Source organism: Nomascus leucogenys, chromosome 17 (genome assembly GCF_006542625.1).
Source record: "Nomascus leucogenys isolate Asia chromosome 17, Asia_NLE_v1, whole genome shotgun sequence".
Classification (NCBI taxonomy): Eukaryota; Metazoa; Chordata; class Mammalia; order Primates; family Hylobatidae; genus Nomascus; species Nomascus leucogenys.
Genome location: NC_044397.1, coordinates 495,612 through 637,289, shown reverse-complemented (window position 1 = coordinate 637,289; position 141,678 = coordinate 495,612). Strand labels below are relative to the sequence as shown.

Below are 141,678 nucleotides of genomic sequence, written 5' to 3'. Positions count from 1 at the left end.
ATAAGGATAAGAGGTGTTTTTTTTCATCGAATGGCTCTATCTCATAATAATTCTCTGCTTCTTTAATTCAGAGTGTCCCGTTAGAACTCCCGGGGCTGGGCCGGGTGCAGTGGCTCATGCTTGTAATCCCAGCACTTTGGGAGGCCGAAGTAGGCAGATCACGAGGTCAGGAGTTCGAGACCAACCTACCCAACATGGTGAAACCCTGTCTCTACTAAAAAACTAGCCAGGCGTGGTGGTGGACACCTGTAATCCCAGCTACTTGGGAGGCTGAGGCAGGAGAATTGCTGGAACCCGGGAGGCGGAGGTTGCAGTGAGCCGAGATCGCACCACTGCACACCAGCCTGGGCAACAGATCGAGACTTTTTCTTGGTGGGGGTGGGGGTGGGGGTGGGGAAGAACTGCCAGGGCTGTCACCAGCTAGTAAGAAGCCCTTATTACTCTTTGGGTAGAAGTGGTCCCACACCAGCAAGTTAACCAACCTGCTTTGTGCAGAAAAGGGCTGGGCAGTACAAATAAAGAACCATCCACAAAGAAGGGAGTGATGGGAGGCTGGGGAAATATTTAAAGCAATTTACAGAGGAAATTCTCAAATCCAAAGATGAGGCATTCCCCCTGGATGTTTTTGCAGCATTTTAGACGCATGTATTGAATGGTGGCTTTGCTGCTCTGTTGCATCCCTTATCCCCCGTTCATACTGCACATCCGAGGAAAGAGAGGCTCAGAGAGGTTCTCAGGGCCACACAGCTGTAAGCAGCAATGCCAGGATTCAGAGCAAGCTGCTGTTGACTCCCATTCCCACGGTTCCTTCACCAGGTAGAGTTTCTAGAGAAGGGAGCAACTGTAGAGCTCCCAAGGACAGACATGGCTGCAGAGTGTAATTTCAAAGGGAAAGTAATGACCCTTTAAGAAGGGGCTGTCTCAGGCCAGGTGCGGTGGCTCATGCCTGTGACCCCAGCACTTTGGGAGGCTGAGGCAGCCAGATCACCTGGGGTCAGGAGTTTGAGATCAGCCTGGCCAACATGGTGAAACCCCATCTCTACTAAAAATACAAAAATTAGCCAGGCGTGGCAGTGCAAGCCTGTAATTCCAGCTACTCGGAAGTCTGAGGCAAGAGAATCACTTGAACCCGGGAGGTGGAGATTTCAGTGAGCCAAGACAGTACCATTGCACTCCAGCCTGGGTGACAAGAGCGAAATTCCATTCCCCACCCCCTGCTCCCCCTACAAAAAAACAAAAAAACAAAAAAAGAAGGGGCTGTCTCCACAGGTGGTATGACGACATGAATGAGGAAGACCAGAGTGAGGCTGGCATCTGGCTGTCCTCTGGCTCGCATATACATGGTACCCACTTTGGGTGCCGTTAGTACATGTGAGCCACCAGGGTGTGTGTCTCAACTGCTGAAATCTTGCTCTCTTCACAGCCTGTACATCCAGAAGACCTTTGTGTCAGCAATACCCTTGAAGTATTAGTAGAGAAGGGCAGCAGCTGGAGGTCCAGGGTCATCACTTTGCATGCTTGTCCATCTTCTCTTTGCCCTCCATTCAACAGTGTAGGACATCAGATTCAGGCACAGCTGGACTCAAACCCCGGCTCCACCTCTTATTAGCTGTGTGATCCTGAGGAAGTTACTTAGCTTCTCTGGATCTCAGTTTCCTCATCTGTGGAATGAGGATAATCATCGTAGCCCTGGCCCCATACTGCAATAGTAAGAGGAGTTAATACTTGTAAAGCAAACAACAGTGTCAGGAAGAGTTGAACACCTGTGCAGGCTGCCTCACTTCACTTAGCAGAAGAGTCCCTGACTATAAGACAATTCATTGAATTTACGTATTAAAATTTTTCAGGCTGGGCATGGTGGCTCATGCCTATAATCACAGCACTTTGGGAGGCCAAAGCGGGTGGATCACTTGAGCTCAGGAGTTTGAGATCAACCTGGCCAACAGGGTGAAACCTCGTCTCTACTAAAAATACAAAAATCAGCCAGGCATGGTGGTAGCCACTTGTAATCCCAGCTACTCAGGAGGCTGAAGCACAAGAATTGCTTGAACTGGGAGTGGAGGTTGCAGTGAGCTGAGATCTTGCCACTGCACTCCAGCCTGGGCAACAGAGTAAGACTCTTTCATAAATACATACATACATACATACATAATTGTTCAGTATAATCCTATGTTGTCGTTGTTTTCTTTTTATTTATTTATTTATTTTTTAGATGGAGTTTTGCTCTTGTTGCCTAGGCTGGAGTGCAACAGCACGATCTCGGCTCACCGCAACCTCTGCCTCCCGGGTTCAAGCAATCCTCCTGCCTCAGCCTCCTGAGTAGCTGGGATTACAGGCATGCGCCACCATGCCCTGCTAATTTTGTATTTTTAGTAGAGACGGGGTTTCTCCATGTTGGTGCAGCGCTGGTCTCAAACTCCTGACCTCAGGCGATCCACCCGCCTCGGCCTCCCAAAGTGCTGGGATTACAGGCGTGAGCCACCACGCCCGGCCTCATTGTTTTCTTTTTAAGAGGGTGGGGAGAGGCAGAGGCAAGTGGAATTGGAACCACGACCTAAAGTTGGCTCCTTTTGCAGCTTGGCTTCTGGGTGGGGTTGATGTCTGAGTGTGGGACCCCAGGGATCCAAGACAAGGAAAGCCAGTGTTCCCACTCCCACCTCGCCCTCACCCCAGACAAGCAGGTGATCAGAGGCAGCAACCAGAACTAGTTCTCACCCAGAACTAGTAAACAGGAATCCTACATCGAAATGAGCCCATCTTCTTTACACCAAGGTTGATTCTCCTTACACCTTGTGCACCTTCCCTGGAGCTATGGTTTAAATGTTCCTGCCAAACTCAAGTTGAAATTTAACTGTCAATGTAATGGTATTAACGATGGGAACTTTAAGAGGAGATTAATGCTTCTATCTCAGGAGTGGATTAGTTATCTCAAGAATGGGCTTCAGAAAAAAGGACAAGTTCAGCCCCCATTTGATCTCTCTGTCTAGTGTGCCCACTCTGCCTTCCACCTTCTGCCATGGGATGACCCTCACCAGACGCTGATGCCACGTTTTTGGACTTCTCTGCCTCCAGAACTGTGAGAAATAAATTTCTTTTTTTTATAACTTACCCAGTCTGTAGTATTCTGTTAACAGCAAAAACATCAGGTGAGGCCAGAACTCTGATGCTGCCCTTGACATCAGCTCAGTTCCCTCCTGACTGGATCAGTATGATGTCAAATTAATTGCAATGGTGGGTACTTAGTAATTTGCATTTACTTTTCATTACAACGTATCCCACAGGATTCCAGGGACCTGGGATGGTCTATATTCTTGGCAGTTCTCAAGATCTATGAGACTTATTTCTTGTTAACTTTTTTCCTTTTGCTTGATCCTATCGGGCACAGTGGATCTTCCTAAAGTTTTGATTCTGTAATTAGTGCTACCATAAAAAACTGCACAATTTTGGAGAGTGTTTTTGCTTAGTCATTCATTTGCTAGTAATATTTGTTGTGTTCCTATCATGTGCCAGGCATTCAGCCAGGCTTGGGGTTCAACCAGGAATAGAACAGTCCTGGCTGTCAAAGAGCTTACAGTCTAACAAGGGAGACTGACAAGAAAACAGGCAGTCACAGTGCAGTGTGGTCAGCACTGCATATGTGAGGTGGCATATGCAGAGGGTGGTGGCACTGAAATGGGGGGCACTAACCAAGTCCAGAGCTAACAGCTTTTTTTTTTCTTTTTTTTTTTTTTTGAGATGGAGTTTCACTCTTATCGTCCAGGCTGGAGTGCGGTGGCGCGATCTCGGCTCACTGCAACCTCTGCCTCCTGGGTTCAACTGATTCTCCTGCCTCAGCCTCCCGAGTAGCTGGGACTGCAGGCATGCGCCACCATGCCCAGCTAATTTTGTATTTTTAGTAGAGACGGGGTTTCACCATGTTGGCCAGGCTGGTCTCAACCTCAGGTGATCCACCCGCCTCGGCCTCCCAAAGTGCTGAGATTACAGGTGTGAGCCACTGCGCCCGGCCAGAGCTAACTCCTTTATAGCTCTAAAGGTTTATTGCCAGGTTGCTGGTAGCTTGACTGCTAAGGAAGATTTTCTTTCATTCAGTCATTTCAGTGAGTATACTTTTCATTTCTAGAGGTTCTGTTTGGCTCCTTTTCAAATACACCTGGTTTTTTTTCCTTTACAATTCCTATTCTTTTTACTAGTACTTCCTATTATTTATCTTTGTCTTCATTTGAAACCTCCTTTTTTCCTTTTAACTTTCTTTGAGATGGTTCTATTATCTCAACTTCTTCCTGTTTTGCCCATTCTCTCTCGTGATGGCATTTTTCTTTGAGTGGCTCATACATTTTTTATTGTGAGGATTCTTTCTTTCTTCCTCTTGGAGTCTCTGTGAGCCCTGAGTTGTAGAAATACAGCTATCGTGCAGTTTAACATTTGCTTCTGCTTGGTACCCTACGGGTCTAACTGGTTTAGCTGATCTATTTTTCCTTCAATTTCTTCACTTGGAGAAATTGTTCGATCATTTAGAAACACTTTACTGAACCTGTACTATGTGCATAGTCCTATATCTGATGCTGTGAAAGATACAAAACAATGCAAGACAACACAAAATTGCTGCTTCACATGAAACTACAGTTTGAAAGGGCCAAACACAGTATAGGTCCAAAGTTAGGTGACCATGTAACGCAGAGTAAAAGGCTCAACGGTGAACAGCCAAGTTTAGAAAGAAAAACAGACAGTTGGAGAAAAATGGGGACGAAAAGCCCAAAGAAGGAAAAGGTTCCTGTGAGGAAGTTTCAGAAGGATGGGGAAGTAAATCATCCTCCCCTACCCCCACCCCCAAATTAAAACCTATTGCCTCTTCTGGGTAGAGAGTTAGTGTGGCACTAGGAACTTGACTTTGAGGTCCTTATTGAGAAAGCTAAATCAGAACCTAGGCAAAAGGAAGTCATTTAAGGTGCTCCTGGGGGATGTTTGATGAAAATTGTGTTTGATGGAGAAAACACAGCAAGTTGAAAGGGCTAGCCGGCTTTGCAAGTGATTTCACTAGGACAAGCCTGGGTTAGGGAGGCCAAGGTGAGGGAGAGAGGGAGTGTGGCATGCTTTGAACGTGGAAAGTACATAGTGTTCATTATTAGGAGTGGGAAGACGGGAGGTAGCTTTTTAGGGGGTAAGGTAGGAAGGGAGTTAGGACAGACTGAGAAACCCGGACTAACAGTGGCAGGTGTCGATCTAAAGAAATTTCTCAAAATGAACTGGCTATAGGGTAAGTACAGACAAAGGGACCAGGTCTTCCATTGCTGCGTCCCTGCACACTCTCGGATCCATTCAAACAGAAACTTTTATTGCGAACCCCCAAAACTAGCAGGGTTCTGTTGTAGGTGTTGTTGTAGAGTGTAGGGCACGTTTACAAACAGGAACGGGGCACTTGCTGTCCTATCTTCCTCGCAGAGTTCTTGTGAGGATTACACTTGAATCAACACGTGTAAAGCATTTTAAAAAGGGCCTGTCACATAGTCCCTGCAATTTAAGGTCTAGTTGTGATTATTCACTCGTATTAACTAAGAATCAGCTACAGGCGCCCAGCAGTGCCTGCGTGTGCTCACACTGAGGGACTCACTAAAACCCTCAGGATCTAGTGAGGGAGGCACTCAAATACTTTAGAGCAAAACAAATTTTACAACTACGGACTCTGAGGAAGGCGTGCGAAGGCTCCACAGCTGGGGAGGGTGCCCACAGTCGCCGAGGGGACATCTGGATTTGCTCTGGTGGGGAGAGCATTCCTGGCAGAGGAGATGGGAAATGGGATCCGACAAAGAGGCTGGGACCGCAGAGGGGATCGGGCTCGGGGTCGGGGCTCGCCCTGCAGCAGGAGATTCAGCTCGCGCAGAGTTCCACGCAGGCCGCGGCGACTGGGATCTGGGCCGCAAAGGGGCGGGCAGAGAACTGCAGAGAAAACTCCCGAAGGCAGGGAGGGGGCTTGGAAGCGCCTCAGACCATACTGGGGACGTCTAGCAGCCAGAGGCGCCGAACCCCGCCCCCGCGTGCTCTGGTCCTCCCGGGGGAGCGCCCCGGCCTGAGGCAGCCGCCACAGCTCCCGAGCCCGGGGCCCCGGCTGCCCGCCACCATTGACCCCCGGCCCGCAGCCCAGTGTCCTGCTAGGCCTCCACCCGGCCCAGGGCCACATCAGGCGTGTCCCACCCGCCGCGCCACGCTCCCGAGCTCCCCCCGCGGCCTGGAGTGGTGCGCCCTGGCCACGCCCCCTGAAGCCGGCGAGGGGGCGTGGCCTCCGTCACGTGACGGAGAGTGACCTCGCCGCCGTGCGCCATGGGAGCTCTGGACCCGGAAGTGGCGCCCTGGGCTCGCGGCGGTGCCGCGGGGATGGCGGGAGCCGGAGCTGGAGCCGGAGCTCGCGGCGGAGCGGCGGCGGGGGTCGAGGCTCGAGCTCGCGATCCACCGCCCGCGCACCGCGCACATCCTCGCCACCCTCGGCCTGCGGCTCAGCCCTCGGCCCGCAGGATGGACGGCGGGTCAGGGGGCCTGGGGTCTGGGGACAACGCCCCGACGACGGAGGCTCTTTTCGTGGCACTGGGCGCCGGCGTGACGGCGCTCAGCCATCCCCTTCTCTACGTGAAGCTGCTCATCCAGGTGGGGGACCAGAGGCGCCGTAGGGAAATGGGAGGCGGATGTGAAGGTGACAGGCCAGGATTTGGAGGATTGGGGCGGGGAGTCAATGGCGACGGATTTGGGGAGAGGGGTGGGGACGGCGGGTTTGGGGGACCGAAGTGGGTGGGAGGGGAGGGAAGCGTTGGGAACGCAGGGGTCACGAGTTTTAGGATACAAAAAGGAGACGAAGGGGTTAGAGTAATAACAGATTTGGGAGAGGGTGGAAGGAACAAGCGATTTGGGGGGGTGCCAAGGGGGAGCGATGGGCTGGAAAAACATATTTGGGAGATAAAGGAGTGGGGACGATGGACTTGGGATAGGGAAGGGAGCTAATTTGGAGCGAGGGAAGAAGCAATAGACTTGGGGGAGGGGCGAGAAGTTTGGGTGAAGAGATGGGCAGGAAGGTTGGGGGCCAGGCAAAGTGTTTAGAGAGTGAGGAGCACATAATTGGGGTAGAGGGGAACGGGGCGGGGGTGGACAGAGAAGACGGAGGTCTTGGGTTTCATTGTGATTTAATTTGGTGGGAGAGTGCGAAGGCAAAGACTTGCAGGAGAATGCTATCGGTTTACCGGAGATGGGGGCTCTGGATTTGATGGCGACGACAGATTTGGTAGGAGGAAGGGACAGGGTGACGCGTATGGGGGGAGGGGAATAGATAGGGCCAGCATTGGGGGAGGGGAGTGGCAGCGATTTGTCTAGAGAGGGGAGCTAGGAGGAGGCTTTAAGCGGGGAAGGGGGATGACGCGTTTGGAGGAGGAAATGGAAGTCATAGTTGGGGTCAGAGAGGGGAATCACAGTGCTTGTATCTGGGCAGATGAGGAGAAGGGGCACGGGAATATTGAAATTGGGCAGAAGGGACAGTGGAGACATAGGTGGCAGGATAGGTAGGGACTACCAGAAATTGAGACCGAGGTAGGGATGTCTCTGGAACAGAGGAATCCATGGGCACTTGGCAGATTTGGTGGTGGCCGGCAATGCGGTACAGATGAAGTGTGCTGCTTGAGAGGAATGAGCTGGAATGAAGGGCGTGTGGAGGTGTGAGAATTAGGTGGGTATGGCTGGGATGGGTACAGTTTTGATGGGGGTCATTGGGCCAGAATTTTCCAGTTAAGAAGCATGGGGAGAGGAAGGTAAAAATTGAATTGGAGACTCATCCAAGATTTGAGTTGAGGCAGGTGGGTGTCAGATTTTACCATCTCTGTAATTGAACCGAGAGAATGCAAAATACAGCTGGAATGAGAAGGCCTTGAGAATGAGAGTAATTGAAATCTGGGATCCGAGGAATGGTAATAGATTTGTGGGTGTGACCAGGAATATGACAAGGAATGAGGAGATTCAGTCAGGGGCATCAAGGTGCCTGACTCCAAATTGTGACAGATTTGAAAATTGTTGATGGCGGAAGGTGTAGACAAGACTGGCGTTTGGTTGTGATTTGGGAATGAGGGCTGTCTTACAGGGTTAAGATTGTATTTACAGCAGTTGAACTCGAAGTTTGGGAGATAAATTGGTGCTTTGGAACTGGTGAGACCTGAGAAATGCGGGTTCTGGAAGCGGATGGAATGAGACTGAGTGAGGGCTAGGATTTTAGGGCACAGGTGGGAGAGTCTGTGGAGTGAAGGATACTCTAGCACAAGGGCTCAATGTGAGGGAAATGAAGAGGTGGCTTTATCATTTGGATGATGGCGGATCTGGTTTGAAAGAACATTGAAATGAGGGTGGTTCGGGAGAAGGGAATGGGGGAATGAAGGACACCAAAGCATGAGAAGAACTAGATGGTGGGCAGGTAAGGATGGATGAGCCCTGTTGAAGGACCAGAGGTGCCTGTCTGATTTGAACCCAGCTGGTGTTGAGTGTAACATATATTAGGGTAAGATCTTCAATGGGTATAGTTTGGGAATCAGAGTATAACTTGCAGAAAGGCAAATTACTGGGAGTGGGGGTGTCAGGAGTGGAGTGACAGATTTGGGGATTGTCTAGATTAGGTGCATAAGAATGCAGTGCCTTAGATCAGGGCATGTGGCTGTCAGGTTTGGGAGTTGGAGATTTTAAAATGACAGACTGTCCCTGCTGGTATCTGATATAGGGCCACAACATTTGCCGTAGTTAGGACTGGGTTAACAGATTTGAGGATGAAATTGGGTTTAATGACTTGGGAACAAATAATTAAAACTTGAAGGCGGGAGGAATGGGGGTGAGATACAGCCAGTGTGCCTATGATAATCCAATAGAAGTTAAGAAAATAGATTCCACAGATTTGGGGGCCACGGGGATACGGGATAACGTTACAAATTTAAGTATGAAGTTGGGGTCAGTGGGACTCCCAAATAGTGTTGACTAAACTGGGTAAGGACAGCAAAAGAGCAGTGGCGGCGATTTGGAGTGGAGGAATAAAGGAATACCACCTGTATTTAAGAGAACACAGATCAAGACAAAACTTAATTCAGAACAACCTTGGAGCTTTTAACCCAGAAGGGAAAAGGTCTAGAAGGGAAGTACTCACTGACTGGGTCAGCTGACTCACCCCTTTCCTCCTTTGCTCCACTGGGTCAAAATTTTTTTCTTTTAAAGACAGTCCCCATCATAGAGGAGTTTTTAAATTTACAGTCATTAATCTGTTAGGCGTCTCAGAATCAGATTCCTAGGAGATAGCCTGAACTTTCAAAAGCACTTGCTTTGTAAAGGCAAAAGGGGACAGGGTTGATCCCAAAAAGCACTGGAAGCACCTAATCCAGTTTACAAGGTAGCGCTTCTAACCTGCCACTTCCACCGCCTCCTGCAGCTGCCGGCCAAATCCTCTCCCACATGTCAGAGGAATCGCTCTGGTCCATGGGCCCAGCTGGCCTGCTTAGAGGGCACAGGGCTGGTATCCTGGCCCCTTGCCAAGGGAGGAAGGGGCCTTCTCGCCCTCCACCTAGGTGCTGGTCTCCTTGGCACCTTGCCTCCTCCCTGGCAGCAGGGGCTCTCACCCCTCGACAGAGACTTCCTGCTCCTTATGTGGATATGGATGGTCCTTCACCCACCCACGGGTTTAATAAATATTTCAGGCTGGGTGCAGTGGCTCACGCCTGTAATCCCAGCACTTTGGGAGGCTGAGGCGGGTGGATCACTTGAGGTCGGGAGTTCGAGACCAGCCTGACCAACATGGAGAAACCCCGTCTCTACTAAAAATACAAAAAAGTAGCCGGGTATGGTGGCGGGTGCCTGTATTCCCAGCTACTCAGGAGGCTGAGGCAGGAGAATCACTTGAACCCGGGAGGTGGAGGTTGCGGTGAGCTGAGAGCACGCCATTGCACTCCAGCCTGGGTGACAAGAGTGAAACTCCATCTCAAAAATAAATAAATAAATAAATAAATATTTCAGATATAAGAAGCATCTGTACAGCAAGAACTATCATAGCCCTACAGAAATGAGGGGGTCGTTTTGTCACAGGGATGTAGGGTGATTGAGGTGAGAACGCAGCTAAGGATATGTTTGCGGAGCAGCTGGAATTTGAGGTAACAGTTTGCTAAGCCTGGGAATGGGAGGAATAGACGTGGAGGTGACTGCAGTAGACTTGGTAAGAAATTTGAGTTTGGGGTGCACCTTGGAATGGATGACTTAATGGCTGACCTGGCTGAGTTTTGGGTATGATGTATTTTCTTATTGCCACATTTGGAATTGAGGTTGGAATGAAGTTTTTCATCTGGAGATGAGAATAACAGATTTGTTCTGAGATGGGAGTAGGGTTTGAAGTACATACAAATGGAGGTTTCTCTACTGGGAATATCTGGGATTTGAATGTAAGAATGTTGGGGTGTGGGTGTGACTTGGATTGTGGTTGGACAGTATCTGGGACCAGTCATTTCTGTTCATTGGGGGTTTATGTGCTGCCAATGGTTAGAGACACTGACGAGCTTTCTGGTATGTTTTGATGGGGAAAACATGAACAAGAGCCACATTAGAATTTGTGGGAGAAGAGTTAAGCAAAGGGAAAAGGAGGTGTGAGGAGAGGTGGTGAGGCTGAATCACCACGAGACTCTGAGCGTCCCTTTGTCTTTGTTAATTCTGAAGGTGGGTCATGAGCCGATGCCCCCCACCCTTGGGACCAATGTGCTGGGGAGGAAGGTCCTCTATCTGCCGAGCTTCTTCACCTACGGTGAGTGCCTCCCAAGCAGGAAAGCCCACACCAACAGAAAAGAGGCCTCAAGTGGGGAGCAGGACCAGCTGGCCCCGGGGAACCCACTGCGCAGCATGGCACGCAGAGTCGAGCTGGCACGGAGGTGGGGGTCTAAGCGTGTACAGAGAGGACATGGTGTTGGGGTGGGAGCAGGTGAACCATACACCTTTGGTCCAGCTCCTCCACCCATAGCTGCCAGCTGCCAGCCCAGACAGCAGGAGGGGACAGACACAGGTGCCTCAGAGAGGGGCCAATCCAGGACACTGGTCCCTGTTATTTCTGCTGCCCCGGGTTGTGCCTGGAACATGCGTGGGGGTGATTTCCTTTTGCCCTGTGAGCAGCCTGGCCCTGCCACTCCAGCAGGAGGCCTGTGGGACTCCTCCTGAGTTCTTTTCTTTCAACCCACCTGGGTGTCTTGTTTTCCCTGCATTCCTCAGGCAGTGAGTGGTGCTCACTCACTCTCGTGTCTCCATCTGTTGGTTACAGAATGGTGTGCAGTGAATTGCAGCTTCACTTCTGTGTGCTGCGTGAGCATGGACGGGCCACTTACCTGCTGTGGCCCGGCTGCACTCCTTGTCTGCAAAGTAAGGTCAGCTTCTCCTGCCCAGACCTTCCTGCAAGCTCCCCATCTGGCAGCAAGAAGCCCACCTTGCTGCCTCTGTTGCCCGTCCCCTGGCCCACTGGTGCCGGCTGGCCAAGGCCTTCTCATGTTCATCCTCACTGTCCCTCTCCCAGTCCCTACTCTCACCAGATGACCATGATGAAGGCCTTCTTTAAATGTGCCCTTTCTCTCTGTGTTCACAGCTGGAGTTCCATTCCAGACAAATCCCCTCAAGTTTCCTGCACCTCTGCTGTTACCTGTTTGGTTGTCTAGAATGTTCTCCAGAGTCAATCTTTCTGTTGAGTAACTTGGAGCTTAGCCTCTGTGTTACCTTTTCCATTTCACATGCTGTTGGCAGAATTGGGTGTCGTATTTCTCTTCCAGTTTTGTCCCTGTGTTGTTGAGTGCAGAGTCTAGGGCCAGGAGGAATGTGTCATCTTGGGAGGAAATGTGTTTGTGTTGTTTTTTACTTAAAAATTGTCAGCATAGTGGAGGGGGGGATGACAGAAGTAGGAAGGCACCCCACCATTGTGAGGCAGTATACAGAGAGGTAAGGCAGCCAGGGCAGACGGCTGCGGCCCTGCACGGGGCTCTTTCTGGATCTGGTTGCACATGCTGTGTTCTGAGAGGCGAGGTTAGAGCCCAGATCATCTCTATTCATGTGACACAGCTATTCCCAAAAGGACTTAGAGCAGAGGGAACTTGACCCCCATCTTAACCGCCTCTTGTGAGGATGGGCAGAGTTCTCAGGTGTGCCCCCAGCCTGGTTTATATAAATGTAGCTTTAATCTAGGTGTGAGCAGATGTCTGTTGGGGATCTCCGGACACTGGGGTCAGGGAGGGGACCCGCCATTTGGCTCTCTGGCACAGTGTGGACAGTGTCTGCTCCTCTACTTGTCGTGGCTGAAAGTACTGCAGCTGTCATGACATTCTCTGGTGTAGAAGAAAGAACTTCCCAGAGGGTTTCCTGGCACTGCAGAAAGACCCAGAATGAGGGAGGCCCTGGCCAGCCTGAGGCCTTGGGACCCACAGAGGCCCCTGCAGGCATTTCAGCACACCTCCCTCCGCCCTCACTGGTTACTCAGTTCTCTCGGAAGTGGAGAGAAATGATGGTCCTTATTCCTTTTTTTTTTTTTTTTACAGGTGGGCGGATGGAAGAGGGTAGATGTTTTGCTCAGGATCACACACACAGGTCCTGAGCTCCCTCTCCTCACTAGGATCCACCCTCCCCCGAAGCAGATTTTCCTTCTGCCTGTTCACTCTGTGAAGTAGGGCTCCTTGCCAAGTCACCCAGCATCCCCTCCCCTCCTCCTCCTCTCTTTCCAGCCCACCCTTATCTCAGGCAATCACATATAGAGGTAACAGGTGTTCTCAGCCTCATGAAAAACCCATGCTAGCTGTGACATTGAATTCCTGGGCTGGCAAACATCTGCGGAGGAGCAAAAGGCGTATTTGCTTCTTCCTGCCTCTGTGCGGTGCCAGAGAGCTAAAGTCATGGTCTAAAAGGGGGAGCATGCTGTCTGAGAGAATGTTCTGCTAGCTTCCAGATGCACAGGTTTATAAAAATACCACCCTGCCATTTAGAACATGTTTAAAATGTTGATAGAAGACAATGAATCGTATCCTTAGAAAGATAGACCCTAGTGAAAGAAACACGGACGCACACAGGTAGGGTCTAGCTTCTGTAACGTTTAAGTTTATTCTGTGGAATTGTTCATTGGTGCTTCTGTTTTAGTTACTTCTCCATAGACTTGTTTTTCCCTTGACTAATAAATGCCAACACATGCCGGGTGGTATCCTGGGTGTAGCACAGTAACAGGGTGGAGACTGCCCTGGCCGTGGCGTGTGCAGGGGACATTCTTGAGCCTATCTTCTGGAACCCTTCCTTTTCCTTTCTCCCTCCTTTAGATTGCAGACTTCATCATTCCCTGCGGGCAGTTTCTCTGTTTTTCCTATTTTCTTTTCCTCAAGAAAAACATAACTTTTAAGCAACAGAACTGTTTTCTGTATTGCAGCATTTAAGTTGCTGAGTTGAGAAATCACGGCTGAGTTTGCCAAGTAGAGTTTTTAAAACAAAACAAAAAAAAATAATAAATAAAGGATGGAGGGAGGGAGGGAAGGAAGGAAGGAGGGAAGGAAATGTATGAACTTGTTTGTCAGAAATACATTTTGAGGCTTTTACTAAAAGAAATGGGCTAGAAGACATTTGGGGGTTAGGGCCTGACTGCTTCCAGGTCCTGGACAGATGTTCCCTTCTGTGCCTGTAGTCAGCAGTTACCGGAAGGACAAGCTGAGCCTGGTCTGAGTGTGTGTGACCCAGGAGTGGGTGCCCCTGAACTGGGCGTGACTCCTCTGCCACCTCTGTTTTCTTACAGCCAAGTACATCGTGCAAGTGGATGGTAAGATAGGGCTGTTCCGAGGCCTGAGTCCCCGGCTGATGTCCAACGCCCTCTCTACTGTGACTCGGGGTAGCATGAAGAAGGTGAGCCCACAGAAAGCCAGGAACACTTGCCCAAGGTTTCCTCATACTCCCAGCCACCCCTGCAGCGGCCAGTTACCCTGGTCTTGCCTCCTTCTTCCCAGACCACTGGGGGCTTCACTCCAGCCCCATGGGGGAGCTTCCACCCCACAGTTCTGCTTTCCCACAGCTGTGACACCAGATGGTGGCTTTCTTTTTCCCCCCAGCTCCAGACCTGGAGGTTACCTGAGGTGGGCCCAGCCAATAGACACTGCAGAGGAAATATTCGGAGCTGGGTCCTGCCGCCCGAGTCCCCGAAGAGTTCCACGGAAGAGGCGTAGCTGAACTTGGTTCTTTCTCTTCTCTGTTTCAGGTTTTCCCTCCAGATGAGATTGAGCAGGTTTCCAACAAGGATGATATGAAGACTTCCCTGAAGAAAGTTGTGAAGGAGGTGGGTGTTGAGAGTCCGAGAGGGAGAGGCGCGTGGAGGGGAGCCTGATGATTTCTCACCCCCAAGTGGGGCGAGTCATTGACAAGTCGAAGAGTTGGGTCCTTGTGCATGCGTGGGTGGGATGGTAAAGGGAAGAAGCCCTGGCCCGGATGTGCAGGGAACCCGGGAAAGCCTTCTCAGCCATTGTCGGGCCTAGCCTGGGACCCGGCAGCACTCCTGGCTGGGGGACTGGGGAGTGGGCAACAGGTGGAGCCATCCTTGGCAGACCGACCCCATGTGCAGTGCCTGGGACAGGTTTCTCCCTCCTGAGCACTTGTAGCTCCCCTCGAGGGCCAGTTCCAGAGACAGGCCGAGGGTGGCGAGTCCCCACCCCATGCTCTCTTCCAGACCTCCTACGAGATGATGATGCAGTGTGTGTCCCGCATGTTGGCCCACCCCCTGCATGGTAAGCCGCCCCGCTTCCCCCGAGACTGTATCTAAGCCTGGGTCAGGGGCGTGGGGTGAGGGGCGCCCTCTCGTGGACTGTAGACAGACAGCCGTAGACCGGTTGGGAAGTGGTAGTGGGGTTGAGGGAATATCTACTGGAACCCACCCCACTGAGGAGAGATTGGAATTCTTTCCAAAGGGAGGTGGGGCTCTTCCCAGGCAGTAGAAATGGGATGCTGTGGTCATGGGGTGTGACAGGGAATCCCAGAGGCCCTCCTCCTTTCCTCCTCTCTGAATAGGCCACGTTGTTCAGTGGCCACTCTGCACCTGGCACCCAGTGGCTGGAGCATTATGAGGTCTGGCCCACCACATCACCTGTGTGTGTTTTCTTTTTCCTCAGTCATCTCAATGCGCTGCATGGTCCAGTTTGTGGGACGGGAGGCCAAGTACAGGTGGGTAACTCCTGGGACTGGCAGAGTGGCCCTGTTACCCTTTCAGAGTCTGCCAGGGCAGGCTGTGCTGGGGTTGGTTGCTGCACCTTTTCTGCCCTAGTCCTGTGTGAGTTCAGCCTGCCGCCTGGCTTCTGAGGAATGTGGCAGTGGCTTCCATAGTCTGTCCAGGGGCATTTTCTTTTCTCCGTCTCTTAGCCAGGGCAGCCCTAGATGAGCCTAGATGCCTTTGCAGAGGGGTGAGTGGGATTGTAGTCAGCTTGGATTAGGATTTCTGGCCCCAGAGCTGATTCTGCCACTTAGGACTGAGCTGGGGTCTCCTCTTGGACTCCTGAGGTAATGCTCTAATGATTTTTCTGGCCGTCATAGGCCGATAGCTCTTTTTATCCCCTATGGAGAAGCCATCCACCTCATGGGCTTGGGGCTCATCCCTTCCGTTGTGTACCAGACCCTCACCTGGATCTGCTGCGTGCAGCCCTGGGCAGGTGCCAGGGGCATATGTGTTGACACAGAGGTGGACCCTGGAGGCGTGTGGCAGAAGGACACACCTGGTTTGCCCCCTTCCTCTCTTAAGATTCTCATTTCCTGGGGTCAGTGTTTTTTGCAGCTGTCCTGCGGGGCCACCACCCCAGGAAGCTCAGCTGCCGTGGTGCCTCATTTTGGGGTCATTAATGGGAAATTGGCCCATTCCCCTAGACTGAGTATGAGGTTGGTAGTTGAGACCAAGAGGGTATAATCTGGCCACCACTGTTCTGAGTGGTGGGGCCGGGCCTGGCAGGGCTGGGATGATGTGGGACCAGGGCCACCCAGGGCTTTGCCTTCCACTGGCTCCCTCTGTTAGGTTGCCCCTTCCATCTGGGCTTTGCACAGCCCCCATTCAGGACAAGCCAGTTTCCATTTCCAGCCACAGGGCACAAAGGTTGTTATTGAGCTTCCTTGGCATTTCACACCCAAGAACCCACAGCCTGTCCTCCCATCCCAGCCCGTCCCCTCGTCCAGCCCGTCCCCTCGTCCAGCCCGTCCCCTCGTCCAGCCCGTCCCCTCGTCCAGCCCGTCCCCTCGTCCAGCCCGTCCCCTCGTCCAGCCCGTCCCCCTCGTCCAGCCTGTCCCTCGTCCAGCCGTCCCTCGTCCAGCCTGTCCCCTCGTCCAGCCTGTCCCCTCGTCCAGCCTGTCCCCTCGTCCAGCCTGTCCCCTCGTCCAGCCCCCCCGCCCCTCCCCCCCCCCCCGCCCCCCCGTCCCCCCCCCGTCCAGCCTGTCCCCCGTCCAGCCCCCCCGTCCCTCCTCGTCCAGCCTGTCCTCTCATCTCTAACAGGGTGCAGTGGCCAGGGCATGAGTCCCCGGCTTCCTGCTGAGGAGTGCCAGATGTCTTCTCCTAGGCTGGTTCCAGTGCCTCCTCCTGCAGGGCCCTGTATTCTTTCTCTGCCCTCTGGGAAAGTACTTCTCTTTGCTCACTGCTCCCTCCTACTCTTACTCTCTTGGACAGGCCTGTGGGCTCCTCTGCTGGAGGGTTGTTTAACCAGAGATAAGTGTGAGGGCCAGGTAAGAGAAGGGCCTGCCACCTCTGCAGCAGTGGCCCAAGTCGGGAGATGTATTCCTAAACGCCCATCTCACAGGAAACGCCAGTACAGGACTGCTAGTGGGCTGCTCCTGTGGGTGGTTGGGCTTCTCCGGTCTCCGTGAACTGTGTAAACTCCTCCTCACCCCAAACAAGCACTCTTTGTGCCTTTCTACTTGGTTCTTCCTGGTAGGATTCCTCCCCATCCCTGCCAGGACTGGCTGGATCTGAGCAGAGCGGGTGGGCTCAGCCCCACACCAACGGGTGGGCTTCTAGTTGGCGACTGCATGACCCTGTATCTCTGTCTTGCCTTCTTCACAGTGGTGTGCTGAGCTCCATTGGGAAGATTTTCAAAGAGGAAGGGCTGCTGGGATTCTTTGTGTACGTGAGTTTATACACCCCATAACTGGCCACGGGCATGGCTCTGCTAACAGGTGTGTCCTCAACCTCTCAGACCATAGCTGCTGGCCTGGGACCTAACTACATGGCCCTGCCCTAGCCTGAGTGCTGCAGCCAGCTCTCTAGAGCTCCATAGCGTGTCCAAGCTGCTTAGCCCTTTTCAGGCCATGGCTCATGTAAAAGTGGAACTGTGTGTCTAGTACATGGGGGAGATGAACTGACCAGCCCCACTGGGCCTCATCCAGTTGTGGTGGGTGTGGGGCTGGTCTTCATGAGCTGAGTCACTGCATAGTCCTTGGTCTCACTGCTCAAACATGACTGAAAATCTGACTTGGACTGAGGGTGGAGCTCTGGAAGCGCACAGGCTGACCACAGCCAGTGGATGCTGTTTGACATTTGCTTTTCCGACAAATTAGTTGTTGACGTTAACATTTAAGATGTTGCACAAAAATCCACATTTCTGGCATCTCTTGAAAAGTCAGAAAATCTTGTCCTGCTAAGTGGTTCTTTCTGTAGAGCATCCATCGGCCAGGACCCAGGACCTGCTCCTTTGGCAGGGCACATGGTCTCCGAGGGCCGCAGACACCCTGCACTTCGTCACGTCACATCCAGTTTACTTCACCTCTAAAGAAGGCACATGCTGAAAAGACTACGTTCAGAAAGAGTAAAGTGCAGACAGAACCCAGAAGCCAGGCTTGTTGAGTTGTGTTTTGATTTGCCGTTTTAAGGTCTAGGCAGTGACATACATGCTGATAAGTATGTCACAAACGTGTTAGATACATGGTATACAGCAGTATCCGCTGTACTAGATACAGGGCTCCGTATGATTCATAAGAAGTCTTTATATCGTGGTTTTCCAGTTTGTGAGATGTTTTTTATTTATGGCCCCTTGTTTAACCAATTAATGACTACTTGTAGGTGCATGTATGTGTATATAATAAATATATATACAGTTCTCAGCAGGAGGTGATTTTGCTCCCCAGGGAACATCGGCAGTGTCTGGAGACATCTTGTGGTTGTCACAACTGGCATCTAGTGGGTAAAGGCCAGAGACGCCACTAAACATCCTACAGTACACAGGACAGCCCCGCAACAAAGACTTACTCAGCCAGGTGTCGTTGCTTGCATCTGTGATCCCAGTTACTTGGGATTAGTCTCGGTGGTTTCTGCAGCTGTCAGGAGACCGAGGTGGGAAGATTACTTGAGGCCGGGAGTTCAAGACCAGCCTGAGCAACATAGTGAGACTTCTGTCTCTACAAAAATGTTTTTAAAAATTAGCTGGGCGTGGCGGCACACACCTGTAGTCCTAGCTACCCAGGAGGCTGAGGTGGAGGATGGCTTGAGCCCAGGAGTTGGAGACTGCAGTGAGCTGTGATTGCACCACTGCACTCCAGCCTGGGTGATAGAGTGAGACCCTGTCTCTTGGGGGAAAAAAAAAATTATTCAACCCAAAATGTCAATAGTGCCAAGGTTGAGAAACTCTGATTTATATTCATACACACACATATATGTATGTATAAGTATACATACATATATTTGCACATGTACCTGGTAACAAACCAACCTTTGTGACATACCTATCAGCATGTATGTCACCGCCTAGGCCTTAAAACGGCAAGTCAAAAAACAACTCCTCAAGCCTGGTTTCTGGGTTCTGTCTGTGCTTTATTCTTTCTGAACATAGTCTTTTCAGTATGCGCTTTCTTTAGAGGTGAAGTAACTTGGATGTGAGGTGACAAAGTGCAGGGCATCTGTGGCCCTCAGGGACCATGTGCCCTGCCGAAGGGGCAGCCCCTGGACCCCGGCCAATGGCTGCTCTACAGAAACAGCCACCCATCTTGAAACACTGCACGTGACCACCTCTGGCATTTTTCACACTGCGTAGTTCTCTTCTGGTGTGTGAATAGGATTCCTGCACAACAGATGCCTACTCTTTGGGTTCTTTCTCCCCATGTGATTTTGGAACAGGTGATACTCATACATGTTACAGTGTATAGAAGGCACCAAAGGGTATAGCACGAGGTCAATCTGAGCACAGGCAGGGACGACAAGATTAGAAATTGCATTCACAGAGGTTCCTTTTATTAATACTCTTCATACATGTATCACATATGTTCTTTTGAGTTTTTCAAATATTTTGTAAGATTTTTTTTTTTTTTTTTTTTGAGAGGGAGTCTTGCTCTATCACCGAGGCTGGAGAGCAGTGGCGCGATCTCGGCTCACTGCAAGCTCCGCCTCCCGGGTTCACACCATTCTCCTGCCTCAGCCTCTCTGAGTAGCTGGGACTACAGGCGCCCGCCACCACGCCCGGCTAATTTTTTGTATTTTTAGTAGAGACGGGGTTTCACCGTGGTCTCGACCTCCTGACCTCGTGATCCGCCCGCCTCGGCCTCCCAAAGTGCTGGGATTACAAGCGTGAGCCACCGCGCCCGGCAAGATTTTTTTTTTTAATTCAAAAACAATAATTCTGCTTCTCCTCCCAGGAGACAGCCATCCTTCTCCTGGAGAGGCTCCCAGGGCACTCTGTACCTAAACCAGCAAACACATTGTAAAAAACACAAGAGGCACATGGGACCCACTGACCTCAAGCTGGCCTTTTGCCCTCAGCACTGCATCTTGGGGAACCTTACTTAGCAGTTTCTAGAGCTGTTTATCCTAAAGGCCATCACTTAAAAAGTTAGCCCTCCTTGTAAATGCTTGCATAGAATTTTTTTGATAGAATATTTTCAGGGACGAAGAGAACAGATGCATTGAGCAGTGTGTGTTCTGAGAGTTGGTTAGGTAAAGAGGCCAGGAGAAAATTACCAACACGTCGGCACTCTTATTATCTGCATCTGGAAGTTCCAAATTTGGCAGTATTCACATCTTGATCCCTGGCTTCTGTGGTTTGAAAACTGCTTGAGACTGTTAACTAATGTGTGGCATCCAGAGCGGCATAGAACACCTCCCCATGGGAAAAGGGGCACCTTCCCAGTGTGCATAGCTGCTGGCCCCTGCAGGCCTCCTTTCTAAGGCTGTGCCATTGGATATGCTAAGATTTTGAGCTTGGAACATCCCTGCCTGCTTCCTGGGTGTGGAGTCCCCAGGAACTGCCCCTCTCCCTCTCCTGCTCATCTCTGCTTACCTTGTTTTTTAGTGGATTAATCCCTCACCTCCTGGGCGATGTGGTTTTCTTGTGGGGCTGTAACCTGCTGGCCCACTTCATCAATGCCTACCTGGTGGATGACAGCGTGAGTGACACCCCAGGGGGGCTGGGAAACGACCAGAATCCAGGTTCCCAGGTTGGTTGGAACAAGGACTTGTCCTTCTTTCCGTGTACTGCTGATGCCCAGGGTCTGGGACAAACTCAAGGATTCTGGGATTCTGAGCATCAGGCCCGGAGGGTGAGAGAGGACCTCTCATTGTCCCTGGAGTATCTTTGTCTAAGGGGAGAATGGCCTCGAGAGGCGAGATTCCAGATTAGTACCCAGACCTGGGAGGAATTAATGGAATGCTTGTCCCTGGGCAGCCTTAGAAACAGACCCCAGCTTACCTAAGGCTGCTCCGAGGCAGTGACCCAACTAGAGCTCAGAAAGTCAGAAGATAGACCAGCTAATAGTGATCACCTTTTGACCTTTGCATCACGTCTTTTGCTTTTTAAAACCCTTTTGTGAACATTATGGCCTTTGATCTGACGGCATCCTAGCTGTGAAGGGAACAGGGCAGGTATAATGTTCCATTTACCAATACAGAAATTGAGACCCAGAGATCACAAATTCCGGAGAGACTCTGGGCTCTCCAGAGTGACTCAGCTGGAACTGACAGGGCTGGAACTAGATCCCTGGCCGGGCCAAGGGTGCATATTCCTCTGAGTTTTTTCAGATCTGCTAGGAAGTGTACAGTCCAGTACACCCTCCTATTTTGTTAGCTGTGGTCTACACAGCCTAGTATACATAGACCTTTCAGCAGGTCGGGTCAGGCATAGGAAGGCCTGTTCCTTCTACACAGCACTTGTTGAAGAAGGCCGTCCAGGTACCTGAGGGGTTGACTGGTTCTGCCTGAACCAAGATAAGAGGTAGGGAGCAGCAATAGCTGGGGATTGCAGTGTCCAGACATTCTCACAGTGGGGATCACCTTCAAGAAGGATGGCATTCCTTCTTGAAGTGGCTTTCCCTCCCAGGAGGCTAGGAGGGCCTGGGGACGTGTCTGCCAGAATCACCTGCGTGGGAAGGGGGTCATGTTGAGCGTGTGTGTGTGTGTGTGTGCGGTACATGTCTGTTCTGTGTGGTGAGGAGTGCCCCATCCCAGATGGGAGCCTCTGCTTGCAGGGAGACTGGCCACTTGACCTGGGCAGGTGAGTCTTCACTGGCCTTTCAATGTAAGCAAATTAAAGTGGCTCCATAGAGACGCACCCCATCTGCGATCACGGTGGCACATTCCTGCAGTTCTGCCCCTTCTCGGGGGCCTTGGGGGTGGGTAAGCTGCTGCTGTCACATACAGAGCAAGGGTGGCCAGGAGTGCACAGCTAAGTGGTGTCTCGTCTAGGTGGGCACCTGTCTGACCAGAGGCTGCCGTGCTTACATCAGCAACAACAGCAGTCAACAGATTGGTTTAAAGTGTTTTTCGAGTGCTTTTCTGTGTGTGGCTTAAAGGCCGAGATGAGGCTGCCAAGCTGTCAAAGCCACTCAGGCAGACATCTGAGCAAATCTCTGACCAAGGACCCAGGCCATTGATCTGGTGGGATGGCCACTCCACAGGAAGCTGAGGGTGGGGGAGTCACCTTTCCTCACTAGGAGCTGTTTGCTTCAGCAAAGCAGGATTTGAGGAGTTGGGGTCTGAAGGGGGAAAAGCTTGCTGAGGTGGAGGTGGCAATAAGCCTGGAGTCGCCCTCACCTCACCCCACAGGCCAGGATTTGTCTTTGGGTTTCAGGGTGCATGGCTGTCTTAGCACCGACTGCGTGCCAAGCCCTGGATGTTGATCAGGCAGATACGGGCTCAGCCCTTGAGGCTCACAGTCCGGTGGGGTTGCACAGGCAGCGGCAGCTGATCCCTCTTCCCGGGTCTTCTTCTCGGGACTCCCTTCAGTCCACTTGCCCCGCTTCTGCCCCCCCAGGCCTTCTCTGGGCAGTGACTGTGAGGCCTGACAGGAAAGGCATGTGCAGCGTGCTTGTGAGGAGCTCAGCACAGAGGGTGGGGCGAGGGCATGTGTTGCTGAAGTCTGCATCCTGAGGTGCCTGTGGCAAACCGCTCTTCCCTTCTGTCTCTTCAGTTCAGCCAGGCCCTGGCCATCCGGAGCTATACCAAGTTCGTGATGGGGGTAAGTTGTGCCAGCTGCCCTTCCTTCCCACTGCCTTGCGGACCCAAGTGGGGCCTAGGAGGCCAACCCTGGTAATGGCTGGAGGCAGGTCTTGGTACAGCGTGTTGGCATGGTGTGCCCCTGCTCCCTGGGCCGGGGTGGGTCACTGGCACTCAGGCCTCTCTGGGTTTCAGATTGCAGTGAGCATGCTGACCTACCCCTTCCTGCTAGTTGGCGACCTCATGGCTGTGAACAACTGCGGGTAGGTGTGCGCCCCTCTACTTGCCACTCTACCTACCAAGGCTGTGGGGTGGGGGAGACCCACCGAGCCCTTCCAGCACTCTGCCCCCTCCCACCTGCTCTGTGTGTAGGCTTGGCCTGCCAGGCACCCTGGCATCCGCTGGGATTTCCCAGCATCCCCTGGGGTAAACCGTGGTGTCAGGGGTCAGGGTGTGGACGGGTGGTAGCCTGAAGGCCTTCCTTCTTGAAGTGGCTTTCCCGTGGCTGGCTGTCTCCCACTGTTCTCTGCATCTACACTCTCCTTCCCGGGCAGGCTGCAAGCCGGGCTGCCCCCCTACTCCCCGGTGTTCAAATCCTGGATTCACTGCTGGAAGTACCTGAGTGTGCAGGTGAGCAGGCACTGGACAGAGGAGGCCTTTCCTGTTCTTTGCTACATCCTTCAGCTGAAATGGTTTTGTGGATGCTTCATTGCATGCAAAGATAAGTGGTTTTGTGGAATCTAATATTGTGAGGAGATACTTGGTATCTATAAGGCATTTAAGTTAAGTTTTCATCTTACTAATTTCAGAAAGGATTTGAGGTGGCTAAGTGTGGGTTCATTTTAAGATTATACATCAGACAAGACCTTTTCTTCTTTGAGTCTTAAAGACTCTTAAGATAAGGATAAGAGAACTCTGGTCCAGGTGGCAGGTGGTAAAGCCCAAGAACTGCTTCTCCTTCAAGTAACACGGGCTGAAAATTCGAGGTCTGTAACCAGTTGAGCTGAGTTCCTGGGTTGTTAGGGTGGCTGGCATTGGAAACCCACTCCTCCCTCCTGCAGGACATTCCTGGGCCCAGGAGAGCCTGTGGGTGGGGCTGGGCCATGTGGGGACGTGGCAGCAGTACCAGCCTTGGGTTCTCATGTTCTGTACCGAAGCTACCTCTCCCTGGCTGGAGCTCTTGGGCCCAGCAGTCAGGGGTCCAGGCTCTGGCCAAGGGCAGAACCTTGCCTTTTCCTTGGCCTTGCTTTGCCTCGCAGTGAAATGGGGCACTGGCCCGGAGGCAGCCAGAGCCCTGACTGGCCTCAAGGCTGAGAAGAGGACAGATGGGAGGGAAGCAGGGAGGAGAGCCACAGTTCTTCCCAGTGGCCCTGGTCAGTGTGTGTCTCGTCCTCCCTATGAGCATTGAAAGAGTCCTAGACCACTTGGGCTCTGAAGCGAGAGGGGCAGTGAGCCTGCTCTCTCGGGCTCTCCTACAGAGTAGCCCCAAAGACACCCCTGGGCGGGAAATGAACCGCTCCCTTCTGCTTCAACACAGGCAGATTCTGCCCTCCAGGGATGTAGGCCGAGGCCGTCCACCCCGGAGCTGGGTCTTTGAGCTCCTGGACCCTTCTTTGCCTGACACTGGCCTTCCTCTCGGAGGGACAAGGAAGCATGGCCTCCCTTTCACTCACCCTACTTTGCCTTCTGGTCCAGGGCCAGCTCTTCCGAGGCTCCAGCCTGCTTTTCCGCCGGGTGTCATCAGGATCATGCTTTGCCCTGGAGTAACCTGAATCATCTAAAAAACACGGTCTCAACCTGGCCACCGTGGGTGAGGCCTGACCACCTTGGGACACCTGCAAGACGACTCCAACCCAACAACAACCAGATGTGCTCCAGCCCAGCCGGGCTTCAGTTCCATATTTGCCATGTGTCTGTCCAGATGTGGGGTTGAGCGGGGGTGGGGCTGCACCCAGTGGATTGGGTCACCTGGCAGACCTAGGGAAGGTGAGGCGAGGTGGGGAGTTGGCAGAATCCCCATACCTCGCAGATTTGCCCAGTCTGTCTTGTGCAGACGGCCAGAGAATGGCTTATGGGGACCCAGGTTGGATGGGGAAAGGCTAATGGGGTCAGACCCCACCCCGTCTACCCCTCCAGTCAGCCCAGCGCCCATCCTGCAGCTCAGCTGGGAGCATCATTCTCCTGCTTTGTACATAGGGTGTGGTCCCCTGGCACATGGCCACCGTCATGTTTAGGCCTATGCTAGGAGGCAGACGGCCAGGCTCTGCCTGTGTTTTTCTCAACACTACTTTTCTGATAGGAGGGCAGCACCTGCCTCTGAATGGGAAATCATGCAACTACTCAGAATGTGTCCTCCTCATCTAATGCTCATCTGTTTAATGGTGACGCCTCGCATACAGGATCTGGTTACCGGTGCAGTTGTGAATACTCAGAGGTTGGGCAGATCAGTGTCTCTAGTCCTACCCAGTTTTAAAGTTCATGGTAAGATTTGACCTCATCTCCCGCAAATAAATGTATTGGTGATTTGGAGTTTTGTGGGGAGTCTCTTATTTTTGTAAGCTTAAAAATCTATCTGTAGAGTCTGTCTTTCCAAGTTCTTCCAGTTGGTGTGAGAAGGGGCTGTAAAGAGGCAGGGCAGGGGGCTGCCAGATTGGAGATGTAGGTGCCAGAGCTTGGTGTAGCTCAGTCTCCGGGGAGACACTGGGTGATGAGGCTGGGGTGTCAGTTTCCACAGCAGCAACCAGTGCGCAGGTCTGTTGCCAGGAGACAGGCCTTTCAGAAAGTGTTCCATCCACACCCCTGACTGTCATATTTCAGCACCATTTGAGGATGATGTAGCTGCAAGTTTTACGAGGAGTCACTTGGTGTAGTGGCTGTGGTTACATCAGAACGGGCAGACCTCCCTTCCATCAAATGGTTTTTGCCCAGCACTGGAGTCTGTAAGCAGACAAAGCTTACAAATATTTTGAGGCCCAGCTGGGTTCCCCCAGGTATTTCTCTGCCCTTGCTCGAGGTGACCTGGCTTGTGAGAGTTGGGGTCTGGTGGGTTTGGTCATATTTCCCTCACAGGTAGGGGCTGAGTCACCCCCGCCAAAGGGAAGGCCCCTGGGATGCTTGTGCACAAGTGGGTGTTCCCAGTGGCCTAGTAACAGTGGACTCACAAGCAGTTTCACCTCACATGTCCTTGTTTCCCAGGAACGCAGAAGTGTGCCTGTGTGGGTGTTAGGTAAATGTACACTGGTTGAGGCCACTAAGGTCTCATAACTTTGTCACCCATATTAACTTTCCTAGGGAAACACCCAAGAGGGCTAAGGTAGTGGGAAGAACACATGTGGGGGTGGGCAGGGCAGGCCTGTAGAGAAGGAGGGCCTTGAGTTCCCAGGCCCTTCAGAGGGGAGTCTGCCCTGTGGCCTTTCTCCAGCCCAGTGTGCTTTCCCACAGCACTGACCACTGTTCTGGGGTATCTTCTTGTTGCTCCACCCTCAGATCCTGTTTTTGCATTGATTAGTTCCTAAGGCCCCCCCCAGATTGAGGGGCACCTGTATCTCTGGAGCCTGAGCTAAGCTAGATCTGAAGAGCTCCTCCCAGAAGTTCAGAGAGGCTGCCCAGAGTAGACAGCAAGGTTTTAGTGGCCTCGGCCTGTCACCTCTGGGAGGGCTGCTGCTGTCCCCCAAGTAATTTCCTGAATTTGGGGGTTTCAACTTCATTTCCCACACCCAGGAATGGCATGAAAATCTCTTTTGACACTGTGTCCCAGTTATTGGCTGAGCAAAGTACAGGTTTTTAATCTAATAAAACAGGAAGTTTTCAGTTCATTCAAATTCTTGTGTGTGTGAAATGCTCCTAGACCCTTTGATCTTTGGGGGCTGAGACCCTGTCCATCTGCCCTCCTAGCACTTGGCGTGTTTCCTGTCGACTAGTCCTGGAAACTAGGATGCTGGGTCCTCATCTGAGAAAGGAGATTGGGTGGGATTGGGCAGGAGGAGACCTCAGCTGCTGGCAAAGGGAGGGGTGACAGGAGGAGTGTCCTCCTCCTGTCCTCGGAAACCTCATCCAATGGGCAAAGCTGAAAGGGCCTCTGACAGGCCTTTGGGGACCTCCTTATATATACCCTTAAGTATATACCCAAGATAATTAGAAACTTATGTTCACACAAAAACTGGTACATGAATGCTTAGTAGCATTATTCATAGTAGCTCAGGAGTGGAAACAGCCTGAATGTCCGATGACAAATAAAATGGAAATGTCCTATAGAATGTAATGAATATTCCATAGAACGGAATATTACTTGGCAATAAAAATAAATGAAGTTGCGATTCATGCTACGACATGGATGAACCTTGAAAGTATGTTGGCTGAGGGCAGCGACTCACAACTATAATCTCAGTCCTTTAGGAGGATTGCTTGAAGCCAGGAGTTCAAGACCAGCCTGGGCAACATAGTGAGAGCCTGTCTCTACAAAAAATTTAAAAATTAGCTGGACATGGTGGCATGCACCTGTAATCCCAGCTGCTCAAGAGGCTGAGATGGGAGAATCACTTGAGCCCAGGAGTTGGAGGCTGCAGTGAGCTATAATCCTGAGTGTCAGAGCAAGATCCTGTCTAAAACAAATTATATATATTTATATGCTAAGTGAAAGAAGCAGTCACAAAAGACCATAACATATGATATGTCAAGAATTTATATGGATGTTAAGAATAGACAAATCCATATAGATAGAAAATAGATTAGTGGTTGATTGGGGCTGGGGAGGTTGGAGGGAACTAGGGAGTGACTGCTAATGGGTATGGGGTTTCTTTTTGGGGTGATGAAAATGTTCTAAAATTGTGACGGTTACGCAACCTTGTGAATATAGTAAAAACCATTGAGTTGCATATTTTAAATGGGTGAATTTTATGTTATGAGTTATATCTGAATAGAGCTGGAAAAAACATAAAGTAGGCCAGGCGTGGTGGCTCACACCCGTAATCCTAGCACTTTGGGAAGCTGAGGCAGGTGCATCACCTGAGGTCAGGAGTTCAAGACCACCTGTTGACCAAACCCCGTCTCTACTAAAAATACAAAAATTAGCTGGGCGTGGTGGCAGGTGCCTATAATCCCAGCTACTCGGGAGGCTGAGGCAGGAGAATCGCTTGAACCTGGGGGGCGGAGGTTGCAGTAAGCTGAGATCATGCCACTTCACTCCAGCCTGGGCAACAGAGCAAAACTCTATCTCAAAAAAAAAAAAAAAAGAAAGAAAGAAAAAGAAAGAAAGTTAAAGAGGGGAGGGTCCTCCTTGGTTACAGGTCAGTTCCCAGCCGTGGCCTGACTTGGGTGGTGTCCTGTTTGACTGGTCACCTTCCAGCGGTGGTCTGGAGACTTGCTCTGCCCCTCCCTACCACCCAAGCCACCCTCAGTCACCCACCACTGCTACCCCAACATATGTGTGCTTTCCTGATCCTCAGCACCTCTGGACGGTCCTGCTGTGCTCCCCTGGGGAGGGTCTGGGACTCCAGATCCCTTTCTCAGGACTCTTCCAGGCACCTGGGGCTGGCAGAGCCTTGCCTGACGTACATTTCTGACCTTGGGTCCCAGACAGGCCTGGGCAGCAGCGCCCCCGTGAAGAGGCCGCATGCCATGCTTTGATCCTGGGCTCCAAACCCACCTAGGCCCCGCTGGTGACTCCTGAAGCTGGGGGAGTCAGCCCAGTGCCCTTGGCCTTCCTTTGGCTCTTCCCCTTCCTGCCTGCCACCTGTGATTAGGGGGAGGCGAGAGTTATAGGAAGGAAATGAAGGGTGCGTCCCAAATAGGAGACACTAAATGGAGTGTTTTAGAGGAGGGGGATGTGAAAGAGAAGGAATAGTTGCCACAGGTTGGACAGGTTTTTATTGGAGAGTCAGGAGTTGCTTTCCTTCCCTCGTCCCTGCCTCCCCCACTCAGAGAACCCCACTCCAATGGGGCTTGTCCTTCATCTGCCCCTTGCAATCCCCGTCCCCAGCTACACAGGCACTCAGGGAGAGCGCGCATGCTGTGTGGGCAGACAGCCCCAGGCCAGGTGGCAATGAGCTCCCTCAAATCCTCCCACCCCCAGGACTCAGGAGGGAGGGGCAGATGAGGTGTGGTCCCGGTGTGCAGTCCTCAGGCGGCCCCCTGAGCTCACAGCCAGCCAGGCCTTGTGCCTCCAGGATGGTGTGATGAGGCACATGCCCCGGAAGCCTTTCCCTTCCAGAGGGCCTTAACCAAGAATTATCTTGTTTAGGGGCTGGGGACAGGGTGGGGAAGATGACAGGAGGACAGCTGACTTCTTCACCCTGAGAAGGCAAGAGGCACTTCTGGGGAACAGTCCTGGACTCAGATGGCTCAAGGAAGAGGCCAGGGGACTGGGAGGGGCCCGGGGGTTCCAGGGAAGCCTGAGATCCTGTCTGGGAGAGAAGCTGATGGCCACAGGACAACCTGAGAGTGGGCACATGTAAATACCACTCAGAACAGTCTGCAGCCAGCTGAAGGATGGGCCTACCCAGAGCCGAGGCACTCTTGGGGCAGTACCAGGGGCTGGCCCTGTAGACGCCTCCCAGGAGGACAAGAGTGCTGGCCTGGAATCTGGCCAGAAGTTGGGGTGAAGGGGGGCTGCTGGGCCACAGAGCAGGACCTGCCCAGGAAGCTGTGGCCTCTCACTTGGAGGAAGACAATCCAGGTGGGCATGAGGCCAGGGCCCCCCGCACCAGGCCTTGCCTTTGAGTGGTACCCCCGTCAGAAGATTCCAGCCAACACCAGAGGAGGCAGGAGCAGTAGTCCCAGGAGAGGGCCCCACACATGACCAGGGCCCGAGTTCAGCCCTGACACGATGCTAGGCTTGTCAGGGCCCTCTGCACCTGTGGGAAGAAAGAGGCTTTGCCTCAGCCTAGAGATGGCTGTGCCTGACGTCCCGCCCACCCCACCATGCAAGGAGGTGGGGCAGCAGCCAGGGAGGAAGCTCCTACTCAGAGGGCGCATGCCCCACCATGCTCATACCACCTATGCTGGGGCAGGATACTGACATTCCAGAGCCAGGAGGAAAGTGGGACAGATGCTACGGGCCTTACCTGGCAAGGACGACTGCAGAGCCAGGGCACGCCCACCCTTGGCATTAGCGGTGGCAGAGGTATTGGGGAAATTGGGCAGGGACTTGGAGGAGGTGTGCCCCGTGTGGTCCAGTGTGGCCTGCAGCTCACCTGGCTTGTCCTGGGCTGGAAAAACTGAGGCCAAGACCTCACTGGAAGGAGGCAACTCAGCCTCAGCCTCAGCCTCCTTCTGGGCATGGGGTAGGAGCTCCCTTGCCCCTGTCAGTGACATCTTGGGGTCCAGAGAGTTCTCTGGGCTCCTGGAGGGCACTTTTGTTTTGTCTGTCACTTTGTCTGCTGATTTTGGGATAGGAACATGGGTCGGTTTGGGGAAGGTAACTGGCTCCTCCTCCAAGTAGGGCAGGCTGTGAGCTGCCAAAATGGAAGGGACCTCAGTTGTTAGGGAAGGTGGAGCCTCTGTTGCCATGGAGGGCGGATCATTCGTTGCTAAGGAAGTTGGGGTCTGGGTTTCCACAGCAGGCAGAGCCTTGGTTGCCAGGGAGCCTGAGACTTCTGTTACCAAGAAAGCCGGAATCCCCGTTGCTAGGGAAGAAGGAGTACCCATTTTCCTAGAGTCTGAGGCTTCAGTTGCCCGGAAGGATGGGGCCTCAGTTACCAGGTAAGGCAAATCCTGAGCATCTTCCGGGCTTCCGATGGGTTCTGATAAGACAGACGAGAACGGGCATCAGTGCTGCAAGCAGGACCCCACATCTCTCACCGCACTGCAAACCAAGTGATGCGAACAAATGTCCTACCAGGACACACAAACACACACACACACACTTCTCCAGCGGATATGCCCCTCATTGAAAATAAAAGTTATAAGCCGGGCGCGGTGGCTCACGCCTGTAATCCCAGCACTTTGGGAGGCTGAGGCAGGTGGATGACCTGAGGTCAGGGGTTCGAGACCAGCCTGACCAACATGGAGAAATCCCGTCTCTACTAAAAATACAAAATTAGCCTGGCTTGGTGGCGCGTGCCTGTAATCTCAGCTACTCGGAAGGCTGAGGCAGGCGAATTGCTTCAACCTGGGAGGCGGAGGTTGCAGGTGAGCAGAGATCGAGCCATTGCACTCCAGCCTGGGCAACAAGAGCAAAACTCCGTCAAAAAAAAGAAAAAGAAAAAAGAAGAGAAACATTACTTCTGGTGATTGACACAGTTGCTCCTCTATCCACCTCCTGGTCCAAGCCTCTCTACATTCATACTTGCCCTTTTTCAGGGAACTTCTCTAGCGGGATCCGGGTCCCTCACACGCCCCCGCCAAGGCCGGCCCCGCCCGTTTGAAGCCTTCTGACCACGCCCACCGGTCTGGCCCCGCCCGCTCCTCGAGACCCTTACGTGTGGCCACGCCCACCTCGTGCGGGGTCCCCGAAGCCGCCAGACTTTCTAACATCCTCTCTTTGAAGGGTTGAAGTCCGGCCACTTGGAACGACAGGGTGCCAAAGTGGCTGCGCGTGGAGGGCTAAGGGAGCCGCCAGGGGCCCCCGGTGGTCGCATCCCGCCCGGCCCCTTCCCTGTCCACGCCCCGCTCATTCCAGGGAGGCTCTTAGACCATCCAGTACCCATCCACCCGTGGACTCACCACAGAGGGAGTTCTTGCAGCGGTAGCCAGGGGGACATTGGGAGCACGGAGTCCCCTCCTGGTAGGGCCGTTTCCCCTTCACGTTTCCCCTACAGGAGGTCAGGAGGATGCTGCGGGGAGGGGGTCGGCCCCTCCCAACCCTCTCCCCAACTCCTATACACACACCTACTCTGGAAATGCCCTTGGGTCTCCTGACTGCCAGCCACTGACTTGCCGGGCGACCTTGGGCTCCTCCTGGCCCTCTCTGGCCGATGACAGCAAACCTCCATCGGTGCCTTCACAGTTCCCTGGACGGTACAGCTCCAGACTGACCCCTCTCCTCCCACTCCCTCAGGCTGTGGCCGACTCTGCCCTCCCCTTGGCTCTGCCTGTGCCTTTCCCCCAACCATCTCCAGGGTTCCCCCCGCCGGCACTCACGGGGGCTCGTAGTTGCACACCAGTAATTCGATGTTGGTCTCCTCAACACCCTGGAGCTTCTCACAGAAGTGGGAACCGCAGCCGATTCTCTCTGTCTTGGCCCAAACCACCTGAAGGAGGGCAAACCTAGCAGCTCAGCCCCATGCGTGGTGGCATGGTGCCTTCCCGGCTTCCCACTACACCTGCCTTACAGGGGTGGGGAGAAGAGGCACCCTATAGCCTGTGACATCCAGGTCCCCAAGGCCATGCAGGTTCAGGACAAAACTCTGACCAGGGGGAGGGATGGGGGAGTTTGTCCCTAACAGTCTACTCTCCTCTGCCAACCACACATACCACCCAGGCCTCTCTTCCTCTCAAAACCTTCCCTCAGTTCCAGGACTGTGATACACCCTCATTAAGTTTTTCTGTGGGCTTTTCCTAGAGGCCCTTGCATTCTAAATGAAGGATATATCCAAAGGAAAGAATCTCAAGTGGCAGAATTTTAGACCTCAGCAACAAGAAAAGTCCAAGGAGGGGAGCAGGAGGAGCCATTTTGGAAGTGGAACTTCCCCCAAATCACAGGTGAGCGGGACCTGTTCTGGTTGTTTCTCAGTGTGGGTCTCTTAGCTGCTAGAATGGCTTCTGTCTTTATCAAACCAGAAGTCCAGCAACATTTGCGTGCTGCCATGGGGTGAGACCAGCAGCCTTGCCTTGCTGGTTCTAGGCCCAATCTGCCCAGGAATCTCTGCTGAAATCAGCTGAAGGTCTCCCCGGTGTTGAGCACCTTCTGGGCAGAAACGACTCCAGAGTGCATGCACCCTTAGCCCCAGAGAAAGCCGGGGTGGAGCTGGGCTGACTCACTCCCTGCTGGGCCCTGATAACAATCCCTGCAGGAGCAAGTGGGTGGGGGTGGAGGGAGAGGGAGGGGTGGCAGGATCTAGAGAGAAAGGGCCAGGAAGGGTGCTGGGCCCTCACAACTTTCTGACCTGGGTGGGTGCTGCTGGGATTTCCTCCCTAAAGATGAAGGCTAAAAATACCATGAAAAAGAGACACTGAGAAATGGAATTGGTGGATGTGGGTGGGAAGATGGTTGGTTTCTTTTCTTTTAATTGTTTGTCATGTTATTATTTATACAACATATAAGCACTGGGAGGAGAAAAAATAATTCAGTAAAACTAATGTTAATTCCCCTACACACACACATACACACGCACATCTTATCTGCAAGCCCAAACTTTCAAAATGCAGTGAGAACCCAGACAGGAACAAAGTGTGACTGGGGAGCAGGAAATTGTATCAGAAATCTCCCTGAAGCCTCTCATTCAGCCACAGTTTGTTCTTCATCGTTATGCATAACTGTTACATGCAAAAGAAAAACTAAGCAAAATTGTCTATTTGCTTTATTAGTCCCTGGCAGATGAGAAGTAGCAAATTAGACACCATAATAAATGCAAAAGAGTCACAGAGAGAAGTTAAGGGACTGTCTGCTGCTGGGACAAACAGCCCTGCACTATCTGGGGGAAGTGGGGCAGGACCACTTGGAGCCCAGTACGGTATCGCCCAGGACAATAACCACGGTCCATAAAACTGGCTCTGTGACACCTAACATGTCCCACCGCCCCCACCCCTTTTTATTTATTTATTTATTTATTGAGACAGGGCCTCCCTCTGTCGCCCAGACTGGAGTGTAGTGGCGCAATCACGACTCGCTGCAGCCTCAACCTCCCAGGCTGAAGTGATCCTTCCACCTCAGCCTCCAGAGTAGCTGGCGCGCGCCACCGCGCCCAGCAGTGTTTTGTAATTTTTTGTAGGGACAGGGATCTCGCCGTGTTGCCCAGGCTGGTCTCCAACTCCTGGCCTCAAGCGATCCTCCCAGCTGGGCCTCCCAAATTGCTGGGGTTACAGGCGTGAGCTACTGCGCCTGGCCTAGCGGCCTAGGTTTTCAAAAGACCGTGGAGAAGCCTACGCCGTCAGAGGCTTAGACAGCGTATTAGCTGCAGTGAGAGGACAAGATCTGCAGTGTCTGAGGGGGCTTGGAGTGAAGCTCGCCTCCTGCAGCGGGGACGCTGAGGACGGGTGACGGCAGAGGTGGCCCCGCCCAGGGAGACGTGGCCCCACCCCCACGCCGCGAGGCCCCGCCCCGCCCCGCCCCTCCCGCCGGGCCCACACCTGCGTGTAGTGGCCGCACATCTGGCCTGGGCTGCAGGTGGCGGCGCTGAGGTTGTAGTGCTCACGCTCGTGGTGCCACTCCTCCATGGCCAGTGGCACGTCCATGCCCTCGTCGGTGATGGCGAACAAATTCTCGCCGCGCCGCCCGCGCTCCTTGTTGTGGCCCCACACGCACTGCCGTGCGTAGGCCTTGGCGAAGGCGGCCAGCTCCTCGTCCCATCTCTGCAGGGCAGGTGAGAGAAGGGAGGTGAGGATGCCCAGAGATGCTGTGGGGGCCAAGCACAAGGTCGAGGAGGTCGTGGGGAAATCCCTCCAGCACCTCCTTAGCGGGGTGACCCTTGGGCATGGCCTGGAACGGTTCTCTGCTCTGGGTGGGCGTCTGTGGGGCGGTGGAGGATGCCACCCCAGGCCGTGGAGCTGGACCATTCACCAGCTGTGTGACTGCACGGATTGTCTAACGTTTCCGCACCCTCAGAGGGCTGGGAAGAGTGGATGAGGTGGTGCTGGTGACAGTGTTATTATTAAAAGCCTCGAGTGAAAAAGGTGGCCATACATGCCCCTGCCTACCTCCCAGGCCTCCTTGAACTTCTCTGAAGAGCACGAGATCACAGTGTGATCGATGGTGAGGGGCTGGGTTGTTTATTCAGTCCATTTCCCTCCCCCTCAACCATGAACCTGACTTGAGGGCAGGCACCTTCCTCTCCCTCTAAGCCCCCACCTTCCCCTCGGGACACCCAGCCCCCATGCCTTTACCCTCTGCAGGCTCCCTCCCCAGTGCTGTTCCTAACTGCTCCCAACCCTTGTCAACGGCAACCCCCTTTCTCCAAGAAAATCAAGTGTCTCTATGTGACACTGAATGTCACAGGCCTCTCACCAAGGGGCCTACTTTCAGAGCCTTGGTAACCCACTGTCAGACCCCAGTGACAGTGTTCGCCAGTGGGGACCTCAGGTGAGATGGTGAGAGGGGGAATTTAGGTTCGGGGCCTTTGAGATTGTGTCCCTGGCTGAGAGGACAGGCCAAGTGTGGGTGGGAAGAGGGATTAACAAGGCATCCGACCCAAAGGATTGAGGAGGGGAAACCTGGATCCCATTAAACGCTGTCCTTGGCTTCTCCTGGAAATCCATGGCCTGGCGGCAGCTCTTGCTCCACCCTATGAGGGCCCAGCCAGCTGTGGGAGCCAGACAGCTCATAAAGCGCCAAGAGCTTGGGTGACCCTGAGAGGAGGTGGCTGTGTGGCCACACCCACTCCCCACCCACTCGAGGCTTTCAGGAGCCGCTGCCTGGCACGGGGATGGGTACACCTGGCTGGGATAGCTCCACAGCTGTGACCTTGGGTGAGTATCCTTCCCTCTCTGGGCATTTTTGTCCCAGATCACTGGCCCCTGAGATTCTCTCAACTCTGGCAACAGTGGGAGACTGGGAGTGGGAAAGGGGCAGGGCGCTGGGGACCAGGGTCAGGGTGTCTGAGATCACCTGCGAGGCGCTGGGCTGGACGGTAAGTGCCGTCAGGGTAGGGCACGGATGGATCCCCAGTGTCTGGTGCAGTGCTGGCACATAGTAGGTGCTCAACAGATACTTGTCAACTATTGATGACTGAGACAGGGCCCTTCTTAAAGCAGTCTCCCCCTACAGAGCCTGGCTGTAATTTCCATTCTGACTAGATATCTGGACCCCCACCATTAGCATCATTGCTTTGGTCTTAAGGATTCTCAGTCAGTCATCCAGAGCCCCCTGTGGAGTTGTAAGACTCTCAGCACCCACCCACATTGGCCACATGGTCACCATCTAGAAGCAAGTCCATTCATTCATTCATTCAACAGTCCTGGGCATTGTGTCAGCCCTGGGACAACAGCAGGAACCAAGAAGCCCAAGTTTCCATTGACATAAAAGTCATTTAGGCCACCACACGGTAAATGACAGATGTGCAACAAGTACTATGGGCCACCAGAGAGGGCCATCTAGCCCAGCCAAAGGTGGAGAGGGAGACGCCAAGCTAAGTGTTGAAAGAGGAGGCATTAGCCAGCTGGAGGGGAGAGGCGTCCTAATCAGAGGGTACACATCAGCAAAGGCATGAAGCTGGGAAACATTTTGGCTGGGAAAAGACAAGCTGTTCAGGTTACAGAAGAATAAAGGGCAAGTGGGAGAGGAGGACGGAGAGATAGGCAGGGGCCAGAACACACAGAGCCTTCCCAGTTAGGAGCTGGAGCTTTATCCTGAGGCAATAGGGAGCCATGGGAGCCACTGAAGGATTTTGAGCAGGGTCAGGCCCATGTGTTGGATTATTCATTCTGACAGCAGAGGCCAGAAGCTGGGGAACAGGTAGAGGCTGTCCTAGGAGTCCTTGGGTGGAAGAATGAAAGAAACCTGAACCAGGGTTGTGCCAAAAAGAGAAGGGGGTAGGGGTAAGGGTTAGATTTCAAGGACAATTGAACCTTCGGGGTGGGGGGCAAAACTGGTGCTGATTAGATCTGGAGGCTGAGAGAGAAGAAAGAGTTCATAATAACCCCCGTCTGCCTCACCTTGGATCCATTCCCTCTTTTGTGTTAATCAGACATTTATTGAGCACTTACTGTGTGCCAGGCATTCTTCTGAGTGCTTTACACATATTCACTCACTTAACCCTACAACCACCGTAGCTACAAGGGAATTATTCCACTGTTATCATCCCCATTTTACAGATGAGGAGATTGAGACACACACAGAGAGTTTAACTTGGCCAAGGTCACAGAGCTAGTAAGTAACAAAGCCAAGATTTGAACCCAGGCCATTTGGCTGCAGAGTCCCTGCCCTCACCACTGCTGAGGTTGAACCTGAGTCTTGTCCTGAATGTTTCCTGGCATCCCAGCCCCAGCCTCATCTCCTCCTCCTCATATCACTCCCCATTAGGCAGCAGCATATCCCCTCAGTATCCCAACTGCCTCCCAGAATGTTCCCCCACTCCAAGGTGCACCTCTGTCTGAGAAGCAGCTCCCAGCCTGTGTGGCCCCCAGTCTCAGCCAGCAAGACTGTAAGGCATCAGGGATCTACAGGTGGGGAAACTGAAGCCCAACAACGAGTCGCAGGCCTCAGTCAGGGGGCTGTTGGCAGAGCTGCGTCTGCGACTCCTGGTTTGTTGTCCACCTTTCCTCGATGCCCAGGCTGGCACAGCTGTGAATGGCAGTGCTGGGTGTGTGTGCAGAGCTCTTCCTAGATCTTTCTTACATGTCATCCTGTCTGACACCCAGGGCAGGGATCGCCAGCCCCATGTTTCCATCTGGAAACAGAGGCCTTTGAAGGGAAAGGGGTCCACCCAGAGTTACTTCAGCCAGATCACGCTGGGCTGAGGTTAGAAGTTAGGTTTGGGGCCCCAGGCTCACTGTTGTGTTCCCCAAGGTGCATCTGTTCTCTCAGGCACCAGCTCCAGGGGTCCCTGAACATTGCCCAGCAACCTGCCCAGCCACCTGAGGGTGGCTGGAGGGGACAAGCTAGTTCAGCCCTCAGGGAGGGCAGGAAGTGGGTGAATTTCTCACTTTATCTCCTTTAATCCTGCATACAGACAGCCTGCCTCTCACCCTGCCATAAATAGCTCTTCCTGACAGAAGCAACCAACCCTAAACCTGGCTTCTGTCTCCTGTGTGCATGCAGGACATAAACAGTATTTTTACATGTTTTCAGACTTCATGTAAAGAGATCCTACTGTGTATTTTTTAGAGATTTTATTTCCTCCCCCATTCAGTATGATATCTGTGAGATTCAGTCCACACTGGTATATACGTAGCTCTAATTCTGACCGCCTTTTACAGATGAGACGCGGGATCGGCAAGGTTACAGGACTTGCCTCGAATCACAGGTGTTGTAGGTGACCGAGACAGAATTTGGACTGTGTGATCCAGAGCCCTCTCTGCTTCTGGATCCTGCTGTCACCCACCTCCTTAGCACCTGCCTCCTACCCCAGGTGCCCACGCCCATCCTGCTGCCCCGCTTCCTCTTGTCCTCTCCTTGGCGGGCATGTGAAAGACCGTTTTCACAAAGGTGTTAAGAACTTCCCGGGTTCCCCCACCGAGGGCACATGCGTTTGAGGAAGTGCTGGGGAAAGCTCACTGGAGTGGGAAGCCAGGGCTTTGGGTCTGGCTCTACCAGCTGTGTGACCCCAACAAATCCCTCTGAGCCTCACTTTCCTTATCTGTATCATGAGGCTGCTTATAGGGGCCTGTGAATTTTATTAGGCGGGTGCAAAAGTAAGTGTGGTTTTTGCCATTTAAAGTGATGTGATCTGATGTCAGAGCCTCGGGGACTCTGTCACTGAGCAGAAAAAGGAGAGGAATTCTGAAATAGCTTCAGCATGAGGAGCCGCGTAAGGGGGCCTGGTGACAGACCCTGGCCAAGACCCTTTCTATCCCAGCCGGCAAGGGCCGTGGCCACACTTACCATGTGCCGCATGTCTGAGGCTGGCGGGGATACCTGGGCCCGGTAAAGGTTGTGCAGCTCCACCATCAAACGTTTCTCCTCATCTGTGAGGGCTCCAGCGGGGCCTGTGGTGGCCACCAGCAGTAGCAGCAGCGGCAGCAGAAGCATCAGGAAACTGCAGGAGCCGTGCATGGTGGCCAGCCGTCTCTCCTTCTCCCGTCCAGGGGTCTGGCAGCTGGATTTAAAGTCCTTCCCACACAAGCACCACCCTGGCTGGGGTGGGGCAGTGGGGGTTGGGTCTGAGGCCCAGGCCCACTCACGCAATGTCTCAGGGAGGGGCTGGGTGCTTTGGGTCCCGACCAGCATCAAGTGCACTCCCCCTGGAGTCTTTGGCAAAAACCTCCTTTCTCTCGGTAACGGGGGCTCAGGCCAAAAGCTGTGTGAGTTCCTAAGTTGTGGACAGATCCTTCAGGGGCAAAATCACAGTAACCTCTGCAGAGCTGTGACTGGTTGCACCGAGGTCACACCCCCTGTGTGTTGAGGGTAGATAAGAGAAAGGAAACCACAGACCCTACCCACAGGGGAGTGGGCAAGATGAGGGAGCTGTAGGCTTTTGAAAGGACCGAGGAAGACCAGATGTATTTGATAAAAGGCTGAGCCAACCTAAATCAGAATTCTGGTTCTGCCCCTTGCTATCTGTGTTGGCAGCTTTCTCAAGTGAATCAGCGACAATAATAGTACCTGAAAGGGTGACTCTGTAGGCTCAGACTCAGACCACGCCACACCGGTTGCAGTCAAGAGATCTTTATTGGAGGAGTCCGAGGGAGAGCCGAAGCGGGAGAAGAAAGAGAGCGAGGGCTCTGCAGCCTCCGTCTTTTATGCCTAGGAACGTTAGGTGGGGGTCGCTGGTTGGCTGAGGGGCTGGGTCTAGGCTGAGGCGGGAAGGCGTGACCTCTGATTGGCTGCTTTTGGCGGGCCTGTGTTGGGGAGGAAGAAGAACCCAGAACCAGCACCATTAGGGTGCTCTTGTTACCTAACAGTACCTACCTCACAGGACTAGAGGGAAGATTCAATGACATATAATGTATGTAAAGGCCCTCAGTAACAGTGACAACCCACCCACGTGGCCTGGGCCTCAGTGGGCCACCAGCCCCATGCGGAGGCAACACTCTTGCCTGTGCGGGGAGGGGCCGAGGTCCTCCCCACTCTAGCTGTATTCAGGAACAAGGCCGTTCACTGTGGCAAAATTTTGGCTTCCACGTATCCTCTCTGAATGGATGTGCTTGACATGCTCATTTGGAAGTGGGATGCTGGGACCCCTGTGCTCTGAATATGTAGAAATATAATGTGTCTGTTTCTTAAATCAAGAGAGAGCAGAAAAGCAGAAGGTTGAACGAGCTGATGCACCAGGAGCTCTGAGGGGAGGATACTGGAAGGGAAATAGGCTTAGCAGCCAGGAGCTGGCATTATAATGACCTTGACCTTGCAGGGGTCATGACCTAGGCCTTGGCCTTCATGAAGCGGGAAGTGGGAACCAGCACTCTTGAGGACAGCTGGGATCCTTGAAGCCTGCTTCCTCGATGAATAGGGACCTAGGAAAAGCCTAACCACGGGCTTTGGAAGATGACAAGAAAACCTGTCCCTGCCTGAGTCTCCAGGTAAAAATAAAAACAAAACCAAGATGGATCACACACACACACACACACACACACACACACATGCACACTTATTAGAATTAATAAAGTCAACAAAGTTGCAGGATACAAAATTAACACATAGAAATTAGTTGTTTCTATACACTAATAATGCAAAATCCGAAAAGGAAATTAAGAAAACAATTTCATTTATAAAAGCAATGAAAAAGAATAAAATTCTTACCAATAAACTTTTTTTTTTTTTTTGAGACAGAGTCTCACTCTGTCGCCCAGGCTGGAGTGCAGTGGCACAATCTTGGCTCACTGCAACCTCTCCCTCCCGGGTTCAAGCGATTCTCCTGCCTCAGCCTCCCGAGTAGCTGGGACTACAGGTGCCCGCCACCATGCCTGGCTAATTTTTGTATTTTTAGTAGAGACGGGGTTTCACCATGTTGGCCAGAGGGTCTTGATCTCTTGACCTCGTGATCCGCCCTCCTCGGCTTCCCAAAGTGCTGGGATTACAGGTGTGAGCCACCGCCCTGGCCCTTAGCAATAAACTTAACCAAGGAAGCAAAAGACTTGTACACTGAAAATCACAAATGTTGCCAAACAAAGTGAAAGAAGACACAAATAAATGGAAAGACATCCTATATTCATGGATTAGAAGACTTGATATTGCTAAGGTGTCAATGTTGCCTGAAGCAATCTGCAGATTCAATGCAATCCCTATTGAAATGCAATTCATAATATTTTTATAGCAACAGAAAAATCCATCCTAAAATTTATATGGAATCTCAAAGGACCCCAAATAGTCAAAACAATCTTGAAAAAGAACAAAATTGGAAGTCTTAAAGTTTCTGATTTTAATATGTAACCACAAATCTTCAATAATTAAAATAGCGTGGTATTAGTATAAAGACAGACATTTAGACTAATGGAATAGAATAGCCCAGAAATAAACTCTTACACATATGGTCAAATGATTTTAGACAAGGGTACCAAGACCGTTCAGTGAGGGAAAGGCAAGTCTTTTCAAGAAGACTTAGAAAACTGGATGTCCACATGCAAACTTTACCTTAAGTATATTAAATCTTTACCTTAAGTATATTAAAAAATTAACTCCAAAATGGATTAAAGACCTAAACATAAAAGCTAAAACTACAAAACTCTTAGAAGAAAATATAAGGGGGACTTCTTGGCATTGGATGCGGCGAGGATTTCTTGGATATGACACCAAAAGCAACAAAACAAAAAATGGACTTCATTAAAATTAAGAAGTTTTGGGGGTCCAGCGTGGTGGCTCACACCTGTAATCCCAGCACTTCCAGAGGCCAAGGTGGGTGGATCACTTGAGGTCAAGAGTTTGAGACCAGCCTGGCCAACATGGTGAAACCTCATTTCTACTAAAAATACAAAAATTTGCCAGGTGTGGTGGTGGGCACCTGTAAGCCCAGCTACTCAGGAGGCTGAGGCAAGAGAATTGCTTGAACCTGGGAGGCAGAGGTTGCAGTGAGCCAAGATCCAGCTACAGCATTCCAGCCTGGGCGACAGAGTCTCAAAAAAAAAAAAAGGACACAATTTCCCATTAAATGGTAAAAAATATTTGCAAATCATGTATCTGATAAGGGATTAATATCTAGGATTATATTTTGGTTTTTTGTTGTTGTTTTTGAGACAGGGTCTCACTCTGTCACCCAGGCTGGAGTATGGTTGCATAATCTTGGCTACTGCAACCTTTGCCTCCCGGGTCCCAGTGGTTCTCCCACCTCAGCCTCCCAGGTAGCTCGGACTGCAGACGTGCGCCACCATGCCTGGCTAAGTTTCGTATTTCTAGTAGGGACAGGGTTTCGCCATGTTGGCCAGGCTGGTCTAGAACCCCTGACCTCAAGTGATCTGCCCGCCTTGGCCTCCCAAAGTGCTGGGATTACAGGCATGAACCACCACACCTGGCCAATATCTAGGATATATTTTTAAAACTCCTACAACTCAACAACAACAACAAAACAATTTGAAGTCGATTCTGTGGCTGCAGAGAGCTGAGATCGCACCACTGCACTCCAGCCTGGGCAACAGAGGGAGAGCCTATCTCAAGAAAAAAAAATTTGATTAAATAGGCAAAGGACTTGAAAATTCCTTTTTCACTTATTCAATTATTCATTGCAATTATTCATTGTTGAAAAGACATTTCTCCAAAGAAGATATACAAGTGGCCAATTAGCACATGAAAAGATGATCAACATCACTTACCATTAGGGAAATGCAAATCAAACCACAGTGAAATACCACTTCACACTCATTAGGATGGCTGTTATTAAGAAACAAAACAAAACAGAAAATAGCAAGTGTTGACAAGGATATGAAGAAATTGCAACCCTTGTACATTGCTTCTGGGAATGTAAAAGGTGCAGCCACTGAGGAAGACAGTGTGACGATACCTCAAAAAATTAAACACAGAATTACTATACGAGCCAGAAATTTCACTTCTGCGTATATACCCAAAAGAGTTAAAAGCAGGGACTTGGCCAGGCGCGGTGGCTCACATCTGTAATCCCAGCATTTTGGGAGGCCGAGGTGGGTGGATCACCTGAGGTCAGTAGTTCCAGGCCAGCCTGACCAACATGGAGAAACCCTGTCTTTACCAAAAACACAAAATTAGCTGGGTGTGGTGGCACACGTCTGTAATCCCAGCTACTCGGGAGGCTGAGGCAGGAGAATCGCTTGAACCCAGGAGGTAGAGGTTGCGGTGAGCCGAGATCGTGCCATTGCACTCCAGCCTGGGCAACAAGAGCGAAACTCCATCTAAAAAAAAAAAAAAGCAGGGACTCAAACAAATATATGTGTACACCAGTGTTGATAGCAGCATTAGTCACGGTAGCCAAAAGGTGGAAACAACCCAAATGTTCATCAATGAATTAGTGACTAGAGTAGTATACACAAAATGTACGATCACATATACAATAGACTGTTATTTTGTCTTAAAAGGGAAGGAAATTCTGACACATATTACAACATGGATGAACTCTGAAGACATTAGGCTAAGTGAACTAAGCCAGACACGAAATAACAAATCTTACATTATCCCACTTATATGCAGTACCTAGAGTAGGCAAATTTATAGAGACAGAAAATAGAACGGTGATTGCTGGGGGCTGGAGGAAGGAGAGAATGGGGAGTTAGTGTTTGGTGGTGTAGAGGTTTGGTTTGGGAAGAGGAACAAGTTCTGTTGATGGACAGTGGTGATGGTGACAATGCTGTGAATGTTCATACTTAATGCCACTGAACTGGACACTTAAACTTGGGTAAGATGGTAAATTTTATGTTCTATATTTTACCACAGTAACAACCACCACCACAAAAACAGGAATTCTTAAATTGGCCAGGAGTACGGTGACAAAGGAAAAATCGTGTCTGGAGGGAGCCTTCACAACCCAGACCACTTGAGCCACCATGAGAAAAAAAAATTACGACTTTAGCTCCCAATCAGAAAGTATCAAATGCATCAGGAACTGAGTCACCATGAGCAACAGACAGACAGCATACATCACAACAGGAGAATTTCTGTCCCTGAAACTTGAGATAATAGAACAATCTGAAAAAGACTTCAAATAACTGTATTTACAATGAATATGGAAATAAATGGGTAGCTGAAAAGGGGAGAAGAAAGACTTAGGGGGTAGAGGGGAACAAGATGTGGAAGAGAATCAGAAGAATTCAGGAAAATGGGTTGGTCTGGGGAGAAAGGGATGCTATTTGAGAAAAATCCGAGTGGAGGAAGGAAGACTGACCAGATTAGACTACAGCCCAGACCCCTGGGCAGCTGTCCCAGGGTGTTCAGGTGGCAAAGCTGTGAGATGGATCTCTTTCCTTCATAGATGGGAGAACTCAGTGAGTTCCTCACAACTTGGGCTTGAGATAGAAATAAGGGGACTTAGTGGCCGGGCATGGTGGCTCAAGCCTATAATCCTTTAAGCACTTTGGGAGGCCAAGGTGGGCGGATCACCTGAGGTCAGGAATTGGAAACCAGCCTGGCCAACATGACGAAACCCCATCTTCACAAAAAATACGAAATATTAGCACAGGCATGTTGGTGTGTGCCCGTAGGCCCAGTTACTTGGCAGGCTGAGGCAGGAGAATCACTTGAACCTGGGAGGCGGAGGTTGCAGAGATCACGCCACTGCATTCCAGCCTGGGCGACAGAGCAAGACTCCAGTGAGAAGAAAGAAAGAGAGGGAGAGAGAGAGAGAGAAAAGAGAAGAGAGGAGAGAGAGAAAAAGAAAAGAAGGCCGGGCGCGGTGGCTCACACCTGTAATCCCAGTACTTTGGAGGCGGATCACGAGGTCAAGAGATTGAGACTATCCTGGCCAACCAACATGGTGAAACCCTGTCTCTACTAAAAATACAAAAATTAGCTGGGCGTAGTGGCACACGCCTGTAGTCCCAGCTACTCGGGAGGCTGAGGCAGGAGAATCGCTTGAACTCAGGAGGCGGAGGTTGCAGTGAGCCGAGATCGCGCCACTGCACTCCAGCCCAGGTGACAGAGTGAGACTCTGTCTCAAAAAAAAAAAAAAAAAAAGAAAGGGAAGGGAGAGAAGGAAGGGAAGGAAGGGGAGAGAGAGCGAGAGAGAGAGAAAGGGAGACGGAGGGAGGGAGGGAGGGAGGAAGGAAGGAAGGAAGGAAGGAAGGAAAGAAAAAAAAAGAAAGAAACACAGGGCTGGGTGTAGTGGCTCAGGCCTGTAATCCCAGCACTTTGGAAGGCGGAGGTGGGCGATTGCTTGAGCCCAGAACTTTGAGACCAGCCTAGGCAACAAAGTGAGACCCTTTCTCTATTTCTAAAAACTTCTAAAAAATTAAAATGAATAAAATAAAATAAACAGACTTCCCAAGGAATTAAAGTGCTGACCTGGCCTGGGAAGTGCTGGACTCAGGAGTGGAAGGATACAGTTCTCAGATGCCCCCCGGGTGGAACCAGGCACTGGCACTACAGGTTGCCCTGGTGTGGTCACCTCTGTGGACTCTGCCTCCAGTCATGCCCCTTCAATAGCAGGGAAAACAGCTCTGTAGGTGAAGGACAATGGGCAGCATTCATTCACTCAACAAAGGCTTACAGAGCTTCTCATTGTGCCAGGCGCTGAGCTGGGTGAACAAGAGCAGGAAACCCACCAGCAACCACGGGCAGTGCTGTGGATGAGAGTGTGGGGCTTACCGGCTGGGTAGCCTGGGGCAGGTGATTTCTCTGCTCACTGGCCTGTTTCCACATCTGTACACTGGGGCTTAGAACAGAACCTACCTCCTAGGATGGTTGTGAGCATTAAATGAGTTAGTACATGGGTAGGGCCTGTGATCATCCCTGGAACATAGTAAGTGCTCATTGAGTTAGCCAGTATTCACATACAGCAGGTCCTTGAATAACATCATTTCGTTCCGTGTCTTTTCGTCAAGACAGTGGTAAGAGAAAAATTCGATTCCTGCAGGGGCCACTGTCTGCATGGTGTTTGCATTCTCCCCATGTCTGCGTGGGTTTTCTCCCATGTCCCAAAGCTGTGCATGCTAGGCTCATTGGCGAGTCTGCATGGTCCCAGCGCAAGTGAGTGTGGGTGTGTGAGCACCGTGACCTGTCCAGGGTAGGTTCCCACTTGGTGTCCTGAGCTGCCAGGATGGGCTCCAGCCACCCACGACCCTGAACTGGAATAATTAGGTAAACAATCATCTTGTTTGTCTTTCCTTTCTTTCTTTCTTTCTTTTCTTCTTTTTTTTTGAGATGGTGTCTCACTCTGTCGCTCAGGCTGGAGTGCAGTGGCATAATCTCAGCTCACTGCAACGTCCACCTCCTGGGTTCAAGTGATTCTTGTGCCTCAGCCTCCTGAGTAGCTGGGATTACAGGTGCCCACCACCACACTCAGCTAACTTTTGTATTTTTAGTAGAGATGAGGTTTCACCCAGATGGCCAGGCCGGTCTCGAACTCCTGACCTCAGGTGATCCGCCCACCTGGGCCTCGCAAAGTGCTGGGATTACAGGCGTAAGCCAGTACACCTGGCCTAATTATCTCGTTTTTCTTAATTTTTCTTAAATGTATGTATAGCTCACATTCGTTTCAGTGTTTAATATTAGAAGTGTTTTGATCTTTAGAAGTTTGGTGATGTTTTTGTCACCAGAAATATATCACAGGAATTCTATTCATTTATATCAGTTAGCCTACGGTAAAATTGGTTCTGTTTCCCTTAAAGTTGCAGTTTCCAAGAATCTATCAGCAACTTAAGTGAGAACTTACTGTATTCATTGTTATATATCTTCCACCTGTTGTATGTAACAGGTGGAAAAGTTTGCATAGCCTGAGGCTATAGCAAAGAAAAAAAAATACAGCAACCTGACTTGGCTTTTCCCCTGGGGAGGAGCCGCCTTGGCCTGGGGGAGCTCCTAGTTAGAAAGGGAGGACACACCCCTCTCTGAGGGACAGGGGCACTGGTGTGAGTGGTTCCAGGATGTGGGCTGGGGAGGCCTCCTGGGAAGGGCATTTGGTTGGAAGCAGAGACACCTGGCTTGCCTGAGCGGGGAGGGTGAGATGGGAATGAAGACTGGGAGGCTGACCAGAGCCAGCCAGCGCATTTGGGGACCCAGGTGTGCAGACAGAGTCCACTCTGCGTGTGCACACTTATACATGGCTCACAGAGCTTCTCCCACCTGAGTGACCTCACCCACTCCTCACAGGATAGCTCTCCAAGGTGGGTCTCACTGTCACCCTGCATAAGGAAACTGATGCTCAGAAAGGTAAGTGATTTCCCCAGTGTAGGTCGGGGAGGGTCTGGAACAGTGACAAAGTGGTGGGACCAGAGCCAGGGACCTGCCACTAGGAAAAGAGGGCGGTTAAGGCAAGCAGGTGGAGGAGAGGAATGGAGGAGGTGAAGTTAGGGGAGGGTGAGAGGGAGCAAGAGAAGACAGCATCAGAGTAGATGGTGTGTTTTATCCGTAAACCCAGACTTGGGGAAAATAGATTTTCTTCTGTATTATTATTTCTGTATATTTTAAATCAAGTTTTATTTTGAACAGCAGTATAACTCCATAACAAAAAAATAAGGCAAAAAGGAAAAAAAATAATTCCACCTCTGGCATTTGCTTCTAGTCTTTGAGCAGGTGGTCCACAGCCACTCAAAGTGTGGTCCACAGCCCGGTGCTGGTCTGCCAGAGATTCGCCACTGTTTTTCAAAACAACAGGCCCAGAAAATGAGAGTGAATGTTTAGAAACTCTTACAGCAATTGGACATGGTTGTTTTCTGCCTGTTGAATCTATGATTTAAAAGTTGGGCTTGTATTTCATGTATCTGCTTTTCATTTCATTTTTATTTTTTATTTTTTTTGAGACCGAGTCTTGCTCTGTCACCCAAGCTAGAGTGCAGTGTCACAATCTCTGCTCACTGCAACCTCCGCCTCCCAGGTTCAAGCAATTCTCCTGCCTCAGCCTCCCGAGTAGCTAGGATTACAGGGGTGTATCACAATGCCCAGCTAATTTTTGTATTTTTAGTAGAGACGGGGTTTCACCACGTTGGCCAGGCTGTTCTCGAACTCCTGACATCAGGTGATCTGTACCTGCACCGTCTTAGCCTCCCAAAGTGCTGGGATTACAGGCATGAGCCACCGAGCCTGGCCTGATAACTTTTTATTTTGAGATAATAATAGACTCACAGGAAATCACGAAAAAAGTACCTAAAATCCCATGAGCCCTTTACCCAGATTCTTCCAATGGTGACATCTTATATAACAATAATACAATACCCAAACCAGGAAATGGACATTCATTTTCCTAATGGATAATGATATTGAATATCTTTTCCTGTGTTTTCTGCAACCCCACATATCCTCTTTGGTGGACCGTCTGTTCATGTCTTCTCGTTCTATTTGGATTTTTTTTCTGTTGAGTTTTGAGAGTTCTTTATGTATTTTAGATACAAGTCCTTTGATGGATATGCATTTAATCATTTATTTTTACGATATTTTACAAAACTTTACATTTGGGATGGATTGGAAATTTTATAAAATCAAACTGGTCAATCACAACTGATAGTTTGAAAAGCAATCTTAGCGTCTTCTTACCTTAATGAAACAATCGCACCTGCACCATATTGAGTCCTGACATTTTCCCCCAGATAATTTATTACAAATAATTTCTCCAACTTGCTCCATATCTTTATAACCACCACTTACAAGGTTTGCAAACCTTCCATTGAGCAGCTGTACTGAGATTTACTCAGCCAATTCCCAAGGTTAGACATGACGTTATCACCCATTTCAGGGTGTTAGAGAAACTCTGCGTCACTCACCTTTGAGGCTTTTTCAAACATTTTGGATAGAACGTTCTTAGTTTCCATTCCCACCATTGTAGCTCAACTTGCTCTTTCATTAGAATTTAGGCATCAAGGTCAGACCAGATTGCTGGTTGGCCACATTCTGTGTTCTCATGGAAACAAAAGGTCAGTGGCACTGAATCCAAACCACCCGAGCAACCCGGCTTTTCCAGTCCCAGATGCTTGACGGCATGGCAACAGTGGAGTCACTGAGAAATTTTACTTTAGTTCTATCACAGCAAACTCCAAACCAGGAGTAGCAGTCATTTGAAAAATGCAGAGACTATTTTAAAGGACAGACAAGTGCCTCAGATAGCATCAGAGAACAATGCCTAAGGTGCATGGATGGAAGCCAGTCTGCACAAAATGCTGAAAATAGGTCGTTCTGAGCAAGGGGGTCATGGAGAAGAAAGTACCAACCTTCCATTCCTTACACCCACTAGGCAGGTGCCTCTTCCCCTGCACCCAGGCTGACCCCTCACCTGGAAACTGCCCCCTTCTCGGGTTTTCACACCTGTCTTGTCCTTCCCCTTCTCCCTCCCTCATTCCCCCTTTCTTTCTTTTCTTTCTTTCTCTTTCTTCTCTTTCTTTCTTTTTTTTTTTGAGATGGAGTCTCACTCTGTCGCCAGGCTGTGGTGCAGTGGTGTGATCTCGGCCCACTGCAATCTCCACCTCCCGGGTTCAAGCGATTCTCCTGCCTCAGCCTCCCGAGTAGCTAGGACTACAGGCTCACATCACCACGTCCAGCTAATTTTTGTATTTTTAGTGACAGACAGGATTTCACCATGTTGGCCAGGATGGCCTCGATCTCTTGACCTCGTGATCCGCGCGCCTCAGCCTCCCAAAGTGCTGGGATTACAGCTAGCCACGCGCCGGCTCCTTCCCTTCCTTCCTTCCCTTTCTTCTTTACGAGCCGCTTGCAGCCCACTCGGCCCTGCCTCCCCTCCGGTTCCTTCCTTCCTCCCTCTCCTTCCCCCCCCCCCCCCTTTTTTGTTTTTTTAGACTTTCCCGTTCCGTCTCCTGCCTGTCCCCCCCCCCCCCTCCCCACCCGCCCGCCCTTCCTTCCTTCCTTCCTTCCTTCCTTCCTTCCTTCTTTCCTTCCTTCCTTCCTTCCTTCTCTTTCTTCTTTTCCTTCTTTCCTTTCTCTTTCTTTCCTTTTTCTCCTCTTTCTCTCTCTCACTGTTTCCTTCTTTCTCTCTGTTTTCTTTTTCTCTCTTTTTTTTTCTCTCTCTCTTTCTTTCTTTGGTTTGTTCTTTCTTTCTTTTGCTCTTTTGGCAGGGTTTTGCTCTGTTGCCTGGGCTGGAGTGCTTTCGTGCAGTCTCAGCTCACTGCAGCCTTGTCTTCCCCGGCTCAAGCGATTCGCCTGCCTGAGCTTCCCAAATGGCTGGGTCTACAGGTGTGTACCACACCCAACTAATTTTTGTATTTTTTGAAGAGATGGGGTTTTGCAGGCTGATCTGGAACTCCTGGGCTCAAGTGATTCTCCTGCCTCGGGCTCCCAAAGTGCTGGGATTACAGGTGTGAGGCACCATGCCCGGCCTCACACCTGTATTTCTGAGACAGCTGCGCCCGCCCCGCCTCCTTTTCTTTTCTCTCTCTCCTGAATTGCTCCGTGGTCTCGATCTGAATGGTGGTATTGCTCCCCCTCTGGTATCTCTGCTTCTGCTTCTCTGCCCTTCTCCTTAGCCCTCACTTTGTTTGAGGCAAGCCCTCGATGTGAGGTCTGCAGCTTGTCATGGACCAACCACCTGGGCAGGTCTGACTGACCCTTTCCAAGACTCCTTTTGCCCAGCCTTGTTGGGAAGTAATCATGAGGGGGACAATTTGGGAATGGCCCCACTAAAGGCTAGTCTTTGCTATCATTACAGGGCTTATGTCTGGGATCCTCACAGAGACTAGAAGCATCTCCCATCCCCCTCGCAGTGCCTGGCACTTCCTGGATTGTTGAGCGGCTCCCTGCCTCTCCCCTTTTGTATTCGGAGCTACAGCCTTGCCTCCCCTGTTCCCATCACCCTGACCACCCAACACCATCCCGCTGTCAGCTCCGCCGCCAGCTGAGGCGACACCTGTTCATGGAAACCCTGTGAGCCTCTTCTGTATCCATACACAATGTGTAATGTTGTTTTGCATGTTTCAAAACATCAGTGCTGTCCAACAGAACTCTCTGTGATGCTGGAAATGTTCTCTCTCTGTGCCGTCCAATACAGCAGCCACAGACAGCACATGGCTTTTGAGCACTTGAAATGTAGCTAGTGTGACTGAAGAATTGCATTTTGAATTTTAGTTAAAATTGAAATAGCCACATGTAGCTAGTGGCTACCACATTGAACAGCACAGCCTAGATCCTTCTAAACCTTGTTTTTCTTTCTTTGTTTTTGAGATTTGTTGATGTCGAGGCATGCAGATGTACGCCACTCATTCTCCCTGCTGTGTGGTCCGTCGTATCAGTATACGGCCGCCTATTTATCCATTTTCCTACTGATGGACATAGGGGCTCTTCCTTTTCCTTGTTTCTGTTATTTTGCTGATACAAATGATGCTGCAGCAGTCTTTTTGTATATATCTCCACGCGCCTCTCCTAACGTCTTCATTTCCCACCATGGTGGACGGTCCCATGACCCCATACCCAGGTGACTCGGTAGCCTCCTAGGTGCCTACCCAGCCCAGGTCTCTTGTGCCACCACCCCTGACCCCACACCCACTCCTCCCCTGGCACCCGTCAGCCCAGCCAGCTGGGCTGATGACTCTGGAATATCACTTTCATCCTGTGTCTTTCCCACTCAGGAACCGAGTACAGCTCCCATTGCCTGGAGCATCTGACCTCAGCCCCTTGCTGGGCCTCAGGCCCCCACCATCGGGCCCCACCTTATGACTGCCTGTGTTTCCCGGCATCCTCCCTCAGCCTCCAGTGAGCCAGCCTCCTCCTGGTCCTCTGCACACATCCCGCTCTTCCTACCTCTGTGCCTTCATTTTTGACGAGAAGCCCCCATTCGAATGTTCAAATTCCAGCCCCTCATTCTGGAATGTTTTTGCTTCCTGCCCCTCCTCCACATACTTCAATCCACTCAGATCCTTCAGGGCCCAGCTCAGGCCTGGCCTCCTCTGGGTGGATTTTCATTCTGCAGCATTCATTCAGGAAGCACTTATGAAGAGCCTACCAGGTGCCGGTCCTGGCCTGGGGCTGGGCCTAGAGCCGGGGCAGGATGGCCACAGCATCTGCTCCATGGAGCTCACAGCCCAGCCTTGGCTGGCAACTCCAGTCTACCCCAGTTTCGAGTTCTTTCCATACCCCTTGCAGCTCAGCATGGATGAAGCTTTGGAATCCAGAGAGGAAGATCAGGGTTGGGATTATGGCTGGGGTTCAACAGGAGTGGGGGGCTGGGGGTGGCTGGTTTCCAGGAGGCCTGAAAAGGGGGCCTGGAAGTGGGAAGATCAACCCCAGTGCAGGGCTGGCCCTTGTGTCACAGGATCACTGCTGAGAGCCTGGAGGTGCATGATCCTGTCAGCACCACCATGCAAGAGACTGACTCCATCCGCAGGAATGTCGGGGCGCAGATTACACTTCTCTCCCAGAGGCACACTATGTGGGAAGCCAACTGTTATAGTCTAAATGTTTGCATCCCTCCATAATTCATATGTTGAAACCTCATCTCCAAGGTGATGGTACTAAGAGGAGGGGCCCTAGGGAGGTGATTAAGTCATGAGGGCAGAGCCCCCATAGATGGGATTTGTGCCTTTATAAAAGAGACCCCAGAGAGCTGCCACTCCCCTTCTGCCATGTGAGGACACAGTGAGGAGACTGCCATCTATCAACCAGAACGCAGGCCCTCACCAGACATTGCATCTGCTGGTGCCTGGATCTCTGGCTTCCAGAACTGTGATAAATAAATTTATCCTGTTTATAAGTAATTAGTTTATGGAATTTTGTTATAGCAGCCCAAACAGACAAGACACCAACTTATTAGAAGGTTGCCTGGTGAGCAGGAAGGCAGAGGAAAGTTCTGCCTGCTATAGAATCTGAGGCTTGTTGAATCTGAGGCATCGCCGCTTGTGGCACCATCCATGCAACAAGAGTAGGCCTGGCCAGGGCCAGGACACTGATGCCAACCACCCTGGGGCACTGTCACCTGATCAGATGGCCACTGCCAGCCTCTGCCCATGAGGTTTCCCCTTTCTGGGCTTCCCTTTGTGGCCACCGTCCCCCTCTTCTGATGGGCACCGCCTTTAACATTCCTCTGTGCCGTAGCTCCATTCTGACCACCTGAATCTTGGAATCATATCTTAAGGTGACTTTCTATATCTCTGTTGTGAATCATTTTGTATCGTTTTTTGGTTTCTTAGCATCTTACTTCCCAATGTGTAGCTCTTACAATGCACCTTACACTTAACCCTGTGTCTCAAGATTATAAAACCTGAGGGGGCCGGGACCATCTTCCTTTCTGGCCCAAAGTTGGACATCTGGACAAAAGCCCAACATACACAGCCCTTGATGCTTTGCTCTGCTCTGGACTTGGATGCCTGGAGACTGGCAGGCACAGAGGGTATGGGGTGGCTGGGAGCTGAGCAGTATCTTATGGGCCAGGACAGTTCTCTCTGAGGCCTCCTGAGCATGCAGTCAGGGCTGTACAGGCTCAGTTTTGTCCTCAGCCAAAAAGGGATCTGTGTTAGTGGAAGGAGAATGTGGCTGCCTCCACTCCTGTGAGCTGCCTGAGGGAACTAGAGGGCAGGAGGGAAACAGAGCACCTCCAGAGAGCACCTCAAGGCCCAGCCCCTAGAAGGAACTAGGCATGGGTGCAACCGAACGAATGAGCTGTGTCCTCATCCCTCAAACTAGGCCAGACAGGTGAAGAAAAGCATTGAATGCTGGGAGTTGCCAGCAAAGAGGTTAAGGGTTAAGCTTGGGACTGTGTGGATATCCTCTGGGTGATTTTTACAGAGGGTTCAGGATAGAATGGGGCAAGGAGAGAACTATGAGGGGGTCAGGCAGCAGACACGGATGGTGTTTCCACACACTGAAGAGAACTGGGTGAGTTCTCATTCAGCCACCAGCTATGGGCCTCAGCTTCTTCCCTAATCATAAGGAAGGACGGGGTGGTTAGAGAATCTTCTGGGTCTAGTCCAGCTCCGCCATTGGTGGCTTGGAGGAAGGCTGTCCACAGAGGAGGGCAGAAGCAAACACTGGGGGATGGAGGCTGATGATAAGAGGGAAAGGGGACAGCAGCCCGGCGTCAAGTATCTGCTCTGTGCTGGGACAGAGCTGGGCACTTCGCATACACCATCTCGGGTATCTTTGTGCCGACCCCTTGAAGATGGCATTTATTTGCTGCATTGATTTAGGGGTGAGGAAACCAAGGAGCAGAGGGATTGGCAGAACCCTCCAAAGTCACTCTCCTGGTATGCCAGAGCTGGGATTTGTACTGAGGCTTCGGGTTCCCAAGTCCCCAGGCCTCCACGTTGGTGGGTGGGCTCCTGAAGGGTGAGTGGCTCTGTGTCTGGGTATGTGCCTGAGTGGGTGAAAAGGAAGGGGTTATCAAGTTGGTTTTTAGATTAGTGCTGTGTTTCTTATATTTGCTAGGTTTTTTTTTTTTTTTTTTTTTTTTTTTTTTTTTGAGATGGAGTTTCGCCCTTGTTGCCCAGGCTGGAGTGCAATGGAGCAATCTCAGCTCTCCACAACCTCCGCCTCCCGGATTCACACAATTCTCCTGCCTCAGCCTTCCGAGTAGCTGGGATTACAGGCATGCACCACCACACCCGGCTACTTTTGTATTTTTAGTAGACATGGGGTTTCTCCATGTTAGTCAGGCTGGTCTCGAACTCCCAACCTCAGGTGATCCACCTGCCTCAGCCTCCCAAAGTCCTGGGATTACAGGCATGAGCCACCGAGCCCAGCCCATTTGCTAGGTTTTTGCTAACTTGGTTCTCAGTAATTTTCCTTAGTGGGGGTGAAAAATAAGGATTTAAAAAAAAAAAAAAAGGACAAAAAAGTGAAGATGGAAAATGGTAGGTGGTGAAGAAAAACTTAGCTCCTGATTAGCACAGAGTGAAGAAAGGGAAAGTCAACTGGAGGTCAGGAAAGGAAGTACAGTTTCAGTTGTTTACCTGTTGAGGAGATGCCTCAGTTACAAAAGAGTAAAGATGGGGGCGTTTCATGGCAAGTACTAAATGGGTTGCATGAAGCAATACTTTTAAAATACAGTAAAATGTTAACATTTGTTAAATCTAAGTAGTGGCTACAGATACTTTTGGAATTAGGAATGTACCCATATTTTACAGAAGCAAACAAAACGTCTAGCCAGAGCCAGAAATACGAAACATATAAAAAAAATGACATGGCAGATACACAAACATATGAAAGGAAAACAGTGAAAGGAAGGAACATGCATGTGATTGATGAGAGCCAAGTCCAGAAGAAAATGTAATCCAAGGAACAGGAAAAAAAATTCCCAGTAGTAGTCTGAGCTATAGAAAAATGTAAAAACAAGAGGAATTCAAGAAAGTAGGCACTCAAAGCAGAAACAGATGAAATAACAAGGAAAAAACTGACAGCACTTCTTCAAAACTCATACATGAGAAATAGCAAGAAAATGAACAGATATGGCTAAAAATCAATCTGATATCGAGGAAAGGCCTGAGATAATCATGGTGAATGAAAAAAAAAAAGACATGCATTAAAAAGAGAGTTAGCTATGAAAGGTATAAAAAATATCAAGACAATGAAAAAGAATAAAAATAGAATTTAAAACAGAAAACCTAACACATGGAAAAGAAAAAGTATTCATAAAGAAAATACAAGACATCTTCCCTAGAATGAAGATAGAATTGCAACTCTAAAAAGCACACTTTGTTCCAGGAAAAACTGATAAAGAACAAGAAAGAATTATTCAGACATATAGATTTAAAAAGAGAACGAGAAAGGAAGAAAAGAAAGAAAAAAGAAAAAGCCAAGGGAATATCTTGTTAGAGGATACGCTCTTAGAGGGGACTCTTCGGCTGGCCTCAGTGTTGTCCCTACCAACAGTCAACACCAGATGACAATGGAGAAACGTATCCAGATTCTGAGCAAAAGAAGGTGTGATGCAAGCATATTTTACTCAGCCAAGGTGTGCACAGCTGTAAAGACCACAGAAACATTCCCTAACGCAGAAAATACAGAATTCATGAGCCATCCCTGAGTCATTCTTAACGGTGCAATTCAGCCAGTCGAGTTTGTTTGTTTGTTTATTGAGATGGAGTCTCGCTCTGTTGCCCAGGCTGGAGTGCAGTGGTGTGATCTCTGCTCTCTGCAACCTCCACTTCCTGGGTTCAAGCTATTCTCCTACCTCAGTCTCCGGAGTAGCTGGGATTACAGGTGCCCGCCACCACGGCCAGCTAATTTTTGTATTTTTTGTAGAGACAGGGTTTCGCCATGTTGACCAGGTTGGTCTCGAACTCCTGAACTTAAATGATCTGCCTACCCAGACCTCCCAAAGTGCTGGGATTACAGGCATGAGCCACTGTGGCTGGACATCAATCAAGAGTTTAAAAATAACGACTCAGAAATGAAGAAGCAATGGCAAAAATACTGGTGGTGAGCCACAAGATCAGTTTAAATATAAAATGAAGGCCGGGCGGGGTGGCTCACGCCTGTAATCCCAGCACTTTGGGAGGCTGAGGTGGGCAGATCACCTGAGCTCAGGAGTTCCAGACCATCCTGGCCAACAGGGTGAAACCCTGTCTCTACTAAAAATACAAAAATTAGCCAGGTGCGATGGTGTTTGCCTGTAATCCCAGCTACTCAGGAGACTGAGGCATGAGAATCACTCAAACCCAGGAGGCGGAAGCTGCAGTGAGTTGAGATTGCGCCACTGCACTCCAGCCTAGGCGACAAAGTGAGATTCTACCTCAAAAAAATAAAAATAAAATAAAATGAAGTCCCAGCTACTTGAGAAACTAAGGCTGGAGGATTCTTTGAGGCTGGCATGAACAATACAGTGAGACCTTGTTTCAAAGAAAAAAAAAGACTAACTGTGATGACAATTAAGGTTTCAGAGCAGAAGGAAATGCATAGACTTTAAAAACAAAATGAATATAGGAATAAGCAAATTGAGGAGAAAGAGCAAGCTATTTCCTCATCTTCAGAGCCTCGAATTATGCCATCTAAAAAGGAAACCTTATTAAGAACAATTCTAGTTTCTTAATGTTTCTCATAATATTAACTTCAGGGAGATCTTTTAGGAACTACTAATTTTTGTGGGGAAGAAACACCTACTTCAGTTTCTTTTTCTCCCGTTAGATTCACATAAAATTAGATTCAGAACTTTTCTTTTTAAAATAGCATTTTAATATAAGCATTTCTATTTAGCCTTCTACCTAGAAATACCTTAGACATACCTAGAATGCTGTTCACCTAATGTTAGTAGTTAGCTCTGGGTGGTTTTTGGTTTTTGGTTTTTAAGAGATAAGGTCTTGCTCTGTTGCCTGGGCTGGAGTGCAGTGTTGCAATCATGGCTCACTGCAGTCTCAACCTCCTGGGTTCAAGCGATGAGGCTGAGGCTGGGACTACAGGTGTGCATCACCACACCCAGCTCATTAAATTTTTTTTTTTTTTTTGCACAGACAGGGTCTTACTAGGTTGCCCAGGTGGGTCTCAAACTCTTGGTCTCTCCCCTTGGCCTCCCAAAGCACTGGAATTACAGCTGTAAGCTACCGCACCTGGCACTGAGTGGAGGTTTTCATAAGGTCACCCAAACTGTCTTCAGTTCTTTAAATAAGAATGTATCATTTTTACAAAAATAATAGAGTCCTTATTCTGAAAAAATAAGATTGGTGAAATGTCTGTCTTCAGCATGGTGTCTAGAGGCTTGTCAGTTTGATTTAGTAAGAAAGCCTAAAGGACATGTGTCATGTCACAGGAATGTGCAGTAATAAGATGGAATTCAAACTAAGCAAAAATTCATGCTGAATTTCAAAAACATCATGGGCTAGGAATTATAACTTCTAATTAAAACCACCTGGATGCAATTTGATCTATGGATTCAATGCAATACCAATCAAAATCAAACACAAGCTATTTTGTGGATATCAACAAACTGATTCTAACATTTAAATGAAGCAGCAAAAGACTCAGAATATCCAGCTTAATATTGAAGGAGAAGAACAAGGTAGAAGATGGACACCACTCTGACTTCAAGACTTACTATAAAGCTATATAGTGATCGAGACAGCATCCTATCAGCAAAAGAATAGACAAATATATCAAAAGGCCACGAAAGAGAGAGCCTAGAAACAGATCCACATAAAGATACTGATTTTTTTTTTTTCTTCTTTGAGATGGAGTCTCGCCATGTTGCCCAGGCTGGAGGGCAATGGCTCGATCTCAGCTCACTGCAACCTCTGCCTCCCGAGTTCAAATGACTCTCTTGCTGCAGCCTCGCGAGTAGCTGGGATTACAGGTGCCCACCACCACGCCCAGCTAATTTTTGTATTTTTAGTAGATATGGGGTTTCACCATGTTGGCCAGGCTGGTCTCGAACTCCTGACTTCGTGATCCGTCCACCTTGGCCTCCCAAAGTGCTGGAGTTACAGGTGTGAGCCACCGCGCCCGGCCAAAGATGTGATTTTTGACAGAGGAGCAGAGGCAAAATGCTAGAACAACTGGACATCAACATGCAAAACATGAATCTAGACATAGACCTTATTCCTTCCACAAAAATTCGCTCAGAATGAATCTAAATGTGAGTATAAAATGTAAAAGTATCAAACTCTTAGAAGTTAACACAGGAGAAGGCCCTAGATGACCTTGGTTATAGAGGTGACCTTTTAGATACAACACCAAAGGCATCATCCATGAAGAAACCAATGATAAGCTGGACTTTGTTGAAATTAAAAACTTCTGCTCTGGAAAAGACAATGTCAAGAAATGAGAAGACAAGCCACAGAATTCTTAAAACTCAATAGTAAGAAAACAACCAACCAGATTATAATTTAAAAAATGAGCAAAAGATCTGGAATCCTCACCAAAAAAGATATATAGATGGTAAATAAGAAAACACGTTCAACATCGTATGTCATTAGGGAATTGCAAATTAAAGCAGTAAGGTGTTACAAACCTATTAGAATGGCCCAAATCCAAAACACTGACACATGCTGGTGAGGCTGTGGAGCAACAGGGACTCTCATTGCTGGTAGGACTGTAAAATGGTGCAGCCACTACGGAAGGCAATTCAATGGTTTCATAAAAAGCTAAACATACTTAGGCCGGGCGCGGTGGCTCACACCTGTAATCCCAGCACTTTGGGAGGCCGAGGCGGACAGATCACGAGGTCAGGAGATCAAGACCATCCTGGCTAACACGGTGAAACCCTGTCTCTACTAAAAATACAAAAAATTAGCCAGGCGTGGTGGCGGGTGCCTGTAGTCCCAGCTACTCGGGAGGCTGAGGCAGAAGAATGGTGTGAACCCAGGAGGTGGAGCTTGCAGTGAACTGAGATTGCACCGCTGCACTCCAGCCTGGGTGACAGAGCAAGATTCCATCCCCACCCCCCCCCAAAAAAAGGTAAACATACGCTTACCATATGATTCAATTATTGTACTCCTTTGTATTTACCTATATGAACTGAAAACTTATGTCCACACAAAGCCTGCACATGAATGGTTTTAGTAGCTTTATTTACAATTGCCAAAACTTGGGAAACAAACAATATATCCTTCAGGAGATGGATACATAAATTCTGATATATCCAGACCATGGACTATTATTTGGCACTAAAAAGAAATGAACTATTGAGCCATGAAAAGATGTTGAGGAAACTTATGTGCCTATTACTAAGTGGAAGAAGCCAGTCTAAAAAGGCTACAGGCTGTATGATTCCAACTATTTGAACATTCTGGAAAAGGCAAAACTATGGAGACAGTAAAAGATTTGTGGTTGCCAGGGGTTAGCGGGGAGAGGGATGATCAGATAGAGCAGAGAGGATTTTTAGGGCAGTGAAACTACTCTGTATGATACTATAATGGCAGACATATAACACAGGACAACATACATTTGTCCAAACCCATATAGGATGTAAAACACCAAGACCGAAGTGAACCTAATATAAACTATGGACTTCAGGTAATAATGACCTGTCAACGTAGGTTCATTGACTGTAACAAATGCACCACTCTGGTAGGGATGCTGATAGTGGGGGAGGCTGTGCACATGTGGGAACAGGGGATATATGGGAACTCGCCATACTTTCCATTCGATTTTGCTATGAACTGCTTCGAAAATTAAAAACAAACAACAAAAACCCCAGCCTGGACGTTCCCCGGAATTAGGATGGTCCAGTAGAGGAGGGGCACAGGAGATGAGAAGGGGAAGCAAACGAGATGAGACTGGAGTGGTGGCCAGGACTTCTCCTGTGGGCAATGGAGAGTCACTGAGGAGCAAGGAAGGGAGGTGACCAGACATCAGGGCAGCTACGTGGATGGTGAATTGGGATGGGGAATGTGCGGCGAGAAACCAATGAGGTAATTACTGGCAGAGTCTAAGAGTGAAGCAAGCTCCTAGACGGAGACGGCAGCAGTGGAGCTCGATATGTGATAAGGAGGCAGGATTGTCCTGAGCTTGGTCCTGGTCAGAAGTAGAGGCTGAGAAACAAGAGAGGAACCCCTTGCGGTTGCCGTAGACTTTTTGGACATGGTGATATAGAGATGCTTTGGAGTTGGCAGAGATGACCTCCTGACACGTAGATGCACAGGGCTACTGCTCAAGTGAGAGGTGTGGGCCGAGCATAGACTGGAAGTGATCTGCCCATGGCTGGAAGGTGAAGCATGGAGTTGAGATATCCCAGGGAGAAACCGCGGGCAGAACCATAGGAGAGACCAAAGTTTCGGAGACAGGCAGAAGAGGACGATCCTACAAAGGAGACAGAATAGGAAGAAGAGGTCCAGGAAGGGGTAGTGAGTACCACAGAGGCCAAGGGAGGGAGGGACGGGTTCTCCACAAGTCAGTGTCTAATGCTATAGTGGGGTGGAGAAAGAAGGGGATTGAAAACAGGTTTTCTCACCACGTTCTAACAGGGAATCAAGCCCTTACCCCCCGCCCCGTTTTTGGGGAGGGCTCAATTCCGGTTTTCAAGCAGGTAAATGAACAGAATTGTGGAAAGGAATAATACATCTTATTCCTGAATAAGATATATTAGGGTTGGAACAAACAAGAATGGACATTTTGTAAAAACAAGTATTTTAAAGTGGACTCCAGACTTCTTGACTTATAGCCCGAATAATCATTTAACAGGATGTGACTTACCATCAATAAGACAACAGCAGAATAAATGACAGCACACCCACGCCATGGAGTATTAACCATTAAGAAGAAGGGACTGGAGCTCTACCAGCTGACCTGAAGAGAACTCTGTGAGGAGTTGAGTAAGAAAAGCAGGACACACAAAGGGCCTGTAATATGATCCCATTTTCGGTAAAGCAGTAACAAAACCTTGTTTATGATTAGAGAGCATGGAGGAAATTATGGAAAAATACACGGCAGGGTATGGCTGTGTATATATCACAGTTACCTGACTAGGAAAAGGGGTGGGGTAACATGGGGAAGAGGAAGGGGCAGCAAGTAATAGAGAAAAATTAAACAGGAGGACACTTAGCATATAAAAAATGGTCATATTTATGCATTTATATGAAAGTATATATATATACTTATATATTTATATGAAAGTATATATATATATATATATATATATATATATATATATATAAAATGGCAAAAAATGAACACACACACAAATGTCTTGACTCAAATCCACCGAGTTAACTGAGTGCTGAGAGCAGCCTGTCATCTGGGGGCAGCTGCAGTGAGCCAGCAAGGGGCCTGGAGTCCCGCACACATGCCTGGCCGTCCTGCGAGAACCAAGGACGCCACGGGTGAGGCATCACTGGGAGGGCATCTGGGCTGTGTGCAGCAAGCTGGTGAGAGAGAAAAAGGCGTCCAGGGGCTCACCTGCATTCTGGGTGAAGTGCACGGACAGGGAAGGGTATTAACAGGAGGACTGAGATTTGAGAATTCATGGGAATAGCAGATGAGAAGCCGCTGTGGGTAACGTCTGGGGTGCAGAGAAAGTGGAGGCTGTGAATGCAAGGGCAGTGCTGGGTGCAAATGTTAGCGACCAAAGCCAGGCGGGCACAGAGGAGCCCCACAGGCCGGCCTCACGAGCAGGATGTGGCTAGAAGTTTCTCATGTCATGGGAGAAGAGGAAACAAGAGAAAACTGGAAATTAAAGAACGACACCAACAAGAGGAAAGTTCTTATCAACCAACACTTTTAATTGCAAAAGTAAAAACCTTCATTACAGTACACTTTAATTTACATACACTCGTCACATCGTGGAAGGTCTTTACCAGTTTGCAGTATCCTGCACTTGAACACATAGTAAAAGCTCAAGCCATTCCGAGCTGCTGTGGCTGTGACAGCTGCCTGCCTCCCTCTGCTCCCTGGGACCATCCAGGGCCACCACACCCTGCTCCCTGAAGGAGAGCTGCAGCTGACCCTGGCACCTGTCCCCGATGATGGCAGGGAGCACTGCACTGAGTCCCTGGCTTGCCCGTGCCTCTTCCTTCCCCGACCCTTGGCACTGGTTACTGACCCTTCCCCAGGGTGGAGGTGAAGGAAGGGAAGACTGCAGCCAGCATTTTTCTGAGGGTAAAACTGTGGAAAGAAGTATGGAGGGAAGCCTGTCTGGCATAAGACGGGGCTCTCTGGGAATGTCATGTGTCTGCTGGCTCCTGTCACCTTCCTGGAAGTGCTGAGGGGTTGCAGCGTGAAGAATGGGATGCTACTGTAAGGGTGGCTGCATAGGTGACCCCCCTGCCCCAAGGAGCTGCTGTGGGGAGCGACGGTGTCAATGAAGCCTGGCACAGAGAAGATGTCCCAACTCCCCAGTTTCTGTCTGAAACTCAGACCTCGGCTGGGTTCCTTTCTCCACACAGTGCTTGCCACCGTGGCTCATTCTTGGACTGATGGCTGCTGCCTGCCTGACAGACACACTAGGCAGAGGCGGAACAGTCTCTGGTCCAGCCCTATCAAATCCTGACAGTTCCAGGCCTCCACTTAGTTATGTAACATTCCTTCCATCCACTAGTCTGAAAAAGTCTGGACATTTCACAGTCTCCAGGGAGAGGAAAATGACAGATGTATTTAGCACTAATGCTTAAATTATGCAGGGCAGGGAAACCAGAGACACTGAGGGACCTGGAGAACAGACAAGCTGGCTGAGGGTTTCTCTTCAAGGCCAGCATTTAGTCACACTGCTTCCACGGTGGGTGGACTTGGATGTGGTGCAGGAGAAGGAGAGCACCTGTCCGTCTCCCTGACATGCTTCTGGAAGAGGCCGCTGGGGATGTGGAGACTGGGGGTGGGGAGGACAGGGAAATGCCTGCTGCTGGTGACAAAAACACATTCCCGGAGGCTCCCGTGTTTCATTTGCTGCAGGGCTGTCTCCACAAGCGCCTTCACCCTCCCAGCTTCCTGACCGACATGCGTCGGTTCTGTACACAACATCTGCAGGTCCAAATATGGAGAGAATTTCAGCCTAAAGTACAATTTTAAAGCACATCTCTGACACTCCCTTCCTTCAACAAATTGTAGTGGGTGATGGGTCACCACTGAAAGGTAATGAGTGTGGAACTTGTACACTCAAGAGCTTTTCCTTCGTTGTTAGGAGAGCTCAAAATCCTAAGAGGCCCTTCTGTTTAATAACTGATTCTCGAAAGGTAGACAAAATTGCCTCTCTCTGTGCAAACAGACATGGCGCCTTTCCCTCTCTTTCTCCTATAACCTGGCTTTCTCCTTTATGGACAAGGAGATGCAAACATTTGCTTTGGGGTTTGAACATTCACTATGAAAGTGACTGGGTAATAAGCAAATTCATTCCAGGCTGTATTAAAATGACTGAGGCCATCACCTGCAGCTACGAAATGTGAGTTTTTGTTTTAAAATAAGTGTACACTGAGGCCTATGCTGGGTTTTGGTAGCAGGGAACAGAAAACCAAGAATTGAAAAACAAGTGATGTAAACTCCAAGGGGACCCACAACTGGAATTGGGCAGAGTCCCTCCTCTGTCACACATCTGGAAGAACGTGGAGACAGGAAAATGGCTGGACACAGTTGTGTTTCAGCTACATTCACTCTTAAAAAGAGTTTTCAAATGGGGAGGGGAAAAGTGAAAGGATTTTTATAAAAGTCATATGGTTAGATTCTTTCCTCCTCCACTTCTGTCCAGCAGAGTTTTAAAAACAAACCCTGTGGAGTTCCTGGCTTGCTGATCCCCATCCCTGGGTTCTCCCACCCCAACGGGGGCACATCTGAGTCAACGGAGTCCACAGCTGTCTTCTTCGGCATCATGCTGTGATGCAGCAGGAACATGACGTGCTATGGAACCAGCTACCTACCTGCCGGCAGTTAACTGCTCTAAGCCTCCGCTTACTTACTTGTGAAATGGGGGTCTAACACCTACTTTACAGGATTGGGTGAGGATTAAAGGAGATCATGTGTATCAGGCACTTTGTAGACTGGAATGTACTAGACAAATGTTATTATTCCTTTCTCTCAGAACATGAGCCCCCCAATCTGCTCTCCTCTCCTCCCCTCCCGTCCCTTCCCCTTCCCTCCCCTCCCCTCTCCTCTCCTCTTCTTTTCTCTTTTCTTTTTCTTTCCTTTCCTTTGACAGAGTTTTGCTCTGTCGCCCAGGCTGGAGTGAAGTGGCACAATCTTGGCTCACTGCAATCTCCGCCTCCCCGTTTCAAGCAATTTTCCTGCCTCAGCTTCCCGAGTAGCTGGGATTACAGGCGCCCCCCATCACGCCTGGGTAATTTTTGTATTTTTAGTAGAGATGGGGTTTCACCCTGTTGGCCAGGCTGGTCTTGAACTCCTGACCTCAAGTGATCTGCCTGCCTCAGCCTCCCAAAGTGCTGCGATTACAGGTGTGAGCCACCGTGCCCAGCTTGAACCACTTTTATTTTATTCCCTCTCTTCCCTAAAAAAAATTGAGGATAAGCTCTGCCTCTTTTCATCAACCATAATAAGTATGGTATCCATTCACTACTTGACTGCTGGAGAGCTCAGGACATTTGGACAGAAATGCTTCAAACTGGGGCCAAAGTAGCCTGTCTTGTCAGAGAGCTGACTTCTGGGCATATGCATCTCGGTAGTGGGGGGCCACATGAAAGTGAACCTAACTCATGTACAGAGGTCATCGCCATGTCACCTCCTAGTAAATGCTCAATAAACTTGTAAACCACCCCCTCTTTAGAGCCCTACAGTTTTGTTCTTATTGTGGTGGTGGAGGTGGGGAGTTGCTTAGGTGGTCTTATTGTCACCCTGCAACCCCGCTTTCTCATCCTGACAGCCCTCTTTCCCATTCCGGGTCATACAGAGGGACTTTTGATGCTTCCAGCTAGATGGCAGGGGCATCCCGTGGCATCCTGCTGTGCAGGGCCTTGATCATCAGAAAGGGACTGGCTGGCAACCCCTAGCCACTCCTGTCGCTCTGGCCAGTAGTAGATTCTGCTTATCAAAATTAACTTGAGAAGCTGAACTGCTTCTGTGTATGTTGAAAACCCTCTTTGGAGAATGCTCCCCTAATACGAGTTTACATTCAAGTCTGAACTGGGTAGATTTTAAGTAAAATGAGTAGTATATGCATAAAAGTATCCACTTATCTTCTGCTACAGTCATTTTTTTGTTGAAGTACAAAATGGGACTTAGGGGACTTTCCCAGGGGATGCCTCAGAATACCAACACATGCAAGGGTTTCTTAGTTTTCAAAGTTTTGAGCTGAAGTGGGTATTTTATGGACATTTAAGATGTGAAGGGCAAGAGTGAAATGGGGAAAGGAACACAGAGTAACTCACAGAAACAAAACAGAGATCTCAATAATCAAAATAGTTGCTTTGTTCCTCTAAGAAACCTCTCTTTTGTTAACGGGTCTGATTTTTAAAAACTCTCAGAGGCCTCTAGAGCACTTGTTTACACATAGCCCTTCCCCATGTGCAGCCAGGGAAAGGACACTGCAGAAGGCTGTAAAAGCTTGCACAAAGCCGGCCTCTAGATGGTCCCTCTGGCTTAAAACCTCTGAAATCATAGCTGCTTAACAGCATCACTTTTATATGTACACAAGTTTTGTTTTTCCTGTATTCATCCACACGAGGGGTTGATTAAGAAAAAATTCCCTCAGGTACAGTTCATCGTAGTTTCACTGAAGCCCGTGGAGGAGGCCCTGATGTTTCCATCCTGAGCTCTGTGAACTCTGCTTGTCCTTTGCAAGCCCACAGACAAACAGGCCATTCAAGTGCTCAATGGTCTCCACTGCTGTTCATGAGACCCACAGAGAAAGAGGGCCTGAGAGATGAGATGCAGGCTCCTCCAGGAATGAAGAGGGCTTCACAACCGTCTTCACTCGTCATTGTCTGCCTCTGATCCATAATTCTGACATAGACACCTACTGTATCCATTTGATTTCTGCAATTCAGAACCAGAGGCCAAAGTGTAGTTTGCTTTTTCTTCATCTTGGCAATGGCATGACCAGTGGCCAGCTATCTAGTGGTGTCAATAAAAGAATAATGAGAGAAAAAAATAAAAGGAACAGGAAAAGAACATCCTTATTTACACCATTTGATTGCTACCTACTAAAAGCACTTGGGAGAAACAATGCACATAGTGAATCATCCAATCAGAAACACACAGCTTCGTATTATTACAAAAAAGAAAAACACCTCACCTTGTCTTTGTTTCCCGGCACAGACAGAAATCATTTTAAGACAGAGGATCACATAGGCAGTTGCACACCCAGCTGACAAACACTTTGGGTCTGGATTTCCTCCCCCAACCACATTACATCAGCTTTGACACATCTGTAAAACATCTTCTCTGCAGAAAGTCAGACCCTAAAGATCAAACCCAGGGAGGCACCCTCTCCACAGGCCAGCTACTTTAACTCATAACCCTCTGAAGACACTTGGTAAAGGCAACACAGCTGACAAGAGCACTGCTGCCTCAGCAGTAGTGGGCTCTGGCCCCGCCAAGGCAGGGAGGACTAGAGCCGAGCTTCTGAGAAGCCATCCAGATAGGCAAGGGAGAAGGGGAGGGAGTGCAGTGGCGATATAAGAACCTGATGAAATGGAAGAAAGCATTACCTTGGGAGTTACCATTTTGAATTATGATATAATCAGACTCTAGCCTGGCATCACAGAGACTCCAAGGGCCACGGACAATGGGAAAGAAGTGTACTTCTTGAATGCAATTCAAAGTTATCTGAACTTTTTTCACTGGTTCTAGATTCCACTTTGCTTGGGAAACTACAAGAACTTCTTTAATCAGCCATGGCCTTCCGAAAAGTAGAGTGATGTGACAGGGAAGACGGGGACAAGCAGGCCCACCTGGTAAAGGATGGCTCTGACATTAGAACCCGTTGGTTGCCCTCTCCACTGCCGGGGAAGGAAGCTGGCCATGCAGGTGAAGGAAGGCACCAGCCCTGTTTCCTGCCTGAAGGGCAGCATCAAGGTCATAGTGCCCAAAGGCCCGGAAGAGGTCAGTCTCAGATGGGTACTGGCAGAGTCCTAGCCAAGTGGCCAGGCTGAATCCTTCCTGAGCCATCTGCAGGAAGAGTCAGGAGGGCTAGGCTCTGGCCACTGCCTTGCAGCTCACAGCTGGTTCACACATGCATGCAAAGGGCAGGTAACTAAGTAACCAACTCCCAGAAAGCAGTTTCATAGTTTTTGTTTTTATTTTTCCCCTTTCAACCTGGTTTTCGGCTCTGGAAGCTGTTCCTGTGCACAGTTCTATTTCCTACAGTTCTGAGAAAGCGGTTCCATCGCAGATGACCAAAGGCTGGACCCCTCTGGCTATAATGTAGACCTTCCAGTGGGTGGTGTCGACATAGCCTTGAGGGGAAATAGCAAGAGGAAAGCATGTAAATGTCAGAAGGTGGGCACGAGCAAGGCAGGTCTGCCAGAGCTGGCCCTCAGGGTGCACTGCAGAGTCAAAGACAAATCTTTTTCTATTTAATTTAGTTTCCTTTTTTTTCTTTTTTATTTTTTAAGAGATGGGGTCTCACTATATTGCCCAGGCTGGTCTTGAACTCCTGGGCTCAAGCGATCCTCCTGCTTCAGCCTCCTAGAGTGCTGAGATTACAGGTGTGGGCCACCACACCTGGCTTAAAGACAAATTGCTCTGAAAGTCTTCTAGCACCTCCTAGCATAAGTATTCCTAGTTATTATCAGTCCTCTTTAAATGCTTTATCACCGCCCCTCACCCAGGGAACTGGGAATCACAATTCAGCAGGCTTACAAAGGCAAGATGCTCTAGATGAGGCTGCTGTTGGGCATCAAGTCTCAGCTTTTACAGCAAGAAGACAGAATGGATTCTGAGGGGGCACAAGACCTACTAGCCAATTTTCCTGTGTCTATCTATAATGCAGTTTCATTACAGAACATCCAGATTAACCTAAACCTAAACCAGCATTGCCCAAATTGGGTTCGGCAAACAGTAGTGTCCTGTAAGATATTCCAAAGAAAATAGGTTCCATGGCTAAGTAAGCCTGAGAAACACTAGGTTTCTCCAAGGCTTTTCAACATCTTTGATACACTAATAATGCACTATGCATCAACAAGACAGGCATTTCCCAAAGTCAACTGACTCAAGACCCTATTTGCCAAGGGTCTTTTCAAGGGGCTTCTGGTCCCACCTGTGGGGTCATGAGTAATCTGAAGAATTGTTTAGGAAACACTGACCTATCATTTGGGTGGGCTATGAAGGTAAACCTAAAAACTTTAACCTTTCAATAATCCCCAATGATGCTGAACATCATTGTGCCTGTAGTTTACAATACTTTTAGAAATTCTTTTTTTCTTTTTTTTTTTTTTGAGACGGAGTTTCACTCTTGTTGCCCAAGCTGGAGTGCAATGGCACAATCTTGGCTCACTGCAATCTCCATCTCCCAGGTTCAAGCGATTCTCCTGCCTCAGCCTCCCGAGTAGCTGGGATTACAGGTGCGCACCACCATGCCTGGCTAATTTTTTCTAGTTTTAGTAGAGACGGGGTTTCATCATCTCTTGGCCAGGCTGGTCTCGAACTCCTGACCTCAGGTGATCTTCCCGCCTTGGCCTCCCAAAGTGCTGGGATTACAGGCATGAGCCATCGCACGTGGCTTTAAAAAATATTTAATTCACTGATTTTAGAGACAGGGTCTCGCTTCACTGCCCAGGCTGTAGTGCAGTGGTGCAGTCATAGCTCACTGCAGCCTCAAATTCCTGGGCTCAAGAGATCCTCCCAACTCAGCTTCCTGAGTATCTGGAACTACAGGCGCATGCCACCAAGCCTGGCTAATCTTATAATTTTGGGTAGATACAAGGTCTTACTATCTTGCCCAGACTGGTCTTGAACTCCTGGGCTCAAGCAATCCTCCTGCCTTGGCCTCCCAAAGTGCTGGGATTATAGGTGTGAGCTACCCTGCTTGGCCCCTAACAATGCTGTCTTGTACACTTAAAAATTCGTTGGGAGGGTAGATGTCATGTTAAGTGTTTTTACCATAAGAAAATAAAATTTTAAACAAAAAAAATCTCTTGATGGGAAATTTATTCTAGAGTACTATGGGCCCTGCTCATCTTTAAACGAAGAGCACTGAGTAGAATTCAGCTTTTACTTGGTGACTCCGGAATGGTCATGATGGGCAATGACTATCCTGTACAGTGACTGCAGATGTTGTACCTGACCCCCAAAAGGTTTTCTGGTGATCTGGAACCCCTCTCCCGTCCATCTCCACAGGAAAATGTACATTTTGTCAAAAAGCACAGAACTTGCATGTCATGGTGCCATTCTTAAGGGTCCCTAAGGTAGAGGAACCGCCATCTGTCCTGTAACACTGAATGATTCTTCTTGGTCAGGGTCTGCTTTCCTGTCCTCATTGTTAACCGTGGCAGCGACAGCCATCATGCCTATTTCTGTCACTGCTTCAGGTGCTCACTGGCTTCCCCACCCCTCCCTGCCCCCATTCTTCTCCAACACTTGCTCTCCTCTTCTTCTCTTCAGCCCCCATCCCTCTCTGTGTTCTGCCACGTGACTGGCCTTTTATAGACACTGCCAACTACAGGGCTCCTTTCTCTCTAGACAACAAACCAGCCAGGCACAGCACAGCAGGTGTCATGCACCGGATATGAGGCTAATCCGGACTATCTGTACCAGCATTTGATGCTCAAGCTTTCTTGATCACTGCCAGACATTTTTTTTAATTTTTCCCTAATTCTGTAATTGGTATTCCGGTTGCTTGTGGGAGCCGGAAGTCTGGAATTCAGATAACTAAGGTGTTTCTGTAGCTGTCTGAATTGTTAGGCATTTGTAAAATATAAAACAGAAACTTGTTCAAGCACAACCACATGCTGCAAACCTAAATATGCCAGAGAGATTTTCGCAACAGTCATCTCTTGTGTTAAGAGTCACTCCATTACAGGAAAAAAGACTCAGAACAATTTCCATACAAGAATCCTCGTTTTTGTAGGAAGTTTCCCAAGAGCCAGGCCAGCTGTGCTCCATTATTAGTTAATGCTTGATTTGTACCTTATTTTTATTTTTCATTTCTAAATTGAAATAAAAGTTACATAACTTAAATTAAAACTTGGCATAGCTTGCAGTCCAATTCCTACCCTCATATGAGATGCAAGGTTTCTAGGAACTTGGGGGTCTTCTGAATGGGTAAAATTAAAAGAAATCAATTGGAAAACCAGCCTGGGCTCTGCCAGAGACTCCAGGTCTTGCCTAGGTTTTGTGAGGCAGGAAAAGCAAGGAGGTCAATGGTGACACTTGCTGATTTATTTGCTTCTTCCAAGAAAACTCGGCTGTCAAACTGATCGCTACTGACAGCAGTGGATTCAAACCTGTTTCTTTGGAACAGATTTTTAGGATATAAGGCACAGGACAAGTCACATTTGGGCAAACACTGAGCCAGGGTCAAGGGTGAGTCATCAGTGTGAGGTTGTGACTTGGCTGTGGCAGCCACACAGAAGGTAACATTTCCTTGTGTGACCATTGCCCTTATATACTGCTTGGTATTGTTTTATTTGCAAAATGGGTATATATTCCTGTAGTCCTTGATTGTCCCTCTCCTGGCTTGATTGTGTTCAAGCAGGCACTTAAGACCTGATGCTCTGCTCGACTGACAGTGGGGCCTTGGGGTGGTCACCTCTCCTCTCTGGGTCTCAACCTTTTCATCTATAAAACAAGGGATTGGTCTAAATATTTTCCAGAATCCTTCCTAACTTGAAGTTTCTATGATCAACAGACACATGCATTCTATATGTTGTATGTACAAGACATTTCTTTCTGCTATGTTTTCGCATTAAGTTGTTTAATTTCTAAGCATAAATGTTGAGCCTGTTAATAGGAGAATGTTATTTTTGGTTCTACTAAATACAACTTTTGTGAAGGCAGTATGTGATTCTTAAAATAGCTTTTGAGTTAAAAACTAAAAAGATCCATGGCTGACCCTGCCCTCCTGGGGCCCTACATACCGATATCCCCCGGCTCTATTGGCATGGCCACAGACTGACAATGTCTTCGGCACTGGAAGGGAGGGATGAGCTGCAACATGGCCTCACCGCTGCCAATGATAAATAGGTCAGGCATCTTATGCATCTGGAGGAAAGAACGAGGAGGGGAGGAAAAGGAAGGCAAAGAAAACAAAATAAAACCAGGGGGTTTAGTAAATAAAAATGCTTTCACATATGGCTCTGAGTTTCCTAGCCTAAGCAAAGAGGAAATAGAACCAATAACAAAAATTTGCAATTATGTCCAAAAGACAAAAACAAACTACTTTCTCCTAAGAATGGCATCTCTTGGTACTAAGACCAGAGTAAAATCTCTTCTGTGGGTTCTCCTAAAGAGGCACTATGTGATTTAGTGGGCAATACCCTCAACGAGAGCCCCAGAGTAGATCCTGCATGAGCTTCATAATTTGCAACTATTTTTAGCCACAGCTTCAAAGTAAGCCAAAGAAAAATACCTAATTGCAATTTAACAAAGGTGGTTCTAGCAGAAACCAACACGTGGCGGCTGAAGTATACAACATTCTGAGATTCTGGTTTGATGAAAACTTTTTAGATAAATAGATAACCAGCATATCCTTTGGGCACTCTTCCATGGAATGTTATTTCTTACCACCAGGCTCTGATAAGAATATTGCACAGCAGCAAGTTTAAGTTTACACCGCCTGGCAAGACCCAGGGGAGCAGACATACGTGCTACTGACTGAAAACTAATGACACTAAGACTGGCCTCTGATTTTGAAAACTAAGGAGACAACCAGCATACGCACCTGCAAAGCTAACTACTGCCCCTCTGAGGGCATGCTACTGCCAGCAACAGGCATTAAATGCAACCTGCTGTGTGCCAGGGAAGGAGCTGTGAACCCTGGGGTGGGGCTGGGACCAGGGCAGGGAATAGGGATAAAGAGAGAGATGGGTCTTGCTGGGACATTTCTCCTTACCTTGATGATGACAGAAAACCCCTAGGGCCTCTTCTCTCATCTCTTCCCCCTAGCTCTTGCCCTTCAGAGAAACCCTTTATATGCCCTATAAAGTGGGAGCCAGAAGTCTGACTCCCTGGGCCATGTCTTGGTTTTCTCTTCACCACTCAGGGCCTCCAGAGTCTTGGGTTTTGGCCCTATCTTCCCCTGTCCCCAACCCTGGTCTCTCTGCTGCTGCCACAGGCCTTGCCCATAATGTTTTCATGGCAACAGTAGAGCCATTTCACCTGCTAATGTGGTGACAGGGACAAGCCTGGTGTCTTCAGCTAGCCTTCAGTTGACTGGTACTAATAATGGCAGAAGCCTTAACATCTGTAGTCCTCAAAACAATCTCAGAAGGACCAAAACAAGCGGCTGTATCCCTTCTTCACATAGGCCTGAAGTGGGCAGAGTCATGTTCATCCGTTCCCAGGTTGGGAAGAAACAGACAACAGGGTGGCACAGGCCAGCCTAGGCCACACTGTGAGTGGGTGAAGTGGGCCTTGGAGCCCCTCACCTTCTCCCCGAGTGCCGCTTAACAACCAGCTCCTCACTTCTGTCCCAAGGCTGCCTTTGGACACTGGGCCCACAGACACGTGACTTTCACAGGGCCCAGGGCCCAGGGATGTGGACAACAGGGTGGGGTAACAAGGCTGCGGGGAAAGGGGAGCTTGGGCCAGGGTGGGGAAACAGATGCTCTAAGAAACTGGGCTCTCAGGAGTTTTGCCTGTCTGGTCACTGCCCTTCCCAAAACATCCTCGAGAACCACAGTATGACTCTGGTAAGCATTTGAGTAACTCTGTATTTACTCCTTTGGCTGGGCTCCTTGGTGTTGCACACGCTGGTGGAATTAACTTTGGTATTCAAGTGGTAAAACCAAGAGAAAGATAAAGGCCGTGTCCCAGAATTATATTTATGAAGATGAAATCATACAAAGGCCTGGAATTCTAGCCGGCGACAGCAGGATAAACTTCTTTAAAATCTGAGGCAAGAGCCCAGCATCTCCACCCCAGTGCTGGCAGACAGAACTTCTTACTTCTAGACAAAATGATTGTTTTTATAGGCTTTTAAATTCCTTTAACACAATTCAGCAAATTTGGAGCCAAGCGATAGTATCAGGAGGTGGAAGCCACGGTCCAGAGTTGGTAGGGAGCCACGGTTTGGGAAATTTATTTTTCTACGAAGGAAAATGCATGCTTTTAATTCTCCCAAACTGATCCAGGCTCAAAAACCTTCCTTAGGAATGAGACTCAACAAAAGGAGCAATTCAGAGAAAAGTAAACAGACACAAATGCAGAACAGCTTCTCCCAGTCCACTGGCCCCAGAGAGGTAACTTTGGCTCTGAGCACCTGGCCCCAGACTGAAGTGGGAAATGATGGGGGCAGAGTGGGCTTTTCTACCCCAGCTGGGCTGCCTGCCTATCAAATCCTTCCCAGGCTCCCACACTTTTTGCCTTTCAAGTTCTCTACCTGAAATCTCTTAATTGTTTATTTCTGGGAAAAACCATCCTGGGGGTGAGAGGGTAAAGGGTGTGTCCTTGGGCAACTCACTTAATCTCTCTGGGGCTCAGTTTCCTTATCCACAAAATTAAGCAGTTATTCTATTCATCTACATACTATTCCTTTATAGCTTTCTTTTCTTTCTTTTTTTAAAAAATAGAGATAGGGTCTCCCTATATTGCCCAGGCTGGTCTGAAACTCCTAGGCTCAAGCAATCCTCTTGCCTCAGCCTCCCCAAGTGCTGGATTACAGGCATGAGTGACCACCGATCATGGCTGCTTGCCTACTTTCTAATTTAAGGTAGGAAAGCCAGACTAATTACACACTCAAGTCCTTCAAATTTTAAGATTTCACTTCTTTTAACATAGAAAAGTAGCTTGCCTCAGGTGTTAAGGGCAGGAGACAGATTTGCAAGGTAACTAGACTTTCTGGAAACCTGCCTTCATGACAAGGTGGGCCCCTCCAAGTCTCCTGGCTAGCAGCAGGAGGGGAGAACTAGACTGTGTGGGTGTCCCCTCAATTCACCCTCTAAGCCAATATGCAGGGAAGGCCTTGGTTATGACATCAGTCCAGGTCCCAAATAAAGAAAATTCTAGATCCAAGTCCTCTCAAAATTTCCTACCTTACTCCCCACAACAGGTTCCGGGTGAAGAAAAGAGCACTTGTTTAAAGAGGCATCTTTTGGAAATGGCAGGTGAGTGAAAACAGGAAAAAGCTCACGTAACATTTGTGATCTGTTCAGAGGTCTTCTCCTGTAGAAGTTTGAAACAGAAAAAAAGTAATTAAACTGGTCAAGCCAGCCCATGACTAAGAGAGAGCCAAGTAAGGGTGGGAAAACTGTGGGCGGTGGGTAAAGAGGGAAAAATATGAGTACAGTATCTTAAGTACTAGGTCCCTGAAGAATAGTTGCACAGAGTCAATGAACTGTAACATGTACACACACAGGCATAAACTCAACAGCCATGATTTGAATATGTGGGTGGAGTGTTTCTAAATTGCAGCTAAAACAATATATAGAGGAAAGAAAGAAACAATCTATTCATTCTATCTTGGAGAAGACGGAAGTAACAGCAGGTCAGGCGGGGGAAGGGGAGAAGACAGAAGGAGGAAGGGACAAAAAGCATGATCCTTCTTCTGAGGCACAGGGAGACGCAGGGGGAAGGCTGCTCAGCTTGTTCAGCTGGGCACTCTTGCACGCAAACAGCACATTTAAAGAAAGATAGAAGCATTAAGAAATTAATAAAAAGCCTGAAAAAGCCATTTTAATTCTTTCAGATGGAAACTGGCTTTCTTTTCTTACTAGACAGCAACCTTAACCACAAGGAATGAACCATGTCTTCCGCAGGGCACAGGAAGGAACAGCAGGACAAACTGGGGTTTCGATCCTGGCTGGGTAACCTTAGGCAAGTTATTTAACCACTGTTTCCTATTTTTCTTTCTTTCCCCCTCCCCCCACTTTTTTTTTTTTTTTTTTGAGACAGGGTCTCGCTTTGTCGCCCAGGCTGGAGTGCAGTGGTGTGATCATGGCTCACTGCAGCCTCAACCTCCCAGGCTCAAGCCATCCTCCCACTTCAGCCTCCCAAATAGCTTGGATATTTTTTGTAGAGATGGGGTCTCCCTATGTTGCCTGGGCTGGTCTCGAACTCCTGGGCCCAAGTGATCAACCCACCTCAGACTCCCAAAGTGTTGGGATTATAGGCATGAGCCACCATGCCTAGCTACTGATTCCCACTTGTCTGATCTGAAGAATGACAACAATCATTCCTACTTTCCAGAGTTATTATCAGTGTCCCCAGTGAGCCACAGACACTAAGCACCAAGGCATACTGCCTGGCAGAAACAAGTGCCAAAAAATGCAATTCTCCTTCTATTATTTGCACTCTCTCTTCAGCCACCCCCATAAGGCCCCATTCTACATAAAATGCTAAATGCATGCTTAGAAATAAATTATGACGCTATTAGACAAACTTGCTGTCCCCCCCATGGTGGCACCCCTCCTTCTGACACACCTCTTCATCCAACCCCTTTATCTCTTATCATTGGTTTATCAGTGGGATGCCAGCATTGGATTTGTAAAGTGCTGGGCCTGCGGTAGTGGCTCAGTGATAGCTATTACTGTTTTGCGGGTATTTCTGGTCTGCCCCTTTCCTACTTGCAAGCTAAGTGCCCCCATAGCCCCCCCATTTTTTTGAGACAGAGTCTCACTCTGTCACCCAAGCTGGAGTGCAATGGCGCGATCTCAGCTCACGGCAACCTCCGCCTCCCAGGTTCAAGTGATTCTCATGCCTCAGCCTCCAGAGTAGCTGGGATTACAGGCATGCACCACCATACCTGGCTAATTTTTGTATTTTTAGTAGAGATGGGGTTTTGCCATGTTGGCCAGGCTGGTCTGCAACTCCTAGGCTCAAGTGATCTGCCTGCCTCGGCCTCCCAAAGTGCTGGGATCACAGGCATGAGCCACTGTGCCCGGCCCTTTTCCCACTCACCATGGATAAGGAAATGGGAACCACCGTTCAGGAAAGCAGCGCCACCACTTGGCAAAAAACCCTTCAGAGAAGCCTTCTGTCGCCTCAGGGTACTGGCACAAAAAATGCTGAATCTCCTCCGACAACAGGGGCTTTCCCGTCTTGGCAAGGCAGGAAACAAAGTAAAACAAAACAACACAGAGTTACTTGTCAGAAATTTCCTAGAGCTTGACCTGGCCTTTAAGCAAGCAGCCAATCAGTGGGAGACTCAGGCTTCTGCTCACCTTGATCACCAGTGGATGGAGCCTCTCAAATTTCCTTGGGGCGTCTTCCAGGAGCATCACCTTCAGGTGTTTCTGGGCACAGCCAGTGCAGTTGGCAGGAATGGGCTCTGACTCATTCTGCTCACAGTCTTTTGTCCACCAGGGGTCAAAGTCTGAGAGAGGAAGGGATATGGAGAAAACAGATGCTGAAAGAGCATAGCTGGTACATCCAGTAGCTCCAGCAATGAAACAAGAAAGGAAAGACATCATAACGACTTTTATTTATTTATTTATTTTGAGACAGAGTCTCACTCTGTTGCCCAGGCTGGACTGTAGTGGCACTGTCCAGCTCACTGTAACCCCTGCCTCCTAGGTTCAAGGAATTCTCCTGCCACAGCCTTCCGAGTAGCTGGAACTACAGGCGCATGCCACCACACCTGACTGATTTTTTTATTTTTAGTTGAAACGGGGTCTCGCCATGTCACCCAGGCTGGTCTTGAATTCCTGGGCTCACGTGATCTGCCCACATTGGCCTCCCAAAGTGCTGGGATTACAGGTGCAAGCCACCGCATCCAGCCCGTAATAATTTTTAAAAACAAACAATGATAAGCACTGGAGACCGCTGAAAAGGTACGGTATATATGAAGCAGCCTCTGAGGAGGGAGTAGAGGACGGGCAGGAAGGAGAGGTACTCTTCTCTGTATACCTTTTTACACTTTGTGGAAAATATCTTTTAACCTATCATGCATTTCCTAAATCAAATCAACAAATAAAGCATAACAGCTAGGAAAAACATTCAGCAATGTGGAGCTAAAGAAGTAGTTCCCCCAACATTTTCTAACCTATGACCCATATGGCTGAAATGTCTACAGCACGGGGGGCTGGTGTGGACAGAAGGGTGACCCCACCATCATCGCTGTGCCCTAATGCACTTCTCACACATGCTGGATGTGTGCCTAGACCCTTGGTTCACAAGTACACATGGGAGCCAGGACTCTGGGAAGGAAGAGTGAGAAAAGGGCACAGAAGAGGAAAGGGACGGAGAGGGTAGATAAGACTTTTCTGGAGCCATCTTTGGACTAAAGTGAATTGCATCTGTCCATAAGACAGACAGCCCTCTATCCCAGCTCAGGAGGGGGTGGGTGGGGCCGCCAGCCATAGTTTCCAGCCCCACATGCTGATCAGAAATGGAAGACCCCCAACCCAGACACTGCTGTGAGTGACAGCGGCTCCCTGACATGCCTGTCTGGTTTGGCTCTTTCTCTGAGGGGCTCTTGTTTCTGCACAGCCTTTCCCAGCTTCCCTCTGTTGCTATGCTGTTTATAATGTTATTTCATTATTTCTTGTTTACTTTCTGTTCCACTTTGGATTTCATCTGTATTCTCTGAGAGATGTGTTTGTTTTAAACTCTGCTTTGAGTCTAAAATGTTTCAGAAGATGGTTCTGATTAAAACCCAATGGAAACCAAATCAGGAGAGAGCCTACGACAAATGATAACAGACAACCAAATGTGGCTGAAACGAAGTCAATTTTTTAAACCAATAAACATACTTGGAAACTGACTCTTAACCACAAAACATTTTCTGTGGTTGGCAGTAAGCACTACATCCTTGTTTTCTCTGAGGTAGTAGTAGTGGGGCATAGTAAATCCTCATTGGGGAAGGACCGTGTTTGTTCTTTGCTGGTCTGCTGAGCATCCTCCATCTCTTGCAGATAGTATCTGTGCTTCCTGGAGGCAACTGCCACCTACCTTTCTCAGCTAGTCTCAACCTGCAGGAAGATTATTAGCCAGAGGATTACCGCTACACCCTGCTCCTGGAAGGGCGCCTCTCCTCCCACAGTACTCTGGGGGTAGCTGAAAACCCTTTAGTACCACCTGTTTCAGTGGCACACTGAGGCTGCAAAGTCGCATTTTTTCTTCTCCAATATTTTCAGATGTTTCTTATTCAGGGTCAAATATGATAAATTCTTGCCAATATGCAAAAACTCTGGGTAATGGACACACCATGAGGCATAATCGTAACAACATGTTACAATTATACAGCATTTCAGTTTCCAAAGTACTTGCGATGGAAGGGGAAGGAGAAAGCAAGCTAGCGCACTGAGTGCTTGCCCTATGTTAGTCACTTTCCCATGTTACAGCATTTAATTTTCACTGTGTAATTACTGAGGAGGAATCACTATTCTCATTCTGTGGATGAACTAACTGAAACTTAGAGGTGATAGGAAGTTCCTGAGGTGCCAGAGTGTGGCAGGAAGAACACAGCAGATGGCGGGCGTGCAGTGGGGGTTTGGGTAAGGAAACAGGCTGCAGAGGAAGACTTCCAAGGCTTGAAGCATGTCTGGCTCTACTCAAAACAAAAAGAGGAACTGTTGGAGGCTTCTGAGTAGGAATTTCTCGATGTTCTAGGAAGATTATTCTGGATTATGACTAGGGTGCCCTAGGAGAGAGAGGCTGGGAAAAGGAAGACCTGGTTATATTTTGGTTTTGCCCTTTTTTGGGAAAAGGGGGGGGGGTTCCACCATGATGAGAAGTGAAATATGATGAATGAGGCAATGGGAATGGAAAAAAGGGGTGGTGGATTCTAGAAGCGGTGAGGATGAAATCTACAGCCCCAAGGAGCACTACTGTGAATGGGTGCACTATACTGTCCTCTTGGTCAGTGTCATAATAAACCTGCAGATCTCTGGTATCGCCCATGTCATTAGTGCTCATCTAGGGAATGTCATCTGCAGATTTATTATTGACACTTTTCTGTAGTAGTGTGTCATATTCCAACAGAATCAGTTAATTATGACAGTCTTCCCAGGAGATGAGAGTGAAGCACCAGGAGAAAGGGGCACCTTCCTCGAATTTGTACAAAGGTGCTGCATGGGCTAGCAGCGAGCAGCTCTTAACCTAAGAGTTAGGAGAATTATTTTAAATATAACTTATTTAATTTTTTTTTTTTTTTTTGGAGATGGAGTCTCGCTCTGTCGCCCAAGCTGGAGTGTAGTGGCGCGATCTCGGCTCACTGCAACCTCCGCTTCCTGGAGTCAAGCGATTCTCCTGACTCAGCCTCCTGAGTAGCTGGGATTACCGGTGCCCGCCACGAAGCCCGGCTCATTTTTGTATTTTTAGTAGAGACGGGGTTTCACCATGTTGGCCAGGCTGGTCTCAAACTCCTGACCTCAGATGATCCACCAACCTCAGCCTCGCAAAGTGCTGGGATTACAGGCGTGAGCCACCACGCCCAGCCCAGCCTTATTTAATTTTAATTTTATTCAGAGCTTTAGATATTCTTGGGATTTCCAGGTGGAGATGCCTTTAAAAAGCAGGTAGAAGAAAACCCAGTAAAGGGAAATCAAGAAAGAAAAAGAAAGTAGGAATAGCAAACTAAAAGAAAAACTTGGAGGTGGTGTTCCTTGAGGGTCTAAGAACACAAGTAAAAAACTGTTAGTACTAAAAAGAGAATTTAATAAGGTGACAGAATACAAGATACAGACTTTCAGATACATGAAAATTAATAGCTTTCTTACCCTACTGGCCACAATCAGTTAAAAACTGAAATGGAAAATGATCTCATTCATAATAACTAGCAATAAATTTAACAAGATAAAACAGTTACGGGTGGTGGCTGACGCTTGTGACCCCAACACTTTGGGAGGCCGAGGTGGGATCGCTTGAGCCCAGGAGTTTGAGACCAGACCCTTTGTTTTTTGAGACAGGGTCTTGCTCTGTTGCCCAGGCTGGAGTACAGTGGCACAATCTCAGCTCACTGTAGCCTTGACCTTCCAGGGTCAAGTCATCCTCCCACCTTAGCCTCCCAAGTAGCTGGGACTACCAGTGTGTGCCATCACACCCAGCTAGTTTTTATATTTTTTGTAGAGACAGGGTTTCATCATGTTGCTCAGGATAGTCTTGAACTCCTGAGCTCAAGCAATCTACCCACCTTGGCCTCCCAAAGTGCTGGGATTACAGGTGTCAGCCACCATGCCTGGCCGATAAAGGATAAACATAGATTTTTAATTAAGTGAGGAAAGGATAGATTCAATAAATCAAATTGGGACAAGTGACCATCTATATGGAAGAAAATAAAGTTAGATTCCTACCCTTTCACCATATACTGAATTAAATTCTAGATTGATTAAAGATACAAATAGATAACACAAAATTTTAAAAATAACTAAAGGAGCTGGACATGGTGGCACTTTATTCCCAGCTACTCAGGAGGCTGAGGCAGGATAATCTCTTGAACCCAGGAGTTCAAGGCTAGCCTGGGAACACAGTGAGATCCTGTCTCAAAAAAAAAAAAAGCTAGAGGAACTACTCCAAACCATAGAGAGTTCATATATTTTCATGAGTTCTCATCTGTATAAGAACGTGTCCGTAAATGTGAGACTTCAGATAAATTAGTCAATCCCTTGGTACATCAGTTTCCTCATCTTTGAAATGGATATAAAAACAGTATCTACCCTAAGTGACTGTTGTGAGGACTGAGAAATGAGTATTTTTATAATCTTGGGGAAAAGGAAGGCCTCCTAGAGGCTACAAAGGAAAAATGGACAGATTTGACCAATATTTGCATATACGAGACAAATAATCAGTATTTCTAGTATATAAGCTTCTGTTTGAATTAACAAAAAATTTCTTTTTTTTTTTTGAGACAGGCTCTCATTCTGTCACCCAGGCTGAAGTGCAGTGGTGCAATCACAGCTCACTGTGGCCTTGACCTTCCCGGGCTCAGGTGATCCTCCCACCTCAGCCACCAGAGTAGCTGGGACTACAGCTGTGCACCACCATATATGGCTAATTTTTTGTATTTTTTGTAGAGCTAGGGTTTCTCCATGTTGCCCAGGCTAGATAAAAAAATTTTTAATGGGGAAAGAATATGAACAAGTAATTCACAGAAAAGTATTATAAATATAAATGGCCTATAAACCATTTGAAAAGACATGCAATTTGACTAACAATCAACGAAGTGCAACTTGAAATGAGATACTATTATTTAGTTTTCTAACTGGCAAAACATTGACAACATCCAGTGTCAATGATCAACATATGCTGTTAATGAAAGTATAAGCTGGTATAAGTTTATGAAGACAATTTGGTTGCATTTATTAAAATTTAAAACGCACATGCCCTTTGACTCAGCTAGTCCATTTCCAAGAATATATCTTACAGAAAAAACAGTATATCTATATAAAGATATGTGTATATGAATCTCTCAGGTAGATATTTTTGTAATAGCAAAAAAAAAAAACAACCCACAACAACCCTAGAAAATGGTTAAATTATAGAAGAGTCACAGAATCAACTAATATGAAATCCTCAAAAATATATATACAGGGTTTAATTATGTTTTCCCAAAATCCACATCTTTTCTAGAACCTCAGAACATGACCTTGGAGATAGGGTGGCCACAGATGTAGTCAGTTAAGATGAGTCATACTGAAGTAGGATGAGCCCTGAATCCAATCTGAATGATGTCCTTAGAAGAAGACAGAAGACACAAAGACACACACAGAAAGCAGATGGCCACGTGAAGGTAAAGGCAGAGGTTGAAGTTATGCTGACACAGCCAAGGAATGCCAAGGGACTGCTGAAAACCACCGGAAACTGGAAGAGGCCAGGAAGGATTCTTCCCTAGAGCCTTGGAGAGGCGGCGTGGCCCTATCAACCTGGATTTCTAACTTCTAGACTCCACAACTGTGAGGTTGTGGATTTCTGTTGTTTTAAGCTGCTCGGCCTGTGATGCTTTGTTTTGGCAGCCTTAGAAACTAATACAATGTGTCTAGCCAAAAATATGTACATGAGATCTTTTGTATGTGTGTGAACAAAAAAAGTATTTCTATTTATATATATTAAGTATATCTATTTGTATAGACATGGAAAAACTCAGAAGGATGTATACCAAGTTATTACTAGCAGTTGCCTGAGTAGAAAAGTTAAAAGGATAGAGATGAGAAATATTACTTTATTATAAGTATTTTTTAAATATCAAAATATTACACCTCTTACTGTCTTTGTATGCATGTATTTTATACACTTTCCAAGTCAAAATGTCTTTGGAGATCATGAAAACTGAAGCCGAGAATTCAATGCTGAAGTGTAGAGGTAAATCATCTCAGAAGGCTGGCCCCAGAGAGGCACCTGACAGGAGCAGAGGTGGCCAAGCTGGTGGCCCGCAAAGAAGGAAGGGAAGTAACAAGAAAAAAAGATCACTGGAATGGGGTAGCCTGTGCCATCCACCTGAACCAAGGGAGTCCAAACTTTAAAAGAAAGAACTACTTTTGATTTCTCTGTAGCCCTGGGATCACCAAGATGGATAAAGCATGAGCTTAGACAGAGGAATGGGCAAACGGTGAACTAGGGGTGGGGGTCGGGTGCAGGCTCCTCCTCCTCTCCCCACAGAGTCCCTGACAACAGAAAGAGATGTGGCCAGACTCCAGCTTGGCCTCCGTCCATCTGAAAAGGTTTTGTCTGACGTGTTCTCTATACAACTGGCTGGAGCCATCATGCCACAAAGTGAACAAAATTCCATCCTGGGAAACAGCCAACAGCACACAGCCAGCCGAGCCCATGCCACCCTAGTTTACGGCTTTTGACTACCTAATATGCTGCATCTCACTTCTTTCCAGCCCTCCTGTTTCTAACCACCTTTCCTGAAGCACCAGACAGAAAAGTCAGTGTAAATTATATAGCAACTTCCTACTTTTCTTTTAATTTCTAAGGCTTCTTTACTGCAGATATCCCTCATACCAGATATTTTAAACATTTTTTTAAAGGTATGACAGAGAAATCCTACATATAAAAGTTCAATAAAGCTTGTAACTTGTATTTCAAGTTTTCACTATGATTTGGAATCATTTCACTGTTGGAGATGTCAAAAACAGTCTCTCAGACAAAACACAGCCTTGAAGTCAACGTGCAGAGACCATAACTACCCACCCTTCTTTACAAGTTGGGCACTGGGCAGAAAAATGGATGGGCCAATGTCTCACCCATCAGGGAGCCTCCTGGTGCCTGAGAGTTATTTACAAGAAAACTCACTTAGGCTGGTTCACTGCAGACAATCATAACATCCTGGAATTCTGTGTGGGGAGAGTCCTGTTACACAGATTATTTACCTGGCAAAAACAAAACAAACAAAACAAAACAAAACAAAAGATTTTCCAGGACAAAAAACTCCCTCTGGATAAAAAGGATAGGGAAGAAAGAAAAGAACAAAGCCAATACTAGCTCTACAAGAGCAGTGGTTTTGTCTGTTATGTTCACTGCTTTGTTGAGAACAGTGCCTGGCATATATAGCAGGGTCTCCATAAACATTTATTGAATGAGTGAATGAAGCTGGGGAGAGGGAGGAAGGGATGGAAGGAGGAAAAGAAGGAGGGAGGAAGGCAGGAAGGCAGGCAGGAAGGCAGGCAGGAAGGCTGATTTTTCAGAAGTTTTAACAATAGAATTAAGTCCATGGGGAGAAAAATCAAATGAGCAATCTGGATTCACAGAGCCCTCAAAATAAAGATTAAATAAATATAACCTCATGATTTCTTACATTATAAATGTACCCAAGAAAAACCTGCAAAACCCATGACAAAGTTCCCATGACTTTCACTAGTGTGTGCTCAATATTTAATCAGGCTGCTCTCCAGAAGCTTGTTTTTGCATAGCACCTCTTCTAGTACCCTGGGCATGAGGCAGGGGTGAAGCCTTGACAGTGAAGGAGGCTTTTGCCAGGTCCCTGCATGTGTGGCACCATGCCCAGAGCCATTTTCACACACCGTAGAGGGAAAGAGCCCAAGAAATCATTTCACCAACAGCCTTGCCTCCAGGAAGCAATGCATTGGAACCACTCCAAACCATAGAGAAAGTCTGAGTTCTCACTTGTACAAAAATTTGTTTCTAAATGTGAAAATTTATTATCAAAAACACAGCAAAAGAAAAAATCATAAATAAATAAATAAATGTGAGACTTTAGACAAGTCAGTCAATCCCCTTGCACAACAGTTTCTTCATCTTTGAAATGAACATAAAAACAGTATCTACCTTATGTGACTGCTGTGAAGACTGAGAAATAAACATAAAGTGCATGGCACAGTATCTGGTATACAGTAAGTGCTTGACAGAGCTGTTATTATCACAGAAGGTAAGCTTATTTTGCAAATAAAAGAGTAAGGTTTTCCTTGAGGTCTAAGCAGTTCATCTTTGAGCACAGGTCCGGACTCTCTTAAGTCTTACTAGATTCTTAGTTTGAGGCCAATAAATGATTTGCTATTTCCAAAACTTCTTGATGTTGCTGGATCTACTTCAACCTTCCTTTGAAGGTTACAGGATGCATCAAGTTCCAAATGTGTGCCTTTTCACTGTATGTGAGAACTATCCCAGGCTTCCTCAGTAGAAATGAATATGTTATTTTTAAATTGGCCAGAAAATGACCAAAGTAAACAAAATAATTGGCCAAACATGCTAGCACCTGGCTTGACTGAGGGCAGAGATGGCAGGCCGTAAGTGTGGTATCTTGGACAGAATGCTAGAGGGAGTTAAGAAACTAGGGTTCAAGTGTGATTTTGCCACTTTTCGCTGGGTAAGCAAGTTCCTTTACCTCCCCTGGCCTCAGTTACCTCTTTTATAAAATGGGGTATGTACTAGATTAACTCTAAAATTCTTTTTTAGCTTTAAGTCTCAATGATTCCATGGAAATGGTAAAAACCAAGGGGATGGTTGGCAGGAGTAAAGTGACTATAAAGATGTGAAGCCAGGAGGGGAGAAAAACACTAAGAATGTGAATGTAAAGAGAAAACTCTGGGTCAGTAAGAGGAAAGATTAAGTAAGTCAAATATTATCCATAAAGGTGCAGACTAGGGAGGATGAACTGGGCTGAATGTCTAAGACAAGATCAGGTCGGGAAAATTCTAAAAGGTCAGTAGCTTGAAGACCACTTATCTTTGGAACAGCCAGAAAGAATATCGTCTCTTCAGGGACTAGGGAGTTAAGAGAAAGTAACTGATGATCTGAGAGAGAGAGTGCAGAACTCCAACATCAGACTTAAAGCTAGACTCTTTAGGTCTACTGCATGGCTACAGACTACTCACATCAGAGGTGAAGGGCTCAGTCTCTGAAGACTGGCTGCCTGGGTTCAAATCATGGCTCCGTGACTAGACTTGGGACCTTGAGCAAGTGACCTAACCATACTGTGCCTCAGTGTCCTCATCTGTAAAATGGGCATAAAACCTGAAGCAACCCTATAGGGATGTTGTCAAGATTAAATAAGCTGATATATGGCAAGCCCCCTGAACAGGGTCTGGCAGCTGGTAAGTAATAAACAACTGTCAGTTTATTTACTTATTTTTTGCTGCAGAGTGGGATGTTTCCATGACTCGCTGCAAAGTCACTTCATTCTTCTTATTGAGAGCATTTAGGGGAAGGATTTCCTATCTAAGGCTGAATTCTAGAAAAAGAACCCCACTTCTGTCACCTTTTTGTTCCCTGGGTGGGGTCGGGGGAAACTTCCAGTCATTGGTGGTGGTGCCTCTTGTACATCACCAAGGCTGCAGCTGCCCTCCATCACTCCTGAGGTGCCACCGCAAGGAGCACCAGATGACCCCGGGAGTGTGAGACAGGCCAGCACTTCAGGAAACCATATGGGGTTTCCTTTGGGGAATCTGTCACACCATTCTCCCCTTGCATTTACTTTAAACGTACGGCCAAGTAATCCTAACTTTAAGGTAGTTGTTTTTTGATATCAGGACATTAAAAATGATGTATTTTTACTTTTCCTGCCCTATTACAGGCCCAGATTAAGTTGCACTTAATTCTCCCTCATGTGTTTCTGTTTACTCTTCATATAATTACGCATTTTTAACTTTTCTTCCAAATGCTATGCAAAATGCTGTTAGTTTCACATATCTACAGCTTCCCAGAATTATCATACATAGGAAAATATGGTGCTTCCACATTCACATTTACAAGTAAAAACAGCACTTTAATAGAATCAACAACATTAAAGAGCTAAAGCCACACCCTTCCAATGCTCACTCGCTCTCTCTACAACTGAGCTCCAAGGACTCGCTTTATTTCCATCTGCAAGGCAAAATATTGATTTGAAGTAGTCCAAATAATCCGGCTTGTTGACAAGACACTAATGTTTCTGGAATGTTTAAACTATGATTTAGAGAAGAAGCAAGCAGTGTTCATTGACGATGCCCCATTTCTCAGTTCAACTGTGTATGGAGATTTACTTTATAGGGCTAGGGAAGAAGATAATGCTATCAACCAGGTCGGGAAAACTCATCAGGAGTTGCCGTTAGGGAGACTGTCGGGGGAAGACAGTCAGGAAAGGAGACTGGTGTGTCTGAGGAAGAGGCACAGACTGGCCTAACTGACAAGTTTCTCTCGCTGTTTTCCTCCAAATGCTTTGAACCGTTCTGATAGGAGTTTGAGACTGCATTTTTTTTTTTTTTTTTTTTTTTTTTTTTTTTTTTTTTTTTTTAGCTCTGTTAGTGACATTTCAAAAGCAACCTTCCCAATAAATACAAGGAAGTTATATCTGGAATTTTCAAATGAAATATCTGAGCTGTTGATTTTTTAATGAGGTGGAATTCTTGTCTTACAATGTCCCCTTCCTCTGATTTTGATACAATTTTGGAAACCTTCCCACGACTTCCTCAAGTATACAAAAATAGCTTTCAATGGAGACCCAATCCAAGGGGTGATTTTTATGACTCATTAGATCTTAAAGAATGACATTATGAGACCATCCTGGCTAACACGGTGAAACCCCATCTCTACTAAAAATATAAAAAATTAGCCAGGCGTGGTGGCGGGCGCCTGTAGTCCCAGCTACTCAGGAGGCTGAGGCAGGAGAATGGCGTGAACCCAGGAGGCGGAGCTTGCAGTGAGCCGAGATCGCGCCACTGCACTCCAGCCTGGGCGACACAGCAAGACTCCAACTCAAAAAAAAAAAAAAGAATGAACATTATGATTATAAAGCTTACATACATTTTTTCTGAAAGCATTTTTCCTAAAAGTTATGACGCATTCTAAAAGTTTCAGAACATGGTTACACAATAAATTCTATAATCCATTTGTGATATTAATATACATATTATTCTACATTGCCAAATAAGATAAACATCATCAAAAAAAATCCCAAAATAATATCCCCCTTTCTCAAAAAGTAAATTTCTTTATACACACACACACACACACACACACACACACACAAATTGGAGGCAGGGTCTCGCTATGTTGCCTAGGCTGGTCTTGAACTCCTGGGCTCAACCAATCCTTTTGCCTCAGCCTCCCAAATTGCTAGGATTATAGTTGTAAACCACCACACCCAGCCTGAAAAAGTAAATTTCAACTCTTATTACATGTTACACTATTCTCAAAAGGAAACCCCTCAAACAGTCTATCAGACTATGAATTCTTATGCCACTGATGCACCATTACTAAATTTATGTGTTTTTAAAATTCTATTTACTGGCAAAATTGATATACTTTTGAGCACTAAATTAAATGAGCTGTGACAGAGAGAGAAGGACTAAAATGAAAGAGTGGGATATACCTAGACAAAAACCTAGCCCAATAGGCCAAGGACTGTTAGAGGACCTTTAGAAGCAACCTGAACTCGGCTGCTTTCAATAAACCAATACCTATGTATTAAATATGCATTAAGGACAGGAATCACAGGAGAGAAAAGGATGAGATACAATCAAATCCTTTTTATGGGCAAAGACATTCATCCCCATCATGTGTGTTCCGGAATTTGGGGGTGTGAATTTGGCTCTACCAGATGTTCCTCTAGCAAGTTTCTTAATCTCTCTGAGCCTTGGTTTCTTAATCTGTAAAATGGGGATAATAAACCCCATCTCATAGAGTTTTAGTGGGGACTGAATTAAAGGAGACAATATAGACAGCGTGCCTCTCATCAGGTATCAATAAATGTTACTTCCTTTCCTATCACATACTGTCAAGAAAATTGTATCTAATAAGTAGTAAATGTTGCATTTTACCTGGAAAGGGTCTGTCTTCATCACCCCCATGCAGAGGAACTCCCTTATTTTCTGACATGTACTTCTTGGCAATGGGCAAGGACATCAGCCTAATGTGATGGATGAGTGAGCGCCAGGTGTGAGCTCCAGAAAGCACTGGCTCAGGTGCTAATGGGCTGAAAGGTTGAATCACAAAGTAGGCAGTGAGCAAGATTAATCCCAAGGTTGCGAGAACCTACAAGGAAAGATAGAAAACGCATTAATAATCGTCCCAGCAAACAAATACCTTAATACCAAGAAAAACAAAACAAAACAGGCTTCTTTTGCTACTTCCAATGTGCCTTAAGAACTAATCCATTTTCATAAACAAGCCACTTACGTTTACTTCTGGAAGAATTTAGAATTTGAGAACTACAGGGACTGCAAGGCTTACCAAGCTGCTACCATATAATCAGTGTATTTTAAAATTCACCATTTAAAAATATACAGGCCGGGCGCGGTGGCTCTTGCCTGTAATCCCAGCACTTTGGGAGGCCGAGGCGGGCAGATCACGAGGTCAGGAAATCGAGACCATCCTGGCTAACACGGTGAAACCCCATCTCTACTAAAAATACAAGAAAATTAGCTGGGTGTGGTGGCGGGCGCCTGTAGTCCCACCTACCCGGGAGGCTGAGGCCGGAGAACGGAGTGAACCCGGGAGATGGAGCTTGCAGTGAGCCGAGATCGCGCCACTGCACTCCAGCCTGGGCGACAGAGCGAGACTCCGTCTCAAAAAAAAAAAAATAAAAAAAATAATAATACACAAAGGGGCAGGGCGCAGTGGCTCACACCTGTAATTCCAGCACTTTGGGAGGCCAAGGTGGGTGGATCACCTGAGGTCAGGAGTTCGAGACCAGCTTGGCCAACATGGTGAAACCCCACCTCTACTAAAAATACAAATATTAGGTCAGGCACAGTGGCTCATGCCTGTAATCCCAGCACTTTGGGAGGCTGAGGTGAGTGGATCACCTGAGGTCAGGAGTTCGAGACCAGCTGACCAACATAGTGAAACCCCCATCTCTACTAAAAATACAAAATTAGCCAGGCATGGTTGCGCATGCCTGTAATCCCAGCTACTTGGGAGGCTGAGGCAGGAGAATTGCTTGAGCCTGGGAGGCGGAGGTTGCAGTGAGCCAAGATCACGCCATTGCACTCCAGCCTGTGAAACTCTGTCTCAAAAAATAAATAAATACATACATAATGGCTGGTTGCAGTGGCTCACGCCTGTAACCCCAGCACTTTGGGAGACTGAGGGGGGCAGTCTCGAACTCAGTCTGAGAGTGATTGACTGGACTAAAGTCACTTGAGCCCAGGAGTTCCAGATCAGCCTGGACAACACGGAAAACCCCATCTCTACAAAAAATAGAAAAATTAGCCAGGTGTGGTGGCACATGCCTGTGGTCCTAGGTACTTGGGAGGCTGAGATTGGAGGATCACCTGAGTCTGGGAGTTCGAGGCTGCAGTGAGCCATGATGGCACCACTGCACTCCAGCCTGGGCAACAGAGTGTGACCTTGACTAGAAAAATAAAAAATCTGTCCAGGTGCGATGGCTCAGGCCTGTAATCCCAGCACTTTGGGAAGCCGAGGTGGGCAGATCACCTGAGGTCAGGAGTTCAGGACCAGCCTGACCAACATGGAGAAACCCTGTCTCTACTAAAAATACAAAATTAGCTGGGCGTGGTGGTGCATGCCTGTAATCCCAGCTACTTGGGAGCCTGAGGCAGGAGAATCACTTGAACCCAGGAGGCAGAGGCTGCGGTGAGCCGAGATTGCGCCATTGCACTCCAGCCTAGGCAACAAGAGTGAGACTCCGTCTCAAAACACACACACACCAAACAAACAAATAATAAAAAATTAAATAACAATATTACACAAATATAATTTAACTATAAATATGCAGCTTTCATCTAGGACCTTTAACAACACAGTCAAATTTCCTAGTAACACATGGTAACAAGAGCAAAGGCCAATTTATTCACGGAAAAACCAAGGCTCAGTGGTGGGATTAGTCAAAAATAGCATTTGTGAAGAATGCTGAACAGTTTGTGCTCTGTTGAAGCAATTACCAACTCAGGAAACATTTTACCTTATACACAACTATAAGGAGAGGATACTGGGGGGGCGGCCTCTGAGGTTCATTCTTTTCCAGCAGCTGTCTGATAAATTTTTCAATTGCCTTCTCTGACATGCCACACTGATGGCCGGTCTGTCTCACCAAATCAACAGTCTCTGAAAGTTTGTCATAAATGCTGATCTCGTTGGCAGCAAGATCCATGTCTTCCAGTATAAAATCCCTGACACAGATGGAGAGAAAATAAATGTAAAAAGAAGGGTGGTTTCTTTAGGTACTTCCTCTTCAAAGCTACTTGACCATCTGTAAAGAAGGCCTAGTTTTGTGCTTTCCTCAATCCTCTACAGACCAACACTTTTATGAAACACAATGAATACATACAGACAATGTCAGATTGCCATAAAAGTTTTAAAATAGTCATTAACTGTGGGCCAGGAACAGTTTACAGATCTGCACTAGTTCCCAAACACTGAGGAGCACTGGTCTAGAGCACAATGTATCCTAATGGGACTTTGAAGCACTAATGACATCCAAAAAAGATTTCTGACACCAATGATGGGAGATCTGCTACTGGTTTCCTAAAATAAAAAAAATGGATTATGCACAGTGTTGTTGATCAATTATTTCTTCCCAATTATACCAGAAAGATCTTTTAGCAACACAAGAGGAAGAACTGATCACTGAAGATTACTGAAGGTGATTTACTGAGAGCAATAGGCTGAAAAGCTTTGTTCTTGGCAGAGCAAAGATTTCAGACAATACAAAAACCATGGCATGTGGCTTGCAGTCCTCACACTTTTCTTTCTTCTTTTTTTTTAATTTCTTCTAGAGCAACCAGAGTCCTCATGCTTTTCTACAAATACAATTTTAGAAAATAAAGGGCATTTTATTTGTATTTTATATACTTAAAATACCTAAGATTTTTAACTAATTTAAAAATTCAATTTGTGTTCTTATAGTTATTTTAAAGACAGATTGTTTCATCATGCCCAGAGAACAAAAGGTAAAAACTAATGGGGCAAAGTAGAGTTCTCTCTGTATCATTTATAAAATGAAATTAAATAGTTCCAAGGCTGGGCGCAATAGCTCGTGCCTGTAATCCCAGCACTTCGGGAGGCTGAGGCAAAAAAAAAAAAAAAAAAAAAAAAAATCATGCAGTTGTAATCCAGCACTCGGAGGCTGAGGCAGGAGAATCTCTTGAACTCGGGAGGCGGAGGTTGTGGTGAGCCGAGATCACGCCATTGCACTCCAGCCTGGGCAACAAGAGCGAAACTCCATCTCAAAAAAAAAAAAAGAAAAGAAAAGAAAAGAAAAACAAATTTTAAAAATCAGCTTGGCCTGGTGGCACACACCTGTAGTCCCAGCTACTTGGGAGGCTGAGGTGAGAGGACTGCTTGAGCCCAGGAGTTTGAGGCTGCAGTGAGCTATGATCATACCACTGCACTCCAGCCTGGGAGACAGAACGAGATCCCATCTCTAGAGAAATAAAATAAGATAAAATAATTAAATGGCTATTTAAAAAAGTGTTTAAGTTACAGAACAATAATATTTTTCTTCATTTACAGGAGGAAGAAGAGTGCTTCTTCGGGTTTGTGCTCTCTTCTACTGGGCTTTATTTATTTATTTTTAATACAGAGGGTCCTTTTATTTTGCATACTTCATTCCTACAGTGCTTCTAGCCTCAAAAAGTACTGACATAGTACATGTGTATTCTCTCAGTGAGGAGATGCTGCCACCTGTAGGGGGGAGGACGTAGTCATGTTGTTACAACACAACCCAGCACACACCAGCACATCTCCTCTTGCAGCAGTGTGCCTCCCAATCACTCCTGTCTGGTCCTCTTTATGACTATTAAGTGTTTAGCTCGTTAGGTCTTAACCTGGCTTGCACATTAGAATCACCTAGAGAGCGTTTCATAAATGCTCATACCTGGGCATCGACTCAGACCAATTAGATCAGAATCAGAAGACTTCTAATGGTGGATTACAAGGCATGCAATCTAGACTTTGAGGAACTGGGGGAACGAGAGAAGAGCCCACCACACTATACCCCCCACATTCAGATAAAAAGATGGTACAAACTACAGTTGAGACTTGAACAACATGGGTTTGAACTATGTGGGTACACTTAAAAGCTGATTTTTTTCTACCAACCCAGGATTGAAAATACAATATTTTCAGGATGCAAAAACTGCGTATACATATACAGAGGGATGATTTTTTGTATAAACAGGTTCCACAGAATCAACTGTGAAACTTGAATATGCAAGGATTTGGGTGTATATGGAGATTCTGGAACCAATACCTCACATATGCCAAGAGACAGCTATATGTATTATTTTCAATACATGATGCTAGGATCACTGGACATCCACACATGAAAAAATGAACTTGGACCTTTCTTTTTTTTTTTGAGACAGAGTCTTGCTCTGGTTGCCCAGGCTGGAGTGCAGTGGCGCGATCTTGGCTCACTGCCACTTCTGCCTCCCGAGTTCAAGTGATTCTCCTGCCTCAGCCTCCCAAGTAGCTGGGATTACAGGTACCCGCCACCATGCCTGGCGAATTTTTTTGTATTTTTAGTAGAGACGGGGTTTCACCATGTTGGCCAGGCTGGTCTCAAACTCCTGACCTCAGGCAATCCGCCTGCCTCAGCCTCCCAAAGTGCTGGGATTACAGGTGTGAGCCACCACACCTGGCCCTTTCTTTATACTATACACAAAAATTAACTCAAAATTGATCAAATACCTAAATTTATAAGCTAAAACGATAAAACTTCAAAGAAAACACAGGGAGGGAGGCTTCATGATTCTGGGATTTGGCAATGGTTTCTTAGATATGATACCAAAAGAACAAGTAGCAAAAGAAAAAATAAATTGGACTTCATCAAAATTAAAATTTTTTTGCAGAAGACAAGGGGAGGGGAAAAACTTTAAAAATTCTGTGTCTCAATACCATCAAGAAAGTAAAATGACAACCCACAGAATGGGAGAAAATTTTTGCAAATTATGTATCTGATAAGGGGGTAGTCTATATAGAATATATCAAGAATTATTACAAATCAGTAATAAAAAGCCAACCAAATAAAAAAATAGACAAAGGATCTGAATAGCCATTTCTCCAGAAAAGATATACAAATGGGCTGGGTGCAGTGGCTCACGTCTGTAATCCCAGCACTTTGGGAGGCCAAGGTGGCGGATCACTTGAGGTCAGGAGTTCAAGATCAGCCTGGTCAACATGGTGAAACCCTGTCTCTACTAAAAATACAAAAATTAGCCGGGTGTGGTGGCCGGCACCTGTAATCCCAGCTACTTGGGAGGCTGAGGCAGGAGAATCACTCCCTCTCGGGAGGCAGAAGTGGCAGTGAGCCAAGATCGTGCCACTGCACTCCAGCCTGGGTGACCAGAGCGAGACTCTGTCTCAAAAAAAAGATATACAAATGACCAATAAACACACAAAAAGATACTCAACATTATTAACCATCAGAGAAATGCAGATCAAAATCACAATGAGGTACCATTTCACATCCCCTGGCATAGCTACAATCAAGAAGTCAGACAAAAAGTGTTGGGAAGGACATGGAGGAATTGAAACTCTTGTAGACTGCTGGTAGGAACATAAAATGCTACAGCCACTATGGAACACAATCTGGCAGTTCCGCAAAAAGTTAAACACAGTTACCATATGACCCAGCAATTCCACCCCTAGGTATGTACCTAAGAGAACTGAAAACATATGTCCACACAAAAACTTGTGCACAAATGTGAACAACATTATTCCTAACAGCCCCCAAATGGAAGCAACCAAATGTCCATGAACTGATGAAGGATCATCACAATGCGGTGGATCCATATAATGCAAAATCACTGGACAACAAAAAGGAATGTGGCACTGACACATGATACAATATATGGATGAACCTTGAAAACATTATGCTAGGTGAAAGAAGACAGTCACGAAAATTACAGATTATATAGCTGCATTTAGATGAGAAGTCAGGAACACACACGTCTTTTTTTTTCCTTAATACCTTTTTAACAAACCTGCAAGGAATAGGCAAATCTATAGAGATATAAAGTAGATTTCCAGATGGGAAGTGACTTATCTGAGACCACCCAGTCAGTTGTCACCTGAGCCTCATCTGGACCTAACATTCTTTTCACTAAGCCATTTTTGATTAGCAGCCAGGAGGATGGATTACAAAGCATTAAGAGCCATACTAACAATAACACCAAAAAACCCCCAGAAATTAAGATGTAGCATTTCCAGTGAAAAATAAGTCAGGAGTAGATGATCTCTGGAAAATGAGATCACAGCTGATTTTTATTTTCTGTGTGATTTTCATATTTCCCAAACTTTTCCTGTATCAATTTTGTAATCACAAAATTCTCACAGTCACTTCTAAGGAACATCATTGGGCACAAAATGAGTCAGAGATGTACAGCAATGCATGACCGTGGCACCACAGGGAAGAAGCAAGGCATGATTTGCCATGCCAATGGTTTTTTGGTTTCTCTATAGAGTTGTATTCAAATATTACAGCTGGAAATATGAAACAGCATTGAACTTGGAGACAAGCTTTGCCAATTGCTAGTGAGACGATTTCGGTTAAATTACTTGGTCTATTTCTGCATCCAAAAAATAAGAGGATTGGACCACAAATTTTAGAGTCTCACTCTAAAATTCTAAGAATCTATGAACACTTCAAGAAGGAGAAGAATTCAATTTATTAGAAACTAAAGACTCATATTCAGTTGCATTCCTATTCCTGTTCCCACCCTATATGCCAGGTGCCTTGCTAAACACTCTAGAAACATTATCTCAGTGAATCACCACTGTGATCCCATAAGGTAGGTGTGACTGATCCCATTTCATACATGTTCAAGGCTTGGAAAGGTTTCATAACTTGCCAGGATGTGAACCCAAGTGTCCTCACTTCAGGGTTGGTGCATGCTGCCTCCCTTACCAAGTTATTTTCCTATTCTGAGCTGGCAGTTCGGAAACCACGTGTCCCTTGATCACAACTGAGCGGCTGAGAACTGGAAAATGATTGACTACAATGATTCCTGCAAATAGAGTAAAGTGATTACTTATTATAACATTTTTCACATCTTGGTTTTGTGATCACTGATTCTGAGATGCCATTTTCCTGTTTAAATTAACAAAGACATTCTAGGAAAGCAAGTAGGAATAATATTAATTTAAATACATTACAATTCATTATCTAACAATACCCAGTCAAAACCCATTAAAACTCAGTAGAGGACCAGAATGGAAAGGATCTAGAAAGGACTGCTAGAAACAAATTCCAGTGAAAAACTAATGTGGATGTTGGGAGGTGGGGTCACATGCAGGTATCCCTGAGGCAGAAGACAACATCACATTGGTGTGCCGGTAGGAGAATCCTGAAGGGGACAGAAGTACAGGTGAGGAAAACAGGATTAATCATCATCATTTTTGATGGCTGTTTTGCAACCTTTGTAAGCTTCCTCACGTCTTTTTTTTTTCTTTTTTCTTTTTCTTTTTTTTTGAGACAGAGTCTTACTATGTTGCCCAGGCTGGAGTGCAGCGGTGCAATCTCGGCTCACTGCAAACTCCGCCTCCTGGGTTCAAGTGATTCTCATGCCTCAGCCTCCTGAGCAGCTGGAATTACAGGCTGGGATTAAAGGATGATATTTTTTGTTGTTGTTTAATTACTATCATATCCAACCAAATGCCAGTAATGTCCCTCTAGCAAGACAATAAAAAATGGCACATGCTACCATACCCAGCTAGTTTTTGTATTTTTAGTAGAGACAGGGTTTCACCATATTGGGTAGGCTGGTCTCCAACTCTTGGCCTAAAGTAATCCACTCACCTTGGACTCCCAAAGTGCTGGGATTACAGGCATGAGCCACCTCGCCTGGCCTGTAAACCCTTTTGATACACATAAAAATCTTTAATTAAACTCCCAGTTTGTATCACACAAAAAAAATAGGTTTCTTTTCTTGTTGGGTAATTCAAGTTAGAATCATATTACAACACTGAATATCTTTTTGCAAGCCGTACATCCTTTTCCCAGAAATTATGACACATTTCTCAAGTTATCAGAAAGGTAAGCGATGTTTCTAAGAACACCTGTGGATTTTGATAAGCCCTCTTTTTGGCTTTGGTTATATCAGTCGTCCTAAACTGGAAAAGATTCTGTCCCCAGGGATGCCCGGAGACATTTTTTATTGTCTTGCTAGAGGGACACTATCGGGATTTGGTTGGATACGATGGTAATTAAACAACAAAAAAAAATCTCATCCCCTAAAAAAAAAAAAAAAATCAAGGCTGGGCATGGTGGCTCATGCCTGTAATCCCAGCACTTTGGGAGGCCAAGGTGGGCAGATCACGAGGTCAGGAGATCGAGACCATCCTGGCTAACACGGTGAAACCCTGTCTCTACTAAAAATACAAAAAGTTAGCTGGGCGTGGTGGCTGAGGCCTGTAATCCCAGCTACTTGAGAGGCTGAGGCAGGAGAATGGCGTGACCCCAGGAGACGGAGCTTGCAGTGAGCAGAGATCGTGCCACTGCACTCCAGCCTGGGCGACAGAGCGAGACTCCGTCTCAAAAAAACAAAAAAAAAACAAAAAAAAATCAAACATAAGGTTATTGCTATGCATCAAGCATGAGAGGATTGAGTGAAATCGGCTGAGGCTTGATGGCAATCCACTTACCTGCAGAAAGTAGTTCCAACTCTGGCCAAAGTGAGCTTTGCCACAGGGGGATGTTCTGAAGAGTTAGCCTGATTCTAACAGTGGCATAGACCTGCAAGGGCACAGGCAGGATCACTAGTGGAGTTATTAGGATCAAAGTATCATGCACCACCTCGGATATACTAAGTTGCCAGAACTGTTAGGAGTGGAGCTCAGGTGCAGAAGTTTTCAAGCCTCTTCTCTGCTGATTAGAGGCACACCCCCCAATTAAGAGACACTACTTTAGAACAATAGTTCTCAGGGTAATTCTGCTCCAAAGGGGACATTGGCAATGTCTAAAGACATTTTTGATTATCAAAACTGGACAGGAGTTGGGCATAGCAGCACATGCCCATAGTTTCAGCTACTCGGGAGGCTGAGGCAGGAGGATCACTTGAGGCCAGCAGTTAGAGGCTGCAGTGAGTTATGATCATGCCTGTGAACAGCTACTGCACTCCAGCCTGGGCAACATAGGGAGGCTCCAGCTCTTTTAAAAAAAATTAAAAATCAACAAACTAGAGGAGTACTATTAGCATCTGGTGGGTAAAAACTAAACATCCTGCAATGACAGGAGAGCCTCCTCCCACCCCTCCTCAAAATGAGGTCGAGAAACCTTGCTTTCAGGAGAGGCCTGTGGGAGGTAAGCCAGGGAGTTGTTTCACTTCTGGAGTACTTCAGAAACAGGAGGAGACAACTGAGAGCTCTGATGAGATGTTCTCCACAATTCCTTCTGGGTCTCTGTCTATGAAGAAGCAGGGTAGAGGCATATCTGACAGAAAAACTCTGATAGAACTTACCAATACAAATGTTTGTTTAAAGCAGAAAACAAGTTAAGGGAAATGTAAACTTCTCTTTTGCCCTGTTTAACAGAGAACTAATTCCTCTATAGAGATAAGTAAGTCCTGAACACTGATATGCCACTACCCTGGAGGTTCTGTTTTCTGAAGAGCTATGCCAGCGAGGCAACTCTAGGATAGAAAACTGATTCACCTAGTTAAAGCACAAAAGGGGCAACAGTACAGTTCAAAAGAAAGTTTCAAAAGTCCATCAAGATACATCCCAATCTTCGACATTAGGAGCTATATCCCGAGTAAATTAAATTTTCTTTTTTCTCTACTTGGCTCTTTAATATTACACTACCCATGAAGTATAGCATCCATTCTTTAGTGATATGAATATATTCCATTCTATTTTATCCAGTGATTCCCATTAATTAAATATATGTTCTAGTAAAGAAAAAGTGCTCCTTCAACCATTGTGGAAGGCAGTGTGGTGATTCCTCAAGGATCTAGAACTAGAAATATCATTTGACCCAGCCATCCCATTACTGGGTATATACCCAAAGGATTATAAATCATGCTGCTATAAAGACACATGCACACATATGTTTACTGCGGCACTATTCACAAATAGCAAAGACTTGGAACCAACCCAAATGTCCAACAACGATAGACTGGATTAATAAAATGTGGCACATATACACCATGGAATACTATGCAGACACACAAAAGGATGAGTTCATGTCCTTTATAGGGACATGGATGAAGCTGGAAACCATCATTTTGAGAAAACTATCGCAAGGACAGAAAACCAAACACCATATGTTCTCACTCATAGGTGGGAACTGAACAATGACAACACTTGGACATAGGAAGGGCAACATCACACACCAGGGCCTGTAGTAGGGTGGGGGTGTGGGGAGGGATAGCATTAGGAGATATACCTAATGTAAATGACGAGTTAATAGCTGCAGCACACCAACATGGCACACATACACATATGTAACAAACCTGTACGTTGTGCACATGTACCCTAGAACTTAAAGTATAATAATAAAAGAAAAAGTGCTCCTTAGATTATAATAAGAACCACTACAAAGAAACAAACATCAATTAAAAGGAAAAATAACTGATAAAACATTAAAATGATTAATACGATTTAAAAGAGTAATAACTTAAAACTACAATAAATGCTTAAAATTTACAATCAAGGTACAGGTAGGGAACTTTAATCCCAATACTTTGGGAGGCTGAGGCGGGTGGATCACTTGGGGCCAGGAGTTTGAGATCAGCCTGGCCAATATAACATAGCAAAACCCTGTCTCTACTAAAAATACAAAAATTAGCCAGGCATGGTGACGCACGCCTGTAATCCCAGCTACTCGGGAGGCTGAGGCATGAGAATCACTTGAACCTGGGAGGTGGAGGTTGCAGTGAGCAGAGATCACACCACGGCACTCCAGCCTGAGCAACAGAGTGAGCCTCTGTGTCAAAAGAATAAAAAAATTAAAAAAAATGTAGTATAGACATACAATGGAATATTATTCAGCCTTAAAAAAGAAAGAAATCCTGCTATTTGTAACAACACGGATGGACCTGGAGGGCTTTATGCTAAGTGAAGTAAGCCAGACACAGAAGGATAAATACTACATGATACCACTTGTGCGATTAATCTAAAATAGCTAAACTCATAGAAGCAAAGAACAGAATGGTGGGTGCAGGAGGCTGCAGGCAGGAGGCAACAGGGAGGTACTGGGCAAAGAATATAAAGTTTCAGTCATACAAGATGAATGACTCCTAGAGACCTACGATATAGCACAGTGCCTAGAGTTAACAATACTGTATTGTATATTTAAAAATATGCTAAGAAGGTAGGTCTTATGTTAAGTGTTCTTATTGCTAATAGTAATAATAAGTCAGAAGGCAGGAGGAAACTTGGAGGTGATGGATAGGTTGATGGCATGGATCATGGTGATGGTTTCACAAGGGCATACTTATGTCCAAATTCACCAAGTTGTACACATTAAATATGTAAAGCTTTTTGTACAAAAATAATACAACGAACATCTGGATAGCCTTCATTTAGATTCACCAGTTGTTTACATTTGGCTATATTTTCTTTCCGTTTTTACCAGAACTACTTGAAAGTTACTTGCAACACATTATAAAATCATTTCTAAATATTTCAACATGCATCTCCTAAGAATAAGGACGTTATTCTATACAACCATTGGCATTATTGCCATACCCATTAAAATGAGTAATCTCTTAATATTACCTAATATTCAGTCTATAGTCAAATTTCCTTAACTATCAAATTTTTTTAAAAAGACCATATAGCTATTTAAAAAGCCAGGATCCAACCAATGACCACACATTGAATTTGGCTGCCACACCTCGCTTTAATCTACTTAACTCCAGAACAAGTCCCCAGCATGTGTTTTTTTTGTTTGTTTGTTTGTTTTTTGGTCTTTTAGGACATTGACATATTTGAAGAAGTCTCCACATTTTTAAGCTTACGTCTACTTGCCTCCATCCTCACCTTTTCCAGTTTCTACTATTAGAAAAATGCCATAATCCTTCCTTTCTAAGTTTCTGGTACTCTCTCCCTCCCTCCCTTCGGAGGCAAGCTCCTTTGGGGGTTGGGGGGAGAAAGTCACTCACTTTCTTGTTTCTCAGGTTTCCATTCATTTATTAACCTGTTGAAATCATACTTCTGCCTCCTCACTCCACTGACATTGCTTTCACTGAGGCCATAAATGGCTTTCTAAACGCCAAGTACGAAGGACGTTTATTTCAGTTATTACCTTATCTGACCTCTCTGCAGCAGCTGCTGTTGCTACCCCATTATCTACCTCCCTCAAGTGTACTCAAACATTAATGTAATTCTCTCGTTCTCTGCTGGTATCCACCAGTTATCCTTGACCTTCTTATTCCCTCCAACGCTTTGACCACCAGCTATTAGTGATTCCCAAATCTCTTCTCCAGTCTACAACTCTCTCCAGGGTTCAAGACCCATTTATCTACCTGTCTACCAGACACGGTGATCCAAGTTTCCCATAGCTCCCTGTATGTAATGTGTCTATAACCCAACTTACAGTTTTTCCCCTTCAACCCATTCCTCCTACTGCACCCCTTTTCTTAATGGAAACATTAATCCTCCAAATTTAAAAACTGTTCTCCTACCTCATTCCCACCAATGAAACTATCACTAAGTCCTCTTGATTCAGTCTTCTATATAATTCTCACGTTCATCCCTTCCTCTCTACCTCTGCATTAACGGCACAGTTGAGGCCTTCAACACCTCTCCTATGGACCATCATAAAGATGTAGTTAATCTCTATACTTCCAGTTCTCCTCTTCCCCAATCCATTCTCTACCTTGTCCAGTTTTTTATTTTTATTTTTTGAGACAGGGTCTCACTCTTCGCTCAGGCTGAAGTACAGTGACACGATCTCAGCTCACTGCAACCTCCGTCTCCTGGCTTCAAGAAATTCTCGTGCCTCAGCCTCTTGAGTAGCTGGGAGTACAGGCACGCGCCACCACACCCAGCTAATTTTTGTATTTTTCTGGTAGACACTGGGTTTCACCATGTTGGCCAGGCTGGTCTCGAACTCCTGACCTCAAGTGATTCACCCACCTTAGCCTCCCAAAGTGCTAGGATTACAGGCGTGAGCCGCTGCACTAGGCCACTTATTTTTTCGAAACACAAATTGGCTCATGCTAAGCACCTTCCAAGACTTCCCCATCCTCTGCAGGAGCAGTTTAGCATGGTGACTAGGAACACAGATTGGAGTTGGAAAAAGCTGGATGCAAATTCTAGATTTTACCACTTACTGTGTGGCCATTAGACACTACTTATCCTCTCTAAGCCTTAGAGTTTTCATGTATAAAATGGGGATAATTATTTCTACCCCACAATGTTTTATTTAAGAGAATTATAAAATGATATAACACATTTGTTCCAATAGCCAGACAAATTAAATATTTAAAAACAATCATTTTAAGATAAAGTCCTAAGTCAAGCATGGTGGCTCATGCCTGTAATCCCAACACTGGGAGGATGAGGTGGGAGGACTGCTTGAGCCCAGGAGTTCAAGACCAGCCTGGGCAACATAGCAAGACCTTGTATCTACAAAAAAAAATAGAAATAAAAATTGGCTGAGTGTGGTGGTGCACGCCTGTAGTCCCAGCTACCTGGGAAGCAGAGGTGGGGGGTAGCTTGAGCCCAGGAGTTTGAGGCTGCAGTGAACCATAATAGCACCACTGTACTCCAACCTGGGTGATGGAATGAGATCCTGTCTTTTTTAAAAGATAAAGTCCAAATTACTTACCATGGCCCTTTATGATCTGGTCACTGCCTACCTGTTCAGTTTCATTTCCCATCAATCCTTCTTCAAATTCTACACTGTCGTACTGCTTCACATCTTTTTGCTTTTGCACACACAATTTCCTCTGCCTAAAAAGCCTAGTCTCCAGTGCTTTGTCCAATAAGTGAACTCTTTAAGACTCTGACCTCAGTTTTTGTCCCATGCACCTCTAGGGCTTTGTATTACATCTATTTTCCTGTCTACCTCCCACCCTAAATAGTGTTTCTTGAAAGCAGAGATAAATGGAGAAAACACAAAAAACTAAGAACAGACGTGGGAATTCACCTCAGATGTGGAATCAGATCAATGTTGAACAATTTATAGAAAGGACCTAAAGTTATCATTCCGAACTAATTGAATGTAACTCATGGCTCATGGTTTATTCATTTTATGTTTTATTATTTTATTCATTTTTAAAAATGCAGAGGTCGGGAGGCTGAGGCAGGAGAATGTCGTGAACCGGGGAGGGGGAGCTTGCAGTGAGCCGAGATCATGCCACTGCACTCCAGTCTGGGCGACAGTGTGAGACTCCGTTTCAACAACAACAAAAAAAAGGCAGAGGTAGCATCAATGTGATGAGGGTTTAACGTTAGCAGGTTAGGAATCTAGCATTTGGACATTGTTTTTGGTGTGTGGAGTAGCTGTGAGGGAGCAGGTCTTGAAAAATGCTTCAGTCCAAGGCAGAAAAGGTCTGACAGAGAAACAGGACCTCTTTCTGGTATGCAAATTGGGCTATATGAACCTTTAGTCAAAACTTCAATGTAGCAGAATTGAATTTATTAGTTACTATTTTAAAGGCATGTTATTCCCTAGAGGAAAATTTTGACAACTCAAATTCAAATAAACGAATTTGTTAAGGGAGAGACGTCTATAGAAGATTCCACCACAGGAACTACCAAATGAGCAATCAGAAAAGTCAGAATACTAAGTATCTGGAAGTAGTCTCTATTATAAAGTGATTGATGACTAAATAAAAGAAACATATTTGCGAATACTAAGGCTATGAGGGCTCTGAGACTAGAAAAAGTGTGGCCTGCACGGTTAACAGTCTTAAAATACTACAAAACACGACGCAGGCAAATTTCCTTCTACTAAGAGGTGATTACAAACAACTATTTTACTTGTGTCAAGAAACCAAGTCATTTCTTTCTGAAATCCAAGATGCCAGGTTTATCACATACCAAGTACACATTTAAAGAAAAAAAAATTATTGCCCTATTAGAAAAAGATCTTTCAGAAGGGGGTGGGAAATCTACTCTTAATTTCTTAAAAATTCCGTCAAAAGGGCAGAAATCTGGACTTCATTAGCAACGCTCAAGTTATGGACACTGCTGTGATGCCTGAGAAACAAGTTCAAGCAAGGTCGACCTCGTTTTGCTCTTCCCGGCGGAGTCCAGGAAAGTGACAGATGTCTTAAGGGAGTCGACGCCGGGGGAGCTGCCTGGGGATGCTGTCAGCCTACAAAACTGGAGAGGCTAAGGATCAGCGCTGGGATAGAGGGTGGTAGCAGCGGCGAGGAGCGGCTGCGCGAGGATGTCAGAGACGGGCGCCGCGGCGAGGCTGTCACAGGGCGGCCTCCCCCCACCCAGCCTCGGGCCCCAGTCACTCACATGCGGGGCTCGCGCCCCCTCGGGCTCCTCCCGCCTCGCGGACAGCTGCCGCCGGGCGAGGAGGATGGTCAACTTCCTGTTTCCGGGAGCGCGACCCGGAAGCAACCCCCACTCCTGGGGCGAGGCCTTGTACCCTAGAGTAGTTCCTCCTCTTGCCCAGCGCTTCCGCCCAAAACAGAACACTCACTGTCGTGGCGAGCGCGGGATCTCTCGCGATATCTGGAGCGTGTCTGTTCTTGCTCCCCCTGGCGTCCTTTTCCCGCTCTGGCTCTTTTCGCCCCAGTCCTAAATGCTTGTCTCCCTTATTTACCTGGACTGAGTGACACAGACTTCATAGCTGAATTGCTCCATTGAACAAGCATTTACTGAGTCCCCTACTATGTGCCAGGCAGTGTGTTAGGCATTAAGGGATGGGAGTGGAAGGGAAATGTAAATGGAGAGCAGCCCCTTCCTTCTGGAAGCTCCTACTCTTGAGAAAGACGAACAAATCCCTCCAATTTACACTCAGCCCACTCATTAGTGAGAGCTTACTCTGTTGATAAAAGAAAAACTTAAGCCGAATTAAGTTTAAAGGAGTTTAATTGAGAAATGAAAGATTCACGAATCAGGCAACCCCCAGAATCGCAGCAAATTCACAGACTCCCGGGGTGCCTCACGGTCAGAACAAATTTATAGACAAAAAAGGCAAAGTGAGGTACAGGAATCGGAAGTAAGGTACAGAAACAGTGAGGTGTCTGCCTTATTTGAACGCAGTTTGAACATTCAGCAGGCTGTGAGTGGTTGAAGTACGGCTGCTGGGGTTGGCCACCACTCAAGTTATTGTTACAGGTGTATACTATTAAGTTAGGTTTTCAATTTTGTTTGACTATTAAGCTATGTTACAGTTCATCCACAAGGACTCAAATATAGAAGGACAGAGTCCTTCTCAGGCCATATTTAGTTTGCCTTAACAATTCCCCCGTTTTGGTCGTTTTCTCAATTTTGAGAGATTGACCAAAACCTTAGTCATTGATGTTATTTTCACTGCCGTAAGTGTACCTATATGGTTTTGAAACTCACTAGGAAACAGTAGAACAGTAGGTTTTGCAGGAAGAGAATAGGACTGAGTAGAGGATACCTCCTTATTCTGGAACATCTGTTTACAGGAGAAAAACAAAACCTGGTCTGTTCTAGCATTTATGTGCTTTAAAAAAACCTTAGTTTGATTATGTCACGTTTAGCATGAGTGACTCCCTTTTAGTTTGGTTTGGTTTGTTGGGGCCTAGTGCATGAGCTCAGTCCAAAATAATGGCCTCCCATAATTTTGTTAAAAAAAAAAAAATTCCCCACTTTTGGCCACAGGTTCTTACTCAGGTGACTGTGTGACCAGAACTTAGGGCCTTAGCGCCACTCTCAGTTACCATCATTTGGGGTTTCTGGTCTCAGCATGTCATTCATAGGTTACAGTGCCTTCATGGTCACACATTTCTTTCAGTTTTTGTTATTCCAGTTGAAAAGAGATCATTTGACGTTCTAGAGATGGCTGCATGCAAGCATTTAAAACCTTTGAGAGAATACAGCACGCCAGGGAGACTATTGTTATCATTATCGGGCAGATAATAGCAAGAGTTTGGAGTATGCTCCTTACGCAGGGTCCCCATAAGCCAAACCACCTAAAATTAAATCGATTAAAGAATGAGCTAGATGAAGAGTCTCCTCGCTTGACTAAGTGGTCTTTTCACTAAACCCCTACAATTGAATATTTATTTTTATTGTATTTATTTTTTGAGAGGGTGTCTCGCTCTGTCACCAAGGCTGGAATGCAGCGGCGATCTCAGCTCACTGCAACCTCCGCCTCCTGGGTTCAAGTGACTCTCCCGCCTCAGTCTATTGAGTAGCTGAGATTACAGGCACCTGCCACCATACCAGGCTAATTTTTGTATTTTTAGTAGAGACAGGGTTTTGCCATGTTGGCCAGGCTGGTCTCGAACTCTTGACCTCAGGGGATCCGCCCACCTCTGCCTCCCAAAGTGTTGAGGTTACAGGTGTGAGCCATTGCACCCAGCCAGAATTGTTTATAATTTACATTTGCTGTATTTCTCCATAGGCCACAAGTGTCAGCAGCTGCACAGGTACTTTTCTGTTTAGCCAATTCTATTATTTAGTATAACTTTCACGGGAGAATTTAAAGTCTGTTGTGTAACAATAGCCTTTGAGGTAGAATTTGCTGTAGAGCCTATTAGGAGGGAGACATTTCAAATTATTGCCTCTTTTATTCTAAACCATGGAAAAAGGACCTAACAAATCGATATCTTTCTAGAAGAGTGAAGGCTCTTGTCAATGTTCTCTTTAATCCATGATGTGGGTTAAGAGGAGTTTTTTTCTTTTTTTTTTTTGAGACGGAGTCTCGCTGTCGCCCAGGCTGGAGTGCAGTGGCGCGATCTCGGCTCACTGCAGGCTCCGCCCCCCGGGGTTCACGCCATTCTCCTGCCTCAGCCTCCCGAGTGGCTGGGACTACAGGCACCCGCCACCTCGCCTGGCTAATTTTTTAGTAGAGACGGGGTTTCACTGTGTTAGCCAGGATGGTCTCGATCTCCTGACCTCATGATCTGCCTGCCTCGGCCTCCCAAAGTGCTGGGATTACAGGCATGAGCCACCACGCCCGGCCAGTTAAGGGGAGTTTTGACTGATAATGAGGAAATGTATGTACCGCTAAAGTTTGTTACCTACATTGGGACTTCATCTTTTATCTATTGAAATATAAGGTTATTCATGTTTAAGGCTGGCTGCAAAATCCTTCACAAATAAAAGTATACCCTATAAGTGCATATAATAGACCCACTTTTAACTTCTATTGTTCACAGAGGCATAAACAAGGAAAAAATATTCAAAGATAAGAGTCTTGTGATAGTAGAAGTTTTGATCTATGATCTTGGGAAAAGCTATTCACATCAAGGATGCCATCTTCTGGGGAGAAACTTTTCTGCTTAGTTTTACCTTAAGGGTTCCCATGGATGTACAGTTCCAGGAGTGTGGAGGGACCCTTCTCAGTTGTGAGATTATGAACCCAAGGTTTAAAGCTCCAAAGTTTTGCTGTAGTGTGGATGGCAAGGACAGTCTTTCTCTTTCTCTGGTGTTCTCAGACGATCCAATCTGCAGGTTCTAGACTGTGAAGGGATTGTCCTCAGTGAATCATAACAAGTTTTCTTTGCCTGGTGAAAATACACTATAATCTACTGTTATAACATTAGCCCTATTGCATGGGAAAGCTTTTATACAACCAGAAAACATGCATTGAAAATGACAATTGAATGAAATCCCTTTATAAATGTTTAAATGGCCCATCAGGTAGCCAAATGCATCTGAAGCTTTGATCGTCTTTCCAGGAATATGGAACCAAACATTGGATTTAAACTATTTCTGCAATTTATAAGTCACCATATCAATATATTAAATTTGGATTATTTTATCTTTTCCAGAACCTTTAATAACAAAAGCTTTAAGGACTCAAGAAGGACAAGGTGGCCATCCTGGTTCTTCATGAGTCCATGCTTAACACTGGACTTATGTCCTCTTGAATACCAGTTGTTTCTCCAATTTAGGTGCATAGCACTGATAACTAATGGGTTTTCATAGGTAATTTGACTTGGACCATGGAGTTTATTCAAATTGTATATTTAAACAATTTTAGTATTGGCTTATTTAGCATGATAATCCAGAGCTTGATTTTGAAAGGTTTGTTAAATACCAAAGGTTTAAAACATTGGATATTACAAAATAGAATCTTAGGTTACCGTAAGTCATTCATTTAGCCAAAATGATAACTTAAAAAATTTTAAAGGAAAAAACAGTATTTTGATAGAAAGGAGACTCAGCTTTCCAAACAAGATCCAATGAGGATAGCATGAGGCCAACTGACTGTCTCCTTTCTTTCCTTCCTCCACCATTTTTTTTGTAGTTTACTTAAAAGGTAAAAAAAACTTTCATTATCTTTTAATATTAAATAAAAATCCTTTCTAAAAGAGGAAACCAAATTTTATGTTTCCATTAGTGTATTTTTAATGTTAAAGCTAGTTTTTAATAACATTTTATAAATCTATTCAGTTTTAATTAGTTTGACCATAAGGTAAGATTTTTATAAACCTTTTATAACCCTTTACTATTTTTTTTTTCTCAGAGCAGAACAATCGTCTAAGAAAACTCTGTTGTGCTTTTATTCCAATGTCCAATTTATGGAAAAAAAACTGAATAATGCCATTTTAACTTTAGCCAATATGTTCACACATAGAATCCTTATAATTAATTTTTTTTTTTTTTGAGACAGAGTTTCGCTCTTGTTGCCCAAGCTGGAGTGTAATGGCATGATCTTGGCTCGCTGCAACCTCCGCCTCCCGGGTTCAAGCAATTCTCCTGCCTCAGCCTCCCCAGTAGCTGGGATTACAGGCGTGCAACACCACGCCTGGCTAATTTTTTGTATTTTTAGTAGAAACAGCATTTCCCCATGTTGGCCAGGCTGGTCTTGAATTCCTGACCTCAGGTGATCCGCCCACCTCGGCCTCCCAAAGTGCTGGGATTACAGGCATGAGCCAACGTGCCTGGCCCCTATAATTAATTTTTATAAACCTTCCACAACTTGTTCAAACCTTTAGCTTTATTTAATTTAAAACAATCCTTTAACCCTCTAACCTAGGCAAAAATTGACATTCCTGTATTTTCTTATAATCTCTTACAAAAAACACATTTCATTCTCCTTACGCACCTTGCATGTAAACCTATTTTTTCAGTAGTCTCAATTACATATTACAATGTTAACTCTTAGCAACTTTTACTTTTGGTGAAAACCTTGGTAAGTAAAAGGGATTTTAATTATGTACTAGGTGTGGAGCCCAGGACCCAGACAGAAATGCAGATAAAGGTCTGACTCTTTCCAGCATCTAATCCAGGTGTCCCAAGCAAGCCAGCCTTCTGGGTTCCCTTTCCCTCAGCGGCCCCAGTGACCCAGCTTGCCACACCATCGCACTGGGGGCCAAGCCGCATCATAAAGGGAAAATTTTTTGTTGTTGTTCTGGCCAGAGCAAAATACATGTGATAAAACACAGACATTAGCCACTCTGCTTAGCACTCAATATCAAACTGGCAAGGTTTATATTTGCCCTCAGATGGGCCCCGTCATCTTTTTTTTTTTTTTTTTTTTTTTTTTTTTTTTTTTTAACGAATCTCTGGCCAGGGGGTTCATGCCAACTGGCTCCTGCAAGCTGCTGGTTGCCCCTGAGTAATAGAAAAGATAAAAAAGGGGAAAGGAGGCTGGGCGTGGCGGGGCTCACCTGCTGGTAAATCCAGCATAAAAAAAAAAAAAAAAGGCTGGCTCACGCCTGTAATCCCAGCATTTTGGGAGGCCGAGGCAGGTGGATCACGAGGTCAGGAGATTGAGACCATCCTGGTTAACATGGTGAAACCCTGTCTCTACTAAAAATACAAAAAAAAATTCTCTGGGCATGGTGGCGGGTGCCTGTAGTTCCAGCTACTCCGGAGGCTGAGGCAGGAGAATGGCATGAGCCTGGGAGGTGGAGCTTGCAGCGAGCAGCGATCGTGCCACTGCTCTCCAGCCTGGGCGACAGAGAGAGACTCTGTCTCAAAAAAAAAAAAAAAAAAAAAAAAGGGAAAGGAAAGAGAGATCCGAGAGGGAGCTTACCTGTGATCCCCAGCTGCTGTGAGAGATCAGTTGACACAAGTGGGTCCTGCAGGTACCTTGCATGTTCATTCAGTGCTCCTGGGGGGTCGCTAGAAGCTCCACTTTGGATCCCACTCCTGACACCATCTGATAAAAGAAAAACTTTGGCCGAATTAAGTTTAAAGGAGTTTAATTGAGCAATGAACGATTTGCAAATCGGGCAACTCCCAGAATCACAGCAGATTCACAGAGATTCCAGGGGTGACTTGTGATCAGAACAAATTTATAGACAAAAAGGTAACGTACAGCAATCAGAAGTGAGGTACAGAAACAGCGAGATTGGTTAAAGCTCAGTGTTTGCCTTATTTGAACGCAATTGGAACATTCAGCAGTCTATGAGCTGTTGAAGTATGGCCGCTGGGATTGGCCAACATTCAGCTATTGTTACAGGTATGTACTATTAAGTTAGGTTTTCAAATTTGTCTGACTATAAAGCTAGGTTACAGTTCACCCACAATGACTCAAATGTAGAAGTACAGAGCCCTTCTTAGGCCATATTTAGTTTGCTTTAACACTGTGACAGACTGTACTAAGCACTTTCAATTCATGGAGCCACTTCATCAACCCTATGGCATAAATAGCCCCATAACATCCTCATATAAACAAAACTGAAGTTTATGGAGAGGTTAACTTGCTCAAGATTTTACAGACAAGGAGTGGAAGGATCAGCATTTGAACCCAGACTCCTTATCCTGCCCAGTGTGTAGCACCAAAGCTCTTAACTGTTTTCTACAAGAAATCTGCAAACAAAATACTACTGGGTTCAGACTAATGCTATAGCTACAGAGGTAGTGTGACAGTGACGTAAATGTATGAAACCAATGAAACAGAATAGAGAGACCAAAACCAGAAAACACATATATGGACACTTGATATATGACAAAGAGGTGAAATAGAGGAGTGAGGAAAGGATAATGCTTTCAATCAATGGTGCTGGGTCAATTGTATATCCATATAGAAAAAAATGAAACTTGGCTCCTACCTCATACCATACACCAAAATAAGTTCTAGATGCATTGAAGATCTATATGATAAAAACAAAACAGAATTATAGAGCTGCGATATTGAGATGTCCAATAATGTCTGTCCAACACTGAGATGTTCTGTAGGAGACAAAATGCATATGTTGGACTACGTTAAAATTAGAAACTTTCCAGTGTTATATTCTGTCCAGGATATATAAGGAACTTTATAAATAAGAAAACATAGCCAAATAGAAAAATAGGTAGAAGATTTGAACACAAAAAGATATCACAAAGAGGATATCTAAATGGCACACATATGGAAAAAGAATTCAACTTCATTTGTCATTAGTTGCTAGTGAAATTACTACTGAGATATTGTTATAGAGGCTTCAGGATTCCTTAAAGGAAAAAGGCTGGCAATACTAAGAGTTGGCTCGGAAGCAGAGCAACAGCAATTCTCACAGGCTGCTGGTGCATACATAAATTGCTACAGCCACTGGCTGGGCATGGTGGCTCACGTCTGTAATCCCAGCAATTTGGGAGGCCGAGGCGGGCAGATCACAAGGTCAAGAGATCGAGACCATCCTGGTCAACATGGTGAAACCCTGTCTCTACTAAAAATACAAAAATTAGCTGGGTGTGATGGCGTGCGCCTGTAGTCCCAGCTACTCGGGAGACTGAGGCAGGAGAATCGCTTGAACCCGGGAGGTGGAGGTTACAGTGAGCCGAGATCGTGCCACTGCCCTCCAGCCTGGTAACAGAGTGAGACTGTTTCTCAAAAAAAAAAAAAAAATTGCTACAGGCACTTTGGTACAGTTTAGTGTTAACTACTAAATTATACATGTTACCTATGACCCAGCAATTTTGCTTCTAGGTATATACTCCCAAAAATTCATGCAAAAGTGCACCAAGATACATCCACAAATATCCACCACAGCACCATTATACATTGTGGTATGTTTCCACAACAGAATACTACACAGCAAGGAAAAATGAAAAATGGCCACTACATACAACATGAATACATCTCACAAACATATTGTTAAGGAAAGGAAGCCAGGCACAAAAAAAATACGTACTTTATAACTCCATTTATATAAAATTCAAAAACAGGGAAAACCAATCTATGATATTAGAAGGCAGAAAGTGGTTTACCCTTTGGGAGGAAGGAATGGGTAATGATTGGTAGGGGGGCTTCTGAGGAATTGGAGACATTTTATTTCTTGATTTGATTTGACCCCTCATGGCTTCTGGCTAACTCCAATTTCTTTTCTGGATCTGAACCCAGGCTATCACTCCAGGGGAAATTTTTGACTGTCCAAACCTACTCTGGAGTAATCAGAGCTCAGGGAAAACTGTGTGTTTCTTCTTTTTCTTTTCTTTTTTTTTTTTTTGAGACAGAGTTTCACTCTTGTTGTCCAGGGTGGAGTGCAATGGCAAAATCTCTGCTCACTGCAGCCTCCACCTCCCATGTTCAAGTGATTCTCCTGCCTCAGCCTCCCAAGTAGCAGGGATTACAGGCATGCACCACCATGCACAGCTTATTTTGTATTTTTAGTAGAGACAGGGTTTCACCATGTTGGTCAGGGTGGTCTTGAACTCCTGATCTCAGATGATCTGCCCGCCTCGGCCTCCCAAAGTACCGGATTACAGGTGTGAGCCACTGCACCCAACCTACTGTGTGCTTCTTATTACAGTCCTCATTCCACACTCCTACAGCTATGTATTTAGTTGCCCATCTCTCCTAGAATGTGAGTTTCTTTAGGGCAGGGCACTGTGTGTGTGTGAGACTCATCTCTGTCTCCTCAGTGCCTAGTGACTGGTAGGAGCTGCAGTAAAAGATTTAGGAAGAAAGTGATCATGATCTTGGGGGTGGCTTTTCAATATTCAGACATTGGAGCCTGGGAATGGCATATGCCTCCCAAGATATAGAGTAAGGAACTACATAAAGTCCAGAGAAAGGCAACTTAAATTAACAACAGACTAAACAGACCAAGGATTAAGACTTTTTCATCCAGCTCAAGGGCCACAAGGTGGGCATGAACTTGAGACTACAGGAGGTGTAAAAATTATACTTTAGCATTTATCAGTTTAAAATGTAGTGTTCCGTTCATTATTCATTCAACAAAAGCTGAGCACCCTGTGCTCTGTACTGTGCAAGAAGAGCACAAAGATGAAGGAGGCCCAGCTCCTCTCTCAAGGAGCTGTCTAGTTTATCTTTACAACCTTGTACATCCTTATTCCTTGTTGACAATTAGGGACACTATAGTTGAACTGTCGTTAAGAGCACAAGTGCGCCAGCTGTAGTAGTTTAAGCAAGTTATTTAATCTGTAAGGCTCAGCTTCCTCAAAGTAAAATGGGAATAGTAATATCTACCTTGTGGAGTTTTGAAGATTAAGCGTGAAAATACGCAATAAAATGCTTAGCTTGATGCCTGGCACATGGTAAACATTCAACCATCATTATTAAATGGTGTGCAAAGCATTTACAGCATAACTTTAGTTATTCTATTTCATTTTTGTTCTCTCTCCAAACATTATAGCTCCTCTAATTTGCTTCTCTTCCCCGGGCCCTGTGCAAATCCTCCTAACAACTTTCAGGTACCATCTATCCCATCCAATGTTAAGCCTTGTTCTTGCTCTGATCCCTTTGTCCTGCTTTCTCCTGTCTCTTCCTTTCTTTAGCTCCCATTTTCTTCCTGCCCCTTCCCTCTCTTTTCTCCTCAGACTCCTTGTCTTTGGATTCTGCAGGCTCAGATTTGCTTTATGACTATGGAAAAACAAGTATTTAACTGCCGAGTCTGTTTTCAGATCTGAAAAATGGTAATAATACTGTCTACTTATAGAATTGTTTTGTGGAGTAGATAAGAAAGTGCAAGCACTGTGTACATCGTACAGCGCCTTACAAAAATTCTTTACTGGCATCTCTAAACTATTCCCTTTCATCCTCTGCCTCTCCTTTCCGTCCCTGCCCAATTGTGAGACTAAGAAATTCTTCGAATTTAATGTTAGGACATAACTCCAACCAGAGCGCAGCTTTTCTGGTTGTTCCCGCCTTCCATGCCTAAACGAACCAATCAGATCACCCAGAGTGGCGCGGTATCGCTGCTTGGAGACCACCGCGAATGAAGTTTGCATTTTTCTCTGTTCTTGCGTCCAGCTTCTTCTCGTCTCCCACCCCAGCTTCCCGGCATTGGAAGAAGGGACCGTCCTCTTCCTTGTCCTGGCCACCCAAATCCTGGTATCGAACGGCGGGGACCGGAAGTGTGCAGCAGCGGCGGGTCCCCAGCTAATCGACGCCGGAAGTAGCAACTGCTAGAGCAGCATTCCGCCGCCGGCTTCGCTATGGCGGCAATTCCCCCAGATTCCTGGCAGCCACCCAACGTTTACTTGGAGACCAGGTGAGGGGGTTCGGGCCTCTGGGGCTGGCCGAGGAGACGCGGAGCTGGATTTTCACCACGGGTCTCCGTTCCTGGCGCGTTCCTCCGGGAGGCCGGCCTCCACGTGGAGGGGCGTGGAGCCGCGGCCGAGACGGCCCCCCGAGGGTTGAGAGGGGACCGCCATCGCCCGCGTCCAAGCTCCGCGGGGTCTTGTGCTGAGGTCTCAGCAACAGCTGCCTGATTGTCCTCCTTCCTCCAGTCAGCTCATTCATTCATTCATTCATTCAACAAGCGTGTAATGAGTCCGCAAGCCAGGCACATAGGATATGAATTCTGAGGATACAGAGGTAGATAAAACACAGACAGCCCTGCCTTTAGGAGCTTACGGTATAATGAAAGAGACAGACATGTAAACATTACGTGATAAGTAGTACAGTTGTAGAAACAAATTCCAGTAAAATACAGGAAGAAGCACATTTCCCCCGCTATCAAAGAGTGATGTGATAACCAACCTGCTGGCGCCATGCCCCGCTGTATGTCATCTCATTTAGTTTAATCTTAGCAACCCAAATCATGAAGGTGTTATTTAACTTTCTCCCTTTCAATATTAGCAGGAGGAAACGCCAGAATTTACAGATTAAAGCCTTGACCAAAGCCACACAGCTAGTAACTGGAAGAACCTCGTTTGGAGCCTGGTGTGCCCGTCTCACCTTGCTAGATTCTTTAGCTCTATTCCTTCTATTGCCTCTTTGGAAAAAGCTCAAAGTGATCCTTACAAAGTAGGACAAGGAAGGGATCCTGCTCAAAAACCTTTAATAACATCTTGCTGCTATAACAGTATAAAGTAAAAACTTATTAATCCTGACATTCAAGGTGATTTTTTTCATCTGTCCCTTGTCTCCCTGCCATTCTCCCCTCAACAGCCAGGGAGCAGCCAAGGTCCTCTGCCTTTCTGTTCTTGCCCATTGCTGCTTTCAGCTAAAGCAGGGTTCTGCCAGTCCTCTATTTGCTCATGCTGTTCATTTCATGCTCCCTGGCCATCTTCCCCACCTTCTTATATGGCAAAATTCTACATCTTCAGCCTCCAATCTGTAATTTCTGAATTCTCCTGTTGGTATTTTTTAAAGTTACAAAATAAATTGTTAAATCCAAGCAATGTAGACATACAGAGTAAGAAGTGAAAGCCACCTCCTTCCTGAAAACACTATCAACAGTTTGTTGGATGATTGTCCAGACCTTTTTCTATGTACATATAAACCTCTCTCTTATGTTTTTTTTTAACAAAAAAATGGGATCATATGATCATACTGTATGTATGTTTTTTCTGTAACTTGGTTTTCTTTCACTCAGTAATTCAGGTAGCTGCCCATAGTATGGATAGTTGATATTTTAGGCATTTCCTATTTCAAGGACATTTAAGTTGCTTCCTTTTTTTTTTTTGGCTATGACAAATACTGAGATGAACATCCTTGCACATATTGTATCCTTAGGCACTTTTGTATATTTTCCTAGAGGATACTTGGAAGTTGAAATTGCTGAGGTATGCACATTTCAGAATTGTATATGTACTTCCTGATTGTCTTTCCAAAAGGCTACTTTCTGAAATATTTTGAAAATATCCGGCCGGGCGCGGTGGCTCACGCTTGTAATCCCAGCATTTTGGGAGGCCGAGGCGGGTGGATCACGAGGTCAGGAGATCGAGACCACGGTGAAACCCCGTCTCTACTAAAAATACAAAAAAAATTAGCCGGGCATGGTGGCGGGCTCCTGTAGTCCCAGCTACTCGGAGAGGCTGAGGCAGGAGAATGGCGTGAACCCGGGAGGCGGAGCTTGCAGTGAGCCGAGATTGCGCCACTGCACTCCAGCCTGGGCGACAGAGCAAGACTCTGTCTCAAAAAAAAAAAAAAAAAAAGAAAATATCCACCAGAATGTAAGCTTCATGAGGGAAACGGTACCACGCACAGAGTAACTGTCAATCTGTGTTGAATGGGAGCGGTGTGAAAGATGAATTGCAGGCAGAAAGGCTGTTAGCTATTTTCTAGCACATTCCTCATATACTTATAGAGTGTTTACACTGTGCAAGGCACTGGGTATCCAGACTATACAGAGTTGACTCACTTCTCACATCTCGCCAGGTGCCATAGCTCACATCTGTAATCCAGTACTTTGGGAGGCCAAGGCAGGTAGATTGCTTGAGCCCAGGAGTTCAAGACAAGCCCGGGCAACATGGCGAAACCCCATCTCTACAAAAAAATACAAAAAATTAGCTGAGCTTGGTGATGGGTGCCTGTAGTCCCAGCTACTCAGGAGGCTGAGGTGAGACGATCACTTGAGCCTGGGAGGCGGAGGTTGCGATAAGCTGAGATTGTGCCACTGCACTGTAACCTGGGTGACAGAGGAGACCCTTTCTCAAAAAAAAAAATTGTCACATCCTTGGAGCTTAAAGTCTAGGTATGTGCTGGAGTAGAGGGGAAGGCACTCGTCCTTTCTCTTGCCTCTTCCTTATCTTTTAGTAGTACTGGGGAGGAAAAAGCACTCATCCTATTGGGTAGGTGCAAAGATTCAAAGTTACCAGGTTTTGCCTTTGTTATACTCCCTCCCAAACAAACACAAACTGTACGTTTTATTAAAAGTTTTTAAAATACAAAAGTTTTTAAAAGGTATTCATTAAACATCTTCCTATTTTCCGTCTGCCTAGTCCCTACTCCCACGCAGAAACTTCTAAATAAATATAAACTACTGATATTTTAATGTCTCTCTTTTAAAAAAATTAAAAATTAAGTGTAAGAATTTTTTTCCTAATTTAGGGGTTGGTTATATTGGTTTCAGATAATCAGATATATATATGTGTATATATATATATATACACATATATATAGTATTAGAATTTTAAGTTCTCCATGCTTGTTATATTTTGCTGAAAAGAAGTACCCAGAACACCTGCATGTTTTACTCAAAAAAGATAATCGGTGTTTATGTTACTTGTATTGTGGGGTTCTCCTTTGCTGAGCATGAAATCCAGTGGTTATCACAATTTCATGACTTACAAGCTTGAAAATCAAGAGTCCTGGAGCAGTCCCATGATACTCCTGTCTGCCCTGACCTTGTTCTTTACTGGAGCTGTTGTCCTCTCCCTCTGCAGCATGGGAATCATTGTGCTGGAGCTGTACTGGAAGCATGCTCCAAAGACCTGTAAGAACTTTGCTGAGTTGGCTCGTCGAGGTTACTACAATGGCACAAAATTCCACAGAATTATCAAAGACTTCATGATCCAAGGAGGTGACCCAACAGGGACAGGTACAGTTAAGCCAACATTAGTTTATGTTTTCTTTTTTTTTTTCCCTTTTCGTCTTTTTTTCTAAAGCCAACATTAGTTTCTGAAGTCTCTGTCATAAATAAGTGATAAGGCAGCCAGAGCTCTCTCTTTTCTACTTACTAAGGTCTGTGTTGGTTGATTCTGGTGACAACGCCTGCCTTCATCGAACACACGTGTGGAATTGACCGGAAACCAACCTTTACTCCTAGGCTTGGTAGAGTTTTTCATAACTTACATGTACTGCTCACTAAGAACAAATAATATTTGTCTGAATTATAGTGATGCAAGTAGTCTGATCAATAAGAAGGAAAGACTTTATAATATTTTCAGAATAATAAAATCCTGGGTTATTTTATCGATTCATTCATTTAACAAATATTGAGTATCTGTTTTGTGTCAGATACTTTTTTAAGCTCTAGGGAGATAACCTATAAACAAAGAGACAGAACTATTGCTCTCAATAAAGCAGAAAAAGGGTGTGGGGATGGAATTTTAGTAGAAAAGTCAGGGAACTCCTCTCTGACATTATTGGAGAAGAGATCTGAATGAAGTAAGAAAGTGAACCTTGTAACTGTGGGGAGAACATTTTGGATAGAAGGAACAGCAAACACAGAGGCCCTGAGGCAGGAACCTGTGCTGGAAATCATAAGATATGGTACCTTACAGGGCATGGTAGAGACTGGGTTTTATTCCGAGTAAGATGTGAGCCATTGGAGAGTTTTGAGCAAAGGAAAGACATGATCTGATCTATGCTTTAAAAGGATCACTCTAGGCTGGGCACGGTGGCTCCCGCCTGTAATCCCAGCACTTTGGGAGCCCAAGGCGATTGGATCATTTGAGGTCAGGAGTTCAAGACCAGCCTGACCAACATGGTGAAACGCTATGTCTACTAAAATACAAAAATTAGCCGGGCGGGGTGGTGGGCACCTGTAATCTCAGGTACTCGGGAGGCTGAGGCAGGAGAATTGCTTGAACCCGGGAGATGGAGGTTGCAGTGAGCCAAGATCGCACCACTGCAGTCCAGCCTGGGTAACAGATCGAGACTCCCTCTCAAATAAATAAATAAATAAAAGGATCACTCTAGCTGCTGTTTAGAGAATAGATGTAGGGGCAAGATGTAAACACTCTATAAATAGTTGTTGCACTGTATTGTTTGGGGCGTAATGACAAGAAAAATAGTTCTATACATGTTCAGTACAGATGCTTCCCCCCCAGATATTTTCAATCGCGGTTAGTTGAATCCATGAATGTAGAACCCACATGTAGGGAGGGCCGACTATGCTCATGAGTAAGTAGTTGGACAGGAATATGGGGTTCAGGGAAAGACCTGGTATGGAGGTATTAATTTGGGAGTTACTGGCATTTAGATGGGGTTTATTAGTGAACTGGTGGAACCCTTACTCATTTCAAGGGCCCTTGCTTCTCAGTCTGCTTTTTCTCTGCTAATTTCTGCTCATTTGCCTTTAAACAAGTTTGGTTTTCTCTGTAGCAGAGTCTTTTCTCAGTCTTGTTCTTTTTTGTCAACTGTCTCATGATTTATCATCTATGGTCAGAAGCATTCAGGTTTTTGGATTTTTTTTTTGTTCTTTTTTAATGTATATGGATGCATTTCAAAATACAGAATATATAAGAAAGCAGAGAAAAGGGGAAAAATCATTCATAAGCATAGCTCCTAAAGATTTCTAACCATCATTAACTAATCCCTAAATATCCCACCTTTCAGAAAGGAACAGTGTTAACTTCTGGTGCCCATCATGTCTGGTTTAAGGGATGACAGGATAAATGGAAATAGTTTAAAAAAAAATAGGATATATAAGCTATTGTTTTTAAAACAGAACATATGACATTTAATTTCATATATATAGAACAGAATATTTGACTTCCTACAATGAAAGATGAGGCAATTAGTACTTAAATTTCTACCCATTCTTATTTTTCCCTGACTTTAATTTTTGTTGTTAGTTTTATTATCATCTGTTCTGCACTCATCATTCCTTCAGCTACAGTGTGGGTCCTACGTTTCAGTGTGTTTAGTGTTCACAATTTGCTTCGCTTTTACCTTCGCAAGTGCTGGAGGGCAAGATTTCTTGTCTAGTGGTTTTTTGGTTTTTTATTTCAGAATGCTCAAGGATCACAATTGTCCAGTGGTTTTTTGTTACAAGAGCTGGAATGTGCTGTATTTTTAAGCTCGTTCATGTTTGAGAATTTCTGCCTGTTACTTTTATACTTTAAAAGAGATAGCACATTGGCACGTTCAGCCCCGCCACTTTGGGACTTCAGAGTCCCCACCAGCAAGAAGGCTCTCACCAAATGTGGCCACTTGACCTTGGACTTCTCAGCCTCCACAACTGTAAGAGATAAATTCCTTTTTTAAAATAAATTTTTTAGGCCAGGCATGGTGGCTCACACCTGTAATCCTAGCACTTTGGAGGATGAGGCAGGAGGGTCACTTGAGTTCAGGAGTTCAAGACCAGCCTGGGCAACATAGTGAGACCCCATCTCTACAAAAAATAAAAAATCAGCTGGGCATGGTAGCATATGCCTGTAATCCCAGCTACTGGGAGGCTGAGGTAGGAGGATCACTTGAACCTGGGAGGTTGAGACTGCAGTGAGCCATGATTGTGCCCACTGCACTCCAGCCTGAATGACAAAGTGAGACCCTATCTCTAAATAAATAAATTAAAATAAAAATGTTTAAAAGGAAGAAAAAAAGACCATAACTGGGTATAGTATTCTGAGATCTTTTTAGACATTTCTGATCAATTGCCTTCTGGTTTGGTTTTTTGTTGTTGTTTGTTGGAGACAGGATCTTGCTCTGTCACCTAGGCCCAGGCTCGAGTACAGTGGTACAATCATGGCTCACTGCAATCTCCATCCCCTGGGCTCAAGCATTTCTCCCACCTCAGCCTCCCGAGTAGCTAGGACTACAGGCATTCACCAGCATGCCTCGCTAATTTTTAAATTTTTTATAGAGTTGAGGTCTCACTATGTTGCTGAGGCCGGTCTCAAACTCCTGGGCCTAAGTGATCCTCCCGCCTCAGCCTCCCAAAATGTTGGGATTACAGGCATGAGCCATCATGCCTGGCTGCCTTCTGGTTTTTGAATATGGTTTTGGAGAATACTGAGGCCAGATTTACTCCTTCCTTCACATCAGGGATAATTTTTTGATTTCTATTTCTGAATATTTTCTCTGTTATACTTACTGGATTTTCTATTTCAGGAAATATTGTTATTTGTTTCGTCACCTTTGCCTTCCGTATCTATCATATTTCTTTTGATTGTGTGATATGATTTTTTTTCTTTTTTACCTGCATTCACTAAAATAATCTCAGACCTTTACTCTATGCCTTACTCAATTTTCAGTCATTTCTATTCTGTTCTTTACTGCTCTAATTTATCTACTAGCTCATTACTGATGCTATTTGAATCTAAATTTGTTTCCTTCGCTCTGCAGTCTTTTCATCTTATTCTGTGGTGTATTATCTTGTCTTTGAGCTTTTGTTATATTAGATTTTTACTTCTCTTGAATCATCCACAGCTTGAGATAGCCATGGAGAAGCCACTTTCTCCCAGGCTGAGTACCTGGGTTTTCTTTTCCTTTCTCTCCTCCTCCTTTCTGTCCTTCTGTTGGTTGTGGTATGTTTGCCTAGTTTCCATGCCATTTGTTTTCATCTTATCCATGCTTGATGTCAGCACCCACATTATCCCCACCTTTTACTTGCTCAGATACAGTGTAAGTGGAGTCTCCTTGTCATTCTCCCCACTTATGTGGAACTGGTTGTCTTCCCCACCTCCAATGTTAGTTTGCTTTCTCTCACTTCTATTCTAGCCTGAAGAGGTGTGGGAGAGAACTGGAGCTCACCTCATGCAGAGGGAGCCCCTTGTGGGAGGGCTAGACTCTGTTCTGTCTTCCCAGACTCCCTCAAAGTCTTGTCCCAGAGCCCCCTCCACCAGCCAGTGGTGTCCCTCTGTCACCACTCCAGGCTCTGGGTAGTCCCCAAGTATGGCCCAGCACCCTGGAAGCTGGCCAGCCCTGTGTGCCTGCCCTGCCACTCCCGAGCCCCTGTGATATGTGTGGGCTTCTGCCCTCAAGGGCTTTCCTTTCAGAGCTGCTCACGCACTCCCCTGTTGGCTTCTCAGAATTGGAGGGTATTTGTGAGAATCTCAGCATGACATTTCTTTCCTGGTTACTAGTTTCAGGGAATACAGATGGAAGAATTTTCTATTTTTTCCTCTTGGCTGACTCTTTTTACAATTTTAGCATGTTTGTTTCCCTTTTCTTATTTGGTTCATGCTGGTGAACTTTTGACTTTTTAATTTTTAATTTTTGTGTGTTCACTTTATTGGGTGTTGGGAGCATATGGTAAACGTGCCTGAGAGCAATAACTGAAGCATACCCTTAGAATGACCCTGTATGGCAGACCCATCTGAATGTGTGTTCTGAGCTAGGGAATCCAGGAGTAGCCAACCTGGAGGTTCCTTCCTTGTCTATAAAGGGACATCTGAGCCCCTGGCTCGTCCTGTGAAACATGGGCCGCACACGGGTTGAGGCCCCGAGTTTTGAGTTGAATGAAGATTGCCAGGTGGAGATTGTTAGGGAGAAGGTGCTAAGTGGAAATGCTATATAAACCGCATGCTTTTTGCAAGCCATTGTGGTTCTCCACCACCACTGGACTCTCTCCCCTATATGTAAGTCCCCAATAAAACCCCATGTCTCATTTGCTGGCATTAGGTCTCTTCGGCCTATTGAACCTGATGCCATCCCCATTGGAGTCAATAGGGGTTCGGCACAACAGGGAGGCCAAGTCTAGTCCTGTTTCATTCTACTTTCTTTGTCTGAAAGGGTTCCGTCAGTACTTTGATGTACTTCTTTACTGCCTTCTTCCTCTCTCCCCCCTCATGTTGTTATGAAATAAATTTTAATTCTTAATACCAGTGAACTGAGAGTCCATGATTAGGGTACAAGTATTGGAAGTGACTCAGGTGTGAGTTGCTCATGCCAGAGCTTTTCTATATTTCTGTAGTTGGTTCATGATCCTTCATAATGTCACATTTCCATGGTGTAATTTTAATGAAATTGAATCACTCAAAAGATCTTCAAATAACTGCACCCAGCCTCAAGTATAATGAATGATTGAGCAGCCTGCTGGCAGGTCTGTGGTGGAAGGCAAGCAGGAGTTAGGCTCTCTTGGGTCGCTAGTTCATATTTTCTAGCTGATTAGGTGACATGTTTTTTGCTAAACATCTCAGATGGGCAGCAATTGACATCCTGGGCTCTTCAGCAAGTTGATGTACCGCTTCCATTCCCAGCTGTCCCTCAGTCTGACTACTGTGGAACCATTCTTTCCACATGCTTTCTTGTAATACATCTTTTTCAGATGCCTTGTCAATTCAAATACCCTTTGACTTCCTGCTTCATTTCATTTTAAACCATTTTTCTACCTTCGACTTTCCCATATTATAATAACTATAGAGGCTCTTTCCTTAGCCCTGTGAGTGTCTTTTATCTGTTTCTACTAACCTTTCTCTCCTCTCTGTAAGACATAACATCCTGTCAAGTTCTTCCTTTAGCTCTTCCTGCTCTGCACTTGGCCTCACAGTGCTCACCAGCTGCTGTGATTGCTGTGATTAATTATACGCTGATTATCCTGTGCGTCACTCTCACTTTGATTTCATCTCTCCTCTTGGTAGCCCCAGGAACACCTGAAATTTAACGTGTTGAACAGCAAGCTTTGTTAATTTTATTCATTTGATGAGTATTTGCCAAGAGTCTGCTGGGTATCCTGTGCTATTCTAAGGCCTGTGAGAAGCACTTAAGCATTAAAAGCCAAGGCATTTTCTTTTTCCTTGCAGTTCCCTGCCCTGCTAGGAAACAAACTATTCATTATAAGAAACATCTAGAAAGGGATAATATAAATATGCAAATGTATGATAGTATGGTGTGGATTATGTATATAATATAGGTTGGAGTAATTCATAATAAGGGAAAAAGTACAATGGAATGAGATTAGGATGGGAAGGAGGCGTATGGGAGATGGGTCTTGGGAAGTAGAGGGAAGGGCATTTTGGATTTAGGAAGAAGAGTAGGTACGGGGCAGGAGTGACAGAGGCATGCAGGGGCAGGCAGGGAGCCCACCACCCCAGGTGTCACATCTTGCACTCCAGACTGGCTCTTGTGACATCACCCAGCCACCTCTCCATGCCCAGGACAAGTGCATCAAATGTGATTCTAAGGCCCCTATAAAATTTACGGATCTCCGAACTGCCTGTTTAGGGGACAGTAAGGAGCAGTTTGGGGCCAGTTAATGGAGACTCCTGGACAGAGGAGTTCAGATTTGATTAAGCATGACTCAGGGACCATTTGGGACTCTTGAGTCTGGGATAAGACAAATCTGAGGAAATTTCGTCCAGCTGTGGAGTATGGCAAGACAGTTTGGTGCAGGGTGGAGAGCAGGACTGTGGAGCTTGGGCTTGCCTTGTGCTTCACATGAACACTTACTAAATGTAGAGGAGTTGCGTTACCTGGCTGAGCCAGCTCCCCTGTCGGGAGTGCGGTTACGTGCACCTCCTAGGCTGGTTGTGAGTAGTAAATGAGCCGATGTTGGTATGGTGGTTAGCATGGGCTTGACACAAAGTGGGAGCTCAAACGAATGTGACTGTTATTTATTTTGATTGTTAATTCATTTAATAGATACCTATTAGACTCCTGTAGGCCAGGCACTCTTCTAAAAGCTGGGGATACAACAGTGAATAAGAAAGCCCTCGCGGAGCTCTCGTTCTGGTGAGAGACGGAGAATGAAAAAGTACATAATATACTCTCAGGGATGGCAGATGATATGGAAAAAAGAATGTACTGCCGGGATGGAACAGGATTTCTCAACCTAGGCACTATTGACATTTAGAGCTGGATGATTCTTTGTTGGTGGGGGTGCTGTCCTGTGCATTGAAGGATGGTTAGCTTCATGCCGGCTTCTACCTACTTGATACTGATAGAACCACTCAGTGTGACAACCCAAATTGTCTCCAAACATTGCCCACTGTCGCCAGGGGTCAAAATCACCCCCTGTTGAGAACCACTAGGCTAGAGGGTGAGGAAGTGCTGGTTTGGAGAGTGTGATTAGGGAAACCTCTCGGACAAATTCGGAGCATTTGAACATAGCTCTGAATTAAATGAAGTGGTGGTCCATGAGACCGTCCAGGCCAGGGCACTCCAAAGAGAACAGCAGCCAGAGGCCTTAGACCAGAGCGTGCCTGGCAAGAAACGGCACAGGGGCAGCGTAGCTGGAACACCTGAGAGAGTGGCAGGAGATAGCTCAGAGAGTAGCAGAGGGGGGTCTTGTAAGCTGTGGTGAGGATTGTGGATTTTGTTCTCAGAGTGATGCAGTGTTGATGGAGGGTTTCAAGCAGGGGAGTGCTGTGATTAGGCTTGTTTGAAAAGGATCCCTCTGGCTACCATGTGAAGAATAGAGGGTGGGGAAAGAGGGAGGCGAGGCTGGAAGCAAGGAGACCAGTGGGAAAGTTTTATTCCTATTCAAGCTGGAGATGGTTGTCGTTTGAACTAGAGTGATAGCAGCTGTGTTAGTTCTGGTCCTCTGGGAAGCAAACACCAAGATAGAGGTTTATTGGGCTAACACCTGTGAAAGATAAAGGGGCAGGGAGCCGGGTTTGGAAGGGAAGGTCTTCACCCAGTAGCGCAGGCCTGAGTAACACCTGTGAAAGCGGAGGGGCGGAGAAGGAGCAGCTGCTAGTGAGCAGTGAGGAACACCAGGAGAATGTGGAGTTGTGGAAGCCAGAGGAAGACAGCAGCTCAAGCCGAAGGGTGACATCGAGTGTGGATCTAGTAAAGTGAGCGCTGAGGATTGACCACTGGGTGTAGCCACGTGGAGGTCACTGGCGACCTTGACAAGAGCAGTGTCAGCGGAGCGCTGAGGGGCAGAAGTCTGAATGGAACATGTTCAAGCGAGAATGGGGAGAAGTGGAGACACTGGGTGCTGACAGCTTTTTCAAGGAGTTTTTCTGTGAGGGGATGTAGATATACAGGAGGATAGTTGGAAATAGAGTTTTGTTTTTTAAAATAGGAAATATCAATAACATGTTTAAATGCTGACAGGAATGATCCATTAGAAAGAGAAAAATTGGTCTACTAGAGGGGGAGGTTGTAGTTGCTGAGTTCTTTAAAGGTGAGTGGGATTGGGTACGTGGTGGTGGGATAATCATGGACAGCTTATTCACGCAGTGTCTTAGGGAAGGGAGGTGGGTAGAGGTGTAGGAAGGGAAGGGGCTTTGGTGGTGAGAGCATGTGAAAGTTCTCTTCTGATAATTCCTTCTTCTCAGTGAAATAAGAAGCAAGGTTCTCCTCAAAGAGTGAGCAGCAGCGAGGGAGTGGTGGAAATTCGAGGACAGAGGAACTGAGTAAACCCAGGCAGGCTGCCTCCCGAGGTGGCACTTTGAATCATGACCAGCAGCTTCTCAGAGAAAATGCTCGGGTTACCTCAGTTAAAGGGGCTCTTCATCACTGACGCTACATGTTTTACACTAGATGGCTTCCATATGCTGTCTCATTTAATTCTCATAACAAGCCTGTGAGACATAGGTGTTACTGCTACTCCCATTTTGCAGACAGGGGAACGGAGGCTTGGAGAGAAAGTGTCTTGATTAAGGTTAAACAGTAATTGGTGGGGTCAGAACTGGAATCCAGATGTCTCTGACCCCAAAGGCAAGTGAGAAAGAGAAGACAGCATCTTCCAGCATCTTCAGAACCACAAAGCCCCTTGGAGGACGCATTGTTCCCGTCTGGTATTTTAACACAGCGCTTGTGTCAGGTAGTAGTGCTTTTGGCTACAAGTAACAGAAACCGTAATCCCATGGGCTGTTTTTTTCTTACACAACAGAACATCTGGAAGTGAGCGGCTATTGTCATCTCTTCACCGGCCCAGAAGAGTTGTCAGGGATCTATCTAGGCTTGCCATATCTTTCCACTTCATTTGTAATGTGTTGGCCTTTGGTCTTGAACTTGTTAGTCTTATGATTGCAAGATGGCTGCTGCTGTTCTGGCATCACCCTACTTTCAAAGAAGGAAGATGGGAAAGAGCTGTAGATGAAGGACAAAAGAGTGTGTTTGTCCCTTTTTATCAGGAAAGCTGTAGCTTTCTCAGAAGCTTGACTCAGCACTTCTGTTTGTATCAGTAAGTCACAACTGGCTCATCTGGCCACGCCTGTCTGCAAAATGGACTTGTCAGCACCTGCCTTTTTTGTCTCTGAGGTTGAGGCAGGCTGTGGAGGAGGAGGCTGGGGATGCTCAGGAAACTACTGATGGACAGTGTCTGTTAGAGGCGCTTTTGCCAGAAGAGAGGCTTTGATTGGTCAGTTGCCCTCTGGTGTCAAGTGCCCCACTGGATCTCCTTATAGGCCACTGCCCATCTGTGGGGCTGGATATTAATCTATTGTCCCATCAACTGTGGGGTGGGAGGGGCGGGGACAAGTAGCACCAAGTATGGTCATCTTGGTGTAAGACAGTGCACGCTCCATGCCTTAGACATCATTTTGACAGGTTTCCACAGTGACTAAGAGGAGGAAGAAGGGACATCACAGGAGTCACAGGGATGAGAAAAGGGTTTTTTGTGTCTTGTTTTTAAGAAACAACACAGGCCAGTCGCAGTGGCTCACACCTATAATCCCAGCACTTTGGGAGGCCGAGGCAGGCGGATCACCTGAGGTCAGGAGTTTGAGGCCAGCCCGACCAACATGGAGAAACCCCATCTCTACTAAAAATACAAAATTAGCCAGGCATGATGGCGCATGCCTGTAATCCCAGCTACTCGGGAGGCTGAGGCATGAGAATTGCTTAAACCTGGGAGGCGGAGGGTGCAGTGAGCCAAGATGGTGCCATTGCACTCCAGCCTGGGTCACAAGAGCGAAACTCTGTCTCAGGAACAAAAAAAAAAAGGAATAATAATAATAAAAAAGAACACAGATCATAAGAAGGTTAAGGAATTTTAACTGCAAAGGTTCTGTTCATTGGAAGATCCCATTAAAAGAGTGAAAAAAGCTAACTGGGAGAAGGTATTTGCAAAACATTCACTGACAGAGGATTAGTATCCATAGTATACAGTTGAGCCTTGACCAACATGGGTTTGAACCATGGAGGTCCATACAGTTTTCTCAGGGCCCACAGTGGGACTTGAGCATGCAGGGATTTTGGTGTCACAGGGATCCTGGAACCAATCCGCTGAGTATACCAAGGGATGACTGTATGTATCAATTCCAAAATGTCATACCACTGAGTGGCCGTTCACAGAGGGGACAAGCTAAATAAGCCAGTAAACATGAAATCATGCCAAACTTCAGAGAAATGCAGTTTAAAACACCACAAGAGGTCTCACACTTCTCAGACTGACAGAAGGACCTAGAGCAGTAAGAGTGAGAGTGCTGCAGGGAGGGGTGCATGTTGGTTCATCCTTTTCAATAAGGCATTTAGAAAAATCTAGCAATGATGAAATACTCAAACTATGACCCTATGTATCCCCTGTGAGGTATTGGCCCCCGAGAGCTCTTGCACTTGAGTTTCGGAGACAGTATAAGAATAGTTTTTATAGCATGGTCGATAATAGCCAAAACATTGGAAAGATCCTGAATATCAACACCAGAAAAGATAAGACAGAGCATTATGGTCATACAGTGAGGTGGACACTACAGAGACCTGCCTGGAACAAAGTGGATGAGTCTCTCCAACAGTGTTGAGAATATATAAAGTGTAATACCACTTATGTAAGCTTAAAAACATGCAAAACAGCAATACTTTTTTTTTTTTTAGGGATACATATATGTGTAGTAAAAAAGCTTAAAAACATGCAAAACAGCATTACTTTTTTTTTTTTTTTTAGGGATACATATATGTGTAGTAAAAAAGAAAATGCATGGAAATGCCAAATTCTTGTCAGAATAGTGGTTACCTGAGAGGAAAATGTGATTCTTTGAATCAGCTGTTAGCTCTTAGGAGAATGAGTGGTGGGGAGAGATGCAGTGGGGTGTGTGCATGGGGTCTTAGCTGGATTTGCAATAGTTTATTTCTTGGGGGTGGAGGTGGTCATAGATGTTGGTCATATTATTCTTTGTATGTTTGCGTGTCTGAAATAAATACATTGGATAAATGATCCCAAGAGAGGACAGAGGACAGAAGAGGAAAAGAATCTCTTTTTTTTGGAGACAGACAGGAGTGCAATGGCGCAATCACAGCTCACTGTAGCCTTGACCTCCTGGGCTTGAGTGATCCTCCCGCCTCAGCCACCTGAGTAGCTGTAGCTGGGACTACAGGCATGCACCACCACGCCTGGCTAATTTTTGTAGAGACGGGTTTCACCGTGTTGCTTAGGCTGGTCTCAACTCCTGGGCTTAAGAGATCCGCCCCCTTCAGCCTCCTAAAGTGTTGGGATTATAGGTGTGAGCCACTTGCACCTGGCCAGTAAAGAATCTTGAAGGTTCTTTTCTAACCTGTAATCAAAGGTTAGAAAACAGGTCTTGGCCGGGCGCAGTGGCTCACGCCTGTAATCCCAGCACTTTGGGAGGCCGAGGTGGGCGGATCACAAGGTCAAGATCGAGACCATCCTGGCTAACACGGTGAAACCCCGTCTCTACTAAAGATACAAAAAATTAGCCGGGCGCGGTGGCGGGCGCCTGTAGTCCCAGCTACGCGGGAGGCTGAGGCAGGAGAATGGCGTGAACCCCGGGGGGCGGAGCCTGCAGTGAGCCGAGATTGCGCCACTGCACTCCAGCCTGGGTGAAAGAGCGAGACTTCGTCTCAAAAAAAAAAAAAAAAAAAAAAAAAAAAGAAAACATATTATGAGTAAGATATTATGAAAACTCTGCATATTGAGTAAAGGTGATCTCCATGCTCTTTCCTCCTGTATCCTCTGAGGCCCACTTCATCTGTGACTCTTTTTTTTTTTTTTTTTTTTTTTTTTTTGAGACAGAGTCTCACTCTGTCACCTAGGCTGGAGTGCAGTGGCACGATCTCAGCTCACTGCAACCTCTGCCTCCCCGGTTCAAGCGCTTCTCCTGCCTCAGCCTCCCAAGTAGCTGGGATTACAGGCACGTGCCACCACGCCTGGCTAATTTTTGTATTTTTATTAGTGATGGGGTTTCACCATGTTGGTCAGGCTGGTCTCAAACTGCTGACCTCATGATCTGCCTGCCTCGGCCTCCCAAAGTGCTGAAATTACAGGTGTGAGCCATCCCGCCCAGCCCATCTGTGACTCTTGACTGACCTATTCCTTAACGCACTTCTTGTTTGTGGTGAGGTTTCCATTCCTAGAGGGGCAGAGTCCTGGGGGTTTTGTTCTGGCAGCCCTCAGGTTGCAGGATCACACTTTGAAGGCTCAGGCCACAGATTGACAGCGTACAACTGAACTGAATCCTTAGCTTGCTCACTCAAGTCCTGCACGCAGAGCCTGGCCTCTGTGGCGTCTGGCCCCACAGCCCTCTCCCTCTCTCTAGTCTCTGGTAACCCCAGCCAGGAACCTTGACTCTAGTGGTTGCCAAAGGACCAAGCAAAGGGGAGGATCAAGTCAGAGGGAACGTATCGGTTATATAATTGCTGTTTGGAAGTATACTGACAGGTTGGAATTTTTGGAATGAGTTTTACACAGTTTAGTATGGTTCAGTATTTTTCCAGAAGCATGGTAGCCTGGGCCAAGTGGGAGATTTCCCCTAGTCTGTTAGGATTCACCCCCATTCCTCTTTGCATGAGAACAGTGTTTTCTTCCGGAAAGGAAACGGGGGCTGTGACAGGCTCCCTGTGGTGAAGCTGACTAAAAGGTAAAGCAAAGGATTTTTACCATGGAAACACCTTAGCCATGCCCAGGGGCCTTGGGGGTGGACTTGGTGCTACTTTTATAGCAGGCAGTAGAGGAAGTGAGCTGCCAGCACTGGGCTGCGGGGCAAGCAGAGTACCAATCCAGTGTTTACCTTGTTCTAGGCTGTTTTGTCGTGACTGTTCAACTGGGAGAAACCAATGTAGTTCAATAAGGCATGTGATTGACTACATAATTGATTAGTATTGGTTAGGAAAGTTGCCTCCTGTTTTGACATGTTTTCCTGTGAGAAAACCATGTTTAACTTACAACCTTTTTTTTTTTTTTTGGAGACAGTCTCACTCTGTCACCCAGGCTGGCGTGCAATGGCATGATCTCGGCTCACTGCAACCTCCACCTACCGGGTTCAAGCAATTCTCCTGCCTCAGCCTCCCAAGTAGCTGGGACTACAGGTGTGTGCCACCATGCCTGGCTAATTTTTTTTTTGTATTTTTAGTAGAGATGGGGATTTCACTATGTTGGCCAGGCTGGTCTCGAACTCCTGACCTCGTGATCTGCCTGCCTTGGCCTCCCGATGTGCTAGGATTACAGGCATGAGCCACCGTGCCTGGCCTAACTTACATCCTTTTGCTCTTAGAACAAAACCTGCCTGAGCTTAGGGTATCCAGCCCAGTACCCTGCTCTTGTGGGCATAATATAAATAACATTTGGTGGTGATGCTGCTAGCAAATAATTCCCAATCCCATGTTTCTTCATTTTCTCTGTATTCATTTATTTAGAGTCAAAGTTTTGCCTCTTGCCTAGACTGGAGTACAGTGACGTGATCATAGCTGACCGTAACCTCAAACTCCTGGGCTCAAAGCAGTCCTCCTGCCTCAGCCTCCCAAGGAGCTGGGACTACAGGCACGTGCTACCATGTCTGGCTGAATTTTAAAAAATTTTTTTTGAGCCAGGTGCAGTGGTTCACGCCTATAATCCCAGCACCTGGGAAACCAAGGCGGGAGTATTGCTTGACGCCAGGAGTTTGAGACCAGCCTGGGCAACATAGCGAGACCCCATCTCTAAAAAAAAAAAAAATTTGTGGAGTCAGGGTCTCGCTCTGTTGCCCGCTCAAACTCCTGGCCTCAAGCAGTCCTCCCACCTCAGCTTCCCAAAGTGCTGAGATTCTAGATGCGAGCCACCACACCTGGCCCTGTTTTCTCTTTATGATGTACTGCCTCACCTCTCAGTGGACTCTGCCTACTGTAATGTCGCTTTCTGCCACATTGCCACTTAAACCAGCTATTTCTCCTTCAGCTGGATAGCTTTAACTTAAATGAATTTTATTTTCCATCACCTAGGTTAACGGTGGCAAATAGGTTTCAACTCTTGGGCTATTACTGATTAATTAATAATGGATTCCTGAGTTGTGGGTTGATAACATTCAGAGGCAAATCTAGCTCAGCAGAGAAGAATACTGATTGATTAGCAATGTCTGTGATGGGCGCGGGCTTAGGACTTGGGGCACTCATGTCTAAAATACTCATAAAAATGTTAAAAATCATGAAACCTCTTTTTTTTTTTTTTTTTTTTTTTTTTTGAGACGGAGTCTCGCTCTATCACCCAGGCTGGAGTGCAGTGGCGCGATCTCGGCTCACTGCAAGCCCCGCCTCCTGGGTTCACGCCATTCTCCTGCCTCAGCCTCCGAGTAGCTGGGACTGCAGGCGCCCACCACCACGCCCGGCTAATTTTTTGTATTTTTAGTAGAGACGGGGTTTCACTGTGGTCTCGATCTCCTGACCTCGTGATCCTCCCGCCTCGGCCTCCCAAAGTGCTGGGATTACAAGTGTGAGCCACCGCGCCCGGCAAAACCTCTTAACACATCAGATTATGAATGGTGGTTATCTCTAGATGGTTAGGTTACAGGGGATTTTAATGTTCTTTTGATAATGTTCTATGTTTTCTACCTTTTTGATAGTGAACATGTATTATTTTAATGTGCAGAAAAAAATAGCATTATTTTGAAAAGGAAAGTCTTATCAGAATGAAACCAATGCTTTGAATGTGCTATTAGTGCTAGATTCTGTAGTTGCAATATACCTAACAGTGGGGTGGGTGTCACTGCCTTTTCCTTTCCTCTACTCTGAGAAATCCTTTGACCCTGGGCCATCATTCTTGCTGTGAGATAGAATGTGTGACTGGCTGATTCATGTATCATCTTCTAATCGGGCAGGTCGAGGTGGTGTGTCTATCTATGGCAAACAGTTTGAAGATGAACTTCATCCAGACTTGAAATTCACGGGTAAGTGTATAATTTAGCTGGACTGGGTAGGAACGGGGATTTTAAAAGCTCACTCTTTTGGCCATGATTCAAGGTGAATGCCTGACACCGTGGCATGGTGCCAGTTAGCTGCCCAGCCATGGCGCCACGAAGTGCCTTGGTGGATTAGGGAAAGTGGTGCCTCTCACAAAGTTCTGAGCAATTCTGAGCGCTGGTTGGTGTGTTCTAGACTCTAACTACTTGTTAAAGGTCACAGGATATCAAAAGTGTCCTCAAAGAAACAGGAAACCTTGCTGGGTTTTTGAGGGCAGTCAGGAACATGGTCCACAGTTAGTGAGGAGCATCAGGGGTCAAGGCTGGGGAATAGGTGAGGACGAGGAAGATGAAGTCGTCAGAGTAGTGTAGTGATGGCCTTTGTACAGGGCAGAGAGCCTGCCCTGAGGGGTTGTCTGGGTCTGGACAGAGGCCAGAACAAAGTCCTGGGGTGCTTTTTCATCCCTAGGATGGGGCAGCAGCTCTACACTGGACCTGTGGGGTTATTTATACTCTTTCCTTTCTTCCTTTTTCCCACTAGGGGCTGGAATTCTCGCAATGGCCAATGCGGGGCCAGACACCAATGGCAGCCAGTTCTTTGTGACCCTCGCCCCCACCCAGTGGCTCGACGGCAAACACACCATTTTTGGCCGAGTGTGCCAGGGCATAGGAATGGTGAATCGTGTGGGAATGGTAGAAACAAACTCCCAGGACCGCCCTGTGGACGATGTGAAGATCATTAAGGCATACCCTTCTGGGTAGACTTGCTACACTCTTGAGCAGCTCTTCTGAGATGGCCCCAGTGAACCAGCTTCTAGATGACATAGAATGACATGTAATGCTAAATTTCATTTTGGCTTTGCAAATCATGAAGCTTAGGCCTGGCGTCTTGGGTGAGTTAGAGATGGAAGTACATTTTAATAGGATGCTTCTTTTCTCTTCCTCCAGTGCCTAGGTTGCCAGAGCATTTGCACAAATGCCCTTTTTATCGATAGGTGACTACTTACTACACATGAACCATAATGCTGCCTGTTGTGCGTGTCTGTTCTGATATACTTCGAACAATGTAGCAGACACTGTCATTTCTCAGTGGTTTTGCCTAACCAAACTTCTTCCTAAGGAGATTTATATTCTGGCCTACACTGCAGTCCTCGATGGCTGACAGCCACAGAATTCCAAACCAAGTAGTGTCTATCAGCCCTCTTAACTCTGTGCACACCCTATTTCAGTCTTTTACATTTGTTCTTCTAAGGAATGTATGCATCTCTATATATATTTTCCCTCTCAAAACGAGAACATCAACAGTGCTGTTTCTGACACTTCAGACATCCCACGCAAAGCCACATTGAATTTTTGCCAAATGAAAAACGCATCCAACAATCAAATTTCTAAGAAGGTGTCAAGTGGGGAATAATAATAATGTATAATAATCAAGAAATTAATTTATTAAAAGGAAGCAGAAGCATTGACCATTTTTTCCCAGAGAAGAGGAGAAATCTGTAGTGAGCAGAGGACAGACCATGAATTCTCCTTAAGAAGTAGTCCTCTCAGAAAGGAGAAGCTGCCACTCAAGTTCTTTTAACCCAAGACTTTAGAGAAATTAGGTCCAAGATTTTTATATGTTCAGTTGTTTATGTATAAAAATAACTTTCTGGATTTTGGGGAGAGGAGTAGGAGAGGAAGGAAGTTAATACCTATGTAATGCGTAGAAACTTCCAAAATAAAATGCCATTGATGGTTGAAATAGCTGCTGTGGTCTGATTCTAAATATTGTATGAGGTTCCAATGGTCATTTTAATCCCAGTCATTTTAAGTAGTAATACAGAGATTGAATGTTCAAGATTTCACATCATTTTAGGCTTGTGGATCTCCAGTAGACTTCCCCCTATTTAAGAGCAATACTAACTTAAAAAGGGCAGAACCAGAGAAAGAATTAAGTGACAGAAATTGACATTTCTGAATAAGGGGTGTATTCATCTGTTTTCACATTGCTATAAAGACACTACCTGAGACTGGGTAATTTATAAACAAGAGAGGTTTAATTGACTCACAGTTCCACATGGCTAGGGAGACCTCAGGAAACTTACAATAATGGTGGAAGGCAAAGGAGAAGCAAGCACCTTCTTTACAAGGTGGCAGGAGAGAGAGCGAGCATGGGGGAAACCACCAAATTTAAATCATCAGATCTCATGAGATCTCCCTCACTATCATGAGAACAGCATGCAGGGGGAAAGTGCCCCATGATCCAGTCACCTCCCACCAGATCCCTCCCTCGACACAGAGGATTACAATTCGAGATGAGATTTCGGTGGGGACACAGGGCCAAACCATGTCAGGGGGGATGACCTGTAAGTGAACCAGGTGGATGTACTAAGAGACCTGCACCATCCCTGGAATTTGCAGAGGGCCCACCTGTACATTATTATGGGACCAGAGGCAGTATGTGTTGTGTTTGCTTCCTTAAGCTGCTAGCTCCTTGAAGAGGGGATTATAACTTTAATGTTTCTTACTACTCTATCAATTTTGGAAATGGTGATTTACTTTATGGAATGGCCAAACAAGGTTCTGTTCCCCAAGCCTTCCCTACCTTCAACCTCTTTCTCTACCTTTCTCTTTTCTCTCAATAGCAAAAAAACAAAACCCAACAACAAACTATATAAATGACTTTGTAACTTCCCAGAGATGGTTTTTGTATGCAAAGTAGTGTTCTACACTCTGGAAAAAATAGAAATATATTTCCTTCAGCCTGAACTGGGTGGACATAATTGGATCTGCCTCTGAGAGCAAGGAATAGCACCTGTTCACTAACCTCCCAGAATCGTAATCCTGAAAATCTCCACTTTCATCCAGGGCACAGGCGTGGTGGAAATATATCATGGCTACTCTGAAGCAAAGAAGGTTCTGCATGCCTTGGGAGGAGAGCCGCACAGGCACAGTTCCTTGTTTTTGGAAAGGGACACCAAATACATGCTAAGGCAGTCACGTGGGCATATACCAGTTTTCATAGAGGATGTGACCTCAAAGAGTGAAGCTTGAATTGTTTCACAATTTGTGGTTCTGCCAGTTAGCCAGAGTTGTAGAAGTTCCCGTTTCCTTATAAGGAAAGCTTGTCTAAAAGGAATCCTGCTTAATTCTTTGGTCATATGAGTGTCTACATCCTGTCAGGATTAGTACCATTGAGACAGGTCTCATAAAAGTGGGGTGTACTAGAGATAGCTCATTTTTGTTACATCTCATCACGGTGAGGGTGGTGAGCTTTCTCCTGGCTTATCAGGAGAAAGCAAGGATAAGTTTAAAACTTGGATTGGGATTATCAAAGATAGGTATGGAGGACCACAGGGGGCCCATCAAGGCACAGGAGAGATACAGCTCTCTGCTGCTTCTCATGTGGGAAGGGAAAGAGATTCTAGACATTTGGAGAAGGCTTAAAGTTGGAAGTAGATACACCAGTGGAAAAGGCTTTCAAACAGGTGCTCCTGGGATGATGGATAAGAGAAGCTTGGCACCCAGACTATAAAGAATATGGCCCAAGGGCCCTAGCCCAGGGCTTCTCACACTTGACTACATGTAGAAATCACTGAGGGAGCCTGTTAGGAAGCAGCTTCTGACTCAGCACTCAGCCAGAGAGTCTGCAGTTCTCGCCAGCTCCCAGGAGATGGTGACTGCCGGTCCAGACACCACCCTTTGAGTAGTGAGGTCCTAGAGGTCACATTTGTCCAACATGAAATGGGGGAGGGGGGTTTTCCTAAGAGCGAGGGCAGTCAGGACCATGAACCAATCTTATGCCTCCTGGAGCAGAGCTCTCCACTTCATCCTGGTGGTCTTGGAAGAGCGAAGAGATTCAAAGCACAGGATGAGCTTTAGCATAAGCTGCTGGCTTTGGCTACTGGGATTGAGCTTTATGAAAGTGTTCTGTTCCCACGGCAGTACAACATGGACTTCAGACCCTGGTATGTGGCACCGAGATACCCTGTATGGACACCAGGGTAGGTAAGATTGGGTGGTCAGTAGACATCACAGAAAATGCAGGGAAAAGAGCATCAACAAAGATGACATTGGGGGAAAGAGCTCTGGAACCTGACTGTCGGGGTTCAGATCCCAGCTCCACCACTTAGCAGCAGCACGAACTTAAGTTTCTTAATTTCTCTGTACTTTAGTTTCTTCCACTACAAAATGAGAATAATGGGCCAAACCCCAAGGGCTATTGTGAAGATTAAATGAGCTAGAACAGGTATTTAGAACAGGAACTGGCATTTAGGAAACACCCCAAAATGCTAGTTGTTACTACCAGTGGCCCTTGAAGCCACCACACACCTCTTCTGCCTCTTCATCTCGACATATACACAGCCTGACCTGTCTCAGCCTCTCGCCTCACAGCCTCTCCCTCCCACTGGGCTAACCTCTGAGAACAACGACCTTGTCTTACTCCCCTCTGTAAGTCTTCCCAGCACCCTGTGTCGTGCTTTGAGGTTACTGCTGAATGCATCAAATAAAATGTTCTCCATCAGAAAAAGATTGAGATCCTCTTGTGGAAATCACTGTACCCCAACTCTCCAAACCCAGGCTTCAGCTGGTATGGCAGCCAAGCCTTTCCACTGAGCTCTCTGGGAGTCCTCAGCCTGATGTATTTTTGGATTGTGTCTCCAGAATATGTCAAAATAGCTTTCCCCACACAAACACGATTGCTGCCCCCAGATCCTCGAGCCAGTCAGAGCCATCACTGGGGCCCCTTTTGGCACCACATTCTTGCAACATGTGGAGGAGGAAGCATCGAAAAGCACGTTAAAGCGGTGGAGTTCACTGCCTACAAAGAAGCACTTTGTGGTCTCAGAGTCCTGTTGCCTAAAGAGTGAGTTACTACTTTTTAGGTAAATACCAAGATAGGGGATCTTCCAGCAACACTCTTACAGATGAGAGAGAAGCAAAGCGGGAAGAAAAGATGTTAGGGTCTCACCCTAAGGTTGGCTTGGCCTGATTTGGGAATTGGGTTCCCGATTGTTCTTCCAAACGGGTAACTCAAGATCCTTAATTGCATCTGAAACCACGGATGGCCAGTTGTGGGCAAGGTTTATGGACTGAGGGATGTGAGGCCTTTTTGTGACCTTGGATGAATCACTTTACCTCTGGAACTTGGAGTGCTCGTTCATTAAGGGAAGGTTTGAACTAGCCCCCAGTTTGGGAATCTAGGTCATTCTGAGAAGATTCCTCCAGCTGCCAAGTTTCCATTTAGCATGCTATTTTGGAAAGTTGCCACTAGAGGCCGCTGTGAATACAGTTTAGCCTTGCAGCTTTTTCAAAGGCAGAAGCCTGCGAAAGCCTTTCCTGAGTTACTAAGACATGCCTGCCATTTCTTGGTTGTGGAAAGCCAGCAACTGCTCAGATTGTGAGAGGGTAGAGTTGGGATGTCCGCCTGTCACAGAATGAGCCTGTAAACGTGCTCCGTTGACACAGGTTGGCCGGCCTTCTTTTTTGTCTACGGGACTAGATGGAGGAGCGCTCCGTGCATGGTAAGGGTGGCTGAGTCCTGTGACCAGGTCCTGGTTCTGTCGCGTACCTTCTAAAGGGTTAGTTCCCTCTTGGCTGCTTAATACTCTGCTTTACAGTTGAATTCATTCATTCAACAAGGAATTTTGGAGCTCCTCTTGTACATCCACCACCAGTAAATATTTTCATAGAATCAGAGAAAGTCAATGAAAAGGAACCTTAGAGGAAAGCAAACAGTTATTGTCCCTTCTGTGTTTCATGGTCTGCGGATGCTCCTCGAATGTATTTTTCTCTTAATCCCCCAAACCGGACTCTGAAGTTGGTATTATTATGCCCATTCCTGGATGAGCAAACTGAAGGCCAAAGGCAAGTAGCACAAAGCCTTGTACAGACCGAATGGGTGGAATAAAGGGCCGGACCTTGCATGGCTAATAAAAGGCAGGGCTGGGGCTTGAATACGGGAAATTTGGATCCCAAGTTCTGCTCTTTTCCTATGATCTCCACCTTTGACATACAGAGGAGAAAGATGAGGTGCAGGAAAGGAATAATCTGGTGGCAGGGCAGAGGTTAGAACCTGAATCCCCTGCCTTACTGGCTGGGGTTGTTCAACTGACTTCTCCATCCTAGAGTGACCCCAGGCCAAGCTGACTGGCTGGCCCTAGCCTCAGCTGTCTCCACGCTCCTTCCAAGCAGAGCCTGAACCAGGCCTGTGGAGGCGCAGCAGGAGGGAGGGCACACAAATGACCCTCATCAGGATGTTTATTGGATCATAACTGTATTATCCTCACCACTCAGCTAATCTCATAGAAATCGCTTTGCTCTCCGTGAGGATCTGGCCACAGCTCCATTAAGAGCTGCTGCCCTGCATACCTGTGAGGAAGCTCTTGTACAGCAGAAATAGTGGAGAGGAGAGAGAAGTCATATTTCTACTTCCTCATTACACTGACGGGGGCAAGTGGCAATTTCACTGTATAAGAAAGGCCCTCAAAGCAAAGGGAGTTCGAAGTTCGTGATTTTGGGGGCAACACTGGGCTCCGAAGGAAATGTTTCCTTTGTGCTTCCCTTTTTGAAAGCATTTGTCATGCTGTTTAAGATCAAATAAGAAAAGGGAAGGAATTTGTGTTTGGGGAGCTCACAAGGTGCTAGGTACTTTATACATATTATTCCATTAATCCTCTCCGAAGAGCTGTGGACAGGGCATCACAGTGCCCCTCTCATTGATGAGTCCATTTCATAGATGAAGGCACTGGCTTAGTTGTCTGGGCCTTGGTGGGGCTGAGCTAGGAGTCTGTTCTCTCCCTCTGTTGCACTCTTAATTCACACAGGGATGGTTTCCCTACCATTCTTTTTCCCCTCCTCCCTCCAGCTGAAAAAATACGGAAACTAGTTTTCAAGCCAGGACTAGTCACTGTCTGACTTTGGTAACTTCCTTTCCCAAGCCTTAGTTTTTCCATCTGTAGAATGAGAGGCCCAGACTCTCATTCTAACTGCATCTAGTTTAAATCTCTACAATTTTATAATAGTATTTTTCTCCCAGGAAGCTCCCAGCACATCCTCATCTAATTGGAGTCTCATACCAACTCTGGAAGGAATGGTTATATTATTAACCCCATTTTTAAGCTGGAGGAAGAGACCAGAGAACCCGGCATTCTGTTGCAAACTCCCCCGCCGGCCCCCTCCGCAGGCCAGCTGCCTCCAAGGGGCTGTCAGCAGCAGCTCCTGCAGCCTGACACCTGAGCCTCACCCAGGCTCCTGACAGAATTATCAGAGAACTGGGGAACAAATACTTCCCGTAATCGGGCAATGGTTCTATAGCCAGAGGTGGAGGAGGCAAGATGTGAAGTGTGTCTGATGAATTCCTCTCCCAGTGTAGGGTCAGAGCTAATAAAACCCAGGGAAATCTCGGCGGCCTGCTGGAGAGGCGAGCGAGCACGAGCAGGCGAGCCCTGGGGGCAGGGCCACCGGGACTTAAGCTTCTGCACAAAGCCAGGCTTGTGGCATTTTGTGCATGTTTCAGTTACCTTCGGCAGCCAGGCAGGCAAATACGAGCAGCTTGGCATGAAAATGAATTTAGAGCTTAAAAGAAAAGAAGTGTTTCACCCTCGGTGGCTTCTCAGGCTGCCCCAGTACAGGTACAGCCAGGGGAGGCAGGTGCCAAGGAACAGTGGTGACAAAGAATCTAAGGGCTGGAGTGAAATGTCAGTTCCCTTCCTCTCCCACACACATGGCCTGAGGGAGGGACGGGCGGAGTCCTGCAGCTTGAGCCAACGACCCTCACAGCCGCTGGAGCAGGAGAGAAAGGAGAGGCCGCCCACGTGAAAATCAGCTGCTCCGTCTCCACCCTTGATGCCAATCAGGAAGGCATCAAGTGTTGGGAGGCTGAGACTTCAGGGTGGGACCTAGTTTGCTTTTAAGCATCCAAAGAAATGTGAGGACTCATTTTCCATTTCCCAAGATGCTCAAACAAGAGGAAATGGGTTTACAATGAATGGAGAGAGAGAGAATTCAGGAGGCCTAAGAGTTGACTGGCTGGCTTGGGGGTAATGTACTTAAATGAAATTAAACCCAGCACAAAGAAAGAGAAGGAGGCTGAGGCTGAGGCTGGGAAAGGCCAGGCTGTGGAGGACCAGGGTAAGAAGGCCCAGTCCCTGCCTTCAGGGCACATCCCCTGCCAAGGGAGAAAGGGGAAACAGATTCACCAAAGTGAAGAGTTTGGGTGTAGAGTGGAAAAAGACACTCGGTTAGACTGCGAGAATCCAGGCTAGCTTCTTGGAAGAGATGGTACCTGAAACATGGTTAGGAATTGGGCCGGGCAGAGAGGAAATGGCGGGAAGAAAGGCCCAGGGGCAACCGTATGGGGCTGGTTCCAGTTGGATATACTGGTAGTGAGGGTGGGGTGATGAAAGGTCACTTTGGTCTTCCTTGTGCCAAATGGCACAGATGGCACATTTCTGCTTATCAATCAACAGAAAGTCAAGGAAACCCATCCCCCCTTGAAGGAGCTGAGGTGAAGGAAGGAAGGATCCAGGAGACGGATTCTAATTAGCATGCCTATGAGCTCTTGGCTCTAATTACTGCTTGTTAACAAAACAACTTTGGGTGAGTGTCTTTCCTTCTCTAGGCCTCAGTTCCCAGATCTGTAAAATCTAGGCGACTTGGATTATCTTTAAAGTCCTTTGCAGGACTGAGGCCTCTAATCCCATGACTGACAATATTAAGCTAAATATTGAGTTAAATGTGTATGAGGGTAGGGGTGGGGGAGGTTACAGACTGGGATGTCTACACTTGGACATAGTGAAGAGTGGAAGGGTCACAGCCTGGGCACAGATCTTGTGGTGCCGGGCTAGGCACTGCAGACGTGTGAGGGGCTCAGATCTGGGCCTGGGCCATGGCAGAGGCTGAGGCTTCTGGACAGGCCCCTGAGCCGGGCCGGGGAGCAGAGGCACTGCCCTAAGGAGCAAAGACAGCAGCTTTGGACACACATCGTTCTCGGTTTGCACCCTGTCTCTGCCACTGACCTGTGTGAGCCTGGGCAAATTAGATTACCGAACTACTTTGGGCCTTAGTGTCCTTATCTGAAAAGATGGAGAAAATAATGCCCATTATTCTCCTACATATTTCCTAGAACATAAACTCAAAATTCACGCTGTAACCCCACTGGACTGAGCTTCTAAGGAGACTGTGTCTCCCTCATCTCTCTCTCCCTCCTGGTGAACCATGCACAGCACGTGGCACAGAGAAGTACAGTTTTGTTAAGTGGGACAGTGGGCTTATTGTGAGGATTAAATATGTGATGGAGGCCAGGTGCAGTGACTCACAACTGTAATCCCAGCACTTTGGGAGGCCGAGGCAGGAGGATTGCTTGAGGCCAGGAGTTTAAGACCAACCTGAGCAACATAGTGAGATCGTCTTTAAAACATTAATTTAAAAAATAAGGTCTGGCGCGGTGGCTCACGCCTGTAATCCCAGCACTTTGGGAGGCCGAGGCAGGTGGATCACGAGGTCAGGAGATTGAGACGAGCCTGGCTAACATGGTGAAACCCCATCTCTACTAAAAATACAAAAAATTAGCCGGGCGTGGTGGCGGGCGCCTGTAATCCCAGCTACTCAGGAGGCTGAGGCAGGAGAATTGCTTGAACCTGGGAGGTGTAGGTTGCAGTGAGCTGAGATCGCGCCACTGCACTCTAGCCTGGGTGACAGAGCAAGACTCCGTCTCAAAAAAATAAATAAATAAATAAATTTTAAAAATAAATAAATAGGCCGGGCGTGGTGGCTCATGCCTGTAATCCCAGCACTTTGGGAGTCTGAGGCGGGCAGATCACGAAGTCAGAAGATCGAGACCAGCCTGGCTAACACGGTGAAACCCCATCTCTACTAAAAATACAAAAAATTAGCCGGGCGTGGT

At 46.8% G+C, this 141,678-nt stretch overlaps 4 protein-coding genes across 11 annotated transcripts; 2 read left to right on the top strand and 2 right to left on the bottom strand.

Annotated features, from left to right (window-relative positions):
• Window positions 1-5,936: 5,936 nt before the first annotated feature.
• MTCH1 (mitochondrial carrier 1) lies at window positions 5,937-24,952 on the top strand. Of its 2 annotated transcripts, none has more exons than XM_003276905.4 (12): window positions 5,937-6,636; window positions 10,705-10,789; window positions 13,787-13,893; window positions 14,243-14,320; window positions 14,708-14,765; window positions 15,147-15,198; window positions 17,072-17,131; window positions 20,286-20,379; window positions 22,398-22,445; window positions 22,619-22,686; window positions 22,978-23,053; window positions 24,119-24,952. In XM_003276905.4, the coding sequence occupies exons 1-12, from the start codon at window positions 6,316-6,318 to the stop codon at window positions 24,188-24,190; spliced, it is 1,119 nt and encodes a 372-aa protein (XP_003276953.1). In that variant the 5' UTR covers window positions 5,937-6,315; the 3' UTR covers window positions 24,191-24,952. The 2 variants fall into 2 exon arrangements, with proteins under 2 accessions (XP_003276953.1, XP_003276954.1); XM_003276906.4 differs by having other exon boundaries at window positions 20,286-20,430.
• Window positions 24,953-28,265: 3,313 nt separating this feature from the next.
• On the bottom strand, window positions 28,266-44,712 carry PI16 (peptidase inhibitor 16). 3 transcript variants are annotated; one of them, XM_003276904.3, is made up of 8 exons: window positions 44,571-44,712; window positions 38,058-38,309; window positions 33,650-33,871; window positions 31,502-31,611; window positions 31,085-31,173; window positions 29,485-30,162; window positions 29,135-29,274; window positions 28,266-28,713 (listed from the first exon to the last, which is right to left on the bottom strand). In XM_003276904.3, exons 2-7 carry the CDS (start codon window positions 38,226-38,228, stop codon window positions 29,153-29,155), a joined length of 1,392 nt encoding a protein of 463 aa, XP_003276952.1. In that variant the 5' UTR covers window positions 38,229-38,309; window positions 44,571-44,712; the 3' UTR covers window positions 28,266-28,713; window positions 29,135-29,152. The 3 variants fall into 3 exon arrangements, with proteins under 3 accessions (XP_003276952.1, XP_030652619.1, XP_030652620.1); XM_030796759.1 differs by lacking the exon at window positions 44,571-44,712 and having other exon boundaries at window positions 38,058-38,557; XM_030796760.1 differs by lacking the exons at window positions 28,266-28,713; window positions 44,571-44,712 and having other exon boundaries at window positions 29,002-29,274; window positions 30,064-30,162; window positions 38,058-38,228.
• Window positions 44,713-65,150: 20,438 nt separating this feature from the next.
• C17H6orf89 (chromosome 17 C6orf89 homolog) lies at window positions 65,151-109,182 on the bottom strand. Of its 5 annotated transcripts, XM_030795655.1 has the most exons (11): window positions 108,988-109,182; window positions 106,293-106,457; window positions 96,540-96,630; window positions 94,804-94,903; window positions 89,857-90,064; window positions 87,752-87,965; window positions 75,779-75,930; window positions 75,516-75,655; window positions 73,652-73,781; window positions 70,538-70,661; window positions 65,151-66,916 (listed from the first exon to the last, which is right to left on the bottom strand). In XM_030795655.1, the coding sequence occupies exons 1-11, from the start codon at window positions 109,054-109,056 to the stop codon at window positions 66,822-66,824; spliced, it is 1,488 nt and encodes a 495-aa protein (XP_030651515.1). In that variant the 5' UTR covers window positions 109,057-109,182; the 3' UTR covers window positions 65,151-66,821. The 5 variants fall into 5 exon arrangements, with proteins under 5 accessions (XP_030651515.1, XP_030651517.1, XP_012351874.1 ...); XM_030795657.1 differs by lacking the exons at window positions 106,293-106,457; window positions 108,988-109,182 and adding an exon at window positions 103,317-103,481; XM_012496420.2 differs by lacking the exons at window positions 96,540-96,630; window positions 106,293-106,457; window positions 108,988-109,182 and adding an exon at window positions 103,317-103,509.
• A 2,436-nt stretch (window positions 109,183-111,618) lies between these two features.
• PPIL1 (peptidylprolyl isomerase like 1) lies at window positions 111,619-133,534 on the top strand. Its single transcript, XM_003276903.3, has 4 exons — window positions 111,619-113,392; window positions 116,514-116,668; window positions 131,709-131,777; window positions 132,331-133,534. Exons 1-4 carry the CDS (start codon window positions 113,337-113,339, stop codon window positions 132,549-132,551), a joined length of 501 nt encoding a protein of 166 aa, XP_003276951.2. The 5' UTR covers window positions 111,619-113,336; the 3' UTR covers window positions 132,552-133,534.
• Window positions 133,535-141,678: the final 8,144 nt, after the last annotated feature.

Excerpts from the sequence above, each read along its gene's own strand:
- MTCH1 (XM_003276906.4), top strand. The coding sequence starts at position 6,316 with ATGGGAGCTCTGGACCCGGAAGTGGCGCCCTGGGCTCGCGGCGGTGCC. Across the intron at positions 10,790-13,786 it reads GCCGAGCTTCTTCACCTACG|CCAAGTACATCGTGCAAGTG; the intron begins GTGAGTGCCTCC and ends GTTTTCTTACAG. Across the intron at positions 22,687-22,977 it reads ATGGCTGTGAACAACTGCGG|GCTGCAAGCCGGGCTGCCCC; the intron begins GTAGGTGTGCGC and ends CTTCCCGGGCAG.
- PPIL1 (XM_003276903.3), top strand. The coding sequence starts at position 113,337 with ATGGCGGCAATTCCCCCAGATTCCTGGCAGCCACCCAACGTTTACTTG. Across the intron at positions 113,393-116,513 it reads AACGTTTACTTGGAGACCAG|CATGGGAATCATTGTGCTGG; the intron begins GTGAGGGGGTTC and ends CTCCCTCTGCAG. Across the intron at positions 116,669-131,708 it reads AGGTGACCCAACAGGGACAG|GTCGAGGTGGTGTGTCTATC; the intron begins GTACAGTTAAGC and ends CTAATCGGGCAG.
- PI16 (XM_030796759.1), bottom strand. The coding sequence starts at position 38,402 with ATGCTGGTCGGGACCCAAAGCACCCAGCCCCTCCCTGAGACATTGCGT. Across the intron at positions 31,612-33,649 it reads TGTGCGGCCACTACACGCAG|GTGGTTTGGGCCAAGACAGA; the intron begins GTGTGGGCCCGG and ends GCCCTCCTTCAG. Across the intron at positions 31,174-31,501 it reads GTGTGCAACTACGAGCCCCC|GGGAAACGTGAAGGGGAAAC; the intron begins GTGAGTGCCGGC and ends GACCTCCTGTAG.
- C17H6orf89 (XM_030795655.1), bottom strand. The coding sequence starts at position 109,056 with ATGAACATGCAAGGTACCTGCAGGACCCACTTGTGTCAACTGATCTCT. Across the intron at positions 94,904-96,539 it reads GTTGGAACTACTTTCTGCAG|GAATCATTGTAGTCAATCAT; the intron begins GTAAGTGGATTG and ends CTCTATTTGCAG. Across the intron at positions 75,931-87,751 it reads TGAAGACAGACCCTTTCCAG|ACTTTGACCCCTGGTGGACA; the intron begins GTAAAATGCAAC and ends TTCCTCTCTCAG.